Source organism: Bos indicus, chromosome X, assembly GCF_029378745.1.
Source record: "Bos indicus isolate NIAB-ARS_2022 breed Sahiwal x Tharparkar chromosome X, NIAB-ARS_B.indTharparkar_mat_pri_1.0, whole genome shotgun sequence".
Classification (NCBI taxonomy): Eukaryota; Metazoa; Chordata; class Mammalia; order Artiodactyla; family Bovidae; genus Bos; species Bos indicus.
In genome coordinates this window covers 92,693,668-92,827,674 of record NC_091789.1, presented here as the reverse complement: position 1 = coordinate 92,827,674, position 134,007 = coordinate 92,693,668, and the positions used below count along the sequence as shown (strand labels likewise).

The window sequence follows — 134,007 nt, the reverse complement described above, 5'->3', positions numbered from 1 at the left end:
GCGTTGTGAGTGTGGTAGTAGTGTGAGAGTGAAAAAGAGACATAAGAGTGTTTTCCCCAGACATCTGGGATGGCCCACCCCTACCCAGGTCAAGCCTGGGCCAAGCCTGGGCCAAGCCTGGGAGCAGGAAACCTCTAGGTTACACCTTCCAGGGGACCCTGGCTCAGAGGGGCATCATGAGGTTTCCTTGAACCTTCCCTGCAGGACTCAAAGGAGCAAGTCACCTGTTGGACAAACACTGGGACCCTGGAGAAGGACTTTCCAAACTGCAGGTTGTGATTCATGGCCAATAGAATATTTTAAGGATTCTGAAAAGAATTGTGCATTTTAAATGAATTAGAATGAAATAACATAGCACATCACAAACAGAATAGACAATATTGGTGAATATCACATATATAAGGGTCAGTATTGTTCTGTGAAGCATTTGCTTTAGAGTCACTTGTACAATGTGTTCTTTACTGTGGGTCTTGGTGAATAAAGCTCAGAAGTGTTTTCTTGTGATGGATGTACTGCTCTTTCACACGTCCTTGTATTTTTCCAGTTCTTTACTAGGAATAGGATTCATTGTTCTTTCCCACTCTGTGACTTGTGGGATCTTAGTTCCCTGACCAGGGATGGAACTCAGGACCTTGGCAGTGAAAGCACAGAGTCCTAACCTCTGGACTGCCATGGAATTCCCAGAATTTTGCTTTATAATGAATCTTAAAAATTATTGAAAGAGAAACAAGAAAGCCAGGAAGTAAAAAAAGAAAGAAAGAAAGAAAGTCATTTTGGACGCTCATCAGGAGAGCACATGCATCCACCTTGGACTCCAGGCTTGATTCGGGGCGCACCTGGGGCCACAAAGAGGCTGACTTCTGGCATCAGGCAAAGCCATAGTCTCCCTGCATCTCAAAAATTTGATTTGTCAAATGGAGGAGGAGGGGGAGGAGGAAGAGAAGGAGGAAAAGGAGGGAGGGAAGGAGCTGTATCTACCCAGGGAACCTAAGGGAAAATGCTCGTCATGACCCCAGAGTGCTTTCAAGCCACCCTTCCCTGCACCCGTCTCCTCTGCTGGGAAATTCAGCTGGTTCATCCAATCTTCTTCAGGAGAAAGGAAAATAAAATCTTTCTGTATCTCTTTTGGACGTCCTCTTCTGTATCTGCATGGACAATAAGGTACACAATGTTCGTTAGCAGATTATTAAATTTGAGTAATGAAGAATGAAACTGGGGTAAAATAGAATTTATTTCTTCTTACAGCAAAGGCCAAGGTATCCAACCACCTGCAGAATCCTGCTCCAGGACTGGGGGCTGGGATACAGCATTTGTCAAAATAAAAGCTAGCAAGTTGGCCTGAGGCACAGGTAGAGTGACCTCACTGACCTGGGCAGCACCCACGTCTCCCTGCAGCATCAGGAAGGGTGTGCTGACAGTTCTAGGGGACCTCTGCCCCTAACCACCTGACCCCTCAAGGCTGTGATAGCCCTCACTTGGCCCTGGGTCTCCCTGGCCTCCCTGCCAGACCCACTTCCACCCACCCTGTGTATCTCTGTCCTTCCCTGCCCCACTAGCACCAGATCTGCCTCTCCCTCTGGGCATACTCTGTCTCTAGGGTTCCTTGTCCACATCCTCTTCCCTAGATTTGAGGCAGAATTCAGAGGTCATTCAAGTCTCTCCACCCCCGAAATTTGTACCTATCTGCCTTAGTGTCTCTGAAGTCACAGTGAGCTCCACGCTCAGCTCTCCCTGCATGTGCCAGCTGGAGGAACTCTGGCATGAAGCTGCAGGTCTGTTGGTGTCTCTGTCTCTCATTACCTCTCTCTAGCTATATGATAGTGTCTGTCTGTGCACAGAGGTTGATTGTGGAGATAAGTGGGGAAATCCATACAAGATGCTTAGTATCACCCCAGGCACTTTGCAAGCAGAAGATGAATGTTAATTGTACTTCCTATGGTTATTATGGAAGGTGGGCTGAGAGGGGGAGACCCCAAGGGACCACACCTCTTTCCTTCTTGCAGACATTGTTCCTGGCCTGGGATGCAGACTCCTGGGCCTGGGACTTGTCTCACACAAAGGTATGACCTTGAACGACAAGACATTGTTATTCCTGGAGGAGTAGGTGGGGACTCAGATAAACTGGGAGGCCCTTGCCATGCAGCCACTGCTGGGAGGGTCATCCCTGTGAGGAAGAGTGTCTCTCAGAACATGCTGGTCAGAGAGGGTTTATGTGGGTGTCCACATCTGTCCATACCCCAGCCATGCTTCCTTTCCCACCTGTCTGTCATGGTCTACGCCACCTCTTAGGTCTAGAGATCCTCAGTCTCCTAGGACAAGCTCCTTTTATGCAGCGTCCCCCACCCCCAAGGTCTTTAGGAGACCAGACCCAGGCCTAGCCCCAGGGCTGCTGTGTGGACAGCAATCCTGTAACCCTGAAGCTGTCATAGAGTGTTTGTAGGAGAAACACTGGCCCAGCAATTCTGGCCCAGCAGCCATGGCTCCAACCTGGAGTTACAGGGACCAGTCAGAGTCCAGGAGCTCATCCTCTGCTGGTTTATGGTTTCTCCCATCTCTGATCCAAATCTGTTGGGTTGAGGGGGACGAGTCCAGAGGTGGGATGAAGGCAAGGGTAGGGGAGATGGCAGCTTCAGCAGGAGAGTGGAGACCTTCCAAGGCTGGATGAGAGCCAGGAGGCCAAGGCGATGGGCAGTGGATGGTCAAAATGGTGCAACACTGCAGCCATCTGGGGCTGGTGTTTGATGTCCCATGCAAGTCACCTTGGATTTCTGTTGGTAGCTTTAATGTCCCCCAACACACACAATGATTTGCTCTAAAATAGACTCTTCTCTTCCCTTCCCCAGAACTGACTGTTCCAGCTCTGTGGGTTGTGATGGTCCATCTGGGAGAGGGCTGTCCCATTATTAATACTTGACCCCCATCCTGGCTCCCAAGCCCTTGGACCTGACATGGGCAATTTCCTGCCTCTGTCCAGTGGAGTTTTCCATCTTTGGTCCCTTGTATCATGACTAAGTGATCTCTTCCTTTCCTGTTCACGACGGGCCCTACACTGGACCTCTTCTTCCCTATTCTTCCATGTTCCCCAATTGACAGTTTCATCTCTGTCTCCCCCCACACACTTTCAAATGGACTGTCCCAGCCCCATGACCCCGAAGATCTTGGAGAGAGCAACAGCCAAGGTGTCCAACCACCTGCAGAATCCCACTCTGGTACAGGGCAGGTACAGCATCCATCAGAATAAAAACTAGCAACAGCCCCCACTAGACTGGCACCTCCACGTGGGCAGGGACTGTTGTTTATCTTGTCCCTGATGTCTCTCCAGGACCTAGAATGGCGCTCAGTATGCAGTACAGACCCATTAGGTGTTGGATGAATGAACACTTTGATACAACAATTCCATTTCTAGGAACATGTGCTAAAGAAACACTGATACAGGTGCACAGGGCTGTGTGCACAAGAGTGGGAAGAGCAAACAACTGCGAAAATCTTGTAAATGTCTATTGTCAGTGACCGATGCTGAGTGAATGAATAATGGAGGTTTGGAGCATGTGTGGAACAGGAAACAGAGTGAGACAGACTTGTTCAGGACATGCTGCTAAAGAGGAAAATCAAGTGAGAGATGCTCATATTGGTACCCTGTGGATGTGTGTAAATATAGAGAAAACCGTTTGCAATAAAACACACAGAACTGCCCTCAGTAGTTACATCTGGAGAGGGGGAGGTTAGTGCTGTTCTGTACAAAGAATATCTGACAATATTTGTTTATTTTTAAGGCAGCGGCATGGATGTGTGTGCATGCTAAGTCACTTCAGTCGTGTCCAACTTTGTGCGATCCCATGAACTGTATGTAGCCTTCCAGACTCCTCTGTCCATCAGATTTTCTAGGCAAGAATACTGGAGTGGGTTGCCAATGCCCTCCTCCAGGGGATTGCCCTGACCCAGGGATCAAACCTGCGTCTCTTGCCTCCTGCATTGGCAGGCAGGTTCTTTACCACTAGCACCACCTGGGAAGCCCTAGAAGCATGGATACACAGACAGAAACACACGGCAGGTATATGTCTTGCTCATTAACACAACTTTAATAACTAATAATGCTTGGCACATAGTAAGGAAAATCATGTTTAACTGTTGTGAACTGTTTATTTCATGTGCTAGGAATTCATAGCCGTGCCATGTTCATGAACAGCCACCAAGTTCTGCTTCTTATCTTGGGCACTTGTCACATCCGTGAGGCTGAGGCAAGGAAAGAGAAGGAAAATAAGTGACAATGAGCCCCCACTGACTGATAAATTACTATTCAGCTCCTCATTTTGACCTGCATGGCCCCTGTGCACTCCCATTCCATCCTGCCTTGTGGTCTATGTGCACCTCTCACTGCTCCTGAAGACCAACCTTGTGTTCAGGCTGCAGCGACTCTGTCAACTGTCCAGTGAGGTTTTCGGCTAGAGGAATGTGTCGCCTACATGCTAGAAGCTGACCTGGGGTTTGGGAGCCCACAGCATCCTGGGGAGGGAAGATCTCTGGATATACAGAGCAGGAAGTAGAAAAAGCATGGGAATCCTTCTCATTTAGCCTCAGAGCTGCACCCCCAAGGGACTGGGAGAAAGGAACAAGTGACAAGACAGGATACAACTAACATAAGAGAACAGTGCCTTTTGTGGGGATGTGGGGATGGAGAGAAAGCTTACTTACAGATTTAGTCATCTTCATCTTCCTCTTCCTCGGGATCACTGATCTCTTCATAGGCCACTGGTTTTCTTTTTCGCAGTCTGTTGGCCCAAACATTAACTGTGTTTCTATTGGATTCTTCCTCGTGATCGCTGATCTCTTCTTGGGCAACTGGTTCTCTTTTTTGCCCTCTGTTGGCCCACACATCAACCGTGTTTCCATTGGATTCTTCCTCAGGATCACTGATCTCTTCGTAGGCAACCGGTTTTCTTTCTCGCAGTCTGATGGCAGAAACCTTCTTTTTCTTGGATCCTGGAGAAGAGTTGGTACATGGGTGTTGGGTGGGTTAGGGAGTGTCGGGTCCTGTTTTGTGAGATAAGGAGATGCCTCCTCCCTCCCCAGGTGTCCACAGGACTTCTACACAGTCTGTTTTGCACACTTTCTGGCTCCAAGAGGCTGAGAGGTTAGACCCACACCAATACACACCAAACAGCAGTTAGAGTTTTAGCTTCTGGCTCCTTTCACCAGTAAGTAATTCAGATTACTTACCACATTTATTCCGACCGTCTTTCACTCAGCAGATATTAAAGGCATATCGTGTGTCAGGCATTGAGCTGAGGGTGGGGATAAAACTCTGAGTAAGATGTGTTCCCAAGTTATCACAGATGGAATGACCTGAGTTCCCCCACCAGGGATTGAACCCATGCTCCCTGCAGAGTAGGTGCAGTCTTAACCACTGGACTGCCAGGGAAGTCCCTTGAATTGAACACCTTTGAACAGCCTGTGAACTTGGATTCTTTATTTCCATTTTATGGACTAGGAATCTGGGGCTCAGAGAATTTGAAAGGCTTGCCCCCAGTTACATGGCTTTCATATGGATGACAACTCAGATCTGTGATTCTGTAAGTTACACGTTTTTAAAACAAATTTGGCCATGCCAAGTGGTTTGTGGGATCTTAGTTCCTTGATCAGGGATCAAACCCAGGCCCCAGCAATGAGGACCCTGGAAGTCAGCTCAAATGTTTCAGCTGGAGCTGAGCAAGCTCTCAGCCCAGCCTGGCCCTAGGCCTGTCCAGGATCCATCTCCCATGGCTAACCCATTCACTTGAACATGGCCAGGGAAGACAGAGGAGTTGTTCCCAAACAAGTAAGAAAAGTGGTTTCTCTTACCTGCTGTTTTCTTACTCTGCTGAGCAGAGATACTTGCTTTTGCCTGGGAGCGCAGCTGTCTCTGAGCCTGCTCTGGGCCTGATGTTCCTGGTACTATCTTCGAACGTTTTTTTCCCTTTACAGGCTTCTTGGGCATCACCTTTTTAACGTGAAAGTCACATACAATCAGTATCCATTTCTCAAGTGCTTTAGAGCTTACAAAGTGTTTTCTTGTGCAGTACCTTAATTAACGTCCTCAACAAGTCTGAGGGATCATTATATTACCTGTACCTAAATTACGAAGAATCTAGGAAGTTAGAAGGAAATGGAATGGTCTAAATGAAGGGCGTTTCCAGGATTAGAACGCTTGTTTTCATGCTTTTTCCAGACTGACACCCTCACCAAGAGAAATCTCCAAGTGAGCAGGAGTGTGGTACATGGAAGATTTGGGAAAGTAGAGCGTTCTAACGATCCATGAGGTCTGTGAAAATGAGGAGGGGCTTCTATAAAATCTAAGGGATTGAAGATAAGATGGTTGACAGCTGCGGGGAGAGCAAATGGAACAATGTGCAGAGGGGACAAAACGCTGCTGGCAAATGGTGTGGGAGAGATGAATATAGGGAAAGGAGAGGAGAGAATGGTTCACATAAATTCACGCAGACAGCCAAGAAGGTGGTGCCAGATGTTGCATCCTGTCCTACCTCGGCAAGAACATTTCATGTGGAATTAGGTGAGGTGGTTCCTGTACCAATTCTACTTGTGTCAGGGTGTGTCGCTGACCAACGATCTTAAAGCCAACCTTCATTCAGCTCTTGTTTATAAAACTGTGAACGATAACTATATAATCAGCTCCCTTATTTATGCATCAGTGAACAATAACTGTAAAACAAGCTAAGTGAAAGAACTTTCTAAGGCTATAAATGCTGTTTAAATGTGATAACAATAAAAACAAACACTTTTATGATCCCTCTTTGAATTCTCTCTTCAACCGTGTCCACACTGCTACTGGTAACCCAACCACCAGATCCCTTTACCCTCTAAACTATAGTTTAACCTGCAATTGCAGAAGAACTCATTCAATAAACCTCTAAGGGTCTTCCTGGGCTGGAACTGGGACTTCAGAGATGCCTCAGGGGCAGACAAGGTCCCTAAGGAGCTCACAGAAGAGAGAGGCTGACAGTTCAAGTGATTCCCAAGCAACACAAAAGGGGCCCTGTTGTGAGAGTGGGTGTCTAAACAGAAGTGTCAGCAGCATCTGCAAAGTTTAGGGGAAACGCCTGAGCTTCAGAAACGTGTGGAAAAGCTTATAGGTTTGGAAATGGCTTGGGGCTTTGGATTAGACTACTACCACTGCCACTGTTGGGCTTCCCTGGTGGCTCAGATGTAAAGAATCTTCCTGCAATGCAAGAGATCCAGGTCTGATCCCTGGGTCAGTAAGATCCTCTGGAGAAGAGAACAGCCATTGTGGTCTCAAGCAGATTATTTAACATCACTGTACGACAGTATCTGCATTATTATGAGTAGTAGTATTTAATAATACTAATAATAACTTCATTATTATTTGGGGATAAAATGGCAGTAACATCATAGAGGTTTTAAGGGCTAAATACACTAATCCATGTGAATTGCCTAAAATAGTATCTGTCATCACTATGAAATCAAAAGAAGTAACAACTATTACAATTGTTGTTAATTATTATTTAGCTCTTGGTACTACATCAGGACTGCAGCCATGAAATTTAAAGACGCTTACTCCTTGGACGAAAAGTTATGACCAACCTAGGTAGTATATTGAAAAGCAGAGACATTACTTTGCCAACAAAGGTCCATCTAGTCAAGGCTATGGTTTTTCCAGTGGTCATGTATGGATGCGAGAGTTGGACTGTGAAGAAAGCTGAGCGCCGAGGAATTGATGCTTTTGAACTGTGGTGTTGGAGAAGACTCTTGAGAGTCCCTTGGACTGCAAGGAGATCCAACCAGTCCATTCTAAAGATCAGCCCTGGGGTGTTCTTTGGAACAAATGATGTTAAAGCTGAAACTCCAGTTCTTTGGCCACCTCATGCGAAGAGTTGACTCATTGGAAAAGACTCTGATGCTGGGAGGGATTGGGGGCAGGAGGAAAAGGGGACGACAGAGGATGAGATGGCTGGATGGCATAACCGACTCGATGGACATAAGTTTGAGTGAACTCCGGGAGATGGTGGTGAACAGGGAGGCCTGGCGTGCTGCGATTCATGGGGTCGCAAAGAGTCAGACACGACTGAGCGACTGAACTGAACTACATCAGGAACTGTGATAAAGAGATCAGCAAAGGGAGGCAGTGAGGGCCAGGCTATTTTCCCACTTTTATCCCAATATTCACATCTACGGAGAGATAAAGTCTCTGGTCCTTTGGATTTGGGAGGCACTCACCTTCTGGCATTTTCCCCCTTGCATGTTGGAAGTCCCTTGAGGAGGTTCATCTAAAAGGAGGTGACAAGTCAGAAATTTGTTTTTGTTGTTGGTAAATATTCTCAAACTGCAGAGACTCCTGTAGTATCAGGGATTTCTGCAGCAGAGGGTGACGAGTCCACTCATTATCAAAGAGTTACTCTGAGACCAGCCTCTGAATAACAATGATTTTGCTATTTATTTGTAGCATCTATTCAGAATTTTTCTTCTATGGTTTATAAAATGTAAACTAAACCCCATCACTGCCCTATCCTCTCCTATTATGTATTTCTTACGTTTTTCCCCAAAGAAGTAAATTGATTGGTCTTTAGCCAAAAATCACTCTATACTTAAAATGGTGAATATCACAGTAGGTCAATTACACCTTAATGAAACTGTTAAGTGTGAAATGAACCATGGATGATTTAGTCCAGTGGTTATGGAATGTTTCCAGTATAAAGATACCTCTTTAACATCAAAAACCTTGTAGCTACTCAAGCACTGGGTTTTTAGCCCTCTTACAGTAATTTTGGGAGCTTGTGGAATCCGGCCTGTTAAACTAGAGAGTCAAAGGGTTACTGGAGACATTTTGAACATTCTCACCCTGTCTTCTCACAACTGTGCTGTCAGAGCAAAAGAGCAAATGAACACATCCCATCCCCTTTTTAAGTGAGTACATACACTGCTCAGATTTCTAGACTCTGTCACTTTTTTAAAACCTTACATTGCCTCTGCTCAATGACCAGTAGGAAAGGTCAATGTGTGGAAGATTACTCTCTTAAACTCTCTTCCAAACTCAACACACAGAACCAGGTTCGATTAGGAGTGAGACAACTATTTGGTTTTGATAAAACGCAAGCAAACAGCCATATGTCATTACATAATATGTTAATCACTTTCTTAAGATAGTTACCCAATACCTATGCACTATTATTTTGGAAGTTTTGGGTGGATTTACACTTCAAATTTTTCTTAATCATCCTGTGATTCATTAATGGTGCTTAGCAAGAACTAACTCCTTTAAAAAAGAAATGTTTCAAACATGCATAAAATGATGGACAATAATATTTGAAACGTGCATCTACCATTGGGTCTAGTAGGATTTCAACATTATCTCACAACTACTTCAGATCGCTCTGAGCTCTTTATTCAAAACATAACAAAACACTATGGACAAGTCACAGCTGAAGCCATCTGTGTGGCCCTCACTGATCCCTACCCTCCTTCCTTTTCCACTTCTTCACTCCAGAGTTTGATGGGTTTTATTCTCATTCACGTTTTTATACATTTACCAAATACTTTCTATCCATAAAAATATATATATTCTCGTTTTGCATGTTTTAGGATTATATATGAATGGCCTCTGACTGTGCTTAACCCTCTGCATTCCATTTTTTTTCACTTAACCATGATGCTTTTGAGGGAACAAAGTCCTGAGAATCTTTCCCCATCTGGAACCCCGCATAAATGGGCTTCAGGAGACTCATTTCCTGTCACTTACCCTTTTCCCTGGGGTTCTTAGTTTTAGAATCACAGCGCTTGGATTTTGTGGCTCCATTTTTAGGACACATGAAAGCCGGTGGGGTACACTGGAGACCTAGAATGATGCACAATATTTGTTTCTTAACAAACAACCTGAGAGGAGGGGGAAATGCTGGGACACAGCACCAACAGTAAAGCTCATCAGCTGGGCAGGGGGAATCTGAACCACGGCCAGTGAGAGAGAAATGCATAGAATCCAGGTCTGAGCATCTCTGTGGCCACTCTCAGCCCACAGCCCTGCACAGGATTTAAAAGAGCAGAAGGGTTGAAAACTGCCCTGGGATTTCTTCGCACAGAAAAGGACAAATGTGGGACACTTGGCATAGCCTAAGAAGAATAAACCATGGCTTGTAAAGAGGAATCGTCATTTATTCCCAGCCTTGTCTGAACCCAGAACTTCCTATTACCTAGTCTAGTCATGGTTTCATAGTTTCTCTTCATATTCACATAGGTGATTTTCTCCGAGTATCCCAGACGTGCCCACTCTTTCTTAGAGAAGTATTGGGAAATAGTCTTGAAAGTCTAAAAAAGAAAGAAAAATAAATCCCAGCAATGATTCAGCTAAACATGTCTGACTTTCAGCCAGGAACTCTTCCTTGGCTGCAGGGCCTCCATGTTAGACCTATAAAGTAGAGCTAATAAACCCTCTCTAGTCATGGCTAACAGAGAAAATGGGTAACATCGCCTAGGCTCTCGTCTGGCATGTAGTAGGTGCTTAATGCTGGTGGCATGCTCTTCTCTCACCTTCCAGAACAGACTGAGAACCATCCAATCCAGTGCAAGATCACAGATCTTTTACCCAAGGATACCAGGCAAGGACAGAATGAGGGCCAGAAGCTCTGGATCTCCCCTTGACATGCTGCTCCTTGTCCCCAGTGCTTCTGACCCTCCCCCAACCCCCAATGCCCAGAAATCTAGTCACCATACAATGTCCCCTGGGCCACTCCTCTGCCCTCTCCAGATCAACTCACCTTGGATTTCTTCTCTAATTTCTTCCTGTCTTCCCTGGGGTTTTCCCAGAAGCTGCCTCTGTTCATGGCGCTTATCTAGAAGGAACACAGCCTGGGTCTTTCCAGTCACAAGGCCAAAGGTTCTGTCGGGGGATAAAGTGTTGAAGGAAGTCCACATTCAGTTAGTCACCTGTAATTAAGGTTCTACTTTTCTCCATCCTTGGCTTATCTGTCCTTGAGCAAGGACATGAGGGTGGGGAAATCAGATGAGAACAGGAAGCTGGAGGTCTCTGAGAGAAGTAGTGATTAGGGATGGCATGTTTTCTGTCATGATCAAAGTAGCATTGAGTCTTTGAGGGAGGTTGGTTATTGTTGTTAGTAGTTTGCCTGGTTTGGCTTATTTTGAAGGAAAGATATCAGACACTTGTTGGGGAAGTAGTGAAGTGAATGCATAGTATTATTGAGGGGGGCTGTTTTGAGGCAAAGGAGGGGAGGGGAGGTAAGTCCCAGAGGTCATACGGTGTCTCTGATTGAAAGGTTTCAGTTTTCAGGCAGAGGGATGTGGGATTTTGCTCGGTTGAAAAGAAATGAAGATCACTAATATGAGTGGATTTAAAGTGTATTACTAGGCCCAAATCAATAAAATCAGAAATGAAGGAGAAGTTACAACCAACACCACATAAATATAAAGGATCATAAGAGATTACCTAGAGATGGCATTTTTCACAGAACTAGAACAAATAATTTTAAATTTTGTGTGGAAACCCAAAAGACCCCAAATAGCCAAAATAATCTTGAGAAACAAGAACAGAGCTGGGGGTATCACACTCACAAACTAGTAGCTGAAGGTGTCTTCAGACTATACTACAAAGCTACAGTAGTCAAAACAACATAGTACTGGCACAAAACCAGACACACAGATAGATGGAACAGATTATAAAGTCCAGAAACAAACCCATGCACATATGGTCAATTAATCTGTGACAAAGGAGACAAAAATATACGAGGGAGAAAAGACAATTCCCTTCAATAAGTGGTGCTAGGAATATTGGACAGCTGCATGTAAATAATGAAATTAGAACATTTTCTTACACTATATAAAAAATAAACTCAAAATGGATTACAGACCTAAATATAAGACCATAAAACTCCTAGAAGAAAATAGACAGAACACTCTTTGACATATATTGTAGCAATATGTTTTGGACCTGTCTCTTACAGCAAACTAAACAAAACCAAAACATGGTACCTCATTAAACTTAAAAGCTTTTTCACAGCAAAGGAAACCACTGACAAAACAAAAAGACAACCTACTGAAAGAGAGAAATATTTGCAAATGATATGAGTGATAAAGGGTTAATTTCTAAATTATATAAATAGCTTATAAAAATATTAAAAAACCAAACAACCCCATTTAGAAATGGGCAGAATAACTGAAAAGGCATTTTTCTGAAGAAGACATGCAAACAGCCAAGTCAATGAAAAGATGCCCAATATTGCTAATCATCATAGAAATGCAAATCAAAACCACAATGAGAGGGACTTCCCTGGTGGTCCAGCAGCTAAGACTCCATGCGCCCAATGCAGGGGGCCTGGGTTCAGTTCCTAGTCAGGGAACTAGATCCCACATGCTGCAACTAAGAGTTCACGTGCCTCAATTAAGAGTTCACATGCCACAACTAAGAGTACACATGGGGCAACTAAAAAGATTTTGCATGCCTTAACGAAAGATTCTGCATGTAGCAATGAAGATTGAAGATCCCATGTACCACAACTAAGACCCAGTGCAGCCAAATAAATAAATATTAAAAAAAAAACCCAACACTATGAGATATCACCTCACACCTCCCAGAATGGCTATCATCAAAAAGACCACAAACCATAAACATTGGGGGAGGATGTGGAAAAAAGGGTACTTTTGTATATTGTTGGTGGGAATGTAAATTGGTATAGTCACTGTGGAAAACAGTGTGAAGGTACATCAAAAAAGTAAAAATAGAACAACAATCGACCCAGAAATTCCATTCCTGGGTATATATCTGAAACAAAACAAAAGCATTAATTTGAAAAGATACACACAGCCTAATATGCATGGCACCATTATTTATACTAGTCAAGACATAGAAAGCAACTTAAGTATCTATAAACAGATCATGGATGAAGCTGTGGTATATATATATGTGCATGTGTGTGAGTGACACACACAAGGGAATACTACTCAGTCATAAAAAGAATAAAATCTTGTCATTTGCAACATGAATGGACTTGGTGTGTATTATGTTAGTGAAATAAATCAGACAGAAGAAGACACATACCATATGTTATCACTTATTCACAGGATCTTAAAGAAAACAACAAAGAAATGAGCATAACAACAACAACAACAAAAAACAGATTCACAGATAAACAGAACAAATTAGTGCTTATCAGTGAGGAGAGAAGACAGGAGGGGAAAGATAGGGATAGGAGATTAAGAGATACAAACTGCTATGTATAAAATAAATAAGCAATAAGGACATATTGTACAATACAAAAAACATAGTCATTATTTTGTAATAACATTAAAGGAAGTATAATCTATAAATGGGCTTCCCTGGTGGCTCAGAGGTTAAAGTGTCTGCCTGCAATACAGGAGACCCGGGTTCGATCCCTGGGTCGGGAAGAACCCCTGGAGAAGGAAATGGCAACCCACTCCAGGATTCTTGCCTGGAGAATCCCATGGACAGAGAATCCCATGGACAGAAAAGCCTGGTGGGCTACAGTCCATGGGGTCGCAAAGAGTCGGACACGACTGAGCGACTTCACTCACTTAATCTATAAATACATGGAATCAATTTGTTGTATGTGTGAAATTAATGTATTGTAAATCAATATATCTTGATTTTTACTACCTTTTTGAAAATTATTAAAGTGAAGAGAGCTAGCACCTCTGACACTATAGGATCACCCATCACTCAGGCTGAGAATATGGCATTGGGAGTTTCTCTCAGGAGGGGAGAGCTTTGGGAGTTTCTCTCAGGGCAGGGAGAGTCTGAGGCCAACATTGATTCTTTATACCAGCTGCTGCTGCTGCTGCTCCTAAGTCGCTTCAGTCGTGTCTGACTCTGTGCGACCCCAGAGACGGTAGCCCACGAGGCTCCCCCGTCCCTGGGATTCTCCAGGCAAGAACACTGAAGTGGGTTGCCATTTCCTTCTCCAAGGCATGAAAGTGAAAAGTTAAAGTGAAGTCGCCCAGTCGTGTCCGACTCTTCGCGACCCCATGGTCCGCAGCCTACCAGGCTCCTCCGTCCATGGGATTTTCCAGGCAAGAGTACTGGAGTGGGGTGCCATTCCCTTCTCCGTTTGAGGATGTTAGGAGGTCCAGAAAATATTCGGTTGCTTGAATTATCAACAACAGTAGGTCCCAGTTTTTTTGCTTGCTCCCCTTAACCTGTCTAGAGAGACCCTGAGAGAGCTTACCTCAGACGTGAAGCGGTGCCGAAGTGCCGCTCGACGTCAGGACGAAATCCCACGAGATGTCGCGACGAAATCCCACAGTTCAACCGACCAAGGACAATCAACAAATCAGAACAGTTAGCCAACTTGATCTGGCCAATCGGAGATCAGGAGAGTAGGCGGGGCAAGAGAGGCAGGAATGGGGTCACCTAACGGTTCACTCTCCGGGGACAGGAGTGCCTTTTCAAAGTGGGTGGAAACTTGAAGTTTCCTGCTTGAAGCAGGATTGCCTCCCGCCAAAACTGGCCACTCCCAGTTACGTAGGTCCATTAGCACACATGCTCAGATGTTACCTTTCCATTCAGCTTACCTCTTTCTACCCTCTGCTGTGTGTTTGTTTGGTTTTAATAAATGGTACATCTAGCTTCTCTGGTAGCTCATATGGTAAAGAATCTGGCTGCAATGCAGGAGACCTGGGTTTGATCCCTGGGTCGGGAAGCTCCCCTGCAGAAGGGAATGGCAACCCACTCCAGGATTCTTGCCTGGAGAATCCCATGGACCGACCATGGGGTCGCAAAGAGTCAGACACGACTGAGCGACTAACACTTTCATTTTCAAATGGTATATCCGAGGCAGGCTGCCATCTCAAATCCTTCCCATCAGTCTCCAACTTCCTCAGATATGGGGTCTTTCTTAGGGCATCATATGGCCTTTCTAATAACTCAAGAATTTTAAACTTAAGAAAAAAAAAAAAAAACTTAAGAAAGCTATGGTACATATACACAATGGAGTATTACTCAGCCATTATAAAGAATACATTTGAATCAGTTCTAATGAGGTGGGTGAAACTGGAGCCTATTACACAGAGTGAAGTAAGCCAGAAAGAAAAAAACCAATACAGTATACTAACGCATATATATGGAATTTGGAAAGATGGTAACAATAACCCTGTATACGAAACAGCAAAAGAGACACTGATGTATAGAACAGTCTTTTGGACTCTGTGGGAGAGGGAGAGGGTGGGATGATTTGGGAGAATGGCATTGAAACATGTATAATATCATATATTAAACGAGTCGCCAGTCCAAAAAAAAAAAAAAACTTTTAAATATGTGCTTTTTCTGGAAGATCCAATAACCAGAAACATGCTTTACCCAATACTAATATTTGCAACAGTAGTATTAAAAAGAATATCCTTGTAATTAGGGCTTGCTGTGTCCCTCAGGGGGCTCAGAAGTCACTTTTTCTAGAAAGTCTTTTCTACACCCACCCCCACCCCCCAATAGGTCACCAATACCCCTTGGGCTTTCCATTACATCTCTGATCTAAGTGCCTCCTCCTTCTTAGGGCAAGGAGAACAGGGCAGTAACCCATGTGCTAAACACAAAGCCATTTATGTGCATCATCCCATTTAATTTTCATCCCCTTGAGTTGAGTAGTGTTATCATTCCTTTTGTGCAGATGCTAAGACTGAGATGCAGAGAGTTAAGCAACTTGGTTACATAATCAGTAGGTAGCAGGGCTGGAGTTCACCCCAAGTTGAATTGAGTCCAAAGCCTGTGCTTTTACTTACTGTTCTGTTGTTCAGTCCCTCAATCAACAGTGTCCGACTCTTTGTGACCCCATGGACTGCAGCGAGCCAGGCTTCCCTGTCCCTCACCATCTCCCTGAGTGCGCTCAAACTAATGTTTGAGTCTGTGACGCCATCCAACCATCTCATCCTCTGTCTTCTCCTTCTCCTCCTGTCTTCAATCTTTCCCCGCATCAGGATCTTTTCCAGAGAGTCAACTCTTCGTATCAGGTGGCCAAAGCATTCTTTCTAGTTAATATTCAGAGTGGATTTCCTTTAGGATTGACTGGTTTGATCTCCTTGCTGTCCAAGGGACTCTAAGAGTCTTCTCCCACACCACAGTTTAAAAGCATCAATGCTTTGGCATTCAGCTTTCTTTATGGTCCACATCTCACATCCACATATGACTACTGGGAAAACAATAGCTTTGACTAGATGGACCGTTGTTGGCAAAGTGATGTCTCTGCTTCTTAAAATGTTATCTAGCTTTGTCATAGCTTTTCTTCCAAGGAGTAAGCGTCTTTTAATTTCATGGCTACAGTCACGGTCCACAGTGATTTTGGACCCCAAGAAAACATAGTCTGTCACTGTTTCTGTTTCCTCCCCCATCTGTTTGCTGTGAAGTGATGGGACTGGATGCCATGATCTTAGTTTTTTGAATGTTGAGTTTTAAGCCAGCTTTTTCACTCTCCTCTTTCACCCTCATCAAGAGGCTCTTTAGTTCCTATTCACTTTCTGCCATGAGGGTGATGTCATCTTCATACTGAGGTTATTGATATTTCTCCCATCAGTCTTGACTCCAGCTTGAGCTTCATCCAGCCCAACATTTTGCATGATGAATTCTGCATATAAGTTAAATAAGCAAGGTGTCAATATACAACCTTGACATACGCCTCTCCCAATTTTGAAGTAGTCCGTTTTTTTCATGTCTGGTTCTAACTGTTGCTTCTTGATCTGCATACAGGTTTCTCACGAAGTAGGTAAGGTGGCTTGGTATTCCAAAAATTTAAGAATTTTCCACAGTTTGCTGTGATCCACACAGTCAAAGACTTTAGTGTAGTCAATGAAGTATTCAACTTTTTCTGGAATTCCCTTGTTTTCTCTATGATCCAACGGGTGTTGATAATTTGATATCTAGTTCCTTTCTACGTCTTGTCTAAAAGCATCTGGGGCCCACATCTAAACCCTAATACAATCACAAACAGGGCCAGTGACATTGCCTTTCAGCACCTCTTGTTGTCATATCTTGGGACCCCAGCAGGACCCAGACACGGTGCTAAGGTCACCAGTGTATCATTTACTTCCAGCCTTGAATAAAACAAGTCACTGCATACCACCCCCAGAGATGTGACATCAACCACCTGGGAGGCAGCGAAGGATGAGGAACTCTCAGTATCTGCTCAGCCCTCCACACTCCTCATGCTGCAGGGTTTTGTAATGAAGATTTTTTCTTTCTTGATAACAGTAACTTTTCTGCTTTTGCAAAACAAAAAATTTTAAGTTCCTCTTGCATAATTAACTAGATCTTATTTAGAGGATAATTGTAATTCATGTTTCTTAGTTAGAAAAAAATTTTCTGTAGCCTTTTATTTCCTACTATTTTAGCAAGTACTCTAGAGATAATAACTAAATATTGGCCACACTAGCATCCAGGACAAATTTTACCTTCTATTAAACTGAAATTAAATAAAATAGTGAAACTCCTCAATCCTTAGACTGAATAAGCTCACAACCAAGAGCTCAGGTGAACCCTCCCGTCCTTCAGCACATCCAGGGAATCCAGTAGTCAGGGATATTTGCAATCAAGACTTTTGAGACATTTACTGCAGAAGGGAACTGGAGCGTAGAATCACAGAGACCCCCTCTCCCGGGTCCAGCACTTTCACTCTGGGCTTGCACATGAGATAATGAATGAGATTTGTAATCCAAAGGGAGTAGGGGTGGGAACTAGGAATGAGCAGGAAGGAATATTTCTTTGAGTATAGCTTTTTGTGGAGCTTTGACTCTTAGAACCATACTCATGTTTCACAGACTCTAGGGGGAAAATAAGGAAAGTAAGAAAGTGGTTGCAAACTAAATACATTGAAATAAACTAGGGGACTTCCCTGACAGTCTGGTGGTTAAGACTCCATGCTCCCAATGTAGGAGGTGTGGGTCCGATCCCTGGTCAGGGAATTAAGATCCTACACGCTGTGGGGCAAAAAGAAAAACAAAAAACAAACTCCTAGGATGATAGGGGAACCCCAAATGGAATATAAACAGAAATAATGGAACCTAACTGTATTGTGCTGTGTTAAGTTGCTTCAATCGAGTCCAAGTCTGTGTGACCCTATGGACTGTAGCCCATCAAGCTCCTCTGTCTGTGGGGATTCTCCAGGCAAGAATACTGGAGCGGGTTGCCAGGCTCTTCTCCAGGGGATCATACAACCCAGGGATCGAACCGCATCTATTGTGTCTCCTGCACTGGCAAGTGGGTTCTTTACCACTAGCACCACCTACAAATGAATAATAATACCACACCGAAGGGCATGGGGAAGAAAATAACTAACCTAAGTAGATTTGAGAAACAATATTTATTTTGACCAGATACTATAAGGCTCAAAGCAAAAAGAAATGTACACAAATGTAGTTTAGTTAGTAAATTTGTTTTTACATAGCGGTATCTTAGGAATTCTGAAAATACTTTACGTAAAGATTTGAGCAAACAAATAGATCGTAGATAACAAGGGTCATGTTTCTCATTGTCAGAGAAAGGCATTTCAAATGTGGGAAAGAGAGATAAAGCTACAATAAACACTGTGGTCTTGGATTGGAGTCAGAGATATCAGTATGAATCCAAGGGACAGTCTACAAAACAACCTGCCCAAGTTTGAAAAAAATGTCAATGTCATAAAAGATGAAGAAAGGCTAGGTTTAAAAAGACCGAAAGATGTAACAAGTTAAATGCAACACACGATCCTGGACTGCATCTGGGAACAGAAAAAAAAATTTTTTTCTTTTTGCTAATGAGGGCATTATTAGGACTACTGGCACATTTTGAAAAAGATTTACAGATTAGATAATATTTCCGAATTGGAGTTAATTTCCTGGCCTTGATTTTTATAGTGTGGTTATACAGAAAATAATGTCTGGCTTTTAAGGGAAAATACACTAGTATTTAGGGGCGTGCATGCTAAGTTGCTTCAGTCGTGTCCGACTCTTTGTGACTCTATGGACTGTAGCCTGCCAGGCTCCTCTGTCCATGGGATTCTCCAGGCAAGAATACTGGAATGGGTCGCCATGCCTTCCTCCAGGGGATCTTCCTGATCCAGGGACCTAATGGATGGGTCGCATCTCTTATGTCTCCTGCATTGGCAGGCAGGTTCTTTACCACTAGCGCCACTGATGAAGCCCTATTGAGGGGCATTTATTTACAAATATTTCAGAAGTAAATATAATTACTATTCTTACAACTTTTTCTGTAAGTTTGAAATTATTTCCAAATGAAAAGTTAAATGTAGATTATTGGACCTCACCTTTGACCCACTGGATCAGAAAATCTGGGTCTAGGGCTCAGGAATATGCAATGAAGGATAGGGCTTTGATCTTAATTTCATAAAAGTTCTTAATTTCCAGGGGTTCTGTCATACCTTGTTTCTCACATATTTAAGAGAACTCTTAAAGATGCACAAAGCTTTGTATTAGTATGCTTGGGCTGCCATAACAAAATACCATAGAACGGGTGGCTCAAACAACAGAAATTTATTTTCTCACAATTCTGGGGGCCAGAAAGTCCATGATCAAGGTTCTGGCAGGATTTGGCTTCTGCTGAGAGCTCTCCTCCTGGCTTGCAGATGGTTCCTCTCTTTGTCCTCACATGGTGTCTCATAGAGATCTCTGGTGATCCTGGCTCTTTTCTAGGGACACCAGTTCTATCAGATCAGGGCTCTACCTTTAGAGCCTCATTTAGCCTGTTGTTGTTCAGTCGCTCAGTCGTGTTCTGACTCTGTGACTCCAGGGACTGCCGCACGCCAGGCTTCCCTGTCCTTCACCATCTCCCAGAGCTTGCCCAAACTCATGTCCATTGAGTCAGTGATGCCATCCAACCATCTCGTCCTCTGTCTTCCCCTTCTCCTTCTGCCTTCTATCTTTCCCAGCATCAAGGTCTTTTCCAATGAGTCGGCTCTTTGCATCAGGTGGCCAAAGCATTGGAGATTCAGCTTCAACATCAGTCCTTCCAGTGAATGTTCAGGGTTGATTTCCTCTAGGATGGACTGGTTTGATCTCCTTGCAGTCCAAGGGACTCTCTCTAACACCACAGTTCGAAAGCATCAATTCTTTGGCGTTCAGCCTTCTTTACGGTCCAACTCTCACATCCATACATGACTACCTCCTTAAAGGCCCTATCTCCAATACAGTCACCCAGGGTTTAGACCTTCAACACACAAATTGGCAGGGGAGAGGGACTCAATTCAGTCCACAACTACCACTGTATAACACTACTGAAGTCAAGATATCATTGTAGCTTTAATTAAGACCACACATAAGGTTTTGTGTCCTCTGTTGTCCACATTGAATCTGGGTCTTGGGTCATACTTCTACCATCTATGTCCCTCAGATCTGAACCTTGATCCTGGTCCTCTGTTAACTCTTCCAGTTTTACTGCCACTCAGGTCTGACTTGCACCTGGTTCTCTGTTCAATTTTCTCTGTACACAAGCTTCTGTTAATACTTCTGCCATCAATGAGCCACTTTTGGGGGCATCTAACTTATGTTTCTGTTAAGTAACTATTCCATCATCAGTTCAGTCTGGCATGAAACCCAAACCCAAGTTCTCTTTTTATTTCTTCCTTCATCAATGCCTCTTCTCATCTGTGAATCAAATCCAAGTCTCTTAACACCATTAGTTCCCCTCTCTGATCTGTATATTAAACCCAGATAACAGTTGTAGATTTTACCACCAATGGCCCTCTTTTCTATCTGACTATCTGTTAAATCTTTAATCATCAGTGGCCCTCAGGTTTAATCTCAAACCCAGGGCTCTGTTAAGTATTCCACCACTGTGCACGCATGCTAGGTTGCTTCAGTCATGTCTGACTCTTTGCGACCCCATGGACGTTAGCCTGCTAGGCTCCTCTGTCCATGGGATTCTCCAGGCAAGAATACTGGAGTGAGCTGCCATTTCCTTCTTCAGGGGATTCTACCACCAGTGTACCTATACTCTAGACCTTAAACCTGGGTCTGTGTTAACCTATCCACAATCAATACTCCTGTGATCTTGGTCTAGAGTCTCTACTGAGGTTTCCACCAATTTTCTTTGTCTGGTCTTGAACCTAAGCCTTTGAAACAATTCTGACATAACAGCCTGAGCCCTTCATTGATGCCCATCTGGTTTGAATTCAAACCTGATCTACTACCAGTTGTCTCCCCCTAGGAATACCCTGTGTCTCAATCAAATTTTCCACCACCATCGACCCTTTGGTTTGACCTCAAAATTAGGCATTATGGTAGACAGAATAATGGTCTCCCAAAGATGTCCATGTCCTAATCCTTGGCTTTGCTTTCTTACATGGGTGGAGCTAGTGGTAAAGAATCTGCCTGCAAATGCAGGAGACATAGGAGATGTGGGTTCGATCCCTGAGTCGGAAAGATCCCCCGGAGGAGGAAATGGCAACCCACTCCAGTATTCTTGCCTGGAGAATACTATGGACAGAGAAGCCTGGCGGGCTACAGTCCATAGGGTTGGGCATGACTGAAGTGACTGAACACGCATGCAGATGTGATTAAGAATCTTGAGATGGGAAGATTATTGTGGATTATCCAGATGGGTCACAAGGCCCCTAATAACAGAGAGGGAGGAGTGGCAGAGTCAGAAAAAGAGGTGAGATGATAGAAACAGAAGGTCACAGTCAAAGAAAGATTTAAAGATGCTATACTGCTGGCTTTGAAGATGGGAGAAGGGGTCTTGAGCTAAGGAAGATGGAAAAAGCAAGAAAATGGATTCTCCCTAGAGCCTCCAGAGGGAGTATAGCCCTGCTGACACCTTGATTTCAGCTCAGTAAAACCCATTTTGGACTTCTGACCTACAGAACTACAGTTCTGACCTACAGAAGTGTAACGTAATAAACTTGTGTTGGTTTAAGCCACGTAGTCAAAGCTATGGCGTTAAGCCAACATAAGTTTGTCGTAATTTGTTACAGCACCGATAGGAAAATAATATAGGCATCTTTGAAATGTTCCACCATTGATGCCCATCTGGTCAACACTCAAACCAGGTCCTTGCTAACTCTTCCGTCATCCGTGACCGTTTGTGTGACCTCAAATCCCAGTCACCGTTAGCTATTCCACCATCACAATCCCTTTATGTGTCCTCCAACCTGGGCCTCTTTTAATTTTTTCCAACCTGAATGAATTTCTGATTTTACCTTGAACTCAGGAATCTGTTATCTATTCCACCAGTAATGGGTTCTGATCTAGATGTAGGATCTAGGATGTTGAGGGTAGTTAACAGTCCCCTTGTGTCTACATATTACCCAAGGAGGTAATATACAGAGGTCTGTTCTTGGAGGTCTGTTCACTTTTTCACTATCAGGGCAATTTATGCATGAATCTTTTCTCAAGCCTGTTAACTCTTTCCCTATTGTTGCTCCCTGGGGTCTGTACAATGACTACAGGCCTCAGTTAAATCCTCCCCATCTGTGCTCCTTTGACGTGTACGGAAAATCAAGCATCTGCTAACTCTTCCATTGTTAGTGCCTCTCCTCCTATGTGCATTAACCCCAGCCCTCATTTAATGCTTCTGTCATAAGTGCTCATTACTTGTAAGCTTAAAGTCGGTTCTTGGTTGACTCTTTCACCATCATTGCCCCTTTGGCATAGGTTGTGAATTGTGGGTCATTGTTAACTACACCACTATTAATGTTTCTCTGATATATCTCAAATTTGGGTCTAAGGTAACATTTCCATTTCCAAAGCCTCTCTGGAAGGACTTTGGAACTGGGCCAACATTCCACTATCAGGGCCCTTCTGGTTTGACTTTGAAAGCGAGGCTTTTGTTGTTTTCTTCACCCATGCACCCTGTTAGAGGTCTTGAATCCTAGGACATTCTTAAATACTATACCACCAGTGTTAGTCACTCAGTTGTGTCTGACTCTTTGCGACTCCATGGACTGTAGCCCGCTAGGCTCCTATGTCCAAACGATTTCTCCAGGCAAGAATACTGGAGTGAGTGGCCATTCCCTTCACCAGGAAATCTTTCCCACCCAGGGATTGAATCCAGGTCTCCTGCACTGCAGGCAGATTCTTTACCATCTGAGTCACCCCTTGGTGGCTTGCTTGCTTCCTTAAGCGAGCCTCAATATAGAACCTATGCCTTTCTTAATTATACAGTCCCGCTCTTGGCCAACCTCAATCTAGCCCTTTGTTACATTTTCTAAAATCAATGCCCCTTAGGGTTTACTTTGAACCTCTATTAAATTCTTTTGACTTTGATAGGAACTGCAAAATGCTGCTTCTGCCCACTTTAAGTGACGCGGGCAGTAAGTCCAGGCTGTGAGTGACAGGAGTGGGCGGGACCCTCTGTGTTCGAAGGAGCCCATGGCAGACTGTGAGTGACAGGAGCGGGCGGACCCTGACCTGGGGAAGGAGCAATAGGACGCAGGAGGGCGAGGACGCTAGGCAAGGAGTGGTGCGCGAGGAGTGTAGTCTAAGCACCTAAATGAATACAAACATTGTGTCAAAGTACTCTTCACTTTCTCCAGACGCTCTAGAAAGGAGGCTTCTGCAGAGCAGTCTCTCAGGCCTTGATTCCACTATCCCGCGTTAGCATTACCCGCCTCGCCGCCGGTTCCCACAGAACAGCCTAATCGGCCGCATCTCCACGCCTTTGCTCTGGCGGTGACTCAGCTCAGGGCCGGGAACACCCATTCTTCCTCCCAGGACAGTCGCGGCCGTTCGGAGCCTCACACTGCTTTCAGAGCACCAAGTGCAATTATCTTGCCTCTGAAATTCCACGAGGACTGCCCGGACTCAACAACACATATATCGTCTGGCTGGAATGGCAGTCCCCAGAAGTCGTGGGGGGCACTATCCATTTCCCGGTTCACAAGCAAGTTGCTGTCGCAGAGCGAGTGATGCTATTTTTGTTACTGGCAGAGCTGGGCTCCGCAGCTGGTTCTGAGTGGGCGGAAGATAAGATGATACGCCATCCAGACAAGGGAGTTTCAAGGGATGTTGTGCCCTTTTGTGCAAACGGGGAGCCAAGCCTGGCTTGGGAAGATTCTGGGTCCTGATTGCAGAGCCAAAGTGAGGGGCCCAGCTGAGTGATGGGCATCTGTGTGGACAGCGATGGGGCATGTGGAAGGACTAATGAGGGGTCCTTTGGACTGAATGATGTGAACAACAGTGATAGGGGAGTCTGGAGGATCAGGCATAACGATGCGTGGGATATGTGATAGGGAGTTTAATGGGGATAAGTTAGGGGGATTTGTTAGGTGAGAATTGCTGTCTGTAGGGTGAATGATCGGAGAAGGCGATGGCACCCCACTCCAGTACTCTTGCCTGGAAAATCCCATGGATGGAGGAGCCTGGTAGGCTGCAGTCCATGGGGTTCCTAAGAGTCGGACACGACTGAGCGACTTCACTTTCACTTTCATGCCTTGGAGAAGGAAATGGCAACTCACTTCAGTGTTCTTGCCTGGAGAATCCCAGGGACGGGGGAGCCTGGTGGGTTGCCATCTATGGGGTCGCACAGAGTCGGACACGACTGAAACGACTTAGCAGCAGCAGCAGTAGCAGGGTGAATGCTGGGATTTCAAGGGGTGAGCAAAGGAGGTCTATAGGGTGAGTGAAAGGGACTTGGGATGAGTGATGGAGGGTCTGTTTCGGGAAAGTGATGGGGGGCCTGTGAGGTGAGCAATAGGAGGTCTATAAGATGAGTGGTGAGGTTCTATGGGGACAGGAATGGGAATGTGTAGGGATGTCATGTTGCGATTCTTTGGGACCAGGTGGCTCTTTTAGACCAATAGTAAATACATCCATTAATAAACAAAAATCCCCGCCCTTGTGGTTTCAGCATTCCAGTGGAAGAGTCAGTCACGGAAGTTTTGATTTATTTTCCCTGATGACTACCTTTTCATATATGCATTGATTACTTGGAGATCCTATTTTGTGAGGTGCCTAGTCAGATCTTTAGCTCATTTTTATTTTGCATCCCTTGCTTTTTCCTTATTGGTTTGTAGGAGTTGGTTTCATATAGTCGGATACCACTCTTTTACTTGTGATATGTGTTTTGCAACTATCTCCTTAATTTTTGGTTTCTCTTTTCCTTATGTGGCTTTGAATACCAAAGAAATTCTCACACTGTTAAGGACGTTCTAGGACCTGGAACAGATTTCCCAACCTGGGGATCTGACAAAGGGACTTAGAACCCCCAGGGAATTTGACTCTAGAGGCCAGTGTGATTTGATTACAGAACTTCCACAGGACTGGGGAAACAGACTCTGGGAGGGCACAAAGAAAACCTTGTGCACACCAGGAGCAGTGTCCCCACAAGAGACTGAGCCAGACTTGCCTGTGAGTGTCCAGGAGTCTCCAGCGGAGGTGTGGATCAACAGTGGCCTGCTGTGGGGTCAGGGAAACTGAATAAAACAGTGGGTACATAAGTCCTTTTGAAGGAGGTTACCATTACCATAGTTTGGCCTCAAGCCAAACAACATGGAGGGAACACAGCTCCACCCATCAACAGAAAACTGGATTTAAGATTTACTGAGCATGGCCCTGCCCATCAGAACAAGACCCAGACTCCTCCACAGTCAGTCTCTCCCATCAGGAAGCTTCCAGAAGCCTCTTATCCTTATCCATCAGAGGGCAGACAGAATGAAAACCACAATCACAGAAAACTAACCAAACTGGTCACATGAATTGCAGCCTTGTTTAACCCAATGAAGCAATGAGCCATGCCCTGTAGGGCTACCCAGGATGGACGGGTCATGGTGGAGAGTTCTGACAAAACGTGGTGCACTGGAGAAGGGACCGGCAAACCACTTCAGTATTCTTGCCTTGAGAACCCCATGAATAGTATGAAAAGGCAAAAAGATAGGACACTGAAAGATGAACTCCCCAGGTCAGTAGGTGCCCAATATGCTACTGGAGGCCAGTGGAGAAATAACTCCAGAAAGAATGAAGAGACGGAGCCAAAACCAAAAACAATACCCAGTAGTGGATGTGACTGGTGATGGAAGTAAATTTCGATGCTGGAAAGAACAATATTGCATAGGAACCTGGAATGTTAGGTCCATGGATCAAAATAAATTGGAAGTGGTCAAACAGGAGATGGCAGGAGTGAACATCGACATTTTAGGAATTAGTGAACTAAAATGGACTGGAATGGGCGAATTTAGTTCAGATGACCGTAATATCCACTACCATGGGCAAGAATTCCTTAGAAGAAATGGGAAAAAGTGAAAGTGAAGTCGCTCAGTCGTGTCCGACTCTTTGCGACCCCATGGACTGTAGCCTTCTCCATCCATGGGATTTTTCCAGGCAAGAATACTGGAGTGGATTGCCATTTCCTTCTCCAGGAGATCTTCCTGACCCAGGCTCCCGCATTGTAGGCAGATGCTTTACCGTCTGAGCCACCAGAGAAGAAGAAATGGAGTAACCCTCATAGTCAACGAAAGAGTCTGAAATGCAGTACTTGGGTGCAATCTCAAAAATGACAGAATGATCTCTGTTCGTTTCCAAGGCAAACTATTCAGTATCACAGTAATCCAAGTCTATGCTCCAACCACTGATGCTGATGAAGCTGAAGTTGAACGGTTCTATGAAGACCTAACAAGACCTTCTAGAAATAACACCCAAAAAAAAAAAAAAGATGTCTTTTCATCATAGGGGACTTGAATGCAAAAGTAGGAAGTCAAGAGATACCTGGAGTAACAGGCAAACTTGGCCTTGGAGTACAGAATGAAGCAGGGGAAAAGCTAACAGAGTTTTGCCAAGAGAATGCACTGATCATAGCAAACACTCTCTTTCAACAACACAAGAGAAGACTCTACACATGGACATCACCAGATGGCCAATACCAAAATCAGATTGATTTTTTTTTTTTTAAAGATGGAGAAGCTCTGTACAGTCTGCAAAAACAAGACCAGGAGCTGACTTTGGCTCAGATCGTGAACTCCTTATTTCAAAATTCTTTGATATACAATAGTAAGAATTATAATAAGAATATTCACATCTACTGTGTGCCAGGCACCATTATAATAAATTCTAATGGAATTAACTCATCTAATATACCCAGAAATGCTTTGTGCTAGGTCCTATTATTATCCCCATTTTTCAGATGAATAGACTGAGGTGCAGCTAGTACATGGTCTAGACAGAACTCTAAAGCAGTGAAGTCATAAATAAGGGAACAACCTTATAAAAATTTCTTTGCATATTTGTATAGGTCAAATTCTTAGACGTAAGTATGCTAGATTAGGGAGCAAGCATATTTAAAATGTAAAGAGTATTTCTTAAATTCTATTTTGATATTGTATAATCAGCTTCTACATGTAGTTAAAAATCGTTTACAAGGAGGGCCACTTCCCAATATTTTATCCACTACCAGATAGCATCAGTGTTTTTCATGCTTGTTGTTTTTAAGGTTGAACGTTATATCTTCTTTTCATCTGCTTTTCTTTAATGATTAAATGAGCATCAGCATCTTTTCACGTTTGTATTCGCCATTTTGTGTTTCCCTGTAAATCTTCCATTCCCTTCTTTGTCTTTTGCTTATTGCTTTCTAACAGCTAGAAACACAAGCTGGAATCAAGATTGCCGGGAGAAATATCAATAACCTCAGATATGCAGATGACACCACCCTTATGGCAGAAAGTGAAGAGGAACTCAAAAGCCTCTTGATGAAAGTGAAAGTGGAGAGTGAAAAAGTTGGCTTAAAGCTCAACATTCAGAAAACGAAGATCATGGCATCCGGTCCCACCACTTCATGGGAAATAGATGGGGAAACAGTGGAAACAGTGTCAGACTTTATTTTTCTGGGCTCCAAAATCACTGCAGATGGTGACTGCAGCCATGAAATTAAAAGACGCTTACTCCTTGGAAGAAAAGTTATGACCAACCTAGATAGCGTATTCAAAAGCAGAGACATTACTTTGCCAACAAAGGTCCGTCTAGTCAAGGCTATGGTTTTTCCTGTGGTCATGTATGGATGTGAGAGTTGGACTGTGAAGGAGGCTGAGCGCCGAAGAATTGATGCCTTTGAACTGTGGTGTTGGAGAAGAGTCTTGAGAGTCCCTTGGACTGCAAGGAGATCCAACCAGTCCATTCTGAAGGAGATCAGCCCTGGGATTTCTTTGGAAGGAATGATGCTAAAGCTGAAACTCCAGTACTTTGGCCACCTCATGCGAAGAGTTGACTCATTGGAAAAGACTCTGATGCTGGGAGGGATTGGGGGCAGGAGGAGAAGGGGACGACAGAGGATGAGATGGCTGGATGGCATCACTGACTCGATGGACGTGAGTCTGAGTGACCTCCGGGAGTTGGTGATGGACAGGGAGGCCTGGCGTGCTGCCATTCATGGGGTCGCAGAGAGTCGGACACGACTGAGTGACTGATCTGATCTGAATATGAATTTTGAAGTACACATTAAAACTTTTTTCTGGCTAGGTGGGGATTTATCTCTCAACCTTTTTGTCGGTTCTCACTAGAATGCAAGCTCCTCGAGGGAAGGTATTTTAACCAGGTTTCTTTCCTATTGTATCCCCTGTCCTTAGACATTGCCTGGTATTCAGCAGGTGCTCAATAACTGCTTGTTGAGTGGATGAATGCGTTTTTCACTTAACAATATATTTTAGAGATTGTTGCATGTGAATCTATGTAGTTTCCTTACTGCTTTTTATGACTCCATATGGTATTTCCTCGTGGGGATTGAAGCATAATTGATTCATCCAACCCCCCATGAGGCTGTTTACATGCTTTTGCTACTATAAACAGTACTATAGTGCAATATCTTCACATGTGCTATTTTGCTCATGTCTATGAGTATTTATATAAAATAATTTCTAGAAATGGAATTGCTAGTCAGAGGATATGTACATGTAGAATTATGATGAATATTGCCGAATTAATTGCCCTTAAAATATATTGTACTAGCGTATACCCACAATTTGAGTGTGCTTGACATTTTCACCAACTCAGTGACTTATCAAACTTCAATCTTCAATAAAATATAAAGGAAATGTGATGTCTTCTTTTAATTTGCATTTCTCTTCATGCAAATAAAGCCAAGCATCATTTTACATGCTTAGGATCAATTTGCATCCTCTTTTTTGTGAATTGGTAGTCCTGTCCTTTGACTATTTTTTTAAGTTAAGTTGTTGGTCTTTTTATTCTTGCTTTGTAGGAGCTCTCTCACTCTGCTGAGGACATTAACTTTTGTCCATCCTGTGTGCTGTGCCCATATCTTCTCTCCAGTTCATTGCTTGTTCTTTGAGCTATGATATATTTTGCCATGCAGTATAGAAAGTAGTCAAATTTATCAGTTTTCCTTTGTGGCACCTGTGTTTTGTAGCATGCTTTGTTAGAAGAGTCTTCTCCACTTTAAAATCATTATATATATATATATATATATATATATTTAAAGCAAATCCGTCTCTCCTGTCTTTATTTTATGGCTTCCCTTTTTCTTTGTTTAAACTTTTGTTAGATCTAATTTTTTTTTTATGGGTACAGAATTAAATAGAGAATTCAACTTTACATTTCTTTCTGATAACTGCCCAGTTTTGAGTAATTTATCTTTTCTATACTTATTTGAAGTGCTACCTTTATTATGTATTAAATTTTCCACTTTTATTTGCATCTATTTTTAGGCTGTCTTGGAGAAGGAAATGGCAACCCACTCCAGTATTCTTACCTAGAGAATCCTGTGGACAGAGGAGCCTGATGGGCTGCTGTCCATAGGGTCCACAGAGTTGGACACGACTGAAGCGACTTAGCATGCATGCATGCATTGGAGAAGGAAATGGCAACCCACTCCAGTGTTCTTGCCTGGAGAATCCCAGGGACAGAGGAGCCTGGTGGGCTGCCATCTATGGGGTCGCACAGAGTTGGACATGACTGAAGTGACTTAGCAGCAGTGGCGGCGGCAGCTTAGGCTCTCTACTCTGTCCTGCTAACTATTCTTGCTAATGGCAGGGTTTCACATTCTTTTTCTCATTAACTATGCTACACAAAGTACAAAGTAGGCATCCTACAGGTATTGCTGTGGTAAAAATGATCAGAATGAGCAGATTGTACAGGAATATGCTGTTACAGGAACCAGTGACATTTGAGGATGTGGCTGTGGACTTCACCCAGGAGGAGTGGCAGCAGCTGGCCCCTGCTCAAAAGACCCTACACAGGGATGTAATGCTGGAGATCTATAGCCACCTGGTCTCTGTGGGTAAGGGAAAATTCTCTGTATAACAATGAGTGAAATCCTCTTCATCTTTCAGAAATGTCAAGACCATGACCTTTATGATTTTTTACAAACAGGATGTTTTATCATTTCAGTTTTTTATGTTTATATTTTTGCTATATTTGGAATTGATTTTTGAGAGTTAAAGATCTATCTTTGCTGGGAGTTCCCTTTTTTCTCCTCATGAGTTTCTGAGCTGCCAAGACCAAGGTGATTGTAATTTTTCCTTAACAGGGTGTTCATATTTAAAACTAGACATAATCTCCAAGTTGGAACATGGAAAGGACCCGTGGACTATAGAGAGTGAGTTGTCAAGGTGGACCTATTCAGGTAAGTGAGAATTGGGGAAATGGCTTATAGAACATTTTCTTCTTCCCTGACATGAGTGGCTTCCTCTCTTCCTTAAAATTTGTTAGTCCTCCTTTTTAATATCCATCAGCCTCCTTCTTAGAATGTCTGTTCATTCCTGTTTTCTTTTTGGTGTCTATTTTACCTTTCTCTTCTTTCAGGTAGAGAGAAAAGCTCTGATTCTTGTCAGCAGATCATTTCTGGGGAACTTTCATTTCAAATGGAGATACTGGAAAGAGCCCCAAAGGATAATTCATTGTGCTCTGTCTTTAAAGTCTGGTATATTGATGGTCAGCTAGATAGATATCGAGGAAACCAAGGCAGCGTTTTGAGGCAGATCACCGTCTTCAGCCATGAAACAATGACCAAGAAGAGAGGCCCTAAATGTAATGTATTTGGAAAAAATATTCAGTGGATGCATAGACCTTGATCCTTCAAGTAAAACACTCCATCACTTTGATTCATGTGAAAAGAGCTCGAAATCTAATTTAGACTCACTGACTTGTAATAGGAGCTATATAAGAAAGAACCCCATTGAGAGATTTGGATGTGGGAAACCACTTAGCTATAGTTCATTTTGTTCAGTGCCTGAGAAAATTCACATTGGAATGAAATCCCATGCACACAGTCAATGCGAAAAAGTTATAAATCATAAGCAAGCCCATATTCAGTATAAGAAAGTTCAAGTTGGGGAGAAACAAAATGTTTGTAGTGTGTGGGGGAAGGGCTTTATTAAGAAGTCACAGCTTGTTATACATCAAAGAGTTCATACTAGGGAGAAACTGTATGTATGTGGAGATTGTGGAAGAGCCTTCATTGAGAAATCACACCTCACTGTGCATCAGAGGATTCACACTGGGGAGAAATCCTATGAATGTTCTGAGTGTGGGAGGGCCTTCCCCCAGAAGTCTCTCTTCATTGTTCATCAGAGAGTCCACATTGGAGAGAAACCTTATGAATGTTTGGAGTGTCAAAAGGCCTTCTCCCAGAAGACACATCTCATTATACATCAGAGAGTTCATACCAGAGAGAAGCCCTTTGGATTCAGTGAGTGTGGTAAGCTAGTGGAGGTGATGGAATTCCAGTTGAGCTATTTCAAATCCTAAAAGATGATGCTATGAAAGTGCTGCACTCGATATGCCAGCAAATTTGGAAAACTCAGCAGTGGCCACGGGACCGGAAAAGTCAGTTTTCATTCCAATCCCAAAGAAAGGCAATGCCAAGGAATACTCCACCTACTGCACAATTGCACTCATCTCACACTCTGGTGTATGATAAGAGGTGACTTCTGAGAGAAGGCTTTTCCACATTCTGTACATGCATAAGGTGATGGTAATGTGGTAATATAAAAGTAATGCTCAAAATTCTCCAAGCCAGGCTTCAGCAATACGCGAACCATGAACTTCCAGATGTTCAAGCTGGTTTTAGAAAAGGCAGAGGAACCAGAGATCAAATTGCCAACATCCGCTGGATCATTGAAAAAGCAAGAGAATGCCAGAAAAACATCTACTTCTGCTTTTTTTACTACGCCAAAGCCTTTGACTGTGTGGATCACAATAAACTGTGGAAAACTTTTAACAGATAGGAATACCAGACCGCCTGACCTTCCTCTTGAGAAATCTGTATGCAGGTCAGGAAGCAACAGTTAGAACTGGACATGGAACAACAGGCTGGTCCCAAATAGGAGAAGGAGTATGTCAAGGCTGTGTATTGTCACGCTGCTTATTTAACTTATATGCAGAGTACATCATGAGAAGCGCTGGGCTGGATGAAGCACAAGCTGGACTCAAGATTGCTGGGAGAAATATCAATAACCTCAGATATGCAGATGACATCACCTTTATGGCAGAAAGTGAAGAAGAACTAAAGAGCCTTTTGATGAAAGTGAAAGAGAAGAGTGAAAATGTTGGCTTAAAGCTCAACATTCAGAAAACTAAGATCATGGCATCTGGTCCCATCACTTCATGGCAAATAGATGGGGAAACAGTGGAAACAGTAGCTGACTTTATCTTTTGGGGGGCTCCAAAATCACTGCAGATGGTGACTGCAGCCATGAAATTAAAAGACGCTTACTCCTTGGAAGGAAAGCTATAACCAACCTAGACAACATATTAGAAAGCAGAGACATTACTTTGCCAACAAAGGTCCATGTAGTCAAGGCTATGGTTTTTTCAGTAGTCACGTATGGATGTGAGAGTTGGAGTATCAACAAAGCTGAGCGCTGAAGAATTGATGCTTTTGAATTGCGGTGTTGGAGAAGACTCTTGAGAGTCCCTTGGACTGCAAGAAGATCAAACCTAAAGGAAATCAGTCCTAAATGTTCATTGGAAGGACTGACACTGAATCTGAAACTCCAGTACTTTGGCCACCTGATTCGAAGAACTGACTCCTTGGAAAAGACCCTGATGCTGGGAAAGATTAAAGGCAGGAAGAGAAGAGGACGCCAGAGGATGAGATGGTTGGATGGCATCACTGACTCGATGGATATGAGTTTGAGCAAGTTCTGGGAGTTGGTGATGGGCAGGGAGGCCTGGTGTGCTGCAGTCCATGGGGTCACAAAGAGTCGGACATGACTGAGCGACTGAACTGAACTGTACACTCCACTCCAACACCTCACAGATTGACTGGTATCAATCACTTTTGCCGATCAGGTGAAACTCTAAGAATTGCTTATTGAAGAAAGTGAAAAATCTGCCCAACTTTCTTATAATACCCAGGCATCCATGCGTGCTAAGTCGCTTCAGTCGTGTCCGACTCTTTGTGACCCCATGGAGTGTAGCCCACCAGGCTCCTCTGCCCATGGGATTCTCCAGGCAAGAATACTGGAGTGGGTTGCCATGCCCTCCTCCAGGGGATCTTCCCGACTCAGGGATCGAACCCGAGTCTCTTATGTCTCCTGCATTGGCAGGCAGGTTCTTTACCACGAGTGCCACTTGGGAAGCCCATAATACTCACAACAGGCCACAGATGCAATCTTGATACATTCTACCACCACTGCCATCAGCCCTGGCAAAATGTAGAATCCAAGGGACATTCTCTGAACACAATATAATAAAATGAAAACAACTTTTTCTCTAGGAACTTTAAAAAACACCCTTAAAGACTGTCTGAAGATGGCTGTTTGAACAAACTTGTGTACTTCCCCACTGCACCACTGAAGTGATGGAAAGGTTTCATTAATTCCTGGAAAAGAAGAAAGGGTGCCATCCAGGAACCAGGAATTGTGAAGGATTTCTAAAAAAAGAAAGCAGTGCACATAAGGTTTACAAGGGTGAAGAGAACCAGAAGCCCAGAGGAGCAGGTGGAAGCAACTAAGAAAGTAAGAGTGTATCCAGAGAAACCCCAGGTGGAGGGTAAATACATAGAAAGAGCAAGAACTGCCCCCAGAACTACAGGGCTAGTTGCATCATCAACACCCTTACATGGGTAGACAGCACTCTACTGACTTCTAATAATGGTGAACTCCCTACTTGCCACCTGGGAAGGGCCTGAGGTTAGGTGTGGGGAATTCTGAGAAGGAAGCAAATTAGAGCCTGAGGCACCTTCAGCCTCCACAGTAATAGTGAAAGACAGAAACACATCTGTAGAGAGGGGATCACTTCCAGTCTGTGTGCTCCATGGCCAATCACCCCAAAGCAAACAGGATCCTCAGGTGTCTTACACACTTATGGAGAGTCTGAATGGGTGATACCTCAATCCATGCATTTTGTGAATACCACATGCAGATAAAACTGTAAAACACATAAAACATTGTTCAAAGCAACATTATCCTATGCCAAGCGTTGAAAAACTGTCCCTACAAGAACATGTGTCTCCCTAAAGGAGAATAAATCCATTTACTAAACCAAGAGAATAAAGTGAACTGGACTCAATCCACAGCAATATTATGAAGACAGTATAGTTTTCTCATTGTCTCCCAGTCTCCTTTCTGCCTTTGTCCCCCATCCAATACCTTCCTGATTTCTAAAGTCTAGTGTTTCATCAAAAGTAGAAATATGTTTACCATGGTTCCCATATAATTTCTTTTACAGTGTAGTTGGTTGGCTGATTTTCAAGGCAAAAGGTGTCTGCCCCTAGCAGTGTACCCCAAGCCCTCTGTCTCTAATGGAAGGGTAAATCTGTCCCCTTTAGCAGTTCCTTCAGATGTGAACTGGATAGCAGGGTCTGGCCACTCCCCTGAGTCTCAGGCCCCCTACCAATCATGTAGGCTCTTTTGAGAGAGACTATAATAGAAAATAAAGCTAACAAAAATGGACAGAATGTGGATACAGTAAATTATAAAACTTTATGGAAGACTTAAGACCTTAAAAATGGAGACAAAGCCCAGGTTCTCGGATAGGAAGGCTCAACTACATAAAGATGTCATTAACCCCCAAATTGATCTATGAATTAACTGAAATTCCAGTCAGAATCCCAACAGGGACCCCCCTTTTTTTTCCAATCATGGAACTTGACCAGTAGATTCTAAAATGTACCCAGGAGTTCAAAGGACCTAAAGAAGTACAAAGAGGAAGCACTTGCCTTCTGAACAGTCAATCCTATTGTGGAGCTATTGTCCATGACATGGGATGGTGCTGGCACAGGGATTAGCAGATTGATCCTGGGACAGAAAAGAAAGCAGAGAAGCAGAACCACACACGAATACCCTTGACATTAAGCTGAGGTGGCCCTCAGAGCAGGGGGAACAAGAAGACTCATTCATCATCAACTTTCTCCCTTAAGAGGATGACAGGAACCCGTCTCTCACCTTGTCAGCCTTTCTCATAGAGCTTTGTACACAGTCAAGGCTTAATAGGAGCCTGATGATAAATTGAGTGAGAAGAATTGTACTATTTGCCTACCCTCGCTGAGAGATTGCCTCTGTCTAATGCCTGAAATCTCTCCATTTAAACAACATTCCTTTAGCTAAGGGTTTCAACCTTGGCACCATTGACATTTGAAGGGGGGTTGGATTATTTTTCTTGGGGGGCACTGTTCTCTGCATTGAAAGTTGTTTAGCAGCATCCTTGATCTCTGTCCACTAGATGCCTATCCCCCTATCAAGTCATGGCAGCCAAAAATGTTTCCAGACATTGTTGAGTGTCCCCTAAGGGGACAAGATCCACACTTGCCCTCTCCCATTGAGAACCACTGGATTAGGCAGTTCTCCCACACCATACTCTCTTTTGTGACGTCATACCCTCCTTGTAGTTGACTTTAGAATGTTCACAAATATCCTATGCTTCCATAGGACTGCACACTTTCACCCCTTTGAGGGTCAGAGTTGGCCATTGGCCATTTGATGAGCTGGTTCATGCTTAGTCACTCCCTTTTCTCTCTGCTGGGCCACCCATGGGGCTACTCTGTGTCCTTGAGATCTGGCATGAGTGTGTTGATAATGTGCAGAAGAGCCCCAGTCTACCTGCAGTGGGCGTGCAGCATCCGTGAGAAATAAACTCTGATTGTCTGTCATTTGTTTATAACCCAATCTACCCTGAGCTGGCATCTCTGTCCACCAAAAGGAGAGAGCCTGAGCTGGCATCTCCCTCCACCTGTTGTGAAATAGAAAAAAATGTATATTGGCCTCTGCCCTGGGTTCCTGGAACAGAGCTCCAAAACCAGTGTAATTTCCTACGTGGTAAGAGCACTAACAGCATCTTTTGTTCTAATGAGGCAACTCTGTGTAGGGTCCTTGTCACCAGAAAGACCAAGCTATGATTACAGGCTTGGAATTTTCAGCCCCAACCCCCATCCTCCAGAGAAGGGAGAGGGCTGGAAAAGGAGTTAATATTTGATCATGCCTACGTGAGGAAGCTTCCATAAAATCCCATTAGCGTGGAGTTCCAGGAGCTTCCGTGTGGGTAAACACATCCATGCTGAGAGAGTGGGCACCCCCATGTCACAGAGACACAAGCTGTTGTGCCCTGAATCCTTCCAGAACTTACCCCCGGTTTCTCTACATCTGGCTGTTCATCTGTGTCCTTTATCACGTCCTTTTATTATATAATAAACCAGTCAATGTAGGTAAGTGCTTCCCTGAGTTCTGTGACCTATTATAGCAAATGACTGAATTTGAGAAGGGGGTCATAGGAACCTCTGATTTATAGCTGGTTGGTCAGAAGTACAGTGACAACCTGGGACTATGAACTGGCATCTGAGGTGGAAGGGACAGTCTTGTGGGACTGAGCTCTTAACTTGTCTGCACAAACTCCTGTTAGTGTCAAGATTGAATGGAATTGTAGGACACCCAGCTGATGACGCCGAGAATTTCTTTGGTGTGAGGAAAAAACCCACACATCCCAGAAGCGCTGTGAGTGTGGTAGTAGTGTGAGAGTGAAAAAGAGACATAAGAGTGTTTTCCCCAGACATCTGGGATGGCCCACCCCTACCCAGGTCAAGCCTGGGCCAAGCCTGGGAGCAGGAAGCCTCTAGGTTACACCTTCCAGGGGACCCTGGCTCAGAGGGGCATCATGAGGTTTCCTTGAACCTTCCCTGCAGGACTCAAAGCAGCAAGTCACCTGTTTGACACACACTGGGACCCTGGAGAAGGACTTTCCAAACTGCAGGTTGTGATTCATGGCCAATAGAATATTTTAAGGATTCTGAAAAGAATTGTGCATTTTAAATGAATTAGAATGAAATAACATAGCACATCACAAACAGAATAGACAATATTGGTGAATATCACATATATAAGGGTCAGTATTGTTCTGTGAAGCATTTGCTTTGGAGTCACTTGTACAATGTGTTCTTTACTGTGGGTCTTGGTGAATAAAGCTCAGAAGTGTTTTCTTGTGATGGATGTACTGCTCTTTCACACGTCCTTGCGTTTTCCCAATTCTTTACTAGGAATAGGATTCATTGTTTTTTCCCACTCCGTGACTTGTGGGATCTTAGTTCCCTGACCAGGGATGGAACTCAGGACCTTGGCAGTGAAAGCACAGAGTCCTAACCTCTGGACTGCCACGGAATTCCCAGAATTTTGCTTTATAACGAATCTTAAAAATTGCTGGAAGAGAAACAAGAAAGCCAGGAAGTAAAAAAAGAAAGAAAGAAAGTCATTTTGGACGCTCATCAGGAGAGCACATGCATCCACCTTGGACTCCAGGCTTGATTCGGGGCGCACCTGGGGCCACATAGAGGCTGACTTCTGGCATCAGGCAAAGCCATAGTCTCCCTGCATCTCAAAAATTTGATTTGTCAAATGGAGGAGGAGGGGGAGGAGGAAGAGAAGGAGGAAAAGGAGGGAGGGAAGGAGCTGTATCTACCCAGGGAACCTAAGGGAAAATGCTCGTCATGACCCCAGAGTGCTTTCAAGCCACCCTTCCCTGCACCCGTCTCCTCTGCTGGGAAATTCAGCTGGTTCATCCAATCTTCTTCAGGAGAAAGGAAAATAAAATCTTTCTGTATCTCTTTTGGACGTCCTCTTCTGTATCTGCATGGACAATAAGGTACACAATGTTCGTTAGCAGATTATTAAATTTGAGTAATGAAGAATGAAACTGGGGTAAAATAGAATTTATTTCTTCTTACAGCAAAGGCCAAGGTATCCAACCACCTGCAGAATCCTGCTCCAGGACTGGGGGCTGGGATACAGCATTTGTCAAAATAAAAGCTAGCAAGTTGGCCTGAGGCACAGGTAGAGTGACCTCACTGACCTGGGCAGCACCCACGTCTCCCTGCAGCATCAGGAAGGGTGTGCTGACAGTTCTAGGGGACCTCTGCCCCTAACCACCTGACCCCTCAAGGCTGTGATAGCCCTCACTTGGCCCTGGGTCTCCCTGGCCTCCCTACCAGACCCACTTCCACCCACCCTGTGTATCTCTGTCCTTCCCTGCCCCACTAGCACCAGATCTGCCTCTCCCTCTGGGCATACTCTGTCTCTAGGGTTCCTTGTCCACATCCTCTTCCCTAGATTTGAGGCAGAATTCAGAGGTCATTCAAGTCTCTCCACCCCCGAAATTTGTACCTATCTGCCTTAGTGTCTCTGAAGTCACAGTGAGCTCCACGCTCAGCTCTCCCTGCATGTGCCAGCTGGAGGAACTCTGGCATGAAGCTGCAGGTCTGTTGGTGTCTCTGTCTCTCATTACCTCTCTCTAGCTATATGATAGTGTCTGTCTGTGCACAGAGGTTGATTGTGGAGATAAGTGGGGAAATCCATACAAGATGCTTAGTATCACCCCAGGCACTTTGCAAGCAGAAGATGAATGTTAATTGTACTTCCTATGGTTATTATGGAAGGTGGGCTGAGAGGGGGAGACCCCAAGGGACCACACCTCTTTCCTTCTTGCAGACATTGTTCCTGGCCTGGGATGCAGACTCCTGGGCCTGGGACTTGTCTCACACAAAGGTATGACCTTGAACGACAAGACATTGTTATTCCTGGAGGAGTAGGTGGGGACTCAGATAAACTGGGAGGCCCTTGCCATGCAGCCACTGCTGGGAGGGTCATCCCTGTGAGGAAGAGTGTCTCTCAGAACATGCTGGTCAGAGAGGGTTTATGTGGGTGTCCACATCTGTCCATACCCCAGCCATGCTTCCTTTCCCACCTGTCTGTCATGGTCTACGCCACCTCTTAGGTCTAGAGATCCTCAGACTCCTAGGACAAGCTCCTTTTATGCAGCGTCCCCCACCCCCAAGGTCTTTAGGAGACCAGACCCAGGCCTAGCCCCAGGGCTGCTGTGTGGACAGCAATCCTGTAACCCTGAAGCTGTCATAGAGTGTTTGTAGGAGAAACACTGGCCCAGCAATTCTGGCCCAGCAACCATGGCTCCAACCTGGAGTTACAGGGACCAGTCAGAGTCCAGGAGCTCATCCTCTGCTGGTTTATGGTTTCTCCCATCTCTGATCCAAATCTGTTGGGTTGAGGGGGACGAGTCCAGAGGTGGGATGAAGGCAAGGGTAGGGGAGATGGCAGCTTCAGCAGGAGAGTGGAGACCTTCCAAGGCTGGATGAGAGCCAGGAGGCCAAGGCGATGGGCAGTGGATGGTCAAAATGGTGCAACACTGCAGCCATCTGGGGCTGGTGTTTGATGTCCCATGCAAGTCACCTTGGATTTCTGTTGGTAGCTTTAATGTCCCCCAACACACACAATGATTTGCTCTAAAATAGACTCTTCTCTTCCCTTCCCCAGAACTGACTGTTCCAGCTCTGTGGGTTGTGATGGTCCATCTGGGAGAGGGCTGTCCCATTATTAATACTTGACCCCCATCCTGGCTCCCAAGCCCTTGGACCTGACATGGGCAATTTCCTGCCTCTGTCCAGTGGAGTTTTCCATCTTTGGTCCCTTGTATCATGACTAAGTGATCTCTTCCTTTCCTGTTCACGACGGGCCCTACACTGGACCTCTTCTTCCCTATTCTTCCATGTTCCCCAATTGACAGTTTCATCTCTGTCTCCCCCCACACACTTTCAAATGGACTGTCCCAGCCCCATGACCCCGAAGATCTTGGAGAGAGCAACAGCCAAGGTGTCCAACCACCTGCAGAATCCCACTCCGGTACAGGGCAGGTACAGCATCCATCAGAATAAAAACTAGCAACAGCCCCCACTAGACTGGCACCTCCACGTGGGCAGGGACTGTTGTTTATCTTGTCCCTGATGTCTCTCCAGGACCTAGAATGGTGCTCAGTATGCAGTACAGACCCATTAGGTGTTGGATGAATGAACACTTTGATACAACAATTCCATTTCTAGGAACATGTGCTAAAGAAACACTGATACAGGTGCACAGGGCTGTGTGCACAAGAGTGGGAAGAGCAAACAACTGGGAAAATCTTGTAAATGTCTATTGTCAGTGACCGATGCTGAGTGAATGAATAATGGAGGTTTGGAGCATGTGTGGAACAGGAAACAGAGTGAGACAGACTTGTTCAGGACATGCTGCTAAAGAGGAAAAGCAGGGGAGAGATGCTCATATTGGTACCCTGTGGATGTGTGTAAATATAGAGAAAACCGTTTGCAATAAAACACACAGAACTGCCCTCAGTAGTTACATCTGGAGAGGGGGAGGTTAGTGCTGTTCTGTACAAAGAATATCTGACAATATTTGTTTATTTTTAAGGCAGCGGCATGGATGTGTGTGCATGCTAATTCACTTCAGTCATGTCCAACTTTGTGCGATCCCATGAACTGTATGTAGCCTTCCAGACTCCTCTGTCCATCAGATTTTCTAGGCAAGAATACTGGAGTGGGTTGCCAATGCCCTCCTCCAGGGGATTGCCCTGACCCAGGGATCAAACCTGCGTCTCTTGCCTCCTGCATTGGCAGGCAGGTTCTTTACCACTAGCACCACCTGGGAAGCCCTAGAAGCATGGATACACAGACAGAAACACACGGCAGGTATATGTCTTGCTCATTAACACAACTTTAATAACTAATAATGCTTGGCACATAGTAAGGAAAATCATGTTTAACTGTTGTGAACTGTTTATTTCATGTGCTAGGAATTCATAGCCGTGCCATGTTCATGAACAGCCACCAAGTTCTGCTTCTTATCTTGGGCACTTGTCACATCCGTGAGGCTGAGGCAAGGAAAGAGAAGGAAAATAAGTGACAATGAGCTCCCACTGACTGATAAATTACTATTCAGCTCCTCATTTTGACCTGCATGGCCCCTGTGCACTCCCATTCCATCCTGCCTTGTGGTCTATGTGCACCTCTCACTGCTCCTGAAGACCAACCTTGTGTTCAGGCTGCAGCGACTCTGTCAACTGTCCAGTGAGGTTTTCGGCTAGAGGAATGTGTCGCCTACATGCTAGAAGCTGACCTGGGGTTTGGGAGCCCACAGCATCCTGGGGAGGGAAGATCTCTGGATATACAGAGCAGGAAGTAGAAAAAGCATGGGAATCCTTCTCATTTAGCCTCAGAGCTGCACCCCCAAGGGACTGGGAGAAAGGAACAAGTGACAAGACAGGATACAACTAACATAAGAGAACAGTGCCTTTTGTGGGGATGTGGGGATGGAGAGAAAGCTTACTTACAGATTTAGTCATCTTCATCTTCCTCTTCCTCGGGATCACTGATCTCTTCATAGGCCACTGGTTTTCTTTTTCGCAGTCTGTTGGCCCAAACATTAACTGTGTTTCTATTGGATTCTTCCTCGTGATCGCTGATCTCTTCTTGGGCAACTGGTTCTCTTTTTTGCCCTCTGTTGGCCCACACATCAACCGTGTTTCCATTGGATTCTTCCTCAGGATCACTGATCTCTTCGTAGGCAACCGGTTTTCTTTCTCGCAGTCTGATGGCAGAAACCTTCTTTTTCTTGGATCCTGGAGAAGAGTTGGTACATGGGTGTTGGGTGGGTTAGGGAGTGTCGGGTCCTGTTTTGTGAGATAAGGAGATGCCTCCTCCCTCCCCAGGTGTCCACAGGACTTCTACACAGTCTGTTTTGCACACTTTCTGGCTCCAAGAGGCTGAGAGGTTAGACCCACACCAATACACACCAAACAGCAGTTAGAGTTTTAGCTTCTGGCTCCTTTCACCAGTAAGTAATTCAGATTACTTACCACATTTATTCCGACCGTCTTTCACTCAGCAGATATTAAAGGCATATCGTGTGTCAGGCATTGAGCTGAGGGTGGGGATAAAACTCTGAGTAAGATGTGTTCCCAAGTTATCACAGATGGAATGACCTGAGTTCCCCCACCAGGGATTGAACCCATGCTCCCTGCAGAGTAGGTGCAGTCTTAACCACTGGACTGCCAGGGAAGTCCCTTGAATTGAACACCTTTGAACAGCCTGTGAACTTGGATTCTTTATTTCCATTTTATGGACTAGGAATCTGGAGCTCAGAGAATTTGAAAGGCTTGCCCCCAGTTACATGGCTTTCATATGGATGACAACTCAGATCTGTGATTCTGTAAGTTACACGTTTTTAAAACAAATTTGGCCATGCCAAGTGGTTTGTGGGATCTTAGTTCCTTGATCAGGGATCAAACCCAGGCCCCAGCAATGAGGACCCTGGAAGTCAGCTCAAATGTTTCAGCTGGAGCTGAGCAAGCTCTCAGCCCAGCCTGGCCCTAGGCCTGTCCAGGATCCATCTCCCATGGCTAACCCATTCACTTGAACATGGCCAGGGAAGACAGAGGAGTTGTTCCCAAACAAGTAAGAAAAGTGGTTTCTCTTACCTGCTGTTTTCTTACTCTGCTGAGCAGAGATACTTGCTTTTGCCTGGGAGCGCAGCTGTCTCTGAGCCTGCTCTGGGCCTGATGTTCCTGGTACTATCTTCGAACGTTTTTTTCCCTTTACAGGCTTCTTGGGCATCACCTTTTTAACGTGAAAGTCACATACAATCAGTATCCATTTCTCAAGTGCTTTAGAGCTTACAAAGTGTTTTCTTGTGCAGTACCTTAATTAACGTCCTCAACAAGTCTGAGGGATCATTATATTACCTGTACCTAAATTACGAAGAATCTAGGAAGTTAGAAGGAAATGGAATGGTCTAAATGAAGGGCGTTTCCAGGATTAGAACGCTTGTTTTCATGCTTTTTCCAGACTGACACCCTCACCAAGAGAAATCTCCAAGTGAGCAGGAGTGTGGTACACGGAAGATTTGGGAAAGTAGAGCGTTCTAACGATCCATGAGGTCTGTGAAAATGAGGAGGGGCTTCTATAAAATCTAAGGGATTGAAGATAAGATGGTTGACAGCTGCGGGGAGAGCAAATGGAACAATGTGCAGAGGGGACAAAACGCTGCTGGCAAATGGTGTGGGAGAGATGAATATAGGGAAAGGAGAAGAGAGAATGGTTCACATAAATTCACGCAGACAGCCAAGAAGGTGGTGCCAGATGTTGCATCCTGTCCTACCTCGGCAAGAACATTTCATGTGGAATTAGGTGAGGTGGTTCCTGTACCAATTCTACTTGTGTCAGGGTGTGTCGCTGACCAACGATCTTAAAGCCAACCTTCATTCAGCTCTTGTTTATAAAACTGTGAACGATAACTATATAATCAGCTCCCTTATTTATGCATCAGTGAACAATAACTGTAAAACAAGCTAAGTGAAAGAACTTTCTAAGGCTATAAATGCTGTTTAAATGTGATAACAATAAAAACAAACACTTTTATGATCCCTCTTTGAATTCTCTCTTCAACCGTGTCCACACTGCTACTGGTAACCCAACCACCAGATCCCTTTACCCTCTAAACTACAGTTTAACCTGCAATTGCAGAAGAACTCATTCAATAAACCTCTAAGGGTCTTCCTGGGCTGGAACTGGGACTTCAGAGATGCCTCAGGGGCAGACAAGGTCCCTAAGGAGCTCACAGAAGAGAGAGGCTGACAGTTCAAGTGATTCCCAAGCAACACAAAAGGGGCCCTGTTGTGAGAGTGGGTGTCTAAACAGAAGTGTCAGCAGCATCTGCAAAGTTTAGGGGAAACGCCTGAGCTTCAGAAACGTGTGGAAAAGCTTATAGGTTTGGAAATGGCTTGGGGCTTTGGATTAGACTACTACCACTGCCACTGTTGGGCTTCCCTGGTGGCTCAGATGTAAAGAATCTTCCTGCAATGCAAGAGATCCAGGTCTGATCCCTGGGTCAGTAAGATCCTCTGGAGAAGAGAACAGCCATTGTGGTCTCAAGCAGATTATTTAACATCACTGTACGACAGTATCTGCATTATTATGAGTAGTAGTATTTAATAATACTAATAATAACTTCATTATTATTTGGGGATAAAATGGCAGTAACATCATAGAGGTTTTAAGGGCTAAATACACTAATCCATGTGAATTGCCTAAAATAGTATCTGTCATCACTATGAAATCAAAAGAAGTAACAACTATTACAATTGTTGTTAATTATTATTTAGCTCTTGGTACTACATCAGGACTGCAGCCATGAAATTTAAAGACGCTTACTCCTTGGACGAAAAGTTATGACCAACCTAGGTAGTATATTGAAAAGCAGAGACATTACTTTGCCAACAAAGGTCCATCTAGTCAAGGCTATGGTTTTTCCAGTGGTCATGTATGGATGCGAGAGTTGGACTGTGAAGAAAGCTGAGCGCCGAGGAATTGATGCTTTTGAACTGTGGTGTTGGAGAAGACTCTTGAGAGTCCCTTGGACTGCAAGGAGATCCAACCAGTCCATTCTAAAGATCAGCCCTGGGGTGTTCTTTGGAACAAATGATGTTAAAGCTGAAACTCCAGTTCTTTGGCCACCTCATGCGAAGAGTTGACTCATTGGAAAAGACTCTGATGCTGGGAGGGATTGGGGGCAGGAGGAAAAGGGGACGACAGAGGATGAGATGGCTGGATGGCGTAACCGACTCGATGGACATAAGTTTGAGTGAACTCCGGGAGATGGTGGTGAACAGGGAGGCCTGGCGTGCTGCGATTCATGGGGTCGCAAAGAGTCAGACACGACTGAGCGACTGAACTGAACTACATCAGGAACTGTGATAAAGAGATCAGCAAAGGGAGGCAGTGAGGGCCAGGCTATTTTCCCACTTTTATCCCAATATTCACATCTACGGAGAGATAAACAGTCTCTGGTCCTTTGGATTTGCGAGGCACTCACCTTCTGGCATTTCCCCCCTTGCATGTTGGAAGTCCCTTGAGGAGGTTCATCTAAAAGGAGGTGACAAGTCAGAAATTTGTTTTTGTTGTTGGTAAATATTCTCAAACTGCAGAGACTCCTGTGGTATCAGGGATTTCTGCAGCAGAGGGTGACGAGTCCACTTATCATCAAAGAGTTACTCTGAGACCAGCCTCTGAATAACAATGATTTTGCTATTTATTTGCAGCATCTATTCAGAATTTTTCTTCTATGGTTTATAAAATGTAAACTAAACCCCATCACTGCCTTATCCTATCCTATTATGTATTTCTTACGTTTTTCCCCAAAGAAGTAAATTGATTGGTCTTTAGCCAAAAATCACTCTATACTTAAAATGGTGAATTTCACAGTAGGTCAATTACACCTTAATGAAACTGTTAAGTGTGAAATGAACCATGGATGATTTAGTCCAGTGGTTATAGAATGTTTCCAGTATAAAGATACCTCTTTAATATCAAAAACCTTGTAGCTACTCAAGCACTGGGTTCTTAGCCCTCTTACAGTAATTTTGGGAGCTTGTGGAATCTGGCCTGTTAAACTAGAGAGTCAAAGGGCTACTGGAGACATTTTGAACATTCTCACCCTGTCTTCTCACAACTGTGCTGTCAGAGCAAAAGAGCAAATGAACACATCCCATCCCCTTTTTAAGTGAGTACATACACTGCTCAGATTTCTAGACTCTGTCACTTTTTAAACCTTACATTGCCTCTGCTCATTGACCAGTAGGAAAGGTCAATGTGTGGAAGATTACTCTCTTAAACTCTCTTCCAAACTCAACACACAGAACCAGGTTCGATTAGGAGTGAGACAACTATTTGGTTTTGATAAAACGCAAGCAAACAGCCATATGTCATTACATAATATGTTAATCACTTTCTTAAGATAGTTACCCAATACCTATGCACTATTATTTTGGAAGTTTTGGGTGGATTTACACTTCAAATTTTTCTTAATCATCCTGTGATTCATTAATGGTGCTTAGCAAGAACTAACTCCTTTAAAAAAGAAATGTTTCAAACATGCATAAAATGATGGACAATAATATTTGAAACGTGCATCTACCATTGGGTCTAGTAGGATTTCAACATTATCTCACAACTACTTCAGATCGCTCTGAGCTCTTTATTCAAAACATAACAAAACACTATGGACAAGTCACAGCTGAAGCCATCTGTGTGGCCCTCACTGATCCCTACCCTCCTTCCTTTTCCACTTCTTCACTCCAGAGTTTGATGGGTTTTATTCTCATTCACGTTTTTATACATTTACCAAATACTTTCTATCCATAAAAATATATATATTCTCGTTTTGCATGTTTTAGGATTATATATGAATGGCCTCTGACTGTGCTTAACCCTCTGCATTCCATTTTTTTTCACTTAACCATGATGCTTTTGAGGGAACAAAGTCCTGAGAATCTTTCCCCATCTGGAACCCCGCATAAATGGGCTTCAGGAGACTCATTTCCTGTCACTTACCCTTTTCCCTGGGGTTCTTAGTTTTAGAATCACAGCGCTTGGATTTTGTGGCTCCATTTTTAGGACACATGAAAGCCGGTGGGGTACACTGGAGACCTAGAATGATGCACAATATTTGTTTCTTAACAAACAACCTGAGAGGAGGGGGAAATGCTGGGACACAGCACCAACAGTAAAGCTCATCAGCTGGGCAGGGGGAATCTGAACCACGGCCAGTGAGAGAGAAATGCATAGAATCCAGGTCTGAGCATCTCTGTGGCCACTCTCAGCCCACAGCCCTGCACAGGATTTAAAAGAGCAGAAGGGTTGAAAACTGCCCTGGGATTTCTTCGCACAGAAAAGGACAAATGTGGGACACTTGGCATAGCCTAAGAAGAATAAACCATGGCTTGTAAAGAGGAATCGTCATTTATTCCCAGCCTTGTCTGAACCCAGAACTTCCTATTACCTAGTCTAGTCATGGTTTCATAGTTTCTCTTCATATTCACATAGGTGATTTTCTCCGAGTATCCCAGACGTGCCCACTCTTTCTTAGAGAAGTATTGGGAAATAGTCTTGAAAGTCTAAAAAAGAAAGAAAAATAAATCCCAGCAATGATTCAGCTAAACATGTCTGACTTTCAGCCAGGAACTCTTCCTTGGCTGCAGGGCCTCCATGTTAGACCTATAAAGTAGAGCTAATAAACCCTCTCTAGTCATGGCTAACAGAGAAAATGGGTAACATCGCCTAGGCTCTCGTCTGGCATGTAGTAGGTGCTTAATGCTGGTGGCATGCTCTTCTCTCACCTTCCAGAATAGACTGAGAACCATCCAATCCAGTGCAAGATCACAGATCTTTTACCCAAGGATACCAGGCAAGGACAGAATGAGGGCCAGAAGCTCTGGATCTCCCCTTGACATGCTGCTCCTTGTCCCCAGTGCTTCTGACCCTCCCCCAACCCCCAATGCCCAGAAATCTAGTCACCATACAATGTCCCCTGGGCCACTCCTCTGCCCTCTCCAGATCAACTCACCTTGGATTTCTTCTCTAATTTCTTCCTGTCTTCCCTGGGGTTTTCCCAGAAGCTGCCTCTGTTCATGGCGCTTATCTAGAAGGAACACAGCCTGGGTCTCTCCAGTCACAAGGCCAAAGGTTCTGTCGGGGGATAAAGTGTTGAAGGAAGTCCACATTCAGTTAGTCACCTGTAATTAAGGTTCTACTTTTCTCCATCCTTGGCTTATCTGTCCTTGAGCAAGGACATGAGGGTGGGGAAATCAGATGAGAACAGGAAGCTGGAGGTCTCTGAGAGAAGTAGTGATTAGGGATGACATGTTTTCTGTCATGATCAAAGTAGCATTGAGTCTTTGAGGGAGGTTGGTTATTGTTGTTAGTAGTTTGCCTGGTTTGGCTTATTTTGAAGGAAAGATATCAGACACTTGTTGGGGAAGTAGTGAAGTGAATGCATAGTATTATTGAGGGGGGCTGTTTTGAGGCAAAGGAGGGGAGGGGAGGTAAGTCCCAGAGGTCATACGGTGTCTCTGATTGAAAGGTTTCAGTTTTCAGGCAGAGGGATGTGGGATTTTGCTCGGTTGAAAAGAAATGAAGATCACTAATATGAGTGGATTTAAAGTGTATTACTAGGCCCAAATCAATAAAATCAGAAATGAAGGAGAAGTTACAACCAACACCACATAAATATAAAGGATCATAAGAGATTACCTAGAGATGGCATTTTTCACAGAACTAGAACAAATAATTTTAAATTTTGTGTGGAAACCCAAAAGACCCCAAATAGCCAAAATAATCTTGAGAAACAAGAACAGAGCTGGGGGTATCACACTCACAAACTAGTAGCTGAAGGTGTCTTCAGACTATACTACAAAGCTACAGTAGTCAAAACAACATAGTACTGGCACAAAACCAGACACACAGATAGATGGAACAGATTATAAAGTCCAGAAACAAACCCATGCACATATGGTCAATTAATCTGTGACAAAGGAGACAAAAATATACGAGGGAGAAAAGACAATTCCCTTCAATAAGTGGTGCTAGGAATATTGGACAGCTGCATGTAAATAATGAAATTAGAACATTTTCTTACACCATATAAAAAATAAACTCAAAATGGATTACAGACCTAAATATAAGACCATAAAACTCCTAGAAGAAAATAGACAGAACACTCTTTGACATATATTGTAGCAATATGTTTTGGACCTGTCTCTTACAGCAAACTAAACAAAACCAAAACATGGTACCTCATTAAACTTAAAAGCTTTTTCACAGCAAAGGAAACCACTGACAAAACAAAAAGACAACCTACTGAAAGAGAGAAATATTTGCAAATGATATGAGTGATAAAGGGTTAATTTCTAAATTATATAAATAGCTTATAAAAATATTAAAAAACCAAACAACCCCATTTAGAAATGGGCAGAATAACTGAAAAGGCATTTTTCTGAAGAAGACATGCAAACAGCCAAGTCAATGAAAAGATGCCCAATATTGCTAATCATCATAGAAATGCAAATCAAAACCACAATGAGAGGGACTTCCCTGGTGGTCCAGCAGCTAAGACTCCATGCGCCCAATGCAGGGGGCCTGGGTTCAGTTCCTAGTCAGGGAACTAGATCCCACATGCTGCAACTAAGAGTTCACGTGCCTCAATTAAGAGTTCACATGCCACAACTAAGAGTACACATGGGGCAACTAAAAAGATTTTGCATGCCTTAACGAAAGATTCTGCATGTAGCAATGAAGATTGAAGATCCCATGTACCACAACTAAGACCCAGTGCAGCCAAATAAATAAATATTAAAAAAAACCCAACACTATGAGATATCACCTCACACCTCCCAGAATGGCTATCATCAAAAAGACCACAAACCATAAACATTGGGGGAGGATGTGGAAAAAAGGGTACTTTTGTATATTGTTGGTGGGAGTGTAAATTGGTATAGTCACTGTGGAAAACAGTGTGAAGGTACATCAAAAAAGTAAAAATAGAACAACAATCGACCCAGAAATTCCATTCCTGGGTATATATCTGAAACAAAACAAAAGCATTAATTTGAAAAGATACACACAGCCTAATATGCATGGCACCATTATTTATACTAGCCAAGACATAGAAAGCAACTTAAGTATCTATAAACAGATCATGGATGAAGCTGTGGTATATATATATGTGCATGTGTGTGAGTGACACACACAAGGGAATACTACTCAGTCATAAAAAGAATAAAATCTTGTCATTTGCAACATGAATGGACTTGGTGTGTATTATGTTAGTGAAATAAATCAGACAGAAGAAGACACATACCATATGTTATCACTTATTCACAGGATCTTAAAGAAAACAACAAAGAAATGAGCATAACAACAACAACAACAAAAAACAGATTCACAGATAAACAGAACAAATTAGTGCTTATCAGTGAGGAGAGAAGACAGGAGGGGAAAGATAGGGATAGGAGATTAAGAGATACAAACTGCTATGTATAAAATAAATAAGCAATAAGGACATATTGTACAATACAAAAAACATAGTCATTATTTTGTAATAACATTAAAGGAAGTATAATCTATAAATGGGCTTCCCTGGTGGCTCAGAGGTTAAAGTGTCTGCCTGCAATACAGGAGACCCGGGTTCGATCCCTGGGTCGGGAAGAACCCCTGGAGAAGGAAATGGCAACCCACTCCAGGATTCTTGCCTGGAGAATCCCATGGACAGAGAATCCCATGGACAGAAAAGCCTGGTGGGCTACAGTCCATGGGGTCGCAAAGAGTCGGACACGACTGAGCGACTTCACTCACTTAATCTATAAATACATGGAATCAATTTGTTGTATGTGTGAAATTAATGTATTGTAAATCAATATATCTTGATTTTTACTACCTTTTTGAAAATTATTAAAGTGAAGAGAGCTAGCACCTCTGACACTATAGGATCACCCATCACTCAGGCTGAGAATATGGCATTGGGAGTTTCTCTCAGGAGGGGAGAGCTTTGGGAGTTTCTCTCAGGGCAGGGAGAGTCTGAGGCCAAGAACATTGATTCTTTATACCAGCTGCTGCTGCTGCTGCTCCTAAGTCGCTTCAGTCGTGTCTGACTCTGTGCGACCCCAGAGACGGTAGCCCACGAGGCTCCCCCGTCCCTGGGATTCTCCAGGCAAGAACACTGAAGTGGGTTGCCATTTCCTTCTCCAAGGCATGAAAGTGAAAAGTTAAAGTGAAGTCGCCCAGTCGTGTCCGACTCTTCGCGACCCCATGGTCCGCAGCCTACCAGGCTCCTCCGTCCATGGGATTTTCCAGGCAAGAGTACTGGAGTGGGGTGCCATTCCCTTCTCCGTTTGAGGATGTTAGGAGGTCCAGAAAATATTCGGTTGCTTGAATTATCAACAACAGTAGGTCCCAGTTTTTTTGCTTGCTCCCCTTAACCTGTCTAGAGAGACCCTGAGAGAGCTTACCTCAGACGTGAAGCGGTGCCGAAGTGCCGCTCGACGTCAGGACGAAATCCCACGAGATGTCGTGACGAAATCCCACAGTTCAACCGACCAAGGACAATCAACAAATCAGAACAGTTAGCCAACTTGATCTGGCCAATCGGAGATCAGGAGAGTAGGCGGGGCAAGAGAGGCAGGAATGGGGTCACCTAACGGTTCACTCTCCGGGGACAGGAGTGCCTTTTCAAAGTGGGTGGAAACTTGAAGTTTCCTGCTTGAAGCAGGATTGCCTCCCGCCAAAACTGGCCACTCCCAGTTACGTAGGTCCATTAGCACACATGCTCAGATGTTACCTTTCCATTCAGCTTACCTCTTTCTACCCTCTGCTGTGTGTTTGTTTGGTTTTAATAAATGGTACATCTAGCTTCTCTGGTAGCTCATATGGTAAAGAATCTGGCTGCAATGCAGGAGACCCGGGTTTGATCCCTGGGTCGGGAAGCTCCCCTGCAGAAGGGAATGGCAACCCACTCCAGGATTCTTGCCTGGAGAATCCCATGGACCGACCATGGGGTCGCAAAGAGTCAGACACGACTGAGCGACTAACACTTTCATTTTCAAATGGTATATCCGAGGCAGGCTGCCATCTCAAATCCTTCCCATCAGTCTCCAACTTCCTCAGATATGGGGTCTTTCTTAGGGCATCATATGGCCTTTCTAATAACTCAAGAATTTTAAACTTAAGAAAAAAAAAAAAAAAACTTAAGAAAGCTATGGTACATATACACAATGGAGTATTACTCAGCCATTATAAAGAATACATTTGAATCAGTTCTAATGAGGTGGGTGAAACTGGAGCCTATTACACAGAGTGAAGTAAGCCAGAAAGAAAAAAACCAATACAGTATACTAACGCATATATATGGAATTTGGAAAGATGGTAACAATAACCCTGTATACGAAACAGCAAAAGAGACACTGATGTATAGAACAGTCTTTTGGACTCTGTGGGAGAGGGAGAGGGTGGGATGATTTGGGAGAATGGCATTGAAACATGTATAATATCATATATTAAACGAGTCGCCAGTCCAAAAAAAAAAAAAAAAACTTTTAAATATGTGCTTTTTCTGGAAGATCCAATAACCAGAAACATGCTTTACCCAATACTAATATTTGCAACAGTAGTATTAAAAAGAATATCCTTGTAATTAGGGCTTGCTGTGTCCCTCAGGGGGCTCAGAAGTCACTTTTTCTAGAAAGTCTTTTCTACACCCACCCCCACCCCCCAATAGGTCACCAATACCCCTTGGGCTTTCCATTACATCTCTGATCTAAGTGCCTCCTCCTTCTTAGGGCAAGGAGAACAGGGCAGTAACCCATGTGCTAAACACAAAGCCATTTATGTGCATCATCCCGTTTAATTTTCATCCCCTTGAGTTGAGTAGTGTTATCATTCCTTTTGTGCAGATGCTAAGACTGAGATGCAGAGAGTTAAGCAACTTGGTTACATAATCAGTAGGTAGCAGGGCTGGAGTTCACCCCAAGTTGAATTGAGTCCAAAGCCTGTGCTTTTACTTACTGTTCTGTTGTTCAGTCCCTCAATCAACAGTGTCCGACTCTTTGTGACCCCATGGACTGCAGCGAGCCAGGCTTCCCTGTCCCTCACCATCTCCCTGAGTGCGCTCAAACTAATGTTTGAGTCTGTGACGCCATCCAACCATCTCATCCTCTGTCTTCTCCTTCTCCTCCTGTCTTCAATCTTTCCCCGCATCAGGATCTTTTCCAGAGAGTCAACTCTTCGTATCAGGTGGCCAAAGCATTCTTTCTAGTTAATATTCAGAGTGGATTTCCTTTAGGATTGACTGGTTTGATCTCCTTGCTGTCCAAGGGACTCTAAGAGTCTTCTCCCGCACCACAGTTTAAAAGCATCAATGCTTTGGCATTCAGCTTTCTTTATGGTCCACATCTCACATCCACATATGACTACTGGGAAAACAATAGCTTTGACTAGATGGACCGTTGTTGGCAAAGTGATGTCTCTGCTTCTTAAAATGTTATCTAGCTTTGTCATAGCTTTTCTTCCAAGGAGTAAGCGTCTTTTAATTTCATGGCTACAGTCACGGTCCACAGTGATTTTGGACCCCAAGAAAACATAGTCTGTCACTGTTTCTGTTTCCTCCCCCATCTGTTTGCTGTGAAGTGATGGGACTGGATGCCATGATCTTAGTTTTTTGAATGTTGAGTTTTAAGCCAGCTTTTTCACTCTCCTCTTTCACCCTCATCAAGAGGCTCTTTAGTTCCTATTCACTTTCTGCCATGAGGGTGATGTCATCTTCATACTGAGGTTATTGATATTTCTCCCATCAGTCTTGACTCCAGCTTGAGCTTCATCCAGCCCAACATTTTGCATGATGAATTCTGCATATAAGTTAAATAAGCAAGGTGTCAATATACAACCTTGACATACGCCTCTCCCAATTTTGAAGTAGTCCGTTTTTTTCATGTCTGGTTCTAACTGTTGCTTCTTGATCTGCATACAGGTTTCTCACGAAGTAGGTAAGGTGGCTTGGTATTCCAAAAATTTAAGAATTTTCCACAGTTTGCTGTGATCCACACAGTCAAAGACTTTAGTGTAGTCAATGAAGTATTCAACTTTTTCTGGAATTCCCTTGTTTTCTCTATGATCCAACGGGTGTTGATAATTTGATATCTAGTTCCTTTCTACGTCTTGTCTAAAAGCATCTGGGGCCCACATCTAAACCCTAATACAATCACAAACAGGGCCAGTGACATTGCCTTTCAGCACCTCTTGTTGTCATATCTTGGGACCCCAGCAGGACCCAGACACGGTGCTAAGGTCACCAGTGTATCATTTACTTCCAGCCTTGAATAAAACAAGTCACTGCATACCACCCCCAGAGATGTGACATCAACCACCTGGGAGGCAGCGAAGGATGAGGAACTCTCAGTATCTGCTCAGCCCTCCACACTCCTCATGCTGCAGGGTTTTGTAATGAAGATTTTTTCTTTCTTGATAACAGTAACTTTTCTGCTTTTGCAAAACAAAAAATTTTAAGTTCCTCTTGCATAATTAACTAGATCTTATTTAGAGGATAATTGTAATTCATGTTTCTTAGTTAGAAAAAAATTTTCTGTAGCCTTTTATTTCCTACTATTTTAGCAAGTACTCTAGAGATAATAACTAAATATTGGCCACACTAGCATCCAGGACAAATTTTACCTTCTATTAAACTGAAATTAAATAAAATAGTGAAACTCCTCAATCCTTAGACTGAATAAGCTCACAACCAAGAGCTCAGGTGAACCCTCCCGTCCTTCAGCACATCCAGGGAATCCAGTAGTCAGGGATATTTGCAATCAAGACTTTTGAGACATTTACTGCAGAAGGGAACTGGAGCGTAGAATCACAGAGACCCCCTCTCCCGGGTCCAGCACTTTCACTCTGGGCTTGCACATGAGATAATGAATGAGATTTGTAATCCAAAGGGAGTAGGGGTGGGAACTAGGAATGAGCAGGAAGGAATATTTCTTTGAGTATAGCTTTTTGTGGAGCTTTGACTCTTAGAACCATACTCATGTTTCACAGACTCTAGGGGGAAAATAAGGAAAGTAAGAAAGTGGTTGCAAACTAAATACATTGAAATAAACTAGGGGACTTCCCTGACAGTCTGGTGGTTAAGACTCCATGCTCCCAATGTAGGAGGTGTGGGTCCGATCCCTGGTCAGGGAATTAAGATCCTACACGCTGTGGGGCAAAAAGAAAAACAAAAAACAAACTCCTAGGATGATAGGGGAACCCCAAATGGGATATAAACAGAAATAATGGAACCTAACTGTATTGTGCTGTGTTAAGTTGCTTCAATCGAGTCCAAGTCTGTGTGACCCTATGGACTGTAGCCCATCAAGCTCCTCTGTCTGTGGGGATTCTCCAGGCAAGAATACTGGAGCGGGTTGCCAGGCTCTTCTCCAGGGGATCATACAACCCAGGGATCGAACCGCATCTATTGTGTCTCCTGCACTGGCAAGTGGGTTCTTTACCACTAGCACCACCTACAAATGAATAATAATACCACACCGAAGGGCATGGGGAAGAAAATAACTAACCTAAGTAGATTTGAGAAACAATATTTATTTTGACCAGATACTATAAGGCTCAAAGCAAAAAGAAATGTACACAAATGTAGTTTAGTTAGTAAATTTGTTTTTACATAGCGGTATCTTAGGAATTCTGAAAATACTTTACGTAAAGATTTGAGCAAACAAATAGATCGTAGATAACAAGGGTCATGTTTCTCATTGTCAGAGAAAGGCATTTCAAATGTGGGAAAGAGAGATAAAGCTACAATAAACACTGTGGTCTTGGATTGGAGTCAGAGATATCAGTATGAATCCAAGGGACAGTCTACAAAACAACCTGCCCAAGTTTGAAAAAAATGTCAATGTCATAAAAGATGAAGAAAGGCTAGGTTTAAAAAGACCGAAAGATGTAACAAGTTAAATGCAACACACGATCCTGGACTGCATCTGGGAACAGAAAAAAATTTTTTTTTCTTTTTGCTAATGAGGGCATTATTAGGACTATTGGCACATTTTGAAAAAGATTTACAGGTTAGATAATATTTCCGAATTGGAGTTAATTTCCTGGCCTTGATTTTTATAGTGTGGTTATACAGAAAATAATGTCTGGCTTTTAAGGGAAAATACACTAGTATTTAGGGGCGTGCATGCTAAGTTGCTTCAGTCGTGTCCGACTCTTTGTGACTCTATGGACTGTAGCCTGCCAGGCTCCTCTGTCCATGGGATTCTCCAGGCAAGAATACTGGAATGGGTCGCCATGCCTTCCTCCAGGGGATCTTCCTGATCCAGGGACCTAATGGATGGGTCGCATCTCTTATGTCTCCTGCATTGGCAGGCAGGTTCTTTACCACTAGCGCCACTGATGAAGCCCTATTGAGGGGCATTTATTTACAAATATTTCAGAAGTAAATATAATTACTATTCTTACAACTTTTTCTGTAAGTTTGAAATTATTTCCAAATGAAAAGTTAAATGTAGATTATTGGACCTCACCTTTGACCCACTGGATCAGAAAATCTGGGTCTAGGGCTCAGGAATATGCAATGAAGGATAGGGCTTTGATCTTAATTTCATAAAAGTTCTTAATTTCCAGGGGTTCTGTCATACCTTGTTTCTCACATATTTAAGAGAACTCTTAAAGATGCACAAAGCTTTGTATTAGTATGCTTGGGCTGCCATAACAAAATACCATAGAACGGGTGGCTCAAACAACAGAAATTTATTTTCTCACAATTCTGGGGGCCAGAAAGTCCACGATCAAGGTTCTGGCAGGATTTGGCTTCTGCTGAGAGCTCTCCTCCTGGCTTGCAGATGGTTCCTCTCTTTGTCCTCACATGGTGTCTCATAGAGATCTCTGGTGATCCTGGCTCTTTTCTAGGGACACCAGTTCTATCAGATCAGGGCTCTACCTTTAGAGCCTCATTTAGCCTGTTGTTGTTCAGTCGCTCAGTCGTGTTCTGACTCTGTGACTCCAGGGACTGCCGCACGCCAGGCTTCCCTGTCCTTCACCATCTCCCAGAGCTTGCCCAAACTCATGTCCATTGAGTCAGTGATGCCATCCAACCATCTCGTCCTCTGTCTTCCCCTTCTCCTTCTGCCTTCTATCTTTCCCAGCATCAAGGTCTTTTCCAATGAGTCGGCTCTTTGCATCAGGTGGCCAAAGCATTGGAGATTCAGCTTCAACATCAGTCCTTCCAGTGAATGTTCAGGGTTGATTTCCTCTAGGATGGACTGGTTTGATCTCCTTGCAGTCCAAGGGACTCTCTCTAACACCACAGTTCGAAAGCATCAATTCTTTGGCGTTCAGCCTTCTTTACGGTCCAACTCTCACATCCATACATGACTACCTCCTTAAAGGCCCTATCTCCAATACAGTCACCCAGGGTTTAGACCTTCAACACACAAATTGGCAGGGGAGAGGGACTCAATTCAGTCCACAACTACCACTGTATAACACTACTGAAGTCAAGATATCATTGTAGCTTTAATTAAGACCACACATAAGGTTTTGTGTCCTCTGTTGTCCACATTGAATCTGGGTCTTGGGTCATACTTCTACCATCTATGTCCCTCAGATCTGAACCTTGATCCTGGTCCTCTGTTAACTCTTCCAGTTTTACTGCCACTCAGGTCTGACTTGCACCTGGTTCTCTGTTCAATTTTCTCTGTACACAAGCTTCTGTTAATACTTCTGCCATCAATGAGCCACTTTTGGGGGCATCTAACTTATGTTTCTGTTAAGTAACTATTCCATCATCAGTTCAGTCTGGCATGAAACCCAAACCCAAGTTCTCTTTTTATTTCTTCCTTCATCAATGCCTCTTCTCATCTGTGAATCAAATCCAAGTCTCTTAACACCATTAGTTCCCCTCTCTGATCTGTATATTAAACCCAGATAACAGTTGTAGATTTTACCACCAATGGCCCTCTTTTCTATCTGACTATCTGTTAAATCTTTAATCATCAGTGGCCCTCAGGTTTAATCTCAAACCCAGGGCTCTGTTAAGTATTCCACCACTGTGCACGCATGCTAGGTTGCTTCAGTCATGTCTGACTCTTTGCGACCCCATGGACGTTAGCCTGCTAGGCTCCTCTGTCCATGGGATTCTCCAGGCAAGAATACTGGAGTGAGCTGCCATTTCCTTCTTCAGGGGATTCTACCACCAGTGTACCTATACTCTAGACCTTAAACCTGGGTCTGTGTTAACCTATCCACAATCAATACTCCTGTGATCTTGGTCTAGAGTCTCTACTGAGGTTTCCACCAATTTTCTTTGTCTGGTCTTGAACCTAAGCCTTTGAAACAATTCTGACATAACAGCCTGAGCCCTTCATTGATGCCCATCTGGTTTGAATTCAAACCTGATCTACTACCAGTTGTCTCCCCCTAGGAATACCCTGTGTCTCAATCAAATTTTCCACCACCATCGACCCTTTGGTTTGACCTCAAAATTAGGCATTATGGTAGACAGAATAATGGTCTCCCAAAGATGTCCATGTCCTAATCCTTGGCTTTGCTTTCTTACATGGGTGGAGCTAGTGGTAAAGAATCTGCCTGCAAATGCAGGAGACATAGGAGATGTGGGTTCGATCCCTGAGTCGGAAAGATCCCCCGGAGGAGGAAATGGCAACCCACTCCAGTATTCTTGCCTGGAGAATACTATGGACAGAGAAGCCTGGCGGGCTACAGTCCATAGGGTTGGGCATGACTGAAGTGACTGAACACGCATGCAGATGTGATTAAGAATCTTGAGATGGGAAGATTATTGTGGATTATCCAGATGGGTCACAAGGCCCCTAATAACAGAGAGGGAGGAGTGGCAGAGTCAGAAAAAGAGGTGAGATGATAGAAACAGAAGGTCACAGTCAAAGAAAGATTTAAAGATGCTATACTGCTGGCTTTGAAGATGGGAGAAGGGGTCTTGAGCTAAGGAAGATGGAAAAAGCAAGAAAATGGATTCTCCCTAGAGCCTCCAGAGGGAGTATAGCCCTGCTGACACCTTGATTTCAGCTCAGTAAAACCCATTTTGGACTTCTGACCTACAGAACTACAGTTCTGACCTACAGAAGTGTAACGTAATAAACTTGTGTTGGTTTAAGCCACGTAGTCAAAGCTATGGCGTTAAGCCAACATAAGTTTGTCGTAATTTGTTACAGCACCGATAGGAAAATAATATAGGCATCTTTGAAATGTTCCACCATTGATGCCCATCTGGTCAACACTCAAACCAGGTCCTTGCTAACTCTTCCGTCATCCGTGACCGTTTGTGTGACCTCAAATCCCAGTCACCGTTAGCTATTCCACCATCACAATCCCTTTATGTGTCCTCCAACCTGGGCCTCTTTTAATTTTTTCCAACCTGAATGAATTTCTGATTTTACCTTGAACTCAGGAATCTGTTATCTATTCCACCAGTAATGGGTTCTGATCTAGATGTAGGATCTAGGATGTTGAGGGTAGTTAACAGTCCCCTTGTGTCTACATATTACCCAAGGAGGTAATATACAGAGGTCTGTTCTTGGAGGTCTGTTCACTTTTTCACTATCAGGGCAATTTATGCATGAATCTTTTCTCAAGCCTGTTAACTCTTTCCCTATTGTTGCTCCCTGGGGTCTGTACAATGACTACAGGCCTCAGTTAAATCCTCCCCATCTGTGCTCCTTTGACGTGTACGGAAAATCAAGCATCTGCTAACTCTTCCATTGTTAGTGCCTCTCCTCCTATGTGCATTAACCCCAGCCCTCATTTAATGCTTCTGTCATAAGTGCTCATTACTTGTAAGCTTAAAGTCGGTTCTTGGTTGACTCTTTCACCATCATTGCCCCTTTGGCATAGGTTGTGAATTGTGGGTCATTGTTAACTACACCACTATTAATGTTTCTCTGATATATCTCAAATTTGGGTCTAAGGTAACATTTCCATTTCCAAAGCCTCTCTGGAAGGACTTTGGAACTGGGCCAACATTCCACTATCAGGGCCCTTCTGGTTTGACTTTGAAAGCGAGGCTTTTGTTGTTTTCTTCACCCATGCACCCTGTTAGAGGTCTTGAATCCTAGGACATTCTTAAATACTATACCACCAGTGTTAGTCACTCAGTTGTGTCTGACTCTTTGCGACTCCATGGACTGTAGCCCGCTAGGCTCCTATGTCCAAACGATTTCTCCAGGCAAGAATACTGGAGTGAGTGGCCATTCCCTTCACCAGGAAATCTTTCCCACCCAGGGATTGAATCCAGGTCTCCTGCACTGCAGGCAGATTCTTTACCATCTGAGTCACCCCTTGGTGGCTTGCTTGCTTCCTTAAGCGAGCCTCAATATAGAACCTATGCCTTTCTTAATTATACAGTCCCGCTCTTGGCCAACCTCAATCTAGCCCTTTGTTACATTTTCTAAAATCAATGCCCCTTAGGGTTTACTTTGAACCTCTATTAAATTCTTTTGACTTTGATAGGAACTGCAAAATGCTGCTTCTGCCCACTTTAAGTGACGCGGGCAGTAAGTCCAGGCTGTGAGTGACAGGAGTGGGCGGGACCCTCTGTGTTCGAAGGAGCCCATGGCAGACTGTGAGTGACAGGAGCGGGCGGACCCTGACCTGGGGAAGGAGCAATAGGACGCAGGAGGGCGAGGACGCTAGGCAAGGAGTGGTGCGCGAGGAGTGTAGTCTAAGCACCTAAATGAATACAAACATTGTGTCAAAGTACTCTTCACTTTCTCCAGACGCTCTAGAAAGGAGGCTTCTGCAGAGCAGTCTCTCAGGCCTTGATTCCACTATCCCGCGTTAGCATTACCCGCCTCGCCGCCGGTTCCCACAGAACAGCCTAATCGGCCGCATCTCCACGCCTTTGCTCTGGCGGTGACTCAGCTCAGGGCCGGGAACACCCATTCTTCCTCCCAGGACAGTCGCGGCCGTTCGGAGCCTCACACTGCTTTCAGAGCACCAAGTGCAATTATCTTGCCTCTGAAATTCCACGAGGACTGCCCGGACTCAACAACACATATATCGTCTGGCTGGAATGGCAGTCCCCAGAAGTCGTGGGGGGCACTATCCATTTCCCGGTTCACAAGCAAGTTGCTGTCGCAGAGCGAGTGATGCTATTTTTGTTACTGGCAGAGCTGGGCTCCGCAGCTGGTTCTGAGTGGGCGGAAGATAAGATGATACGCCATCCAGACAAGGGAGTTTCAAGGGATGTTGTGCCCTTTTGTGCAAACGGGGAGCCAAGCCTGGCTTGGGAAGATTCTGGGTCCTGATTGCAGAGCCAAAGTGAGGGGCCCAGCTGAGTGATGGGCATCTGTGTGGACAGCGATGGGGCATGTGGAAGGACTAATGAGGGGTCCTTTGGACTGAATGATGTGAACAACAGTGATAGGGGAGTCTGGAGGATCAGGCATAACGATGCGTGGGATATGTGATAGGGAGTTTAATGGGGATAAGTTAGGGGGATTTGTTAGGTGAGAATTGCTGTCTGTAGGGTGAATGATCGGAGAAGGCGATGGCACCCCACTCCAGTACTCTTGCCTGGAAAATCCCATGGATGGAGGAGCCTGGTAGGCTGCAGTCCATGGGGTTCCTAAGAGTCGGACACGACTGAGCGACTTCACTTTCACTTTCATGCCTTGGAGAAGGAAATGGCAACTCACTTCAGTGTTCTTGCCTGGAGAATCCCAGGGACGGGGGAGCCTGGTGGGTTGCCATCTATGGGGTCGCACAGAGTCGGACACGACTGAAACGACTTAGCAGCAGCAGCAGTAGCAGGGTGAATGCTGGGATTTCAAGGGGTGAGCAAAGGAGGTCTATAGGGTGAGTGAAAGGGACTTGGGATGAGTGATGGAGGGTCTGTTTCGGGAAAGTGATGGGGGGCCTGTGAGGTGAGCAATAGGAGGTCTATAAGATGAGTGGTGAGGTTCTATGGGGACAGGAATGGGAATGTGTAGGGATGTCATGTTGCGATTCTTTGGGACCAGGTGGCTCTTTTAGACCAATAGTAAATACATCCATTAATAAACAAAAATCCCCGCCCTTGTGGTTTCAGCATTCCAGTGGAAGAGTCAGTCACGGAAGTTTTGATTTATTTTCCCTGATGACTACCTTTTCATATATGCATTGATTACTTGGAGATCCTATTTTGTGAGGTGCCTAGTCAGATCTTTAGCTCATTTTTATTTTGCATCCCTTGCTTTTTCCTTATTGGTTTGTAGGAGTTGGTTTCATATAGTCGGATACCACTCTTTTACTTGTGATATGTGTTTTGCAACTATCTCCTTAATTTTTGGCTTCTCTTTTCCTTATGTGGCTTTGAATACCAAAGAAATTCTCACACTGTTAAGGACGTTCTAGGACCTGGAACAGATTTCCCAACCTGGGGATCTGACAAAGGGACTTAGAACCCCCAGGGAATTTGACTCTAGAGGCCAGTGTGATTTGATTACAGAACTTCCACAGGACTGGGGAAACAGACTCTGGGAGGGCACAAAGAAAACCTTGTGCACACCAGGAGCAGTGTCCCCACAAGAGACTGAGCCAGACTTGCCTGTGAGTGTCCAGGAGTCTCCAGCGGAGGTGTGGATCAACAGTGGCCTGCTGTGGGGTCAGGGAAACTGAATAAAACAGTGGGTACATAAGTCCTTTTGAAGGAGGTTACCATTACCATAGTTTGGCCTCAAGCCAAACAACATGGAGGGAACACAGCTCCACCCATCAACAGAAAACTGGATTTAAGATTTACTGAGCATGGCCCTGCCCATCAGAACAAGACCCAGACTCCTCCACAGTCAGTCTCTCCCATCAGGAAGCTTCCAGAAGCCTCTTATCCTTATCCATCAGAGGGCAGACAGAATGAAAACCACAATCACAGAAAACTAACCAAACTGGTCACATGAATTGCAGCCTTGTTTAACCCAATGAAGCAATGAGCCATGCCCTGTAGGGCTACCCAGGATGGACGGGTCATGGTGGAGAGTTCTGACAAAACGTGGTGCACTGGAGAAGGGACCGGCAAACCACTTCAGTATTCTTGCCTTGAGAACCCCATGAATAGTATGAAAAGGCAAAAAGATAGGACACTGAAAGATGAACTCCCCAGGTCAGTAGGTGCCCAATATGCTACTGGAGGCCAGTGGAGAAATAACTCCAGAAAGAATGAAGAGACGGAGCCAAAACCAAAAACAATACCCAGTAGTGGATGTGACTGGTGATGGAAGTAAATTTCGATGCTGGAAAGAACAATATTGCATAGGAACCTGGAATGTTAGGTCCATGGATCAAAATAAATTGGAAGTGGTCAAACAGGAGATGGCAGGAGTGAACATCGACATTTTAGGAATTAGTGAACTAAAATGGACTGGAATGGGCGAATTTAGTTCAGATGACCGTAATATCCACTACCATGGGCAAGAATTCCTTAGAAGAAATGGGAAAAAGTGAAAGTGAAGTCGCTCAGTCGTGTCCGACTCTTTGCGACCCCATGGACTGTAGCCTTCTCCATCCATGGGATTTTTCCAGGCAAGAATACTGGAGTGGATTGCCATTTCCTTCTCCAGGAGATCTTCCTGACCCAGGCTCCCGCATTGTAGGCAGATGCTTTACCGTCTGAGCCACCAGAGAAGAAGAAATGGAGTAACCCTCATAGTCAACGAAAGAGTCTGAAATGCAGTACTTGGGTGCAATCTCAAAAATGACAGAATGATCTCTGTTCGTTTCCAAGGCAAACTATTCAGTATCACAGTAATCCAAGTCTATGCTCCAACCACTGATGCTGATGAAGCTGAAGTTGAACGGTTCTATGAAGACCTAACAAGACCTTCTAGAAATAACACCCCAAAAAAAAAAAAAGATGTCTTTTCATCATAGGGGACTTGAATGCAAAAGTAGGAAGTCAAGAGATACCTGGAGTAACAGGCAAACTTGGCCTTGGAGTACAGAATGAAGCAGGGGAAAAGCTAACAGAGTTTTGCCAAGAGAATGCACTGATCATAGCAAACACTCTCTTTCAACAACACAAGAGAAGACTCTACACATGGACATCACCAGATGGCCAATACCAAAATCAGATTGATTTTTTTTTTTTTAAAGATGGAGAAGCTCTGTACAGTCTGCAAAAACAAGACCAGGAGCTGACTTTGGCTCAGATCGTGAACTCCTTATTTCAAAATTCTTTGATATACAATAGTAAGAATTATAATAAGAATATTCACATCTACTGTGTGCCAGGCACCATTATAATAAATTCTAATGGAATTAACTCATCTAATATACCCAGAAATGCTTTGTGCTAGGTCCTATTATTATCCCCATTTTTCAGATGAATAGACTGAGGTGCAGCTAGTACATGGTCTAGACAGAACTCTAAAGCAGTGAAGTCATAAATAAGGGAACAACCTTATAAAAATTTCTTTGCATATTTGTATAGGTCAAATTCTTAGACGTAAGTATGCTAGATTAGGGAGCAAGCATATTTAAAATGTAAAGAGTATTTCTTAAATTCTATTTTGATATTGTATAATCAGCTTCTACATGTAGTTAAAAATCGTTTACAAGGAGGGCCACTTCCCAATATTTTATCCACTACCAGATAGCATCAGTGTTTTTCATGCTTGTTGTTTTTAAGGTTGAACGTTATATCTTCTTTTCATCTGCTTTTCTTTAATGATTAAATGAGCATCAGCATCTTTTCACGTTTGTATTCGCCATTTTGTGTTTCCCTGTAAATCTTCCATTCCCTTCTTTGTCTTTTGCTTATTGCTTTCTAACAGCTAGAAACACAAGCTGGAATCAAGATTGCCGGGAGAAATATCAATAACCTCAGATATGCAGATGACACCACCCTTATGGCAGAAAGTGAAGAGGAACTCAAAAGCCTCTTGATGAAAGTGAAAGTGGAGAGTGAAAAAGTTGGCTTAAAGCTCAACATTCAGAAAACGAAGATCATGGCATCCGGTCCCACCACTTCATGGGAAATAGATGGGGAAACAGTGGAAACAGTGTCAGACTTTATTTTTCTGGGCTCCAAAATCACTGCAGATGGTGACTGCAGCCATGAAATTAAAAGACGCTTACTCCTTGGAAGAAAAGTTATGACCAACCTAGATAGCGTATTCAAAAGCAGAGACATTACTTTGCCAACAAAGGTCCGTCTAGTCAAGGCTATGGTTTTTCCTGTGGTCATGTATGGATGTGAGAGTTGGACTGTGAAGGAGGCTGAGCGCCGAAGAATTGATGCCTTTGAACTGTGGTGTTGGAGAAGAGTCTTGAGAGTCCCTTGGACTGCAAGGAGATCCAACCAGTCCATTCTGAAGGAGATCAGCCCTGGGATTTCTTTGGAAGGAATGATGCTAAAGCTGAAACTCCAGTACTTTGGCCACCTCATGCGAAGAGTTGACTCATTGGAAAAGACTCTGATGCTGGGAGGGATTGGGGGCAGGAGGAGAAGGGGACGACAGAGGATGAGATGGCTGGATGGCATCACTGACTCGATGGACGTGAGTCTGAGTGACCTCCGGGAGTTGGTGATGGACAGGGAGGCCTGGCGTGCTGCCATTCATGGGGTCGCAGAGAGTCGGACACGACTGAGTGACTGATCTGATCTGAATATGAATTTTGAAGTACACATTAAAACTTTTTTCTGGCTAGGTGGGGATTTATCTCTCAACCTTTTTGTCGGTTCTCACTAGAATGCAAGCTCCTCGAGGGAAGGTATTTTAACCAGGTTTCTTTCCTATTGTATCCCCTGTCCTTAGACATTGCCTGGTATTCAGCAGGTGCTCAATAACTGCTTGTTGAGTGGATGAATGCGTTTTTCACTTAACAATATATTTTAGAGATTGTTGCATGTGAATCTATGTAGTTTCCTTACTGCTTTTTATGACTCCATATGGTATTTCCTCGTGGGGATTGAAGCATAATTGATTCATCCAACCCCCCATGAGGCTGTTTACATGCTTTTGCTACTATAAACAGTACTATAGTGCAATATCTTCACATGTGCTATTTTGCTCATGTCTATGAGTATTTATATAAAATAATTTCTAGAAATGGAATTGCTAGTCAGAGGATATGTACATGTAGAATTATGATGAATATTGCCGAATTAATTGCCCTTAAAATATATTGTACTAGCGTATACCCACAATTTGAGTGTGCTTGACATTTTCACCAACTCAGTGACTTATCAAACTTCAATCTTCAATAAAATATAAAGGAAATGTGATGTCTTCTTTTAATTTGCATTTCTCTTCATGCAAATAAAGCCAAGCATCATTTTACATGCTTAGGATCAATTTGCATCCTCTTTTTTGTGAATTGGTAGTCCTGTCCTTTGACTATTTTTTTAAGTTAAGTTGTTGGTCTTTTTATTCTTGCTTTGTAGGAGCTCTCTCACTCTGCTGAGGACATTAACTTTTGTCCATCCTGTGTGCTGTGCCCATATCTTCTCTCCAGTTCATTGCTTGTTCTTTGAGCTATGATATATTTTGCCATGCAGTATAGAAAGTAGTCAAATTTATCAGTTTTCCTTTGTGGCACCTGTGTTTTGTAGCATGCTTTGTTAGAAGAGTCTTCTCCACTTTAAAATCATTTTATATATATATATATATATATATATATATATATATATTTAAAGCAAATCCGTCTCTCCTGTCTTTATTTTATGGCTTCCCTTTTTCTTTGTTTAAACTTTTGTTAGATCTAATTTTTTTTTTATGGGTACAGAATTAAATAGAGAATTCAACTTTACATTTCTTTCTGATAACTGCCCAGTTTTGAGTAATTTATCTTTTCTATACTTATTTGAAGTGCTACCTTTATTATGTATTAAATTTTCCACTTTTATTTGCATCTATTTTTAGGCTGTCTTGGAGAAGGAAATGGCAACCCACTCCAGTATTCTTACCTAGAGAATCCTGTGGACAGAGGAGCCTGATGGGCTGCTGTCCATAGGGTCCACAGAGTTGGACACGACTGAAGCGACTTAGCATGCATGCATGCATTGGAGAAGGAAATGGCAACCCACTCCAGTGTTCTTGCCTGGAGAATCCCAGGGACAGAGGAGCCTGGTGGGCTGCCATCTATGGGGTCGCACAGAGTTGGACATGACTGAAGTGACTTAGCAGCAGTGGCGGCGGCAGCTTAGGCTCTCTACTCTGTCCTGCTAACTATTCTTGCTAATGGCAGGGTTTCACATTCTTTTTCTCATTAACTATGCTACACAAAGTACAAAGTAGGCATCCTACAGGTATTGCTGTGGTAAAAATGATCAGAATGAGCAGATTGTACAGGAATATGCTGTTACAGGAACCAGTGACATTTGAGGATGTGGCTGTGGACTTCACCCAGGAGGAGTGGCAGCAGCTGGCCCCTGCTCAAAAGACCCTACACAGGGATGTAATGCTGGAGATCTATAGCCACCTGGTCTCTGTGGGTAAGGGAAAATTCTCTGTATAACAATGAGTGAAATCCTCTTCATCTTTCAGAAATGTCAAGACCATGACCTTTACGATTTTTTACAAACAGGATGTTTTATCATTTCAGTTTTTTATGTTTATATTTTTGCTATATTTGGAATTGATTTTTGAGAGTTAAAGATCTATCTTTGCTGGGAGTTCCCTTTTTTCTCCTCATGAGTTTCTGAGCTGCCAAGACCAAGGTGATTGTAATTTTTCCTTAACAGGGTGTTCATATTTAAAACTAGACATAATCTCCAAGTTGGAACATGGAAAGGACCCGTGGACTATAGAGAGTGAGTTGTCAAGGTGGACCTATTCAGGTAAGTGAGAATTGGGGAAATGGCTTATAGAACATTTTCTTCTTCCCTGACATGAGTGGCTTCCTCTCTTCCTTAAAATTTGTTAGTCCTCCTTTTTAATATCCATCAGCCTCCTTCTTAGAATGTCTGTTCATTCCTGTTTTCTTTTTGGTGTCTATTTTACCTTTCTCTTCTTTCAGGTAGAGAGAAAAGCTCTGATTCTTGTCAGCAGATCATTTCTGGGGAACTTTCATTTCAAATGGAGATACTGGAAAGAGCCCCAAAGGATAATTCATTGTGCTCTGTCTTTAAAGTCTGGTATATTGATGGTCAGCTAGATAGATATCGAGGAAACCAAGGCAGCGTTTTGAGGCAGATCACCGTCTTCAGCCATGAAACAATGACCAAGAAGAGAGGCCCTAAATGTAATGTATTTGGAAAAAATATTCAGTGGATGCATAGACCTTGATCCTTCAAGTAAAACACTCCATCACTTTGATTCATGTGAAAAGAGCTCGAAATCTAATTTAGACTCACTGACTTGTAATAGGAGCTATATAAGAAAGAACCCCATTGAGAGATTTGGATGTGGGAAACCACTTAGCTATAGTTCATTTTGTTCAGTGCCTGAGAAAATTCACATTGGAATGAAATCCCATGCACACAGTCAATGCGAAAAAGTTATAAATCATAAGCAAGCCCATATTCAGTATAAGAAAGTTCAAGTTGGGGAGAAACAAAATGTTTGTAGTGTGTGGGGGAAGGGCTTTATTAAGAAGTCACAGCTTGTTATACATCAAAGAGTTCATACTAGGGAGAAACTGTATGTATGTGGAGATTGTGGAAGAGCCTTCATTGAGAAATCACACCTCACTGTGCATCAGAGGATTCACACTGGGGAGAAATCCTATGAATGTTCTGAGTGTGGGAGGGCCTTCCCCCAGAAGTCTCTCTTCATTGTTCATCAGAGAGTCCACATTGGAGAGAAACCTTATGAATGTTTGGAGTGTCAAAAGGCCTTCTCCCAGAAGACACATCTCATTATACATCAGAGAGTTCATACCAGAGAGAAGCCCTTTGGATTCAGTGAGTGTGGTAAGCTAGTGGAGGTGATGGAATTCCAGTTGAGCTATTTCAAATCCTAAAAGATGATGCTATGAAAGTGCTGCACTCGATATGCCAGCAAATTTGGAAAACTCAGCAGTGGCCACGGGACCGGAAAAGTCAGTTTTCATTCCAATCCCAAAGAAAGGCAATGCCAAGGAATACTCCACCTACTGCACAATTGCACTCATCTCACACTCTGGTGTATGATAAGAGGTGACTTCTGAGAGAAGGCTTTTCCACATTCTGTACATGCATAAGGTGATGGTAATGTGGTAATATAAAAGTAATGCTCAAAATTCTCCAAGCCAGGCTTCAGCAATACGCGAACCATGAACTTCCAGATGTTCAAGCTGGTTTTAGAAAAGGCAGAGGAACCAGAGATCAAATTGCCAACATCCGCTGGATCATTGAAAAAGCAAGAGAATGCCAGAAAAACATCTACTTCTGCTTTTTTTACTACGCCAAAGCCTTTGACTGTGTGGATCACAATAAACTGTGGAAAACTTTTAACAGATAGGAATACCAGACCGCCTGACCTTCCTCTTGAGAAATCTGTATGCAGGTCAGGAAGCAACAGTTAGAACTGGACATGGAACAACAGGCTGGTCCCAAATAGGAGAAGGAGTACGTCAAGGCTGTGTATTGTCACGCTGCTTATTTAACTTATATGCAGAGTACATCATGAGAAGCGCTGGGCTGGATGAAGCACAAGCTGGACTCAAGATTGCTGGGAGAAATATCAATAACCTCAGATATGCAGATGACATCACCTTTATGGCAGAAAGTGAAGAAGAACTAAAGAGCCTTTTGATGAAAGTGAAAGAGAAGAGTGAAAATGTTGGCTTAAAGCTCAACATTCAGAAAACTAAGATCATGGCATCTGGTCCCATCACTTCATGGCAAATAGATGGGGAAACAGTGGAAACAGTAGCTGACTTTATCTTTTGGGGGGCTCCAAAATCACTGCAGATGGTGACTGCAGCCATGAAATTAAAAGACGCTTACTCCTTGGAAGGAAAGCTATAACCAACCTAGACAACATATTAGAAAGCAGAGACATTACTTTGCCAACAAAGGTCCATGTAGTCAAGGCTATGGTTTTTTCAGTAGTCACGTATGGATGTGAGAGTTGGAGTATCAACAAAGCTGAGCGCTGAAGAATTGATGCTTTTGAATTGCGGTGTTGGAGAAGACTCTTGAGAGTCCCTTGGACTGCAAGAAGATCAAACCTAAAGGAAATCAGTCCTAAATGTTCATTGGAAGGACTGACACTGAATCTGAAACTCCAGTACTTTGGCCACCTGATTCGAAGAACTGACTCCTTGGAAAAGACCCTGATGCTGGGAAAGATTAAAGGCAGGAAGAGAAGAGGACGCCAGAGGATGAGATGGTTGGATGGCATCACTGACTCGATGGATATGAGTTTGAGCAAGTTCTGGGAGTTGGTGATGGGCAGGGAGGCCTGGTGTGCTGCAGTCCATGGGGTCACAAAGAGTCGGACATGACTGAGCGACTGAACTGAACTGTACACTCCACTCCAACACCTCACAGATTGACTGGTATCAATCACTTTTGCCGATCAGGTGAAACTCTAAGAATTGCTTATTGAAGAAAGTGAAAAATCTGCCCAACTTTCTTATAATACCCAGGCATCCATGCGTGCTAAGTCGCTTCAGTCGTGTCCGACTCTTTGTGACCCCATGGAGTGTAGCCCACCAGGCTCCTCTGCCCATGGGATTCTCCAGGCAAGAATACTGGAGTGGGTTGCCATGCCCTCCTCCAGGGGATCTTCCCGACTCAGGGATCGAACCCGAGTCTCTTATGTCTCCTGCATTGGCAGGCAGGTTCTTTACCACGAGTGCCACTTGGGAAGCCCATAATACTCACAACAGGCCACAGATGCAATCTTGATACATTCTACCACCACTGCCATCAGCCCTGGCAAAATGTAGAATCCAAGGGACATTCTCTGAACACAATATAATAAAATGAAAACAACTTTTTCTCTAGGAACTTTAAAAAACACCCTTAAAGACTGTCTGAAGATGGCTGTTTGAACAAACTTGTGTACTTCCCCACTGCACCACTGAAGTGATGGAAAGGTTTCATTAATTCCTGGAAAAGAAGAAAGGGTGCCATCCAGGAACCAGGAATTGTGAAGGATTTCTAAAAAAAGAAAGCAGTGCACATAAGGTTTACAAGGGTGAAGAGAACCAGAAGCCCAGAGGAGCAGGTGGAAGCAACTAAGAAAGTAAGAGTGTATCCAGAGAAACCCCAGGTGGAGGGTAAATACATAGAAAGAGCAAGAACTGCCCCCAGAACTACAGGGCTAGTTGCATCATCAACACCCTTACATGGGTAGACAGCACTCTACTGACTTCTAATAATGGTGAACTCCCTACTTGCCACCTGGGAAGGGCCTGAGGTTAGGTGTGGGGAATTCTGAGAAGGAAGCAAATTAGAGCCTGAGGCACCTTCAGCCTCCACAGTAATAGTGAAAGACAGAAACACATCTGTAGAGAGGGGATCACTTCCAGTCTGTGTGCTCCATGGCCAATCACCCCAAAGCAAACAGGATCCTCAGGTGTCTTACACACTTATGGAGAGTCTGAATGGGTGATACCTCAATCCATGCATTTTGTGAATACCACATGCAGATAAAACTGTAAAACACATAAAACATTGTTCAAAGCAACATTATCCTATGCCAAGCGTTGAAAAACTGTCCCTACAAGAACATGTGTCTCCCTAAAGGAGAATAAATCCATTTACTAAACCAAGAGAATAAAGTGAACTGGACTCAATCCACAGCAATATTATGAAGACAGTATAGTTTTCTCATTGTCTCCCAGTCTCCTTTCTGCCTTTGTCCCCCATCCAATACCTTCCTGATTTCTAAAGTCTAGTGTTTCATCAAAAGTAGAAATATGTTTACCATGGTTCCCATATAATTTCTTTTACAGTGTAGTTGGTTGGCTGATTTTCAAGGCAAAAGGTGTCTGCCCCTAGCAGTGTACCCCAAGCCCTCTGTCTCTAATGGAAGGGTAAATCTGTCCCCTTTAGCAGTTCCTTCAGATGTGAACTGGATAGCAGGGTCTGGCCACTCCCCTGAGTCTCAGGCCCCCTACCAATCATGTAGGCTCTTTTGAGAGAGACTATAATAGAAAATAAAGCTAACAAAAATGGACAGAATGTGGATACAGTAAATTATAAAACTTTATGGAAGACTTAAGAAAGACCTTAAAAATGGAGACAAAGCCCAGGTTCTCGGATAGGAAGGCTCAACTACATAAAGATGTCATTAACCCCCAAATTGATCTATGAATTAACTGAAATTCCAGTCAGAATCCCAACAGGGACCCCCCTTTTTTTTCCAATCATGGAACTTGACCAGTAGATTCTAAAATGTACCCAGGAGTTCAAAGGACCTAAAGAAGTACAAAGAGGAAGCACTTGCCTTCTGAACAGTCAATCCTATTGTGGAGCTATTGTCCATGACATGGGATGGTGCTGGCACAGGGATTAGCAGATTGGTCCTGGGACAGAAAAGAAAGCAGAGAAGCAGAACCACACACGAATACCCTTGACATTAAGCTGAGGTGGCCCTCAGAGCAGGGGGAACAAGAAGACTCATTCATCATCAACTTTCTCCCTTAAGAGGATGACAGGAACCCGTCTCTCACCTTGTCAGCCTTTCTCATAGAGCTTTGTACACAGTCAAGGCTTAATAGGAGCCTGATGATAAATTGAGTGAGAAGAATTGTACTATTTGCCTACCCTCGCTGAGAGATTGCCTCTGTCTAATGCCTGAAATCTCTCCATTTAAACAACATTCCTTTAGCTAAGGGTTTCAACCTTGGCACCATTGACATTTGAAGGGGGGTTGGATTATTTTTCTTGGGGGGCACTGTTCTCTGCATTGAAAGTTGTTTAGCAGCATCCTTGATCTCTGTCCACTAGATGCCAGTAGCCTATCCCCCTATCAAGTCATGGCAGCCAAAAATGTTTCCAGACATTGTTGAGTGTCCCCTAAGGGGACAAGATCCACACTTGCCCTCTCCCATTGAGAACCACTGGATTAGGCAGTTCTCCCACACCATACTCTCTTTTGTGATGTCATACCCTCCTTGTAGTTGACTTTAGAATGTTCACAAATATCCTATGCTTCCATAGGACTGCACACTTTCACCCCTTTGAGGGTCAGAGTTGGCCATTGGCCATTTGATGAGCTGGTTCATGCTTAGTCACTCCCTTTTCTCTCTGCTGGGCCACCCATGGGGCTACTCTGTGTCCTTGAGATCTGGCATGAGTGTGTTGATAATGTGCAGAAGAGCCCCAGTCTACCTGCAGTGGGCGTGCAGCATCCGTGAGAAATAAACTCTGATTGTCTGTCATTTGTTTATAACCCAATCTACCCTGAGCTGGCATCTCTGTCCACCAAAAGGAGAGAGCCTGAGCTGGCATCTCCCTCCACCTGTTGTGAAATAGAAAAAAATGTATATTGGCCTCTGCCCTGGGTTCCTGGAACAGAGCTCCAAAACCAGTGTAATTTCCTACGTGGTAAGAGCACTAACAGCATCTTTTGTTCTAATGAGGCAACTCTGTGTAGGGTCCTTGTCACCAGAAAGACCAAGCTATGATTACAGGCTTGGAATTTTCAGCCCCAACCCCCATCCTCCAGAGAAGGGAGAGGGCTGGAAAAGGAGTTAATATTTGATCATGCCTACGTGAGGAAGCTTCCATAAAATCCCATTAGCGTGGAGTTCCAGGAGCTTCCGTGTGGGTAAACACATCCATGCTGAGAGAGTGGGCACCCTCATGTCACAGAGACACAAGCTGTTGTGCCCTGAATCCTTCCAGAACTTACCCCCGGTTTCTCTACATCTGGCTGTTCATTTGTGTCCTTTATCACGTCCTTTTATTATATAATAAACCAGTCAATGTAGGTAAGTGCTTCCCTGAGTTCTGTGACCTATTATAGCAAATGACTGAATTTGAGAAGGGGGTCATAGGAACCTCTGATTTATAGCTGGTTGGTCAGAAGTACAGTGACAACCTGGGACTATGAACTGGCATCTGAGGTGGAAGGGACAGTCTTGTGGGACTGAGCTCTTAACTTGTCTGCACAAACTCCTGTTAGTGTCAAGATTGAATGGAATTGTAGGACACCCAGCTGATGACGCCGAGAATTTCTTTGGTGTGAGGAAAAAACCCACACATCCCAGAAGCGCTGTGAGTGTGGTAGTAGTGTGAGAGTGAAAAAGAGACATAAGAGTGTTTTCCCCAGACATCTGGGATGGCCCACCCCTACCCAGGTCAAGCCTGGGCCAAGCCTGGGAGCAGGAAGCCTCTAGGTTACACCTTCCAGGGGACCCTGGCTCAGAGGGGCATCATGAGGTTTCCTTGAACCTTCCCTGCAGGACTCAAAGCAGCAAGTCACCTGTTTGACACACACTGGGACCCTGGAGAAGGACTTTCCAAACTTCAGGTTGTGATTCATGGCCAATAGAATATTTTAAGGATTCTGAAAAGAATTGTGCATTTTAAATGAATTAGAATGAAATAACATAGCACATCACAAACAGAATAGACAATATTGGTGAATATCACATATATAAGGGTCAGTATTGTTCTGTGAAGCATTTGCTTTAGAGTCACTTGTACAATGTGTTCTTTACTGTGGGTCTTGGTGAATAAAGCTCAGAAGTGTTTTCTTGTGATGGATGTACTGCTCTTTCACACGTCCTTGCGTTTTCCCAATTCTTTACTAGGAATAGGATTCATTGTTTTTTCCCACTCTGTGACTTGTGGGATCTTAGTTCCCTGACCAGGGATGGAACTCAGGACCTTGGCAGTGAAAGCACAGAGTCCTAACCTCTGGACTGCCATGGAATTCCCAGAATTTTGCTTTATAACGAATCTTAAAAATTGCTGGAAGAGAAACAAGAAAGCCAGGAAGTAAAAAAAGAAAGAAAGAAAGTCATTTTGGACGCTCATCAGGAGAGCACATGCATCCACCTTGGACTCCAGGCTTGATTCGGGGCGCACCTGGGGCCACATAGAGGCTGACTTCTGGCATCAGGCAAAGCCATAGTCTCCCTGCATCTCAAAAATTTGATTTGTCAAATGGAGGAGGAAGGGGAGGAGGAAGAGAAGGAGGAAAAGGAGGGAGGGAAGGAGCTGTATCTACCCAGGGAACCTAAGGGAAAATGCTCGTCATGACCCCAGAGTGCTTTCAAGCCACCCTTCCCTGCACCCGTCTCCTCTGCTGGGAAATTCAGCTGGTTCATCCAATCTTCTTCAGGAGAAAGGAAAATAAAATCTTTCTGTATCTCTTTTGGACGTCCTCTTCTGTATCTGCATGGACAATAAGGTACACAATGTTCGTTAGCAGATTATTAAATTTGAGTAATGAAGAATGAAACTGGGGTAAAATAGAATTTATTTCTTCTTACAGCAAAGGCCAAGGTATCCAACCACCTGCAGAATCCTGCTCCAGGACTGGGGGCTGGGATACAGCATTTGTCAAAATAAAAGCTAGCAAGTTGGCCTGAGGCACAGGTAGAGTGACCTCACTGACCTGGGCAGCACCCACGTCTCCCTGCAGCATCAGGAAGGGTGTGCTGACAGTTCTAGGGGACCTCTGCCCCTAACCACCTGACCCCTCAAGGCTGTGATAGCCCTCACTTGGCCCTGGGTCTCCCTGGCCTCCCTGCCAGACCCACTTCCACCCACCCTGTGTATCTCTGTCCTTCCCTGCCCCCCCTAGCACCAGATCTGCCTCTCCCTCTGGGCATACTCTGTCTCTAGGGTTCCTTGTCCACATCCTCTTCCCTAGATTTGAGGCAGAATTCAGAGGTCATTCAAGTCTCTCCACCCCCGAAATTTGTACCTATCTGCCTTAGTGTCTCTGAAGTCACAGTGAGCTCCACGCTCAGCTCTCCCTGCATGTGCCAGCTGGAGGAACTCTGGCATGAAGCTGCAGGTCTGTTGGTGTCTCTGTCTCTCATTACCTCTCTCTAGCTATATGATAGTGTCTGTCTGTGCACAGAGGTTGATTGTGGAGATAAGTGGGGAAATCCATACAAGATGCTTAGTATCACCCCAGGCACTTTGCAAGCAGAAGATGAATGTTAATTGTACTTCCTATGGTTATTATGGAAGGTGGGCTGAGAGGGGGAGACCCCAAGGGACCACACCTCTTTCCTTCTTGCAGACATTGTTCCTGGCCTGGGATGCAGACTCCTGGGCCTGGGACTTGTCTCACACAAAGGTATGACCTTGAACGACAAGACATTGTTATTCCTGGAGGAGTAGGTGGGGACTCAGATAAACTGGGAGGCCCTTGCCATGCAGCCACTGCTGGGAGGGTCATCCCTGTGAGGAAGAGTGTCTCTCAGAACATGCTGGTCAGAGAGGGTTTATGTGGGTGTCCACATCTGTCCATACCCCAGCCATGCTTCCTTTCCCACCTGTCTGTCATGGTCTACGCCACCTCTTAGGTCTAGAGATCCTCAGACTCCTAGGACAAGCTCCTTTTATGCAGCGTCCCCCACCCCCAAGGTCTTTAGGAGACCAGACCCAGGCCTAGCCCCAGGGCTGCTGTGTGGACAGCAATCCTGTAACCCTGAAGCTGTCATAGAGTGTTTGTAGGAGAAACACTGGCCCAGCAATTCTGGCCCAGCAACCATGGCTCCAACCTGGAGTTACAGGGACCAGTCAGAGTCCAGGAGCTCATCCTCTGCTGGTTTATGGTTTCTCCCATCTCTGATCCAAATCTGTTGGGTTGAGGGGGACGAGTCCAGAGGTGGGATGAAGGCAAGGGTAGGGGAGATGGCAGCTTCAGCAGGAGAGTGGAGACCTTCCAAGGCTGGATGAGAGCCAGGAGGCCAAGGCGATGGGCAGTGGATGGTCAAAATGGTGCAACACTGCAGCCATCTGGGGCTGGTGTTTGATGTCCCATGCAAGTCACCTTGGATTTCTGTTGGTAGCTTTAATGTCCCCCAACACACACAATGATTTGCTCTAAAATAGACTCTTCTCTTCCCTTCCCCAGAACTGACTGTTCCAGCTCTGTGGGTTGTGATGGTCCATCTGGGAGAGGGCTGTCCCATTATTAATACTTGACCCCCATCCTGGCTCCCAAGCCCTTGGACCTGACATGGGCAATTTCCTGCCTCTGTCCAGTGGAGTTTTCCATCTTTGGTCCCTTGTATCATGACTAAGTGATCTCTTCCTTTCCTGTTCACGACGGGCCCTACACTGGACCTCTTCTTCCCTATTCTTCCATGTTCCCCAATTGACAGTTTCATCTCTGTCTCCCCCCACACACTTTCAAATGGACTGTCCCAGCCCCATGACCCCGAAGATCTTGGAGAGAGCAACAGCCAAGGTGTCCAACCACCTGCAGAATCCCACTCCGGTACAGGGCAGGTACAGCATCCATCAGAATAAAAACTAGCAACAGCCCCCACTAGACTGGCACCTCCACGTGGGCAGGGACTGTTGTTTATCTTGTCCCTGATGTCTCTCCAGGACCTAGAATGGTGCTCAGTATGCAGTACAGACCCATTAGGTGTTGGATGAATGAACACTTTGATACAACAATTCCATTTCTAGGAACATGTGCTAAAGAAACACTGATACAGGTGCACAGGGCTGTGTGCACAAGAGTGGGAAGAGCAAACAACTGGGAAAATCTTGTAAATGTCTATTGTCAGTGACCGATGCTGAGTGAATGAATAATGGAGGTTTGGAGCATGTGTGGAACAGGAAACAGAGTGAGACAGACTTGTTCAGGACATGCTGCTAAAGAGGAAAAGCAGGGGAGAGATGCTCATATTGGTACCCTGTGGATGTGTGTAAATATAGAGAAAACCGTTTGCAATAAAACACACAGAACTGCCCTCAGTAGTTACATCTGGAGAGGGGGAGGTTAGTGCTGTTCTGTACAAAGAATATCTGACAATATTTGTTTATTTTTAAGGCAGCGGCATGGATGTGTGTGCATGCTAATTCACTTCAGTCATGTCCAACTTTGTGCGATCCCATGAACTGTATGTAGCCTTCCAGACTCCTCTGTCCATCAGATTTTCTAGGCAAGAATACTGGAGTGGGTTGCCAATGCCCTCCTCCAGGGGATTGCCCTGACCCAGGGATCAAACCTGCGTCTCTTGCCTCCTGCATTGGCAGGCAGGTTCTTTACCACTAGCACCACCTGGGAAGCCCTAGAAGCATGGATACACAGACAGAAACACACGGCAGGTATATGTCTTGCTCATTAACACAACTTTAATAACTAATAATGCTTGGCACATAGTAAGGAAAATCATGTTTAACTGTTGTGAACTGTTTATTTCATGTGCTAGGAATTCATAGCCGTGCCATGTTCATGAACAGCCACCAAGTTCTGCTTCTTATCTTGGGCACTTGTCACATCCGTGAGGCTGAGGCAAGGAAAGAGAAGGAAAATAAGTGACAATGAGCTCCCACTGACTGATAAATTACTATTCAGCTCCTCATTTTGACCTGCATGGCCCCTGTGCACTCCCATTCCATCCTGCCTTGTGGTCTATGTGCACCTCTCACTGCTCCTGAAGACCAACCTTGTGTTCAGGCTGCAGCGACTCTGTCAACTGTCCAGTGAGGTTTTCGGCTAGAGGAATGTGTCGCCTACATGCTAGAAGCTGACCTGGGGTTTGGGAGCCCACAGCATCCTGGGGAGGGAAGATCTCTGGATATACAGAGCAGGAAGTAGAAAAAGCATGGGAATCCTTCTCATTTAGCCTCAGAGCTGCACCCCCAAGGGACTGGGAGAAAGGAACAAGTGACAAGACAGGATACAACTAACATAAGAGAACAGTGCCTTTTGTGGGGATGTGGGGATGGAGAGAAAGCTTACTTACAGATTTAGTCATCTTCATCTTCCTCTTCCTCGGGATCACTGATCTCTTCATAGGCCACTGGTTTTCTTTTTCGCAGTCTGTTGGCCCAAACATTAACTGTGTTTCTATTGGATTCTTCCTCGTGATCGCTGATCTCTTCTTGGGCAACTGGTTCTCTTTTTTGCCCTCTGTTGGCCCACACATCAACCGTGTTTCCATTGGATTCTTCCTCAGGATCACTGATCTCTTCGTAGGCAACCGGTTTTCTTTCTCGCAGTCTGATGGCAGAAACCTTCTTTTTCTTGGATCCTGGAGAAGAGTTGGTACATGGGTGTTGGGTGGGTTAGGGAGTGTCGGGTCCTGTTTTGTGAGATAAGGAGATGCCTCCTCCCTCCCCAGGTGTCCACAGGACTTCTACACAGTCTGTTTTGCACACTTTCTGGCTCCAAGAGGCTGAGAGGTTAGACCCACACCAATACACACCAAACAGCAGTTAGAGTTTTAGCTTCTGGCTCCTTTCACCAGTAAGTAATTCAGATTACTTACCACATTTATTCCGACCGTCTTTCACTCAGCAGATATTAAAGGCATATCGTGTGTCAGGCATTGAGCTGAGGGTGGGGATAAAACTCTGAGTAAGATGTGTTCCCAAGTTATCACAGATGGAATGACCTGAGTTCCCCCACCAGGGATTGAACCCATGCTCCCTGCAGAGTAGGTGCAGTCTTAACCACTGGACTGCCAGGGAAGTCCCTTGAATTGAACACCTTTGAACAGCCTGTGAACTTGGATTCTTTATTTCCATTTTATGGACTAGGAATCTGGAGCTCAGAGAATTTGAAAGGCTTGCCCCCAGTTACATGGCTTTCATATGGATGACAACTCAGATCTGTGATTCTGTAAGTTACACGTTTTTAAAACAAATTTGGCCATGCCAAGTGGTTTGTGGGATCTTAGTTCCTTGATCAGGGATCAAACCCAGGCCCCAGCAATGAGGACCCTGGAAGTCAGCTCAAATGTTTCAGCTGGAGCTGAGCAAGCTCTCAGCCCAGCCTGGCCCTAGGCCTGTCCAGGATCCATCTCCCATGGCTAACCCATTCACTTGAACATGGCCAGGGAAGACAGAGGAGTTGTTCCCAAACAAGTAAGAAAAGTGGTTTCTCTTACCTGCTGTTTTCTTACTCTGCTGAGCAGAGATACTTGCTTTTGCCTGGGAGTGCAGCTGTCTCTGAGCCTGCTCTGGGCCTGATGTTCCTGGTACTATCTTCGAACGTTTTTTTCCCTTTACAGGCTTCTTGGGCATCACCTTTTTAACGTGAAAGTCACATACAATCAGTATCCATTTCTCAAGTGCTTTAGAGCTTACAAAGTGTTTTCTTGTGCAGTACCTTAATTAACGTCCTCAACAAGTCTGAGGGATCATTATATTACCTGTACCTAAATTACGAAGAATCTAGGAAGTTAGAAGGAAATGGAATGGTCTAAATGAAGGGCGTTTCCAGGATTAGAACGCTTGTTTTCATGCTTTTTCCAGACTGACACCCTCACCAAGAGAAATCTCCAAGTGAGCAGGAGTGTGGTACACGGAAGATTTGGGAAAGTAGAGCGTTCTAACGATCCATGAGGTCTGTGAAAATGAGGAGGGGCTTCTATAAAATCTAAGGGATTGAAGATAAGATGGTTGACAGCTGCGGGGAGAGCAAATGGAACAATGTGCAGAGGGGACAAAACGCTGCTGGCAAATGGTGTGGGAGAGATGAATATAGGGAAAGGAGAAGAGAGAATGGTTCACATAAATTCACGCAGACAGCCAAGAAGGTGGTGCCAGATGTTGCATCCTGTCCTACCTCGGCAAGAACATTTCATGTGGAATTAGGTGAGGTGGTTCCTGTACCAATTCTACTTGTGTCAGGGTGTGTCGCTGACCAACGATCTTAAAGCCAACCTTCATTCAGCTCTTGTTTATAAAACTGTGAACGATAACTATATAATCAGCTCCCTTATTTATGCATCAGTGAACAATAACTGTAAAACAAGCTAAGTGAAAGAACTTTCTAAGGCTATAAATGCTGTTTAAATGTGATAACAATAAAAACAAACACTTTTATGATCCCTCTTTGAATTCTCTCTTCAACCGTGTCCACACTGCTACTGGTAACCCAACCACCAGATCCCTTTACCCTCTAAACTACAGTTTAACCTGCAATTGCAGAAGAACTCATTCAATAAACCTCTAAGGGTCTTCCTGGGCTGGAACTGGGACTTCAGAGATGCCTCAGGGGCAGACAAGGTCCCTAAGGAGCTCACAGAAGAGAGAGGCTGACAGTTCAAGTGATTCCCAAGCAACACAAAAGGGGCCCTGTTGTGAGAGTGGGTGTCTAAACAGAAGTGTCAGCAGCATCTGCAAAGTTTAGGGGAAACGCCTGAGCTTCAGAAACGTGTGGAAAAGCTTATAGGTTTGGAAATGGCTTGGGGCTTTGGATTAGACTACTACCACTGCCACTGTTGGGCTTCCCTGGTGGCTCAGATGTAAAGAATCTTCCTGCAATGCAAGAGATCCAGGTCTGATCCCTGGGTCAGTAAGATCCTCTGGAGAAGAGAACAGCCATTGTGGTCTCAAGCAGATTATTTAACATCACTGTACGACAGTATCTGCATTATTATGAGTAGTAGTATTTAATAATACTAATAATAACTTCATTATTATTTGGGGATAAAATGGCAGTAACATCATAGAGGTTTTAAGGGCTAAATACACTAATCCATGTGAATTGCCTAAAATAGTATCTGTCATCACTATGAAATCAAAAGAAGTAACAACTATTACAATTGTTGTTAATTATTATTTAGCTCTTGGTACTACATCAGGACTGCAGCCATGAAATTTAAAGACGCTTACTCCTTGGACGAAAAGTTATGACCAACCTAGGTAGCATATTGAAAAGCAGAGACATTACTTTGCCAACAAAGGTCCATCTAGTCAAGGCTATGGTTTTTCCAGTGGTCATGTATGGATGCGAGAGTTGGACTGTGAAGAAAGCTGAGCGCTGAGGAATTGATGCTTTTGAACTGTGGTGTTGGAGAAGACTCTTGAGAGTCCCTTGGACTGCAAGGAGATCCAACCAGTCCATTCTAAAGATCAGCCCTGGGGTGTTCTTTGGAACAAATGATGTTAAAGCTGAAACTCCAGTTCTTTGGCCACCTCATGCGAAGAGTTGACTCATTGGAAAAGACTCTGATGCTGGGAGGGATTGGGGGCAGGAGGAAAAGGGGACGACAGAGGATGAGATGGCTGGATGGCATAACCGACTCGATGGACATAAGTTTGAGTGAACTCCGGGAGATGGTGGTGAACAGGGAGGCCTGGCGTGCTGCGATTCATGGGGTCGCAAAGAGTCAGACACGACTGAGCGACTGAACTGAACTACATCAGGAACTGTGATAAAGAGATCAGCAAAGGGAGGCAGTGAGGGCCAGGCTATTTTCCCACTTTTATCCCAATATTCACATCTACGGAGAGATAAACAGTCTCTGGTCCTTTGGATTTGCGAGGCACTCACCTTCTGGCATTTTCCCCCTTGCATGTTGGAAGTCCCTTGAGGAGGTTCATCTAAAAGGAGGTGACAAGTCAGAAATTTGTTTTTGTTGTTGGTAAATATTCTCAAACTGCAGAGACTCCTGTAGTATCAGGGATTTCTGCAGCAGAGGGTGACGAGTCCACTCATTATCAAAGAGTTACTCTGAGACCAGCCTCTGAATAACAATGATTTTGCTATTTATTTGCAGCATCTATTCAGAATTTTTCTTCTATGGTTTATAAAATGTAAACTAAACCCCATCACTGCCTTATCCTATCCTATTATGTATTTCTTACGTTTTTCCCCAAAGAAGTAAATTGATTGGTCTTTAGCCAAAAATCACTCTATACTTAAAATGGTGAATTTCACAGTAGGTCAATTACACCTTAATGAAGCTGTTAAGTGTGAAATGAACCATGGATGATTTAGTCCAGTGGTTATGGAATGTTTCCAGTATAAAGATACCTCTTTAATATCAAAAACCTTGTAGCTACTCAAGCACTGGGTTTTTAGCCCTCTTACAGTAATTTTGGGAGCTTGTGGAATCCGGCCTGTTAAACTAGAGAGTCAAAGGGTTACTGGAGACATTTTGAACATTCTCACCCTGTCTTCTCACAACTATGCTGTCAGAGCAAAAGAGCAAATGAACACATCCCATCCCCTTTTTAAGTGAGTACATACACTGCTCAGATTTCTAGACTCTGTCACTTTTTTAAAACCTTACATTGCCTCTGCTCATTGACCAGTAGGAAAGGTCAATGTGTGGAAGATTACTCTCTTAAACTCTCTTCCAAACTCAACACACAGAACCAGGTTCGATTAGGAGTGAGACAACTATTTGGTTTTGATAAAACGCAAGCAAACAGCCATATGTCATTACATAATATGTTAATCACTTTCTTAAGATAGTTACCCAATACCTATGCACTATTATTTTGGAAGTTTTGGGTGGATTTACACTTCAAATTTTTCTTAATCATCCTGTGATTCATTAATGGTGCTTAGCAAGAACTAACTCCTTTAAAAAAGAAATGTTTCAAACATGCATAAAATGATGGACAATAATATTTGAAACGTGCATCTACCATTGGGTCTAGTAGGATTTCAACATTATCTCACAACTACTTCAGATCGCTCTGAGCTCTTTATTCAAAACATAACAAAACACTATGGACAAGTCACAGCTGAAGCCATCTGTGTGGCCCTCACTGATCCCTACCCTCCTCCCTTTTCCACTTCTTCACTCCAGAGTTTGATGGGTTTTATTCTCATTCACGTTTTTATACATTTACCAAATACTTTCTATCCATAAAAATATATATATTCTCGTTTTGCATGTTTTAGGATTATATATGAATGGCCTCTGACTGTGCTTAACCCTCTGCATTCCATTTTTTTTTTCACTTAACCATGATGCTTTTGAGGGAACAAAGTCCTGAGAATCTTTCCCCATCTGGAACCCCGCATAAATGGGCTTCAGGAGACTCATTTCCTGTCACTTACCCTTTTCCCTGGGGTTCTTAGTTTTAGAATCACAATGCTTGGATTTTGTGGCTCCATTGTTAGGACACATGAGAGCTGCTGGGGTACCCTTGAGATCCAGAAAGATGCAAAATATTTATTTCTTAACAAACAACCTGAGAGGAGGGGGAAATGCTGGGACACAGCACCAACAGTAAAGCTCATCAGCTGGGCAGGGGGAATCTGAACCATGGCCAGTGAGAGAGAAATGCATAGAATCCAGGTCTGAGCATCTCTGTGGCCACTCTCAGCCCACAGTCCTGCACAGGATTTAAAAGAGCAGAAGGGTTGAAAACTGCCCTGGGATTTCTTCGCACAGAAAAGGACAAATGTGGGACACTTGGCATAGCCTAAGAAGAATAAACCATGGCTTGTAAAGAGGAATCATCATTTGTTTCCAGCCTTGTCTGGACCCAGAACTTCCTATTACCTAGTCTAGTCATGGTTTCATAGTTTCTCTTCATATTCACATAGGTGGTTTTCTCCGAGTATCCCAGACGTGCCCCCTCTTTCATAGAGAAGTATTTGGAAATATTCTTCAAAGTCTAAAAAAGAAAGAAAAATAAATCCCAGCAATGATTCAGCTAAATATGTCTGACTTTCAGCCAGGAACTCTTCCTTGGCTGCAGGGCCTCCATGTTAGATCTATAAAGTAGAGCTAATAAACCCTCTCTAGTCATGGCTAACAGAGAAAATGGGTAACATTGTCTAGGCTCCCGTCTGGCATGTAGTAGGTGTTTAATGCTGATGGCATGCTCTTCTCTAACCTTCCAGAATAGACTGAGAACCATCCAATCCAGTGCAAGATCACAGATCTTGTACCCAAGGATACCAGGCAAGGACAGAATGAGGGTCAGAAGCTCTGGATCTTCCCCTGACCTGCTGCTCCTTGTCCCCAGTGCTTCTGACCCTCCCCCAACCCCCAATGCCCAGAAATCTAGTCACCATACAATGTCCCCTGGGCCACTCCTCTGCCCTCTCCAGATCAACTCAGAAATCCCGACTTGGATTTCTTCTCTAATTTCTTCCTATCTTCCCTGGGGTTTTCGGAGAAGCTGTCTCTGTTCATGGTGCTTATCTAGAAGGAACACAGCCTGGGTCTCTCCAGTCACAAGGCCAAAGGTTCTGTCAGGGGATAAAGTGTTGAACGAAGTCCACACTCAGTCACCTGTTTTAAGGTTCTACTTTTCTCCCTGGGGAAGGAAATGGCAACCCACTCCAGTATTCTTGCCTGGAGAATCCCACAGATGGAGGAGCCTGGTGAGCTACAGTCCACAGGGTCACAAAGAGTTGGACATGACTGAGCGACTTCACTTCACTTCACTTTCTACATCCTTGGCTTATCTGTCCCTGAGCAAGGACATGAGGGTGGGGAAATCAGATGAGAACAGGAAGCTGGAGGTCTCTGAGAGAAGTAGTGATTAGGGATGACATGTTTTCTGTCATGATCAAAGTAGCATTGAGTCTTTGAGGGAGGTTGGTTACTGTTGTTAGTAGCTTGCCTGGTTTGGCTTATTTTGAAGGATGGATATCAGACACTTGTTGGGGAAGTAGTGAAGTGAATGCATAGTATTATTGAGGGGGGCTGTTTTGAGGCAAAGGAGGGGAGGAGGGCTAAGTCCCAGAGGTCATATGGTGTCTCTGATTGAAAGGTTTCAGTTTTCAGGCAGAGGGATGTGGGATTTTGCTCTGTTGAAAAGAAATGAAGATCACTAATATGAGTGAACTACAACCCCACCCACAGCGAGAAAACTCCACAACAAAGAGAACTCCACAAACTGCCAGAATACAGAAAGGCCACCTGAAACTCAGCAATATAAACAAGATGAAGATACAGAGGAATACACAGCAGGTAAATGAACAGGATAAATGCCCACCAAACCAAACAAAAGAGGAAGAGATAGGAAATCTACCTATAAAGAATTCCAAATAATGATAGTGAAAATGATCCAACATCTTGAAATCAAAATGGAATCACAGATAAATAGCCTGGAGACAAGGACTGAGAAGATGCAAGAAAGGTTTAACAAGGACCTAGAAGAAATAAAAAAGAGTCAATATATAATGAATAATGCAATAAATGAGATAAAAAAACACTCTGGAGGCAACACATAGTAGAATAACAGAGGCAGAAGATAGGATTAGTGAAGTAGAAGATAGAATGGTAGAAATAAATGAATCAGAGAGGAAAAAAGAAAAACGAATTAAAAAAAATGAGGACAATCCCAGAGGCCTCGAGGACAATATTAAACGCCCCAACATTTGAATCATAGGAATCCCAGAAGAAGAAGACAAAAAGAAAGACCATGAGAAAATACTTGAGGAGATAATAGTTGAAAACTTCCCTAAGATGGGGAAGGAAATAATCACCCAAGTCCAAGAAACCCAGAGAGTCCCAAACAGGATAAACCCAAGGCGAAACACCCCAAGACACATATTAATCAAATTAACAAAGATCAAACACAAAGAACAAATATTAAAAGCAGCAAGGGAAAAACAACAAATAACACACAAGGGGATTCCCATAAGGATAACAGCTGATCTTTCAATAGAAACTCTTCAGGCCAGGAGGGAATGGCAGGACATACTTAAAGTGATGAAAGAAAATAACCTACAGCCCAGATTACTGTACCCAGCAAGGATCTCATTCAAATATGAAGGAGAAGTCAAAAGCTTTACAGACAAGCAAAAGCTGAGAGAATTCAGCACCACCAAACCAGGTCTCCAACAAATGCTAAAGGATATTCTCTAGACAGGAAACACAGAAAGGGTGTATAAACTCGAACCCAAAACAATAAAGTAAATGGCAACGGGATCATACTTGTCAATAATTAAATGTAAATGGGTTGAATGCCCCAACCAAAAGACAAAGACTGGCTGAATGGATACAAAAACAAGACCCCTATATATATTGTCTACAACAGACCCACCTCAAAACAAGGAACATATACAGACTGAAAGTGAAGTGCTGGAAAAATATATTCCATGCAAATAGAGACCAAAAGAAAGCAGGAGTAGCAATACTCATATCAGATAAAATAGGCTTTGAAGCAAAGGCTGTGAAAAGAGACAAAGAAGGACACTACATAATGATCAAAGGATCAATCCAAGAAGAAGATATAACAATTATAAATATATATGCACCTAACATAGGAGCACCACAATATGTAAGACAAATGCTAACAAGTATGAAAGGGGAAATTAACAATAACACAATAATAGTGGGAGACTTTAATACTCCACTCACACCTATGGATAGATCAACTAAACAGAAAATTAACAAGGAAACACAAACTTTAAATGATACAATAGACCAGTTAGACCTAATTGATATCTATAGGACATTTCATCCCAAAACAATGAATTTCACCTTTTTCTCAAGTGCACATGGAACCTTCTCCATGATAGATCACATCCTGGGCCATAAATCTAGCCTTGGTAAATTCAAAAAAATTGAAATCATTCCAAGCATCTTTTCTGACCACAATGCAGTAAGATTAGATCTCAATTACAGGAGAAAAACTATTAAAAATTCCAACATATGGAGGCTGAACAACACGCTGCTGAATAACCAACAAATCACAGAAGAAATCAAAAAAGAAAGAAAAATTTTCATAGAAATGAATGAAAATGAAAACACAACAACCCAAAGCCTGTGGGATACTGTAAAAGCAGTCCTAAGGGGAAAGTTCATAGCAATACAGGCATACCTCAAGAAAAAAGAAAAAAGTCAAATAACCTAAGTCTACACCTAAAGCAACTAGGAAAGGAAGAAATGAAGAACCCCAGGGTTAGTAGAAGGAAAGAAATCTTAAAAATTAGGGCAGAAATAAATGCAAAAGAAACAAAAGAGACCATAGCAAACATCAACAAAGCCAAAAGCCGGTTCTTTGAAAGGATAAATAAAATTGACAAACCATTAGCCAGACTCATCAAGAAACAAAGGGAGAAAAGTCAAATCAATAAAATTGGAAATGAAAATGGAGAGATCACAACAGACAACACAGAAATACAAAAGATCATAAGAGACTACTATCGGCAATTATATGGCAATAAAATGGACAACGTGGAAGAAATGGACAAATTCTTAGAAAAGTACAACTTTCCAAAACTGAACCAGGACGAAATAGAAAATCTTAACAGACCCATCACAAGCACGGAAATTGAAACTGTAATCAGAAATCTTCCAGGAAACAAAAGCCCAGGTCCAGACGGCTTCACAGCTGAATTCTACCAAAAATTTAGAGAAGAGCTAACGCTTATCCTACTCAAACTCTTCCAGAAAATTGCAGAGGAAGGTAAACTTCCAAAATCATTCTAGGAGGCCACCATCACCCTAATACCAAAACCTGACAAAGACGCCACAAAAAAAGAAAACTACAGGCCCATATCACTGATGAACATAGATGCAAAAATCCTTAACAAAATTCTAGCAATCAGAATCCAACAACACATTAAAAAGATCATACATCATGACCAAGTGGGCTTTATCCCAGGGATGCAAGGATTCTTCAATATCCACAAATCAATCAATGTAATACACCATATTAACAAATTTAAAAATAAAAGCCATATGATTATCTCAATAGATGCAGAGAAAGCCTTTGACAAAATTCAACATCCAATTATGATAAAAACTCTCCAGAAAGCAGGAATAGAAGGAACATACCTCAACATAATAAAAGCTATATTTGACAAACCCACAGCAAACATCCTCAATGGTGAAAAATTGAAAGCATTTCCTCTAAAGTCAGGAACAAGACAAGGGTGCCCACTTTCACCACTACTATTCAACATAGTTTTGGACGTTTTGGCCACAGCAATCAAAGAAGAAAAAGAAATAAAAGAAATCCAAATTGGAAAAGAAGAAGTAAAACTCTAACTGATTGCAGATGACATGATCCTCTACATAGAAAACCCTAAAGACTCCACCAGAAAATTATTAGAACTAATCAATGAATATAGTAAAGTTGCAGGATATAAAATCAATACACAGAAATCCCTTGCATTCCTATACACTAATCATGAAAAAACAGAAAGAGAAATTAAGGAAACAATTCCATTCACCATTGCAACGAAAAGAATAAAATACTTAGGAATATATCTACCTAAAGAAACTAAAGACCTATATATAGAAAACTATAAAACACTGGTGAAAGAAATCAAAGAGGACACTAATAGATGGAGAAATATACCATGTTCATGGATCGGAAGAATCAATATAGTGAAAAAGAGTATACTACCCAAAGCAATCTATAGATTCAGTGTAATCCCTATCAACCTACCAATGGTATTTTTCAGAGAAGTAGAACAAATAATTTCACAATACAAAAAACCTTGAATAGCCAAAGCAATCTTGAGAAAGAAGAATGGAACTGGAGGAATCAACCTGCCTGACTTCAGGCTCTACTACAAAGCCACAGTCATCAAGACAGTATGGTACTGGCACAAAGACAGAAATATAAATCAATGGAACAAAATAGAAAGCCCAGAGATAAACCCAAACACCTATGGACACCTTATCTTTGACAAAGGAGGCAAGAATATACGATGGAGAAAAGACAATCTCTTTAACAAGTGGTGCTGGGAAAACTGGTCAACCACTTGTAAAAGATGGAAACTAGAACACTTTCTAACACCATACACAAAAATAAACTCAAAATGGATTAAAGATCTACACATAAGACCAGAAACTATAAAACTCCTAGAGGAGAACATAGGCAAAACACTCTCTGACATAAATCACAGCAGGATCCTCTATGACCCACCTCCCAGAATATTGGAAATAAAAGCAAAAATAAACAAATGGGACCTAATTAAAATTAAAAGCTTCTGCACAACAAATAAAACTATAAGCAAGGTGAAAAGACAGCCTTCAGAATGGGAGAAATAATAGCAAATGAAGGAACTGACAAACAACTTATCTCAAAAATATATAAGCAACTCCTGCAGCTCACTTCCAGAAAAATAAACGACCCAATCAAAAAATGGGCCAAAGAACTAAATAGACATTTCTCCAAAGAAGACATACAGATGGCTAACAAACACATGAAAAGATGCTCAACATCACTCATTGTCAGAGAAATGCAAATCAAAACCACTATGAGGTACCATTTCATGCCAGTCAGAATGGCTGCAATCCAAAAGTCTACAAGCAGTAAATGCTGGAGAGGGTGTGGAGAAAAGGGAACCCTCTTATACTGTTGGTGGGAGTGCAAACTAGTACAGCCACTATGGAGAACAGTGTGGAGATTCCTTAAAAAACTGGAACTAGAACTGCCTTATGACCCAGCAATCCCACTGCTGGGCATACACACAGAGGAAACCAGAATTGAAAGAGACACGTGTACCCCAATGTTCATCACAGCACTGTTTACAATAGCCAGGACATGGAAGCAACCTAGATGTCCATCAGCAGATGAATGGATAAGAAAGCAGTGGTACATATACACAATGGAATATTACTCAGCCATTAAAAAGAATACATTTGAATCAGTTCTGATAAGGTGGATGAAACTGGAGCCTATTATACAGAGTGAAGTAAGCCAGAAAGAAAAACACCAATACAGTATACCAATGCATATATATGGAATTTAGAAAGATGGTAATGATAACCCTGTATGCGAGACAGCAAATGAGACACAGATGTATGAAACAGTCTTTTGGACTCTGTGGGAGAGGGGGAGGGTGGGAAGATTTGGGAGAATGGCATTGAAACATGTATAACATCATATAAGAAACGAATTACCAGTCCAGGTTTGATGCAGGATACAGGATGCTTGGGACTGGTGCACTGCGATGACCCAGAGGGATGATACGGGGAGGGAGGTGGGAGGGTGGTTCAGGATTGGGAACACATGTACACCTGTGGTGGATTTATGTTGATGTATGAGAAAACCAATAGAATATTGTAAAGTAATTAGCCTCCAATTAAAATAAATAAATTTAAATTAAAAAAAGTGTATTACTAGGCCCAAATCAATAAAATCAGAAATGAAGAAGTTACAACCAACACCACATAAATATAAAGGATCATAAGAGATTACCTAGAGATGGCATTTTTCACAGAACTAGAACAAATAATTTTAAATTTTGTGTGGAAACCCAAAAGACCCCAAATAGCCAAAATAATCTTGAGAAACAAGAACAGAGCTGGAGGTATCACACTCACAAACTAGTAGCTGAAGGTGTCTTCAGACTATACTACAAAGCTACAGTAGTCAAAACAATATAGTACTGGCACAAAACCAGACACACAGATAGATGGAACAGATTATAAAGTCCAGAAACAAACCCATGCACATATGGTCAATTAATCTGTGACAAAGGAGACAAAAATATACAAGGGAGAAAAGACAATTCCCTTCAATAAGTGGTGCTAGGAATATTGGACAGCTGCATGTAAATAATGAAATTAGAACATTTTCTTACACCATATAAAAAATAAACTCAAAATGGATTACAGACCTAAATATAAGACCATAAAACTCCTAGAAGAAAACACAGACAGAACACTCTTTGACATATATTGTAGCAATATGTTTTGGACCTGTCTCTTACAGCAAACTAAACAAAACCAAAACATGGTACCTCATTAAACTTAAAAGCTTTTTCACAGCAAAGGAAACCACTGACAAAACAAAAAGACAACCTACTGAAAGAGAGAAATATTTGCAAATGATATGAGTGATAAAGGGTTAATTTCTAAATTATATAAATAGCTTATAAAAATATTAAAAAACCAAACAACCCCATTTAGAAATGGGCAGAATAACTGAAAAGGCATTTTTCTGAAGAAGACATGCAAACAGCCAAGTCAATGAAAAGATGCCCAATATTGCTAATCATCATAGAAATGCAAATCAAAACCACAATGAGAGGGACTTCCCTGGTGGTCCAGCAGCTAAGACTCCATGCGCCCAATGCAGGGGGCCTGGGTTCAGTTCCTAGTCAGGGAACTAGATCCCACATGCTGCAACTAAGAGTTCACGTGCCTCAATTAAGAGTTCACATGCCACAACTAAGAGTACACATGGGGCAACTAAAAAGATTTTGCATGCCTTAACGAAAGATTCTGCATGTAGCAATGAAGATTGAAGATCCCATGTACCACAACTAAGACCCAGTGCAGCCAAATAAATAAATATTAAAAAAACCCAACACTATGAGATTATCACCTCACACCTCCCAGAATGGCTATCATCAAAAAGACCACAAACCATAAACACTGGGGGAGGATGTGGAAAAAAGGGTACTTTTGTATATTGTTGGTGGGAATGTAAATTGGTATAGTCACTGTGGAAAACAGTGTGAAGGTACATCAAAAAAGTAAAAATAGAATGACAATAGACCCAGAAATTCCATTCCAGGGTATATATCCAAAACAAAACAAAAGCATTAATTTGAAAAGATACACACAGCCTAATATGCATGGCACCATTATTTATACTAGCCAAGATATAGAAAGCAACTTAAGTATCTATAAACAGATCATGGATGAAGCTGTGATATATATATATGTGCATGTGTGTGAGTGACACACAAGGGAATACTACTCAGTCATAAAAAGAATAAAATCTTGTCATTTGCAACATGAATGGATTTGGCGTGTATTATGTTAGTGAAATAAATCAGACAGAAGAAGACACATACCATATGTTATCACTTATTCACAGGATCTTAAAGAAAACAACAAAGAAATGAGCATAACAACAACAACAAAAAAAACAGATTCACAGATAAACAGAACAAATTAGTGCTTATCAGTGAGGAGAGAAGACAGGAGGGGAAAGATAGGGATAGGAGATTAAGAGATACAAACTGCTATGTATAAAATAAATAAGCAATAAGGACATACTGTACAATACAAAAAACATAGTCATTATTTTGTAATAACATTAAAGGAAGTATAATCTATAAATGGGCTTCCCTGGTGGCTCAGAGGTTAAAGTGTCTGCCTGCAATACAGGAGACCCGGGTTCGATCCCTGGGTCGGGAAGAACCCCTGGAGAAGGAAATGGCAACCCACTCCAGGATTCTTGCCTGGAGAATCCCATGGACAGAGAAGCCTGGTGGGTTACAGTCCATGGGGTCGCAAAGAGTCGGACACGACTGAGCGACTTCACTCACTTAATCTATAAATTCATGGAATCAATTTGTTGTATGTGTGAAATTAATGTATTGTAAATCAACTATATCTTGATTTTACAAAGGCTATTACTACCTTTTTGAAAATTATTAAAGTGAAGAGAGCTGGAATCTCTGACACTGCAGGATCACCCATCACTCAGGCTGAGAATATGGCATTGGGAGTTTCTCTCAGGAGGGGAGAGCTTTGGGACTTTCTCTCAGGGAAGGGAGAGTTTGAGGCCAAGAACATTGATTCTTTATACCAGTTCTTGCTGCTGCTGCTGCTAAGTCGCTTCAGTGGTGTCCGACTCTGTGGGACCCCATAGACGGCAGCCCACCTCGCTCCCCCGTCCCTGGGATTCTCCAGGCAAGAACACTGGAGTGGGTTGCCATTTCCTTCTCCAATTCGTTAAAAGTGAAAGTGAAGTCGCTCATTCGTGTCCGACTTTTAGCGACCCCATGGACTGCAGCCCACCAGGCTCCTCCATCCATGAGATTTTCCAGGCAAGAGTGCTGGAGTGGGGTGCCATTGCCTTCTCCGTCTTTATACCAGAGGAGGCAATAAAAGAGTCCCTTAGGCAACCTCTCTGGTTGAGGAAATATAGGGGCTTCTGGCTCATTTGTGGGTTTCTCGGACTGAGGGGAGTTTTGCTTCCCTCAGGGAGAGCAATTAGGGAGTCTCACAGACCGAAGATAACTTTAGTTTTATGTCTGCCTAATGGGGAATCACCCCAAAAGGCTTTAAGTAGTCTCTCAGTCGTAACGATTTTGAGGACGTTAGGAGGTACAGAAAATATTCATTTGTTTGAATTATCAACAGTAGGTCCCAGTTTTTTTACTTGCTCCCCTTAACCCGTCTAGAGAGACCCTGAGAGAGAGCTTACCTCAGACGCGAAGCGGTGCCGAAGTGCCACTCGACGTCAGGACGAAATCCCACGAGATGTCGGGATGAAATCCCATGCGACATCGGGACGAAATCCCATGAGACATCGGGACGAAATCCCACAGTTCAACCGACCAAGGACAATCAACAAATCAGAACAGTTAGCAAACTTGATCTGGCCAATCAGAGATGAGGAGAGTAGGCGGGGCAAGAGAGGCAGGAATGGGGTCACCTAACAACGGCACCCCACTCCAGTACTCTTGACTGGAAAATCCCATGGGCGGAGGAGCCTGGTAGGCTGCAGTCCATGGGGTTTCGAAGAGTTGGACACGACTAAGCGACTTCACTTTCACTTTTCACTTTCATGCATTGGAGAAGGAAATGGCAACCCACTCCAGTGTTCTTGCCTGGAGAATCCCAGGGACAGGGGAGCCTGGTGGGCTGCCGTCTATGGGGTCTCATAGAGTCGGACACAACTGAAGCAACTTAGCAGTAGTAGAAGCAGCAGCAACAGTCCACTCTCCAGGGACAGGAGTGCCTTTTCAAAGTGGGTGGAAACTTGAAGTTTCCTGCTTGAAGCAGGATTGCCTCCCGTCAAAACTGGCCACTCCCAGTTACGTAGGTCCGTTAGCACGCATGCTCAGATGTTGGCCACTGCACCTTCCATAGGTCCATTAGCACGGATGCTTAGATGTTACCTTTCCATTCAGCTTACCTCTTTCTACCCTCTGTTGTGTGTTTGTTTGGTTTTAATAAATGGTACATCTAGCTTCTCTGGTAGCTCATATGGTAAAGAATCTGGCTGCAATGCAGGAGACCCGGGTTTGATCCCTGGGTCGGGAAGCTCCCCTGCAGAAGGGAATGGCAACCCACTCCAGGATTCTTGCCTGGAGAATCCCATGGACCAACCATGGGGTCGCAAAGAGTCAGACACGACTGAGCGACTAACACTTTCATTTTCAAATGGTATATCTGAGGCAGGCTGCCACCTCAAATCCTTCCCATCAGTCTCCAACTTCCTCAGATATGGGGTCTTTCTTAGGGCATCATATGGCCTTTCTAATAACTCAAGAATTTTAAACTTAAAAAAAAAAAAACTTTTAAATATGTGCTTTTTCTGGAAGATCCAATAACCAGAAACATGCTTTCAGTTCAGTTGAGTCACTCAGTCGTGTCCGACTCTTTGTGACCCCATGAATCGCAGCACTCCAGGCCTCCCTGTCCATCACCAACTCCTGGAGTTCACCCAGACTCACGTCCATTGAGTCAGTGATGCCATCCAGCGGTTTCATCCTCTGTCGTCCCCTTTTCCTCCTGCCCCCAATCCCTCCCAGCATCAGAGTCTTTTCCAATGAGTCAACTCTTCGAATGAGGTGGCCAAAGTACTGGAGTTTCAGCTTTAGCATCATTCTTTCCAAAGTAATCCCAGGGCTGATCTCCTTCAGAATGGACTGGTTGGATCTCCTTGCAGTCCAAGGGACTCTCAAGAGTCTTCTCCAACACCACAATTCAAAAGCATCAATTCTACGGTACTCAGCCTTCTTCACAGTCCAACTCTCACATCCATACATGACCACAGGAAAAACCATAACCTTGACTAGACGGACCTTTGTTGGCAAAGTAATGTCTCTGCTTTTGAATATGCTATCTAGGTTGGTCATAACTTTTCTTCCAAGGAGTAAGCATCTTTTAATTTCACGGCTGCAGTCACCAACTGCAGTGATTTTGGAGCCCCCCAAAATAAAGTCTGACACTGTTTCCACTGTTTCCCCATCTATTTCCCGTGAAGTGATGGGACTGGATGCCATTATCTTCGTTTTCTGAATGTTGAGCTTTAAGCTGACTTTTTCACTCTCCTCTTTCACTGTCATCAAGAAGCTTTTGAGTTCCTCTTCACTTTCTGCCATAAGGGTGGTGTCATCTGCATATCTGAGGTCATTGATATTTCTCCCGGCAATCTTGATTCCAGCTTGTGTTTCTTCCAGCCCAGCGTTTCTCATGATGTACTCTGCATATAAGTTAAATAAACAGGGTGACAATATACAGCCTTGACGTATTCCTTTTCCTATTTGGAACCATTCTGTTGTTCCATGTTCAGTTCTAACTGTTGCTTCCTGACCTGCATACAAACATGCTTTCAGATCAGATCAGATTAGATCAGTCGCTCAGTCGTGTCCCACTCTTTGTGACCCCATGAATGGCAGCACGCCAGGCCTCCCTGTCCATCACCAACTCCCGGAGGTCACTCAGACTCACGTCCATCGAGTCAGTGATGCCATCCAGCCATCTCATCCTCTGTCGTCCCCTTCTCCTCCTGCCCCCAATCCCTCCCAGCATCAGAGTCTTTTCCAATGAGTCAACTCTTCGCATGAGGTGACCAAAATACTGGAGTTTCAGCTTCAGCATCATTCCTTCCAAAGAAATCCCAGGGCTGATCTCCTTCAGAATGGACTGGTTGGATCTCCTTGCAGTCCAAGGGACTCTCAAGACTCTTCTCCAACACCACAGTTCAAAAGCATCAATTCCTCGGCGCTCAGCCTTCTTCACAGTCCAGCTCTCACATCCATACATGACCACAGGAAAAACCATAGCCTTGACTAGATGGACCTTTGTTGGCAAAGTAATGTCTCTGCTTTTTAATATGCTGTCTAGGTTGGTCATAACTTTCCTTCCAAGGAGTAAGCGTCTTTTAATTTCATGGCTGCAGTCACCATCTGTAGTGATTTTGGAGCCCAGAAAAATAAAGTCTGACACTGTTTCCACTGTTTCCCCATCTATTTCCCGTGAAGTGGTGGGACCAGATGCCATGATCTTCGTTTTCTGAATGTTGAGCTTTAAGCCAACATTTCCATCTCCACTTTCACCCTCATCAAGAGGCTTTTGAGTTCCTCTTCACTTTCTGCCATAAGGGTGGTGTCATCTGCATATCTGAGGTTATTGATATTTCTCCCGGCAATCTTGATTCCAGTTTGTGTTTCTTCCAGTCCAGCGTTTCTCATGATGTACTCTGCATATAAGTTAAATAAACAGGGTGACAATATACAGCCTTGACGTACTCCTTTTCCTATTTGGAACCAGTCTGTTGTTCCATGTCCAGTTCTAACTGTTGCTTCCTGACTTGCATACAAATTTCTCAAGAGGCAGATCAGGTGGTCTGGTATTCCCATCTCTTTCAGAATACTAATATTTGCAACAGTAGTGTTAAAAAGAATATCCATGTAATTAGGGCTTGCTGTGTCCCTCAGGGGGCTCAGAAGTCACTTTTTCTAGAAAGTCTTTCCTATACACCCCTCCCCCCCGCAATAGGTCATCAATACCCCTTGGGCTTTCCATTACATCTCTGATCTAAGTGCCTCCTCCTTCTTAGGGCAAGGAGAACAGGGCAGTAACCCATGTGCTAAACACAAAGCCATTTATGTGCATCATCCCTTTTAATTTTCATCCCCTTGAGTTGAGTAGTGTTATCATTCCTTTTGTGCAGATGCTAAGACTGAGATGCAGAGAGTTAAGCAACTTGGTTACATAATCAGTAGGTAGCAGGGCTGGAGTTCACCCCAAGTTGAATTGAGTCCAAAGCCTGTGCTTTTACTTACTGTTCTGTTGTTCAGTCCCTCAGTCAACAGTGTCCGACTCTTTGTGACCCCATGGACTGCAGCGAGCCAGGCTTCCCTGTCCCTCACCATCTCCCTGAGTGCGCTCAAACTAACGTTTGAGTCTGTGACGCCATCCATCCATCTCATCCTCTGTCTTCTCCTTCTCCTCCTGTCTTCAATCTTTCCCAGCATCAGGATCTTTTCCAGAGAGTCAACTCTTCGTATCAGGTGGCCAAAGTATTCTTTCTAGTTAATATTCAGAGTTGATTTCCTTTAGGATTGACTGGTTTGATCTCCTTGCTGTCCAAGGGACTCTAAGAGTCTTCTCCCGCACCACAGTTTAAAAGCATCAATGCTTTGGCATTCAGCTTTCTTTATGGTCCAAATCTCACATCCACATATGACTACTGGGAAAACAATAGCTTTGACTAGATGGACCGTTGTCAGCAAAGTGATGTCTCTGCTTCTTAAAATGCTGTCTAGGTTTGTCATAGCTTTTCTTCCAAGGTCATGGCTTACAGTCACGGTCCACAGTGATTTTGGACCCCAAGAAAACGTAGTCTGTCACTGTTTCCATTTCCCCCCCAAATTGTTTGCTGTGAAGTGATGGGACTTGATGCCATGATCTTAGTTTTTTGAATGTTGAGTTTTAAGCCAGCTTTTTCACTCTCCTCTTTCACCCTCATCAAGAGGCTCTTTAGTTCCTCTTCACTTTCTACCATGAGGGTTGTGTCATCGGCATATCTGAGGTTATTGGTATTTCTCCAAGCAATCTTAATTCTAGCTTGTGCTTCATCTAGCCTGGCATTTTGCATAATGTACTCTGCATATAAGTTAAATAAGCAGTGTGACAATACACAACCTTGACATACTCCTTTCCCAGTTTGGAACCAGTCCGTTGTCCATGTCCAGTTCTAACTGTTGCTTGTTGACCTGCATACAGATTTCTCTGGAGGCAGGTAAGCTGGTCTGGTATTTCTTTAAGAATTTTCCACAGTTTATTGTGATCCACACAGTCAAAGGCTTTGGCGTAGTCAATAAAGCAGAAATAAATGTTTCTCTGGAACTCTCTTGCTTTTTCCATGATCCATCAGATGTTGGCAATTTGATCTCTGGTTCCTCTGCCTTTTCTAAAACCAGCTTGAGCATCTGGAATTTCACAGTTCACATATTGCTGAAGCCTGGCTTGGAGAATTTTAGGCATTACTTTTTTATCCTGTTTAATAGCTTTCTATCCACAAAAACAAGGAGAACATATAACTGTGTATAACACACTGTGCCATGTCAGGCATGCTGCTGTTATATTTTGTTTATTACAACCAGGGATTAAGCATTCTATGTGGCTCAGCTGGTACAGAATCTTCCTGCAATGTGGGAGATCTGGGTTCGATCCCTGGGTTGGGAAAATCCCCTGGAGAAGGGAACGGCTACTCACTCCAGTAATCTGGCCTGGAGAATTCCATGGACTGTATAGCCCATGGGGTCGCAGAGTCAGACACGACTGAACAACCTTCACTCACTCACTCAAGCATTCTATCATCAAGGTTTATAATGACATATAAATTGGTCTGCTGAGAGTTGTAGACCATACAGTCTGATGGCCTGGTAGGGAGTCGTTCCTAGAAATTCCTTCTTAAATGGTATACTTTATAGTATATGTATCCTGAAAAACAAGAAGAAAACAGATACTGGAATATAGAGTTCCATTCAATCATCAACAATTGGTCCAATTCATCATCATATGGCATCAACAAAATGTAACCCAAAGTGATGCGATTCAGGCTTCTATTCAAACTTGTCAGGTTCCAAAAGCAGGGGTGGTCTCAGCAAGCATATGGCTTCACTATTTTAAGCACCTGGTATACTTATGCTCAGAGAAGGCAATGGCAACCCACTCCAGTACTCTTGCCTGGAAAATCCCATGGGTGGAGGAGCGTGGAAGGCTACAGTCCATGGGGTTGCTAGGAGTCAGACACGACTGAGCAACTTCACTTTCACTTTTCACTTTCATGCATTAGAGAAGGAAATGGCAACCCACTCCAGTGTTCTTGCCTGGAGAATCCCAGGGACGGGGGAGCCTGGTGGGCTGCCATCTATGGGGTCGCACAGAGTCGGACAGGACTGAAGCGACTTAGCAGCAGCAGAAGCAGCATACTTGTGCTAAGAGACAAGGCCTTTGCTCTGAGCCTCTCTCAAGGCACCAGTGCAATAGTGGATTTCCCTCATTGCATAAACCATTTATTCATTCCTTTTCCCTCAGTTACCATTTCTCCTTTTCTCCATTCATCATTGATTTTAACCCAAAGTTTTCCACCTGTGGAGGGGATGTTAAGGGCAGTTGCTGTGCTGGTCCAGATTGCTGACAGCAATACCAGTCTAGCAATGCATCCTCCCTCAGTCTATTCCCATTCTTACGGGTAGTGTTACATAGATAAAGAACCAGTGGGCTACTTTGACCAGTAAGTACTAGAGCTGTATTAACTGAGATTCAACTGTCTTCACCCAGGTATTCATGATGGTTTCTTGGACCCTGTGTCCTTTTCTGCTGGAAAAATAGGAATATACAATGGTGAGTCACACCTCCTACTTTAGTCCAGTATTCTGGACATTTGTTTGCTGTAGTATGGTAGTAAGGAATTACTTTTCTTTCTGGTAAAGAGATGTTTCTTTGCCCCTCTGTAAGGCTTCTTCTGTATTTCCTTGGCTCCCCTAAACTGGGGATTATGCATGGGAGTTATCTCAGTTCCCCAAACCCATGGATTGGCATGGATCTTTCATTAGCTCCCCAGTCCCTAAAGACAGCATGTGGCGGGGTGGGGGGGGGGCGGGGGGTTCACATAGCTCTTTACTCCAGAAATTGCACATGGGTATTCCTTTGGCTTTCTTCCCAGAGATTGCATAAAGGGTTCCCTCAGCTCTCTAACCTTGGTTTCAGTTCAGTTCAGTCGCTCAGTCGTGTCCGACTCTTTGCGACCCCATGAATCACAGCACACCAGGCCTCCCTGTCCATCACCAACTCCCGGAGTTCACTCAGACTCACATCCATCGAGTCAGTGATGCCATCCAGCCATCTCATCCTCTGTCGTCCCCTTCTCCTCCTGCCCCCAATCCCTCCCAGCATCAGAGTCTTTTCCAATGAGTCAACTCTTCGCATGAGGTGGCCAAAGTACTGGAGTTTCAGCTTTAGCATCATTCCTTCCAAAGAAATCCCAGGGCTGATCTCCTTCAGAATGGACTATTTGTTAATCTCATAACTGATGCTTTTGAACTGTGGTGCTGGAGAAGACTCTTGAGAGTCTCTTGGACAGCAAGGATATCAAACCAGTTAATCCTAAAGGAAATCAATCCTGATTATTCCATTGGAAGGACTGATGCTGAAGCTCCAATATTTTGGCCACTTGATGCAAAGAGCCAACTCATTGGAAAAGAGCCTGATGCTGGAAAACATTGAGGGCAGGAGGAGAAGGGGCCAACAGATGTTGAGATGGTTGGACAGCATCACTAACTCAATGGACATGAGCTTGAGAGAAGCCTGGCATGCTGTAGTCCATGGGACTGCAGAGAGCCAGACACAACTGAGCAACTGAACAGTAAAAACAACAAATCTCATTCTGCCAGGTGTCTTCCCTACTCTTCTTCTTTGCTTATTATATGTTTTGCCACTACTGCACTTACTTAATTTAATAAATTCATAAATGGCAAAAATTTACCAAAGGCAATTTGGAACTTCACTGACTTCTTTGGAAAACTTGAGGCCTTCCCAAACTGGCACATCCAAGGCCTGCCCCTTCTCATCACTTCCATTCCTTCTTCCTCCTCTTATTGCCTTTGTTCTTCCCTGAAGTTGCCTTAAGTCCTTTGATTTGTCTCCCTTCAACATCCCTGCCTGATCTTTCTCTTCCTAATACAGCCCCTCAGATTCCTGTAATCACTAGACTATAGTCACTCCCGACTCCAAAGGCAACCACCTAAAGCTGAGAAAGCTAACTGGAAACAGACTGGCTATTTTATCCACTCAGATATTTTTGGAGACATTCAGGTGGCTTCTGGGTATCTCTTTGGCCTGTCTTCCCATATTTATCCCTCCCACAGCCTCCATAAGATTGGGGCTTCCCACGTGGCACAGTGGTAAAGAATCTGCCTGCCAACGCAGGAGCCACAAGAGGCACAGGTTCGGTCCCTGGGTTTGGAAGATCTCCTAGAGTAGAAAATGGCAACCCACTTCAGTATTCTTGCTTTGAAAATCCCATTGACAGAGGAGCGTGCAGGCTACAGTCCATGGGGTTGCAAAGAGTTGGACATGACTGAGCACGCACGCACACAACTCCATAAGCATTACACATCAGGCAAAAGTAGATGGTGGGAACTCTAAGCCCTCATATTAAACAGATAAACTCACTTGTTCTATCTGTCAGAATAATCCTGATAAAAATATAAAGGGGGACAAAGACAAGGGCCATAACTGTGTTATATTAACCAAGGAGTTCTATATTTCTATTTTTATACATGACTCAACTAAAATTTTAGAATGATAGCTATAATATCCTTATTTGTATCTGTCTGTATGTTTATATCGGAGAAGGCAGTGGCACCCCACTCCAGTACTCTTGCCTGGAAAATCCCATGGACGGAGGGCCTGGTGGGCTGTAGTCCATGGGGTCGCTAAAAGTCTGACATGACTGAGCGACTTCACTTTCACTTTCACTTTTCACTTTCATGCATTGGAGAAGGAAATGGCAACCCACTCCAGTGTTCTTGCCTGGAGAATCCCAGGGACAGGGGAGCCTCGTGGGCTGCCATCTATGGGGTCGCACATATGTATGTATGTTGTATGTTATGTAATATTTTTCTGACCTTCAGATAGTGTTACCAAGTTGTTCAAATATCCTGACAACTTTTGACATCTTGCCTTCCCCAAATCTAATCCAAATTGATATCTTTTATATACTTGATATCTTTTATTTTTTATATACTTGATATCTTTTATATAGTTTTATATATCTTTTATATACTTTTTTATACTTTATAAAATTGACTTTGGGGTTTCCCAGAGGGCCACTGGAAAATCACAAAGGATTTGTTATTTAGTCTTCTAAAAAGAGGTGCTAAAAATGATTCGCTTTATTTAATATTATATAAATGATTATATAAATTACATGGAAAGTGTTGTCAAAAAATACTTAGCCTTCCCTAGATTAAAGTTGTTTGGGTAAAATATTATTAATATAAATAGTTCAAAAATTATGTAAGTTTCCTAGAGATTTGTCATCGTGCTCACTGTCTCTGATATATTTCTATTTGTGTCATCATGTTGGTTTACCTTATGTTGTGTGTGTGTACATGTTCAGTCACTCAGTCATGTCTGACTCTTTGCAACCCCATGGACTACAGCCCTCCAAGGCCCTCTGTCCATGGGATTTCTCAGGCAAGAAGACTGGAGTGGGGTGCCATCTCCTACTCCAGGGAATCTTCCCGACCCAGGGATCAAACCCACATCTCTTGGATCTCCTGCATTGGCACCTGGGAAAGCCCCTTACCTAATTTTAGGTAGCAACAATACAATTTTATAAATAATACTTTCAATTATTTGAAAAACATTAACTTGGTCACAATTTTACTTTTCAAAATCCGCTAACTGGGGATTGTAAATTTCATTTGGAAGTTTACATCACTCACCTTTTGAGTTTTCTTAATAGATAGATATGTAGGACCTTTTCTTCAGCTCCTAAATCTCATGGTTATAAAATAAATATGTTCTTACTATCATATATGTTTTCTCTCTGGCTTAAAACTTTCCCTTGTAAAAGGGCTGCTGCCACTGTGGTTGCTAAACTTTTATTAGGACAAGTGTTCCACACTGGCTCTGTCAAGTGACTGAAGGGCCCATTTCATGAGTAAAGTCATCCAAGAAATCCAATGAGTTCTTCATTTATCACAAAAATTACACTGTCTTTGTCATCCTCTTACTCATTTGGAATGATAGAGGTAATGGACTATTAAAATAAAAACTTGCTAAACTGATGGAAGAAGTCAATTTCCCATGGCCTAAGGGTTTCACCCTTATCCCTTATTGCTCCCTGGTCCTTTCTGATGGGTCATACCAACTGTTCTCTTATAAAATTATGGGCTAGCCCTTAGAATTCTCTATTCTGTTGGGCTCTTGAAGTCTCTAACTAGGTCAATTCAGACATTCTAAAATTTGGCAAGAAATTTGTTCATTATTCCCAAACTTCTCTTCGGCAAGTTGAAGCTGCTTTTTCTCCATTTCTCCCATGTATACCACTATATAACCTAGAAACTGGAGACTTAATTCTTTCAAGGCAACCAGAAGACTAATCTTGAGTCTTATTGTGTGTGTGTGTGTGTGTGTGTGTGTGTGCTATGTCACTTCAGTCGTGTCCAGCTCTTTGCAACTCTATGGACTGTAGCCTGCCAGGCTCCTCTGTCCATGGGGATTCTTCAGGCAAGAATACTGGAGTGGGCTGCCATGCCCTTCTCCAGGGGATCTCCCTGACCCAGGGAACAAACCCATGTCTCTGATGTCTCCTGCATTAGCAGGTGGGTTCTTTACCACTAGTGCCACTTAGGAAGCCCCTTGAGTCTTATTAACAGGGCCCTTTCATCATTCTCTCTACATCATTAACTCTACCACCAAACCCCAGGGAGTCAAATCCTGGATTGGTGTTTCTCAACTGAAAAGATATGAAAACCTACTCTAAATGGAAGTCCATCCCAACTGCAGACTCTAAACTGAAGGTCTTGGAAAGTGGCCAGTAAGATGGAAGATGAGGAAGTTGCTGAGAGCTGGAAGGAGGTGGCAGATGGTGGGGAAGTCCAAATCTTCCAGAGCGCATATTGTGATTCAGGATGACAGCCTTCCCAGGAGCCCCCTCTACAGATCAGCATCCTCAAGAGGCCCAACCGCACTGGTGTGATCAGCAGCCCCAACTCCACCAGCAGGCCAGGCCTAGTGTCAAGTCCCTAGTGCAGCAGGAGGTAGCAGAGCCTGGGCAGCACCAGCCCTGAAGAGGATCAAGAGAAATTTACCCTCAACAGGCCAATCAGGATCTCCCAACCCGAAGACAGCAGGTATCTCAGCAATGTGATCAGATAGCCTTTGGGTCCTGATGGGTCACAAAGCTTCAAACAGCTCAGATAAATGCAGGCAGGAATGGATATTGCTGTCATCACTTCCTGAGTGGGCCATCGGCTGCGGGTCACACTGCTGTGGCAGACAGCTGGACTTGAGCAGAGGGAACGACCTGGCTTACTTGCACTCTGATCCCCTTTGCTCCACACATTGTGACCATGAACCCCATATGCTGTGACTTCCCTCCCCCCTCTTCCCACTGTGATTGGCGCGGCTACACGGGCTTCCCAACTCAATGGGAAGGGAAAGTGTGGGGAGTTAGAGGAGGGTTGGGGGATCCACCAAAGACTCGAGTAGAGAGTCAGACAGTACCACTTGGCTACTTGGGATAAAGTCAGTGCCAGCAATAATAGTTCATCATGCTCATTAACTTGAGATTTCAAAACACAACTGAGAACTCCCATCCACACACCCTCAAGTGCACATCTTCATTATTAAAAAACCAAGTTCCATTTGAAAATATCCTGTTTTTCTCTTTTCTTCTGAATTTTGTTTCTTTACACAAATTTTTAAAAAATAAATTTTATTTATTATTATTTATTTATTGGCTGTGCTGGGCCTTCGAAGCTTCCTCTAGTTGGGGTGAGTGGGGGCTACTCTCTAGTAGTAGTACATGAGCTTCCCACTGTGGTGGTTTCTATTGTTGTGGAGCACAGGCTCTAAGGCCCAAGGGCTTCAGTAGCTGTGGTGCACTGACTAAGTTTGTGGAGCCTGGGCTTAGTTGCTCTGTGGCATGTGGGATCTTCCTGACCATGGATCAAACCCATGTCCCCTGCATTGCAAGACAGATTCTTAATCCCTGGACCACCAGGGAAGTCCCTGTTTATACTAATATTTGATTTACCAAAAAAAGTGCCTGGGGGGTTTTAGCAGTTTAATGAGTTTTTAATTGAGAAAGAATAGTTTGATAGCCTACTTAAAAATGTTTCTGGGCAATTTGCTAGAAACATTAACCAGTGAATAGTTTGGTTGCTGCTGCTGCTAAGTCGCTTCAGTCGTGTCCGACTCTGTGTGACTCCATAGACGGCAGCCCACCAGGCTCTCCCATCCTTGGGATTCTCCAGGCAAGAACACTGGAGTGGGATTCTCCAGGCAAGAACACTGGAGTGGGATTCTCCAGGCAAGAACACTGGAGTGGGATTCTCCAGGCAAGAACACTGGAGTGGGTGTTCTTGCCTGGAGAATCCCAGGGATGGGAGAGCCTGGTGGGCTGCCGTCTATGGGGTCGTACAGAGTCGGACACGACTGAAGCGACTTAGCAGCAGCAGCAACCAAACTATTCATTGGTTAATGTTTCTAGCAAATTGCCCAGAAACATTTTTAAGTGGGCTATCAAGCTATTCTTTCTCAATTAAAGTTTGGTAGTCTACTTAAAAATGTTTCTGGGCTAGGCATATACCTTGAGGAAACCAAAATCAAAAGAGACACATGTATCCCATTGCTCACTGCCGCACTATTTACAATAGCTAGAACATGGAAGCAACTTAGATGTCCATCGACAGATAAAAGGATAAAGAAGTTGTGGTATATACACAATGGAATATTACTCAGCCATAAAAAAGAATGCCTTTGAGTCAGTTCTGATGAGGTGGATGAACCCAGAACCTATTGTACAGAGTGAAGTGAGTCAGAAAGAGAAAGATAAATACTGTATTCTAACACATATATATAGAATCTAGAAAAATGGTACTGAAGAATTTACTTACAGGGCAACAATGGAGAAACAGACAAAGAGAATAGACTTATGGACATGGGGAGAGGGGAGGAGAGGGTGAGATGTATGGAAAGAGGAACATGGAAACTTATATTAACATATGTAAAATAGACAGCCAACAGGAATTTGCTGTATGGCTCAGGAAACTCAAACAGGGGCTCCGTATCAACCTAGAGTGTGGGATGGGGAGGGAGATGGGAGGGAGATTCAAAAGGGAGGGGATATATGTATACCTATGGCTGATTCAGAAAACAACAAAATTCTATAAAGCAATTTTCCTTCAATAAAAAATTGATTTAAAAAATCCGTTTTTCAACTCATCTTCCATTTGTACTGAAATGGCTTTTCCAGTGATGTTGTTTCAATAAAGGAGTAGCATAGAGTAAAAAAAAAATGTTTCTGGGCAATTCACTAGAAGCATTAACCAATAGGATTTTGGTGAGCTTAGCTTCTGTATTCCTACTGAAGCCCAGAAAAAGGGCAGGGCTCTGTAGTCCCCAGGACAGACCCCAAGCCTATACCTCCCTATCCCCAGCTATGTCCCAGGGCATCTTGGCCCTGCCTGGAGACTGGACTAGCTTTATAGGCTCAGAGAGCCTGGGGAGGGTGTCAACCACTCACCTAGTCTAGTATTTTGGGCGATAGATAAAGTGAACAGACTCCCTCTTCCAAAACCCCTCAGGGTGGTTCCCCACCAGCCAGGCTTGCTACTTCTAGAAGAGGGCAGGGAGTGAGGCTGCACTCCCGGGCTTTAGGAGTAAGGGCTGCAAGACTTGCTCAGTGTTTTGTTGTCAGCACAGGGAAAGCCAGGAGACAGTCTGACTCCAGGACTCTGAGCCTCCTGCCAAGTGTGGTCAGAAGGTAGGTGGATCTTCCCACTCCAGCAAGGCTTAGAATGCCTAAGGGTCTGTGGAGTGCCGCCTCTGTTGATGGCATCAGCTCGGTAACTCTATCCAGTATATTTCCCTTGTGAAATCACCACCTTATGAGCAAACCATTCTGAATACACATGGGAAAAGACAAGCTGTGCATTGTAAAGATTGGTAATGACAGACTGGTTCCCCATAGTCTTAGTCTATCCTCCACCAGAGAAAGGGCATGGAATGAAAGCAGTTTCCCCTCTGTCCTTGGATCCTGGAGATTTGCTTTGGTTCTTTGAGGTGGAAGAGATGTAGGGGGCCCTGCCCAGGGTAGCAGTGTGTATATAAATCTGTCTCCTCTCAGGCTTTCTGATCTTTTCCATTGCCTTATGTCCCTCAGCCAGTCAGATGACCTCCTCACTCAGCAGATGAGTTTTGGAGTGGCTGTTGTGACATTTGTGATTAGGGCAGCTTGCTCTGGCTAAGGTGGTAAGCCAGGTCTTGCAGGCTCACTCCACCTTTGCATTGCCTGGCTCTCAGCCTGTCCTGTGGGGATGTCAATCGGGCCCAGCAAGCCTTGGCCCAGTACATCTTCCTTTTAGGAGGAAAGGTCTGCTCTCAGTTGGATCTCCAACTAGTCCATAGCACAGGCTTACAATTGTGTGAAGGCAGGCAATTGTTCTTGAGCAGAGCTGAAATAAAGCTTCAGTCAGTAAGAACCCGCAGGAAGTTGAATGGTGCCCACAGGCTGTTCTGAGGGGAAATGACCTCCAGGAATAGGTACAGGAAAAGGTTGCTACTGTCTTTACGGTTCCACTGCCCTGACCAAGTTTCCGCATTTTAAACGGTTATCATCCATCTCTCCTGTAATAGTGGTTTCTGGCCCAGATGAGACTATGCTTTCCCATTGGAGGAGGTACAGAGGTAAGCCAGGTGGGAAGACTGGAAGTGCTTGTTGCTCAGCTGTTGGGACCACCTGTTCTTGCTCCCCTCCTCTAGTGGGAACCAAGGGAAGGCTGACTGATGAGTGTCTGTGAATCAAGAATGTAGTAGGGACTGATGGTCCCACCTCCCTCTGGCTAAAGATGGGACTCTGTCTGCCGGGAGCTTGTCATCACACCAGCAGTCATATCCTGGCTTCCCAGATGGAGAGGTGGCAGGCAAAATTTTAAAAAGAAAACAGGAAATCATTGTGTTGGGGGGAGGTGAGAGGGGAGATGTGAGAATGGTTTGGATTTTGCATGTGTGTGTGTGTTTGTGGGTTTTTGTTTTATCATAGTTGTCTATAACTCTCCTTAAGTACTTTTCCTTTTCTTTTTTTTTTTTTAAATTTTAAAGTAAATTGTAGGCTTTAGCTTGGAAAACCTCAGGGGAGTGGGGGGCAGAAACCTGAGGCTGCTGCTCCTTTATCTGCCTTTACAGTACTGTCCCCTTCTCCCAGCTCCTCCATGACCCCAGGAGCCAGGCCTCAGCCCTTCCAGCTAACCACTTCCCATAAGCCATTACTCTGATGTTGGCCTGTAACCAAAGGAGCTGGGGGGCTGGGCCTGGGACCAACCCTTCTTCACCCACTCAGTCAGGGTGCTCCCCACTTGCAGGCAGGAGTCAGCACCCCATCTGCTACCATCAGCCCCTTTCAGAGCCCACTGCCCTGCACAGCCCTGGCTAGCCCAGCCATACACTGCTTGGCCCCATCTGGGGATGCTCTGCTTGGGGGTGGGGTGGCGGGGCTGCCCCAGCCTCCCTGGTAGGCAGAGACTCTAGAAACTTCTGGGGCCCTGTTTTTGGCCATGTGATTTCATGGGTGCATATGAGCCCCTTGGGTATCTGAACACAGGGGCATGGGACAGAGGGCTACACCCCTGCCGTCCTGCTCTGCTGGTCTAGTGGGCAAATGCCCACCCTACCCCCTGCTGAATTGGCAGATTAAGCATGTTATAAATTGTATTTTAAATACATGATTTAAACTTGTAAAAAAAATAAACTGAGAGTTCCTTGAGAACCCCTGGAAGCAGACATTGCCACAAGGGGTACTGCTTTTATAAGAACATCAGACCAAGGAGATGACACCATGAGGTGGTCAGCTTCTGCCCAAGATGCCAAACAAGACCCTGTAGGATGCTCTTGTGTACTTCCTAATCTCACCATTTTTACCGTTCTTGCAGAATCATGTTTTTTTCTCTATCTACTCCAGCATCATCTTTACTATCCACATAACTCCCCCTCCCTTACAACTGAAGACTTCCATAATGAGCCTTCATTTGTATTATTTCATTTTCCCCTTCACCCAAGGTATTCTCCCCTTTAACAATTCCACCACCCCTGCAAGGACCCCAGAATCCATAGCCTTCCTTCACCCAACTCATAGTACAGTCTGTCACAACCTCACTTTAGAATGCAGGTTATGTTCTCCCTCTTCTTTGGAAACTTCCAGTTTCCCTTAAATCCCTATGCCATCTCATATTTAAGGGATCCTTTGTGCTCTCACTCAGAGTCTTTTCCCTAGTCTAGGGAAAAAAGCAGGGTCACTCAGCATTTTTCTCTACACTTCGAAAGGAATCTCCTTCAACCTCAATACTTTTCAAAAAGGGCAATCCATGCTTAACCAGACTTCCCTTTTTTTTCTCACCTTAACTACTCTATTACCTCTGATTTAAGTTTTCCAGACACTAGATGAGCCAAAAGTCTATGAAACATGTTACAACTACAAGCTTAGGCAAAATCCAAGCCCCAGAAGGAGGCTGTGCTCTTGTCTCATCAGGTACTTAAGAAGACTTAAACAAGAGGCTAAGAGACTGGGAGTAAATCTAAAAACACTTGCTGCAGCAAGTCAAGTATGGGCTACATGCATGCCTAGAACTGCTGTTGTGTGGGCTGCTTAGAAGTTCATCTGGCCACCTGCATCTTCTGTGCTCTGCTACAGGAAATAACCATGACTGTGAATAATCTTACCAAAACCACTAATATCACTGCCTGAGAACTACAGGAACTCCAGTGAGTGGATCTTCATAATTATCTGGCATTGGACACCATCCTGGTGTGGGGCACTTGTGATTGGAAGCCTTTGCTGTGTGTGTATTCTCTGAAATCTTTCTGATGTCTATGCCATCACCAAAAACATCCAGACATTCCAGAAAATTCTTCAGATTTTCACTGTCATCTTCACTCTCTGAATACCCTTCAGGCCCAATGTCTAGGAATCTTCTCAACTCGTTCTCTCTGAACATCAAATCTTAGATTTACTCCCTTATTAAACCTTTAATAACTATTATTTTATTTTATCCCTAAGTATGCATGCGTGCTAAGTCACTTCAGTTGTGTCTGACTCTTTGTGACCCTATGGACTGTAGCCCACCAGGCTCCTCTGTCTGTGGGAGTCTCCAGGCAAGAATACTAGAGTGGGTTGCCACGCCCTTCTCCAGGGGATCTTCCCAACCCAGGGATCGAAACTGTCTCGAATGTCTCATGTCTCCTGCATTGGCAGGTGGGTTCTTTACCACTAGTGCCACCTGGGAAGCCCAAGATTCTTTAACAGCTGTCAGCCTAATAGAACAATCAACAGATGACACACAGTCCTTCAAGAATAACAAGAACATGAAGGCCAGCACCCCCTTGAAAACTATCTGGACCTAACTCAACTTCCTAATGGGGCTTCCCTAGTGGCTCAGTGGTTAAGAATCTGCCTACAAAGCAGGATACTCTGGTTCAATCCCTGGGTCAGTACTCTAGTACTCTTGCCTAGAGAATCCCATGGACAGAGGAGCCTGGCAGGCTTCAGTCCATAGGGTTGCACACAGTCGGACATGACTGAAGCGACTAAAGCAGCAGCAGCAGCAACTTCCCAGGAACTCTTATTCCATAAGGACAGATTTTGTCTGACTTAATGAGGGGGGCACTAAGTGTTCACAATTACCTATTGCTTACCCTCTGCTTTGTCTTGACCAAATTTTAGTCAGCCTTCTTCCTTCCTACAGGCTCCTGAACTCTGCTTGCCCCCAAGCCTGAGAAAGCACAAAAAGGGTGAATTTTACCTCCCTTCTCAGTTTCTCCTGGGATACTTTAAGTTGTGTGGCTATGGCATGACTGGCTGTATTTCTTTCACTGCCATGGTGTCCTGCACATACTCTGTTTCTCCTGCCCTTCCACCCACCAATTAGTGATCCTAAAGTGGTTAGTATCAGGACAATATTTGGAAAGATTGTGGCATTGGAGAGTTGTGGCTAGTGTGGTTGGTGAGGGCAAGTCCTTGCGAGGTTCTGCTGCTGAGTAAATATCTACTGCAGTTTTGAGTCAAACCCAGTATCCAGTGTTGGACAAGGGGAAGCTTGTTATAGGGGAGGCCCTTTACAAGGGATTCTCTTACAGGCCCACCAAGACTCTCACTGCTGCCCGTATTCTGTGTTCCTGTGAAGGCAAGTTGTACAGCTTAGAGCAATTCAAGGTGATGTTAATAGGAGTTTATAATTTCTAGCCAAGCAAACCTGCATATTATCTACCTCATACTCAGCATCTGAGTCAGCTCAATTTGTTATGGGCTCAGCCCATGATTGGCCACATATTTGAAGTAAGAGTTGACCCACAGACACCTGTACTGTGAATCACAAGTCATATCTTAGAGCCTGGCTTAGCAAGATTGGGTGTTGCAGATAGTAGTAGAGATGGGAGGAGAAATGCTAGCCTTAGTGATGGTGTCTGTGGTCATGTTAGTAGGACTGACTGACCTGAATGTCCAATAGCATGCTTCCCATGGTTCCAATCCTGACTCATGTTGTATGTTTCCCTATTTTGTGTAAGAGGCATGTTGTTTCTGAACACTGTCAGCACTAGAGTGTAGTTTGCCAGGGGAAGGTGATCCATCAATGGTGTGTAATCAACACTGGTAAAGGAGGAACACCTCAAATATGGAAGGGGTACAGCAAGAGAGTAAGGGTGAAGGTCAGAGATTATCTGTGGGCAGCAGTAGAAGCTCTGGTTGTCCCTTGCCATGCCATGCCATGCTGTGCTACCTCGCTTCAGTCATGCCTAACTCTTTGCGACCCTATGGACTGTAGCCCACCAGGCTCCTCTGTCCATGGGATTCTCCACACAAGAATACTGGAGTGGGTTGCCATGTCCTCCTCCAGGGGATCTTTCCCACCCAGGGATCGAACTCACCTCTCCTGCAGCTCCTGTTTTGTAGGCAGGGGAAGCTCGGTTGTCCCTTGGATATCATCCAAATGGTATTACCCAGTCCAGGGGTAACTAATTCTACCTCCTGGGTGTCAAGAGCTGTTCCAAGGTTGTTCTATGGAGATTTAGTGGAGTATTTGGGCAGCAGATTAGGATGCTTTTCTCTCCAGATAGTGGTGAGTGGTTTGCTCAGCTTACATTGGATGAGGAGCAGAAGCTCCCATTTGAGTATGGTCCCAAAGTTGGTGGTCCATGGCAGGTCCCTGTCGGGATCAAAGGGGAAGTGTTTGCTAGGCTCTCGATTTTCTATGAGGAAGAAGGGGAAAAGATGAAAGTATCAAGTGGATGTTCCTTTGTTGCGGGCAGCATGCAAGGCTCCCACGTCCATGAAAACTAGTAATTGGGTTGTGTGCAGTGTGGACATGCCCACCAGGAGAGGTCACAACGTCTCCTTGGGTGGTCACTCCATTTGTTGTGAATTTTGATACAGTGCAGTCATATCTTAGGACTGCACCTTTGAACTTATGGGACTATTTTACTCCAGGTTCTCTCAGCAGCCCTTGTTTTTAAATACCATTATATTCTTCCTAGACAGTGGGGTAGGTGAAAACTCACACAATGTGATTTTGTACTACTCACTGTTGCTTTGCAGTGGGAACCTTGATGTATTTGTGTAACTAGCAACACTCCCAAGGGCTGTCAGGCTGCTATGTTAACCCTTCAGTAATGTTAACAGAGGTTGGGGCCCCCACAGGGAGAGCAATGGAAGGCCTGTGTGGGTATCCACCACTATTAACCATGTGTTAACATATATGTTGCTGTTGCTCCTTGGGGAGGCCCAGTGAAATCACTTTGCCATCTCTGATGTGGCCCTCCTTCTCTGTGAATTTTCCCTCCAGTGAGGCATGCCCAATGTCTAGATTTCTGGCTTCTGCTACAGTCCCTGATGGTTTGTCTCACTGCTGATCTGACTCCTCTAACAATCCATTTTCATAACCCCATGATGCCCCAAAGCCCTGACCTCTCATGTGTCCCCTGATAGAAGTGGGGGTGGCTCCTCTCAAAGGTCGGGAGACTCCCCCTCCTTCCAGAGCCCTAGCTGCTCTGGTGGTTCAGTTAGTTCATCAGGCTTGGCATCTTAAGGTATCTCCTCTGTGTCTTGTTTGGTATAAGCCAAGGTATGGTGCACCCAGATAGGCAGAGTGGGAGCTAGTGTGGCAATTAGCCCCATAGCTCTTTATCCCAAATACCTGATTTTGCCAATGTGCTGACCAAGAAGTTAGCTCATGAACACTGACCAGGAGTCAGTAGAATATGAACGTTGGGGAAATGTTTGTCAAAGGCATACTCTATTGCTAGGACTATTACATGCTGCTCAGCCCATTGGGTGCTTTGGTCTGTGCCCTGTATGGATTTTATGGTCATAGGCTGTGGCTGTCTGTTGTCTGGTCCCTTAACACCCCATGCTCACTCCATCAGTAAAGGAAGATAATTGCTTTTCTTGTTTTGAGGGTGCTGACTGTCTTCCCTCCTGTCCCCATTGAGCAAGGGGTGGAGGCATTTCTGGGGTTTGGGTGAGTTAGCCCCAGTGGTGACTACTAGAAAAACCATAGCTTTGACTATAAAGATCCATATTAGTGGGTAATTTTTCTTTTAATTAATTGTCCTCTCAAGCCAGTCACCTCTTTTGGGGGGGGGGCCTTTAAAGCATGAATGCTCCCTGGGATTAGGAAGGTTTGAGCACCTATGTCCAACAGAGCCAGCCAGTGTGTTTGGGTTCTGGAGCCCAAACTACAGTTCATGTGATACAAGGGCAACTGTCTTCAGGTGAGGCCCCACTTCTGTGACTGTTGGACCCCTGCGTGGGGGCTGTCCTGGCCAGTGGCAGAGACCAGATGTAAGTACTGAAGATGAGGTTACCTCTGGAAGAGAAGCCTGCCACAGCTTGTACTCTAACCCTAGTAAGTAGTACTATTGCTGCACTGATGTATCAGAGAACCTCTGATGTGGAACTCTCTTGTCCTTTAGGGTTCAATATAACCTGTGATAGTTAAGTTTATGTGTCAATCTGACTGGGTCAAGAGTGCCAAGACTTTAGGTCAAACATTATTATGGGCGTGTCTGTGAGGTTCGAGATGAAATTAATATTTGAGTTGGTAGGCTGAGTAAAACAGATCCCCCCCTCCCCTGTGTGGGTGGGTCTCATCCAAGCAGTGAAGACCTGAGTAGAACAAAAAGATGACCCTCCCATAAGTAAGGGCTTCCCAGGTGACATTAGTGGTAAAGAACTCACCTGCCAATCAATGCAGGGGATGTGAGAGACATAGGTTCAATCCCTGGGTTGGGAAGATCCCCTGGAGGAGGGCATGGCAACCCACTCCAGTATTCTTGCCTGGAGAATCCCATGGACAGAGGAACCTGGTGGGCTAAAGTCCATGGGGTCACAAGAAGTCGGTTCCTCCTGCCTGACTGCCCTGAGTTGGTACTTTGGTTTTTTCCTGCTTTGGGACTCAGATTGACACACTGTCTCTTCCTAGACCCCCAGCCAGCGAGTCTTTGGACAGAAACTACATCATGATCTCTCCTGGGGCTCCAGCTTGAGGACTGCCAGGCTAGCCCTGTGAACCAACTCCTTACAAAAAAAAAAAATTCTTTTTATGTATACATCCTGTTGGTTCTGCTTCACTGGAGAATTCTGTCTAATATATAACCTTTGTTTTCTCAGAGTTCACGCTTAAGCAGAGGCCAAGCTGTAGGTTTGTTGACTTAGAGGGGGGCAGCTTCACTCTCGATGGTAATTCTGATATAGGCCAGGTGGCTTAAACACTTGTATCTGAGTTTGTCTTTCCTGAGTTTCTATTAAATGGAAGAGCAGCTGTGAATTTTGAACTGTTTTCGTAGTTAACCATCAGTGCCAGTAAAGAGGACTTACCTTTGTCAGGAGCCCCTCTGAGAAACAACTCTGTGGACTCAGGACTCTATCCACCCTCCTCCCACTTGCTCAGTCATCCTGCTGCACACCATCTGTTACCTGATAAGCCCACTTCAGCATCCCTAGCTGATGGAGGAGATCTTTGGCCTCAGATGGTGTTTTCCACTGACAGCCTGCCCAGGTGATTATGAGGCCTCATGTTGGGTGGGTAGCCCTCCATAGAAAAAATCCTTATCAACAAGGTATATGTGAACCAGGGTTCAAAGCTGCCTCTGGAGGTCCCTACCCCTCATTCCTCACTAATTGTGCAAGATCCCTTAGCAGGGATTCATTTTTCCATCCTGTTCTGTGAAGACAATTGTTATTGAAGTTCTGTCTTGCCTCTCTTGTTCAGCAGGATGCCCCCTTGTTTAGGAGTCGTAGGAGAGACAGGAAGATGATTTCCTTGTCTTTGTCACTTTAAGTAGTGCTTTAGCTGCCTCAACCCAAAAGTTGGGGTCTCGATACCCCTCCAGGGAGGGGCTAGAATGATAACAGCAGATCCACGTGTGATAGCATCAGAGTCAGGCTGCTGCCAAGTCACTTCAGTCGTGTCCGACTCTGTTCGACCCCATAGATGGCAGCCCACCAGGCTCCACCATCCCTGGGATTCTCCAGGCAAGAACACTGGAGTGGGTTGGCATTTCCTTCTCCAATGCATGAAAGTGAAAAGTGAAAGGGAAGTCATTCAGTCGTGTCCGACTCTTAGCGACTCCATGGACTGCAGCCTACCAGGCTCCTCTGTCCATGGGATTTTCCAGGCAACAGTACTGGAGTGGGGTGCCATTGCCTTCTCTGAGAGTCAGGCTAGCTGTTTGCAAAGATGCAAACACTTAGGGGACTAACCTTGGTCTGATGCCTCTGCCTTATAGGCTTGTTTAGCTGCTGTAGTGGCTCCCAGTGATGAGGACGTCCACTTGTCACAGACTATCCCTGAATCGCTGGCCAGTGTCAGGGAGCTCCTCTCATTATAGCCCATTATGGGGTCAGGGGTAGCCTCCCTCAGTTCAGAGTCATATACCCCTCCCTCTTTTCTGTTCAGGCCCATAGGTCTTACAATATCCACCATTTGCCTAATGGGTTCCCAGGTGAGCAGGCTGACTTCCTACCCCATACAACTAGGCCCCTCTGCCCGCCCCAGCCCCAGATGCAGTGGCATCCCAAATTTTGAATTCCACCCATTTGAGGTCATCCAGGATTTTTGCTAATTGATTTTCCTGCTGACTGGGTGGTGTCCATATCTATTTCCGGGTCATCCCCAGAAATTCTCCCCTTTTCATTGTCACTTGTAGGGGTTTGAGGTATTTGGGGGTTGATAAAGAAAAAATGGCAGAAAGCGAAGAGAAACTAAAGAGCCTCTTGATGAGGGTGAAAGAGGAGAATGAAAAAGTTGGCTTAAAACTCAACATTCAAAAAACTAAGACCCCATCACTTCATAGCAAATAGATGGGGAAAAAATGGAAACAGTGGCAGATTTTATTTTCTTCGGCTCCAAAATCACTGTGGAAGGTGACTTAAGCCATAAAATGAAAAGATGCTTGATCCTTGGAAGGAAAGCTATGATAAACCCAGACAGCATATTAAAAAGCAGAGACACCACTTTGAAGACAAAGGTCTATAGAGTCAAACCTATGGTTTTCCCAGTAATCATGTACAGATGTGAGAGTTGGACCATAAAGAAGTCTGAGTGGCAAAGAATTGATGCTTTTGAACTGTGGTGCTGTGGAAAACTCTTGAAAGTCCCTTGGACAGCAAGGAGATCAAACCAGTGAATCCTAGAGGAAATCAACCCTGAATATTCATTGGAAGGACTGATGCTGAAGCTGAAGCTCCAATACTTGGGTCACCCAATGTGTGGAGCTGACTTGTTGGAAAAGACCCTGATGCTGCAAAAAACTGAGGGCAGGAGGAGAAGGGGGTGACAGAAGATGAGATGGTTGAACGGCATCATCAACTCAGTGGACATGAGTTTGAGCAAACTCCTGGAGTAGTGAAGGACAAGGAATCTATGGGGTCGCAGAGTCGGGCATGACTTAGTGACTGAACAAGAGAAAACATGACCACAAGGTGACAGTAGCACACATGAGCTTTATTGGCTTTGTGGGCTGGGGAAGTGCTTCACAACAGGAGGTGCGTGCGCAGAGGCTACTAAGAAAAGAGGAGGGCAAAGGAACTGCTGGGGGCTTGGGGATTAAGAGAGTGAGCTAATGTATCTAGGTGATGTCACTCAGCAATAAAGTGGGGAGTCTCTGTGTCAGAGAACTCTGAAGGGCAGCAGCAACTTGGGTTTTTTACAGCCCAGGACTTGCCTTATCTATTGACAACAGAGGTAGGGTGAGGTTTCATGGGGCATGCAAAGCAGGTAGGCCCTAAATGGTGAAAAATCTGCTTGTTTGGGCTATTTGTAAAATAATTCGATGTGTACACATTTCAGTTTGGCATCAATAGGCTTTTGAGCTATTGAATCTCAGCCTGCAGTGAAGAAATAACCAACTTTGGGGCCAATATGTAAAGGCCATCTTTGACCTATCTATATAAACAGGTGAAGGGCACAATCCATCCCATTAAGTCCTTACAAATTGTGGCGGGATCTTAATTTCCAGACCAGGGTTTGAACCCATGCCCACTGCGGTGGAAGCAGAGAGCTCTAACCATTGGACTACTAGGGAATTTCTGGAATTCTGGAATAAAGGTTTAAAGGTAGAGTTACAGTTTCTCATTTAGGGATCATCCTTGGTCCTGGCGCCTGCAGTTGTAGCCTTGGTCCCAAGACCACTACATTAGGTTGGAAAGAAGAAAGTTGAGGTGTTGAGGGAAATAATTGTGTAGTAGTAACAGCATCTTCCTTGCTCTCTCTGCCCCAGACCTCACAGAAAATTGGAGGAATACATCAAGCAGGGACTGTCCCTTGGCTCTTATGTTAAATGTGAGCACACATTCATAAAGGAATGCAAGCCAGCTCTTCATGCCTTTATCCCCCCTATTTTAGACATCTGCCTATTCCAATTTTTGATCAAACCAGTTCTCTGAGCTATATAGGCAACATGATCTATTCATTTAATGTGATATCTGTGCTCATTTTTGGACACTATTATAAGCTATAAGGGAGAAGGCAATGGCACCCCACTCCAGTACTGTCGCCTGGAAAATCCCATGGACAGAGGAGTCCATGGGGTCGCTAAGAGTCCGAAACGACTGAGCGACTTCACTTTCACTTTTCACTTTCATGCACTGGAGAAGGAAATGCCAACCCACTCCAGTGTTCTTGCCTGGACAATCCCAGGGATGGTGGAGCCTGGTGGGCTGCCATCTATGGGGTTGCACAGAGTTGGACACGACTGAAGCAACTTAGCAGCAGCATAAGCTATAAGTGTAGCTATAGTGACACATAGCTATAAGTGTATTCCTAGGTTTGAAAAAAATGTAACTGTGGTCCAAGTTGCTACAGTAGCTTCTATTCCAGTCCTTTTATAGTATTCTGAGTATTTGCTTCTACTACTGAAAGCCCAGTAGAGTGTTCCTGTCAAGTCACATTTATAAAAGACTCATTAATGTGATGCCATAGAGGTGGTAACATATCGCAATATATGTGTACCAAGTCAACATACTGTCTACCTTAAACTTACATAAATGTTATATGTCAATTATACTCCAATTAAAAAAAAAAAAAAAAGATCCCAGGAGTTCCTGGTGGTCCAGTGGCTAAGACTCTGCATTCAATGCAGAGGGCCTGATTTGGATCCCTGGTGGGGGAACTAGATCCCACATGCTGCAACAAAAGATCCTGCATGCCACAACAAAGATCAACGATCTTGAATGTTGCAACTAACAGCTGGCGCAGCCAAATAAATTTTTTTAAGTTAAATTAAAAAAAAATTAAAGATCCATTTATAACCCCCTGGAACTATCAGCAGCAGTCTGACATAGTCTGCTTGCCAGCTATGTGTGGGGCCTTCATCCAGGGACTCTGCTCCCATCAGTTCAGTTCTGTCGCTCAGTCGTGTCTGACTCTGCGACCCCATGGACTGCAGCACACCAGGCCTCCCTGTCCATCACCAACTCCTGCAGTTTACTCAAACTCATGTCCATTGAGTTGGTAATGCCATCCAACCAGCTCATCTCATGTGGTCCCCTTCTCCTCCCGCCTTCAATTGTTCCCAGTATTAGGGTCTTTTCCAATGAGTCAGCTCTTTGCATCAGGTGGCCAAAGTATTGGAGTTTCACCTTCAACATCAGTCTTTCCAGTGAACACCCAGGACTGATCTCCTTTAGGATGGACTGGGTGGATCTCCTTGCTGTCCAAGGGACTCTCAAGAGTCTTCTCCAACACCACAATTCAAAAGCATCAATTCTTAGGCGCGCAGCTTTCTTTACAGTCCAACTCTCACATCCATCCATGACTACTGGAAAAACCATAGCCTCAACTAGATGGACCTTTGCTGGCAAAGTAATGTCTCTGCTTTTTAATATGCTGTCTAGGTTGGTCATAAATTTTCTTCCAAGGAGCAAGCATCTTTTAATTTCATGGCTGCAATTACCATCTGCAGTGATTTTGGAGCCCCAAAAAACAAAGTCACCCACTGTTTCCACTGTTTCCTCATCTATTTGCCATGAAGTGATGGGACCAGATGCTATGATCTTAGTTTTCTGAATGTTGAGTTTCAAGCCAACTTTTTCACTCTCCTCTTTCACTTTCATCAAGAGGCTTTTTAGTTCTTCACTTTCTGCCATAAGTGTGGTGTCATCTGCATATCTGAGGTTATTGATATTTCTCATAGCAGTCTTGTGCTTCAAGACTTGTTCTTCATCCAGTCCAGCATTTCTCATGATGTACTCTGCATATAAGTTAAATAAGCAGGGTGGCAATATACAGCCTTGATGTATAGTCATCTGAAATCTCTGCCTCCTTTGCCAGACAGGGCAGTTCTGGTTGACATTTTGTGACTCAGTGGGTGCTAGAGGAATATGTCAGTGATCAGTTCATCCTTGCATTGCTGTATCTTTTCCTTGTCCACTCATTTCATGGACCCAGGTGGCTATCTCAAGCAAGCACATCAATATCTACTTGTCAAATCCTTTGGCTCCTGGAAAGAGGTTCTTCTGATGGCTATCAACATGTTCTAGTTTATAGCACCATTTAAATTCCCCTATTGCTTTTCATAGAGCTGTGCCCCATATGGGGATCCTTTCAACAGTCCAATTTTCTATTGCTCATCTATCTAACCACATGGCCAGACCGTTGGCCATTACCCATTAGTCAGTAAAAATTCAAACACAGTGGCTCTTTTCTTTGTCCAATTCTTCCATTATTGCAAGAAAAATAGCATGCAATTCAACCACGAAAATAATTTGTTCTTGCCATCTTCATTTGGAGCTTTTATGAGTCAGTTGTAATGTGGTAGCCTCCCAAACAGGGTGCTATCTGTCCACTTTGGAACCACCATCAGCAAACTAGGTAGCTGTCTGATATTTAATAGGGAGCTGTTCACAGGACAGCATCCTTGTGGTAGTAGGATTTGGCAGCTCCTCATTCAAAGTCAGCCCTAAGAGTCCGCCTGCTTGTGAATACAATTTCTTGCATTCCTCTTATAGTGTATTGTTGTGTCAGATACTCAGTTGTGTCTGACTCTTTGTGACCTCATGGACTGCAGCACACCAGGCTTCCCTGTCCTTCACCATCTCCTGAAGTTTGCTCAAACTCATGTCCATTGAGTCAGTGATGCCATTCAACCATCTCATCCTCTGTTGTCCCCTTCTCCTCCTGCCTTCTATCTTTCCCCAGTATCAGGATCTTTTCTAATGAATCAGCTCCAGTTGTCAAGCAGAGGGCCACACTGGTCCACAAGAGTCTCCAATAGAACTGCATTAATGCCTTGATTTTGGCCCCATCAATGTCTCTTTTATTAATCCCATTTTAATAACTGTTTCTTTTTTCTTGATTTTTTAAAAATTGAAGAATAGTTGATTTACAATGTTGTGCCAATCTCTGCCGTATAGCAAAGTGACTCAGTTATACAATACATATACACATTCTTTTAAAATATTCTTTTCCATTGTGGTGTCCCAGGAGATTGGATATAGTTCCCTGTACTATACAGTAGGACCTTGTTTTTTATCCATTCTAAATGTAATAGTTTGCATTTACCAACCCCAAACTCCCAGTCCATCCCTCTCTCTGTCCCCAAAGTCTATTTCTAATGAAGGTCAAGTCCCATCTGCTTTTCTCTATACTCAGTTTTGCCCCACTGTTATTCCACATCTCGCAATTACAAAACATACTGTGAATCTCAGTTTCAGTATCTGTAAAACAGTGCATAGTGCATCATGGTGCTATTGCAGAGTTAAATCACTGAACCAAACCCGAGGATTGGCAAGTATAAGCACTCTGGCAGCCATCCCAACTATTACTTACTTCCAGCACCACCCCTGGGGCTGGATAAAGTCTAAAGGATGAGGGTGAGCACTTGGCAGGGTCATGCCATAGAGGTAGGTCTAAGATCACCCTGCCCCAGCCCTGACACCTCAGTTGCTACAGGGAAGTGTCCATGAACAGGTGGCTGAGTCCCCTCTTATTAACTGCTTAAAGGTTTATATATAAAGATATATTAATATATAAAGATACTTGTTCATCCTATTTGGACAAGTCCCTTGACTTTTCCCTATTGTAGTTCTTCATTCTTTTGTAAATCACCCTAATTTTCTTATATCTGTAAGATACATAAAGGGAAGGTGTTGATAGTGATCTACAAAATGAGATAAGTCCTTGTTATGACTTTGTTAAATTAAAATTTGTTAAATAGAGGCCTGGGGAGCTGAATGGAAAGCCTAGATTTAATAAAGAAATTGAAATTAAAGAGGTTTATTTTTTATACATCCTGGAGGGGGCACACATTTGTGGGCCACATTGGGGGGTGGTGGATCAAGACAGGGTGCAGGTGGAGAGAGAGGCAGGACCTGGTCTGTTGAGCAGAGTGCTTTAGGGTTTCTGGGCTAAGGCTGAACTGATCAATTCAAACAAAAAAAAATGGGGTTTGGGTAAGTTCCACAGGGGTCTTATCTAAGGGGTACACAAGGGGAAGGTCCTAGCTGGGGAGACTGTTTATCACAAGGGCTGTTGAGGAAGTCATATCAGGAACTTACATTTACTTGCTATTCTGTGGGCTGTTATCAGTGTACATACTTGCATGAGTGAGCTAGTGACAGTTTAAGGCCCCCACAGGCTGCTTGGTCAAACAAAATGGATGCTGAGGCAGCAAAACTATGGAGCAGCTTAGTTAAACTCTTGACACTCCTTTAGTCTGTACCGTCTGGTGTCAATAGTTTCTTTCTTTTGCTTCCCTGCCACCTGCACTACCTTCCTGGTGACCACGGGTTGTAGAGATACAATCTGGTGCATGCCAAGTTGCTTCAGTCATGTCTGACTCTTTGTGACTCCTGGACTGTAGCCTGCCAGGCTCCTCTGTCCATGGGATTCTCCAGGCAAGAATACTGGAGTGGGATGCCATGCCCTTTTCCAGGGGATCTTCCTAACCCAGGGATTGAGCCTGAATCTCCTGCATTGCAGGAGGATTCTTTACTGCTGAGTCTATCCAAGCATATTTTTTCTCCTTTGGTAGTGACTCTGAGGCTAGCAGTGGAAACAGTGTCAGACTTTATTTTTCTGGGCTCCAAAATCACTGCAGATGGTGACTGCAGCCATGAAATTAAAAGACGCTTACTCCTTGGAAGGAAAGTTATGACCAACCTAGATAGCGTATTCAAAAGCAGAGACATTACTTTGCCAACAAAGGTCCGTCTAGTCAAGGCTATGGTTTTTCCTGTGGTCATGTATGGATGTGAGAGTTGGACTGTGAAGAAAGGTGAGCACTGAAGAATTGATGCTTTTGAACTGTGGTGTTGGAGAAGACTCTTGAGAGTCCCTTGGACTGCAAGGAGATCCAACCAGTCCATTCTGAAGGAGATCAGCCCTGGGATTTCTTTGGAAGGAATGATGCTAAAGCTGAAACTCCAGTACTTTGACCACCTCATGCGAAGAGTTGACTTATTGGAAAAGACTCTGATGCTGGGAGGGATTGGGGGCAGGAGGAGAAGGGGATGACAGAGGATGAGATGGCTGGATGGCATCACTGACTCGATGGACATGAGTCTGAGTGAACTCCGGGAGTTGGTGATGGACAGGGAGGCCTGGCGTGCTGTGATTCACGGGGTTGCAAAGAGTCGGACATGACTGAGCGACAGAACTGAACTGAACTGAGGCTAGCAGTTATAGTTGAAACCAGTTGAAATCTAAAGTTGGCACAGTGTCATAATCTATTTTGACACCCTACTTTCATTTTAGCTATTACAGATAAAATAACCAAGAGATTGTATATTTAGCTTGTTTCTTATTATTTTGCATATCCTTATATTTCAAGTGTGGTGGTTAATTTTATGTGATAACCTGACTGAATCACTGGGTGCCCAGATATTTGGCTAAACATTATTTTTGGGTATTTCTGTGAGGGTATTTTCAGATGAGATTAAAATTTAGATCAGTATTTGGGCTGAGTAAAGCAGAGAGCCCTCTTCAGTGTGGATGGGCCCATCCAATCTGTTGAGGACATGCATAGAGCAAAAAGGCAGAGGATGGGGAAGTTTACTCTCTTTGCTTGACTAAGCTGAGACATTGGTCTACTCTTGCCTTTGAACCGGGGGTGGGGTGGGGGGGTGGGGAAGGGTGTGTATACCGTTGATGCTCCTGGTTCTCAATCCTTCAGATTTGGACTGGAATTTATACCACCTGCTTTCCTGGATCTCTAACTTGCAGACAGCATATTGTGAGACTTCTCAGCCTCTATAATTGCATGAGCCAATTCCTTATAATAAATCATGTGTGTGTGTGTGTGTGTGTGTGTGTTTGTATATATTTCGTTCATTTGGTTCTGTTTCTCTGGAGAACTTTAATACATCCAATGAGGCAATTCCTCAGGAGTGAGGTCTGTCATTTCTAAATTCCATTGGTAACTTTTACCTCTAGTAACTGATCAAAGCACAGCTGTTACTTTATACTGTGAGTGACTTGGAGGCTATCCAGGCATCAATGGCTCATCAATTCTTATCCACTCATCCTTCCTTTCCCCAAACAATACTTTTACCATGTTTCAGTGAGTCAGGGTTATTCTAGTGAATGTCACTTCTGATGTCAAATATGGGGCCTCCAGGAGCACCCTCAGTTTGATGATTCAGTAGAAGGACTCACAAAACTCAGAAAAGCGGTTGTGATTTCATCAAAATATAGTATACCATAATCAAAAGCTCATGACTATGGTTTACTATAGTGAAAAAGTACAGATTTAAATCAGAAAAGGAAAAAAAAAAATGCAGAGGGCAGAGTGCAGAAGAAACCAGGCCTAGCTTCCAGTTTTCCTCTGCCAGTGGTATTGCACGGTCAGCACTTGTTTTTTCTAGCAGTGATGTGTAACAACATGTATAAAGTATTGCCAACCAGGGAAGTTTACTGGAGCCTTGGTATTCAAGTTTTTATTGGTGGTCAGTCACATAGGCATGTAGTACCTGCGTGACTCACCTTAACTACTTAGTCTCTAGCCTTCCAGAGATGAAACAAATATAGTGTGACCCAAAGTCCCAGAGACACAGAGTGCACATTCAACATAAATTGGGTTTTAGCATAAAGTATCTGGTGTAGTCCAAGATCTCAGATACACAAAGATGCTCTTATCAGGGAAGATATTCCAAGGATTCAGAGGTTATCACTGAAGAACTGGTTAAGGGCCACTCCTGAAGACATTTGGAATATGCAGGGTTTGGGAAGCCCAGGCCTGCTGCATTAAATCTTTACTGCACAGGATAAACAAACATCTCACTAGAGACTATATAATTTTTCATTCCTGTTTAGAAAGACCCCAAGGGGAAGAACAGAGTGTTGAGAAACCAGAGTGGCAAGCATATTTATATTGGAATGTATGAAAATGTTGTCTCTTCATATGAACTACTTGTTGCCCTCTTATGATCCAGCAATTCTATTTATATTTCTAGAAATTCATCAAAGACAATAATTATGGATGTTCACAGAGATTTAACTTTAGGAATCTTCATCATAGGTTTTTTAATTAACACCAAGAAATTGGGAATAACCCAAATTACAACCTTGAGTACTGGAGAAAGAAATGATACCTCCAAAGTATGGAATGCTAGAGGATCACTAAAAACAATACTAAAGAGGGAGTTCCCTGATTGCCTGCCTAGTGGTTAGGATTCCAGGCCTTCACTGCTGTGGCCCTGAATTCAATCCTTGGTCAGGGAACTAAGATCCTGCAAGCTGTGTGGTATGGTCAAAAAAAAGCAATACTAAAAATGATTATGGTACTCCTGAGACATAGCAACCAAATGAAACATGTGGGTTCAACATTGAGATCTAGATTAGAAGAGGAATTGGTAGTGAAATAATTTTACCAGGGCCGAGTTCAAGGTAAGATCAAAAGGACTGTGTAGGTGCAATAGTAAACAAGGGCTTGGGTTCTACTTCAGACCTGAAAGACATGGATGTTGTAATATTTAACAAAGATCCATATTCAAGATAAAACCAGAGGGACACTGGTGGTGAATGACTTAATAGAAGTCTAGGTTCTATAGCAACGAGAGAGGAGCATGATGGTGAAATAGTTGACAGAGGCCAATTTAAGATCATAGCCAAGAAACACTGATGGTGGAGGAATTAATAGACAGGAAATATTGAATCCTAGACTAGAGATCCATTGATGGTGGGCAGGTTAACAGTAGTCCAATCTTAAGATCCAATACAGAAGAACACTGATGGTATAAAAGTTAACAGTAGTACAGGATTTGATATCTAGATGAAATTCATAAAATATTGAAGTGTTGATGAAAAATTAATCAGTTGATCTAAGAAAAAATTGGACATTTTTATTTGAGCTAAATTTAAGGATTATAACTCAGGAAGAGCATCTCAGAAAGCTCTGAGAACTGTTGTACTTGTTAGAAGTCAAGGCACAGTTATATAAGTTTTTTGATACAGAGGGCTTTGCATTAAATTACACATTATTGACAGTTTACATAATCAAGATCTAAGTGTCAGCCTGGTGGGTCATGTGACCCCTTACAAGATCAGGAAGGAATGCTATCTTTTTAGGAGTTGTTTTGTTGATGCTAGAAGAATGTTTCTCTTTATGGTTGAGTTTCTCTTTATTCCTGCTGATAGGGGAGGTGTGGTCAATGTATAATTGCAGATCTGATCTGAATGCACAGTAGAGGGGAGGAACATGCATGCATGCTTAGTTTCTCAGTCATGTCCAGCTCTTTGCAATCCTATGGACTAAAGCCCACCAGGCTCCTCTGTCCATGGGATTTTTCAGGCAAGAATACTGGAGTGGGTTGCCATTTCCTCTTCCAGGGGATCTTCCCCACCCAAGGATTGAACACACATGTCCTGCATCTCCTGCATTGCACGTGGATTCTTTACCCTCTGAGTCACCAGGGAAGCCTGGTTGAGGGGAGAGAGGAGGTCAAAGGGTAGAAAAGAATGTTTATGTTTAATTTTTTCTTGTTTTCCCATAAACTATGAATTTTATTTCACATGAATTAACAGAGGCCTAGTTTAGATCATGAGTTCTACTTGTAGAAGCATTAATAATGAAAGAGTAAACAGAGGCCTAGGGTCAACATCAGTTCACAGGGCTATCAATGGTGGACAAGTTAACAGAGAATTGGGTTTGTCTACAGAGAAAAGCTCTTTTGCTAGAATAATTAATAGAGTTTTGGATTTAAGTTTAAAACAGAGGGTCTTTTGTGTGTGGGAGTGCAGCTACACTGCAGGGCCTGTGGGATCTTAGTTCCCTGACCAGAGATTGAACCCAAGCCCCCTGCATTGGAAGGCAGAGTTTTAATCAATCACTGGACCACCCAGGAAGACCCACAACAGAGTGTCTTTGCTGGTGGAAATGTTGAGAGGAACCCAACATTCCTCTCAACTCGAACCCAGTCTCAAGAGGAGACTGCGTGCGTGTTAAGTTGCTTCAGTCATCTTTGCAACACTCTTTGCAACACTGTGGACTGTAGCCCTCCAGGCTCCTCTGTCCAAGGGATTCTCCAGGCAAGAATACTGGAGTGGGTTGCCATGCCCTCCTCCAGGGGATCTTCCCAACCCAGGGATCATCCAATCCCACATCTCTTATGTCTTGGGCATTGGTAGATGGGTTCTTTACCACTAGCACCACCTGGGAAGCCCAAGATGAGACTAGAGGAGCATTTGAACCATGTCCCCATAAAACAGAATTACCCTACTGAGTTTATGATTAACCTCTCTATCTAAAATTTTATTCCCTTCTTGTCCCTTCCTGTTCCCCTCAGGATAGATGAATATCAAAAAAGAGGGATTGAAATTGAGCAGGAACCTGTGAGACCCTACTGGCTCAAAAGTCCCTCTGTGTCCCCTGTTTCTTGTTTGTAGAAAAAGACCTTAGTCTCCTAGAATTCCCTGAGTTCCAGAGAGCAGACTCAAACAGTTACTAATTAGGGAAGTTACGGAATGCAGAAACAAAGGAAAAGCAGAAAAGAAACAAGAGTTCAGTGAAAAGACGGAGTCTTATTTCCTCCTCAAGATTTTATATATATATATATATATATATATATATATATATATATATATATAACAATCTGACACATAACTTTGAGTTGTTTGGGGGAAACTAAAGCCCCCTACTCAGGTGAAGGGTGATGACTCCATGCTGAGCATAAGCACTAGACCTCAGACTGATTGGAATAGGTTGATGATTAAAATTCCTGAAACATCACCCTGTTATCTTGCCACCAACAACCAATCAGAATAAAGTCCATGAGCTGATTACACACCCTGCAGCCCCCACCCATAATGTTGCTTTAAATATCTTTCCTTGAAAGCTGTCAGGGAGTTCTGGTCTTTTGAGCATGAGCTGCCCCTTCTCCTTGCTTGGCATCTGCAATTAAAGCCATAATTCCCTTCACCATAACCTGGTGTCAGGAGTGCTGTGTAGTAGGCAAGGCAGACCCAAGTTTGGTTTGGTAATGTTCTGATGATTGAAAATATAATACAAGGCTTTATTTGAGGACAAACCAAAAAGACCTTTATGGTGAAATTTGTTCCATATGTCCAGGAACAAAATCCAGACCAGAGGAGTATTGATGGTAGAAGAATTCACAAAGTCACATATTTTACTTAAGAATCATAGGCCATTAATATTGGAAAAGTTAACAGAGACCTGGATCAGCAGTGATGTGGGAATTATTAACAATTGTCGTAGACTGTTATATTACTGTATCCGAATGAGTCATGCCTTCCAATGAGTCACTCCTGGTATCCACACCCTTGTATAGTCACCTGAAGAAGGCCTGAACTGAGATTGGACCATAGCAACATAAATGGTGGAAAGTTTAATAAGTATTCAACTTTTTGGTCTGTCCAGAGGGACATTAATGTTGGAACCATTAACAAGTACTTGAATTGACAATAAAAGCCAGAGATACTGATGGCAGAACAGAGCTCAGAGACCCAGGCTTTGAGATTTAGAGCAAAGAACCATTGATAGTGAAAGAGTTAAGAGTAACCTAAATTTACAGTCAAGGAAGAGGGGCACGGTGGGGAAAGTATGATCAGAGGCCTAGGATTTGATATCTAGACTAGAGAATCGTTGCTGATGGAATGGTTAGCAGAAGGGTTCAAAACATAGACTAGAGGGCATGGGGAGCAAAATGGTGACTAGAATAGGAGGTCATAGCAGACAGATGATGGTGATGGAAGAATAAAAACAAACCCAAGTTCAAGTTAACAACAGATGATAGAAGAGTTAATAGAGACAAATGTTTGAGTTCACAAAAGAAAATTGTCAGTGGATTAATATCAGAGGCCTGGATCAGAGTAGCAATGATAATGGAATAGTTCAAGAACACTGAGATTGAGGTCATTGATGGTGGAAAGGTTAACAGAGGCCTGGGCTGAGATTACAGCAGAAAGCTAGTGAAGATGGGATGCTTAACAGAAGCCTGAGTTTTAGGTCAAATCAGAAAAGTATTAATGATTAAATAGTTAACAGGGGCCCAGGTTCCAAATCAGAACAAAAGGGTTGTATTAGTCTGGGTTTTTTCAGAGAAACAGAACTGATTGTGTGTATGTGTGTATGAGTGTGTGTGTGTCTAGTGGTGTGTGCACATTTGTGCACATGGGCATGCATACATAAAAAGATTTATTATAAAGTTATTGGCTCACACAGTTATGGAGGCTAATAAGCCCCAAGATCTGCAATCAGAAAGCTGGAAACCCAGGAGAGCCAATGGTGTAAGTTACAGTCAGGGTGCACAAGAATGGTGTCCATCTCAAAGATAGTTAGGCTTAGAGAGTGCATTTTCCCTTACTGAGTCTTTTCTTCTATTCATGCCTTCAATAGATTGGATAGGGCCACTCACTTTAGGGAGGGCAATCTGCCTTACTTGTTTACAATTCAAATGTTAATCTCATCAAGAAACACTCTCAGACACACAGAATAATATTCAACCAAAGTCATGGTCCAGTAAAATTGATATAAAAATTAATAATCACAGAGTCATTGATAGAGGAAGAATGAACAAAATCCCAAGCCATCAGGCCAGAAAGGCTGTTGGTTTGATGTTAGCATAGTTAACAGAGACATAGGTACTAGTTCAGAATCAAGGGTTACTGATTGTATAAGTGAAGGTGGAGGCACAGTTTAAAGGTCTAGAACAGAGAGTTACTGATGGAATAATTTGAAGAAGCCCAAGCTAAGGTCATGCCAGAGCAGCATAGATGGTGTAATACTAAAAAGAGGCTTGATAGACAAGAGATGTCAAGTGTTGGTGAGAGTGTGCAGAAAAGGGAACATTTATACATTGTTTGTGGGAGTGTGAATTGGTACAGCCACTTTTGAAATGTGGTGCTGGAGAAGACTCTTGAGAGTTCCTTGCAAGGAGATCAAACCAGTCAATCCTGAAGGAAATCAGTCCTGAATATTCATTGCAAGGACTGGTGCTGAAGCTGAAGCTCCAATACTTTGGCTACCTAATGCGAAGAGCCAACTCATTGGAAAAGACCCTGATGCTGGGAAAGATAGAAGGCAGGAGAAGGGGACGGCAGAGGATGAGATGGTTGGATGGCATCACTGACTCAAGGGACATGAGTTTGAGCAAGTTCTGGGAGATGGTGAAGGACAGGGAAGCCTGGTGTGCTGCAGCCCATGGTGTTGCAAAAGGCCAGACATAACTAAGCAACCAAACAACAATAGCCACTATAAGGAAAAGTGAGGAGATTCTTTGAAAAATTAAAAATTGATCCAGTATTCTCACTTCTGGGTATATACCCAGAGGCAATGAAATCAGAGTCTCTGAGAGATATCTGTACTCTCATGTTCATTGCAGCATTATTCACAATAGCCATGGTATGGAGACAATCTAAGTGCCTGTTGACAGATGAATGGATAAAGAAAATACATGAACACACACACTATAGAATATTATACAGCAATAAAAGAAGAAACTCCTGCCACTTGCAACAACATGGATGAACCTGAAGGGCATTATGCTTAGTGAAATATGTATGGTGTAATTTATATGCGGAATCTAAAGTAAACTAACTCATAGAAACAAAGAGTAGAATGTTGGTTGCCAGGGGTTAAGGGGTGGGGGAAATGGGGAGAGGTTGGTAAAACGATACAAGCTTTCAGTAAAAAGAGAAATAGGTTCTGGGGATCTAATTTACAGCAGAGTTACTATAGTTAATAATACATTGTATACTGGAAATTTGCTAAGAATGCGGATCTTAACTGTTCTTACCACCACTTCCAAGAGTAAATATGTGAGGTGACAAATGTGTTAATTAACTTAATTGTGGTGCTCATTCAAAGTTGTGTCTGACTCTTTGCAACCTCATGAACTGTAGACCACCAGATTCCTCTGTCCATGGAATTCTCCAGGTGAGAATACTGGAGTGGATGCTGCTGCTACTGCTGCTAAGTCACTTCAGTCGTGTCCGACTCTGTGTGACCCCATAGACGGCAGCCCACCAGGCTCCCCCACCCCTGGGATTCTCCAGGCAAGAACACTGGAGTGGGTTGCCATTTCCTTCTCCAATGCATGAAAGTGAAAAGTGAAAGTGAGGTCGCTCAGTCGTGTCCCACCCTCAGCGACCCCATGGACTGAAGCCTTCCAGGCTCCTCTGTCCATGGGATTTTTCAGGCAGGAGTACTGGAGTGGGGTGCCATTGCCTTCTCCAACTGGAGTGGATAACCATTCCCTTCTCCAGGGGATCTTCCTGATCCAGGGATTGAACCTGGGTCTTGTGCATTACAGGCAGATTCTTTACCACTGAGCCACCAGGGAAGCTCAGGGTGGTACTTTTTGTTTGTCAGTTATACCTCAATAAATAGGGGAAAACTGAAAATCTTGGGTTCAAGTTCACACCTGAAAAGCTGGATATTAAAATATTTAACAAAAGCCCAGATTCAAGGTTAGACTAGAAGGGTATTAATGGAAGAATAGTTAACAGACACATGGGTCACAGGAGGAGCACTGATAGTGGAACAGGTAACAGGTGTCCAGGTTCAGTATCAGCCCAGAGAGAATTTGAAAGTAAAAGCATTCATTCTAGGTCCTAAGTTGAGAAGAACATTAATAATAGAACTGGTAACAGGTTCATGATTTTAGATCTAAGCCAAAGGGGCACTGATTTTGAAAGAATTCACAAACCAAAATTTGAAGTCAGACCAGAATAAAACTGATAGAGGTAGATAAATCAGAGGCCTGGGATTTGAGATCTAGACCAGAAGATAATTTGTGGTGGAGGGGTTAACAGGGGCCTGGGATTAAGGTAAATCCACAGAGACCTTGATAGTAGAATAGTTTAAAATATACTTGAGTTTGAGGTCTGTCCAAAGGGGCATTCATGTTGGAAGAGGTAATAGAGGCTCTGGGTTTGAAGTTACAGCTGAGGGACACTAATGGAGACATAGTAACAGAAATTCACTTTCAAGGTCAGACTCAAGGGGCATTAATGGTGGTTAAGTGACCTGGCTTCAGGGTCACAGCAGATGGATATTCACAGTGGAGAAGTTGACAGAGATATTTTTCAATTTCAAAGCAGAGAGGCATTGATGAAGGAATTGACAGAAGCCAAGGATTTGAGACCTAGACCCAAGCGTGATTATTGTTTGTATTACACTAATTATTAAAGAGTTAATTACTATAGTTTCAAGGTATAGGTGGAATAGTTTAGAGTGGCTGACTTTGAAATCAGTCTAGAATATCAGAGATACTGGAAAACTTAATAGAGGCATTGATCAAAGACAAGATAATAGAACCAAAGACAAGTTCTAAAAAAGAAGGAAATTGATGGTAGTCAAGTTAACAGAGACCCAAATTGGAGGTCAGTTTAGGGGGACAGCAATGATAGAAGAGTTGTCTGATGCTTGGGATTTGGTATCCAGATCAAAATGAAATTGATGTTGGAATAGTTAACACAGGGCCAGATACAAATTTACAGCAGAGGGGTATTGATAGTGGTATTGTTAATAACAGTCTGGATTCAAGATTTACACCAAAATAGCATTTATGATGGAATAGTTCATAAAGGGCTGGAATTGACCTGAGATCATAAAGCCATTAATGGCACAATATTTGACAGAGACCTGGATTCAAAGAGTGGGACACGACTGAGCAAACTAAACTGACTGACTGGGTTTAATGTTAGACCAGAAAAGTGTTGGTGAAAGTGTTTACTAAGGTACAGTTGGGATGTCAGATTATGGTGAAATAGATAAGAAAGTCTCAGGTTTATGGTCAGGAATATGAAACAGGTGATGGTGGACTAGTTTGTAGAAATCCAGATTCATGGTTAAAGCAAAGGGATTTGGTTGATGGCTCTTCAATGTGGCAGAGCCTATCCCCACCTGTCACTCTTGGTCCAAACATCACCACCTGCAGTCCTCCTATTGGCTTCAATGCTAGTACCACTTCTCCCAGGCTTGGGGTCACTGACTCATATTGGGGCTGCTACTGCTGCTAAGTTGGCTTCAGTTGTGTCTGACTCTGTGTGACCCCATAGATGACAGCCCACCAGGCTCCGCTGTTCCTGGGATTCTCCAGGCAAGAACACTGGAGTGGGTTGCCATTTCCTTCTCCAGTGCATGAAAGTGAAAAGTGAAAGTGAAGTTGCTCAGTCGTGTCCGACTCTTCTCGACCCCATGGACTGCAGCCTACCAGGCTCCTCCATCCATGGGATTTTCTAGGCAAGAATACTGGAGTGGGGTGCCATGGGGCTATATATTGGCAAAGTCAGCCCCTGCCCATCACTCACAACCCAAGAGTCACTGCTGTCTAGGCTTTTCATTGATCATTTAATGGTTTCAGGGCGTGCTCCCAGGCTGTCACTCATAGCCTTAGCATTACAATTTCCATTGAGTCTTTAATCCAGTAGAACTTGACCTGGCCTGTCACTCACAGACCCACCATTACCACCCTCCATGTCTCTTATTGGTCCTTAGACCCAGTATCACCTTTCCTGCAACCTCCCACTGGGCTTCAGTAGGATAAAACCTGCTTCTGCCTATCACTCACAGCCCTCCAGAATTTCTACTATTCCTTCAGTGCTGGCATGGCCCACCTTATCTGACCATCAAACCCCAGCACTGCAATCCTTCAGATCTACCACAGATTCTTTACTGCTGATAGAGCCAACCCTTGCTTGTCACTTGCAGCCCCAGGGTCAGCACCCTCCAGGACTCCCACGGACCCTTTTATTTGGGCAGGATCCACCCTAGCCTGTTATTTGCAGCACCAGCATTACCACTTTCCAGGCCTATCATTGGCTTTTTTTTTTTTTTTTTTGCTATTCTGGGTCTTTATTGCTGCACAGCCTTTTCTCTAGTTGTGGCAAGTGGTGGGTCCATGGACTTCTCATTGCAATGGCTTCTCTTGTTGTGGAGCTCTAGGGTGTGTGGGCTCAGTAGTTGCATTTCCCAGACTCTATACCACAGGCTCAATAGTGGTGGCCCTCAGGCTAATGTGCCCCATGGCATGTAGAATCTTCCTGGACCAGGGATGAAACCTGTGTCTCCTGCACTGGCAGGCAGATTCTTTACCACTGAGC

The 134,007-nt window shown here is 43.7% G+C and overlaps 5 protein-coding genes across 6 annotated transcripts; 2 read left to right on the top strand and 3 right to left on the bottom strand.

Moving 5' to 3' along the window:
- Positions 1–4,060: 4,060 nt before the first annotated feature.
- On the bottom strand, positions 4,061–10,878 carry LOC139180945 (protein SSX1-like). 2 transcript variants are annotated; one of them, XM_070783578.1, is made up of 7 exons: positions 10,761–10,878; positions 10,197–10,311; positions 9,749–9,844; positions 8,230–8,279; positions 5,839–5,977; positions 4,693–4,980; positions 4,061–4,233 (listed from the first exon to the last, which is right to left on the bottom strand). In XM_070783578.1, the coding sequence occupies exons 1-6, from the start codon at positions 10,824–10,826 to the stop codon at positions 4,697–4,699; spliced, it is 750 nt and encodes a 249-aa protein (XP_070639679.1). In that variant the 5' UTR covers positions 10,827–10,878; the 3' UTR covers positions 4,061–4,233; positions 4,693–4,696. The 2 variants fall into 2 exon arrangements, with proteins under 2 accessions (XP_070639679.1, XP_070639680.1); XM_070783579.1 differs by lacking the exon at positions 9,749–9,844.
- Positions 10,879–30,027: 19,149 nt separating this feature from the next.
- LOC139181547 (zinc finger protein 630-like) lies at positions 30,028–68,449 on the top strand. The gene is given in 8 exon segments (XM_070785059.1): positions 30,028–30,166; positions 30,416–30,511; positions 30,691–30,929; positions 30,931–31,585; positions 39,892–40,007; positions 41,567–41,719; positions 66,854–66,976; positions 68,015–68,449. Coding segments are annotated over 8 exon segments (1,956 nt in total).
- On the bottom strand, positions 40,858–47,676 carry LOC139181285 (protein SSX1-like). The gene is made up of 7 exons (XM_070784242.1): positions 47,559–47,676; positions 46,995–47,109; positions 46,547–46,642; positions 45,030–45,079; positions 42,637–42,775; positions 41,491–41,778; positions 40,858–41,031 (listed from the first exon to the last, which is right to left on the bottom strand). The coding sequence occupies exons 1-6, from the start codon at positions 47,622–47,624 to the stop codon at positions 41,495–41,497; spliced, it is 750 nt and encodes a 249-aa protein (XP_070640343.1). The 5' UTR covers positions 47,625–47,676; the 3' UTR covers positions 40,858–41,031; positions 41,491–41,494.
- Positions 68,450–77,683: 9,234 nt separating the features above from the next.
- Positions 77,684–94,591, bottom strand: LOC139181286 (protein SSX1-like). Its single transcript, XM_070784243.1, has 6 exons — positions 93,408–94,591; positions 83,825–83,939; positions 81,856–81,905; positions 79,463–79,601; positions 78,317–78,604; positions 77,684–77,857 (listed from the first exon to the last, which is right to left on the bottom strand). The coding sequence occupies exons 2-5, from the start codon at positions 83,907–83,909 to the stop codon at positions 78,321–78,323; spliced, it is 558 nt and encodes a 185-aa protein (XP_070640344.1). The 5' UTR covers positions 83,910–83,939; positions 93,408–94,591; the 3' UTR covers positions 77,684–77,857; positions 78,317–78,320.
- A 9,186-nt stretch (positions 94,592–103,777) lies between these two features.
- On the top strand, positions 103,778–104,158 carry SZRD1 (SUZ RNA binding domain containing 1). Its single transcript, XM_070784245.1, is given in 3 exon segments — positions 103,778–103,833; positions 103,835–103,881; positions 103,884–104,158. Coding segments are annotated over 3 exon segments (378 nt in total).
- Positions 104,159–134,007: the final 29,849 nt, after the last annotated feature.

Coding starts and splice junctions, on each gene's coding strand:
- LOC139181285 (XM_070784242.1), bottom strand. CDS start 47,624: ATGAACAGAGGCAGCTTCTGGGAAAACCCCAGGGAAGACAGGAAGAAA. Junction 47,110..47,558: donor AATTAGAGAAGAAATCCAAG/GTGAGTTGATCT, acceptor TTTCTTTTTTAG/ACTTTCAAGACTATTTCCCA. Junction 42,776..45,029: donor AAGGGGGGAAATGCCAGAAG/GTGAGTGCCTCG, acceptor CACGTTAAAAAG/GTGATGCCCAAGAAGCCTGT.
- LOC139181286 (XM_070784243.1), bottom strand. CDS start 83,909: ATGAAAGAGGGGGCACGTCTGGGATACTCGGAGAAAACCACCTATGTG. Junction 81,906..83,824: donor TGAAACCATGACTAGACTAG/GTAATAGGAAGT, acceptor ACCTCCTTTTAG/ATGAACCTCCTCAAGGGACT. Junction 78,605..79,462: donor GCAGAGTAAGAAAACAGCAG/GTAAGAGAAACC, acceptor ACTCTTCTCCAG/GATCCAAGAAAAAGAAGGTT.
- LOC139180945 (XM_070783578.1), bottom strand. CDS start 10,826: ATGAACAGAGGCAGCTTCTGGGAAAACCCCAGGGAAGACAGGAAGAAA. Junction 9,845..10,196: donor TGAAACCATGACTAGACTAG/GTAATAGGAAGT, acceptor GCATCATTCTAG/GTCTCCAGTGTACCCCACCG. Junction 4,981..5,838: donor GCAGAGTAAGAAAACAGCAG/GTAAGAGAAACC, acceptor ACTCTTCTCCAG/GATCCAAGAAAAAGAAGGTT.